At 41.2% G+C, this 144,179-nt stretch overlaps 3 protein-coding genes across 13 annotated transcripts; all 3 read right to left on the reverse strand.

The window, feature by feature from the left end:
* Positions 1–7,970: 7,970 nt before the first annotated feature.
* Positions 7,971–60,098, reverse strand: ptchd1 (patched domain containing 1). 3 transcript variants are annotated; one of them, XM_029116340.2, is made up of 13 exons: positions 59,531–60,098; positions 59,092–59,275; positions 58,897–59,015; positions 58,594–58,695; positions 52,786–52,900; positions 45,950–46,180; positions 43,870–44,099; positions 43,542–43,780; positions 26,091–26,227; positions 21,498–22,193; positions 20,845–21,022; positions 12,194–12,530; positions 7,971–9,516 (listed from the first exon to the last, which is right to left on the reverse strand). In XM_029116340.2, exons 2-13 carry the CDS (start codon positions 59,176–59,178, stop codon positions 8,916–8,918), a joined length of 3,072 nt encoding a protein of 1,023 aa, XP_028972173.1. In that variant the 5' UTR covers positions 59,179–59,275; positions 59,531–60,098; the 3' UTR covers positions 7,971–8,915. The 3 variants fall into 3 exon arrangements, with proteins under 3 accessions (XP_028972173.1, XP_028972172.1, XP_028972174.1); XM_029116339.2 differs by having other exon boundaries at positions 59,092–60,098; XM_029116341.2 differs by lacking the exon at positions 45,950–46,180 and having other exon boundaries at positions 59,092–60,098.
* Positions 60,099–65,606: 5,508 nt separating this feature from the next.
* Positions 65,607–115,190, reverse strand: phex (phosphate regulating endopeptidase homolog, X-linked). 6 transcript variants are annotated; one of them, XM_029116385.2, is made up of 22 exons: positions 115,095–115,190; positions 104,933–104,989; positions 102,296–102,457; positions 97,795–97,878; positions 97,287–97,510; positions 94,915–94,980; positions 94,612–94,728; positions 90,211–90,294; positions 89,905–90,044; positions 87,128–87,221; positions 86,912–87,040; positions 86,672–86,773; positions 84,722–84,799; positions 84,352–84,455; positions 83,185–83,285; positions 83,054–83,108; positions 79,784–79,851; positions 79,490–79,620; positions 71,496–71,561; positions 69,372–69,476; positions 68,741–68,817; positions 65,608–67,977 (listed from the first exon to the last, which is right to left on the reverse strand). In XM_029116385.2, exons 3-22 carry the CDS (start codon positions 102,435–102,437, stop codon positions 67,875–67,877), a joined length of 2,070 nt encoding a protein of 689 aa, XP_028972218.1. In that variant the 5' UTR covers positions 102,438–102,457; positions 104,933–104,989; positions 115,095–115,190; the 3' UTR covers positions 65,608–67,874. The 6 variants fall into 6 exon arrangements, with proteins under 6 accessions (XP_028972216.1, XP_028972218.1, XP_028972215.1 ...); XM_029116382.2 differs by lacking the exon at positions 115,095–115,190 and adding an exon at positions 114,364–114,816; XM_034289458.1 differs by lacking the exon at positions 115,095–115,190 and adding an exon at positions 114,571–114,815.
* Positions 115,191–123,991: 8,801 nt separating this feature from the next.
* Positions 123,992–138,423, reverse strand: mbtps2 (membrane-bound transcription factor peptidase, site 2). Of its 4 annotated transcripts, XM_010866266.5 has the most exons (11): positions 136,452–138,419; positions 135,280–135,428; positions 134,112–134,253; positions 133,195–133,298; positions 132,261–132,388; positions 130,808–130,926; positions 130,542–130,722; positions 125,567–125,658; positions 125,248–125,452; positions 125,000–125,075; positions 123,992–124,814 (listed from the first exon to the last, which is right to left on the reverse strand). In XM_010866266.5, the coding sequence occupies exons 1-11, from the start codon at positions 136,524–136,526 to the stop codon at positions 124,592–124,594; spliced, it is 1,494 nt and encodes a 497-aa protein (XP_010864568.2). In that variant the 5' UTR covers positions 136,527–138,419; the 3' UTR covers positions 123,992–124,591. The 4 variants fall into 4 exon arrangements, with proteins under 4 accessions (XP_010864568.2, XP_028972204.2, XP_019897582.2 ...); XM_029116371.2 differs by lacking the exon at positions 136,452–138,419 and having other exon boundaries at positions 135,051–135,372; XM_020042023.3 differs by lacking the exon at positions 136,452–138,419 and having other exon boundaries at positions 135,018–135,372.
* Positions 138,424–144,179: the final 5,756 nt, after the last annotated feature.

Raw genomic sequence — 144,179 nt, forward strand, 5'->3', positions numbered from 1 at the left:
ATCTAGATAAGACGACAGAGTGGTCCAATGATCAAACCATCGATGTGAATACTTTTCTGTAAATAGTGTACTCCAAGGTCCGTCTCCTGTGGAAACTCGGATTTCAGAATATTTGTTTCCGCACACAAAAAAGTATAGTGCATGGTTAATGCAGACAGATAGACAGGTTTTAAACATTGAACTAGTTTCTAATTAGATAATCAAGATAAAACACGTATTTCAAGTGCAGTTACAACACAAGACAAAATAAGTCACAAGGAGGTTATGAACAGGAACATAACAGGAACAGGAGACAAGCAGATAGGGACAGTCACACAAACAGTATTTTTTATGTGTTTAATTTTTTCAATAGCTCAAGCTGACATGCTTTGCTTCCATGGATGAGTTATTTGTGTCCATACACTGTAGAGGCTCCCTGTGTACGGCTCACTCCTACTATACACTGGTAGAGCCGCCACGGAGTAGCCAGGATTCAAAAGGCATTCTCCACAATCCGTCGAGCCCTGGAGAGGCGGTAGTTGAATATCAGCTTTTGGGGTGTGAGACCGCGTCCAGGGTAGGGATGCATGAGGTACCTGCGGAGAGGAAATGCTGCATCCCCAACACAGGCGAATGGTAGGGGTCTGAGTTGGGGTGCTTGGGGGAGTATTGCATCATCTGGAAATTGCATTTACCTTTCTTTTAATGCCTCCCCAAATGCAGAGCTAGCCAGGGTTCCACCATCACTGTTCCGTCCATAAGCCCCTACATCTACAACCCTGAATTTGTAATCAACATCGCAACTGTAAGGAGCACTATGGAAAAGCTTCCTTTGTAGTTGAGATACAGAGACCCGGAGGATGCTGGGGCTTGGAGGAGCACATGGTTCCACTGTTTCTCAAATTCCTCTGCAATGTCCTTCCAGTCTGACTTGGTGGGAGGTGGCATGTAGACATTCACCAACGTGTCCCAGATAGCCACGGCTACAATGGAGGCCACAGTTGCTATCCCAACGTGGTAGCTGTAGGCTATTGTAGTGAATGAATCACCTGAGGCAAGAAACCTGAAATGATCAAACAATTACTAACCTTCAGAATGTTTTTCAGAATGCAATAAAATGCAAATTAATTATTTAAAAATCATACAATGTGATTTTCTGGATTTTAGTTCCTGGATTCCATCGCTCACATTTCAGACCTCTAAATGGTTTGTAAGTAGGAAAACCTGCAAAATTGGCAGTGTATCAAACACTTGTTCTCCCCACTGTAAGGCTAGAGAGTTCTAAAAATGTCCCTATACTTGACAGAACACAGTCAAAACTGGCAAATAGATCAGAGCAATTCCAGAGCAAGCGACTGAATGAGATGATAACACAGCTTAAAATACATGAGAGTGAACAATTCATTGACTCCGTAGCAGCTACTCTAGGGGTTGAGCTCCCAAACACTAACGGACAGACACAGATTGGTATACAAAGGATTACTTCAAATCTAGACTAATGCCACTGGACTAACCGCAGAGGCGTTCAAACCAGCCTTCCCCAATGACACATCTTACTGGCACAGCACCGCGGCTAGACCGAAGGCATCAACTCCAGCAGGGACTTGGTCTGACGCTGTACGCCGCAGAGGCAAATCCAGCAAGAAATCTAATAAGAGAGCACCTCCCCTCAATTCACCACCTGAATTCACACTGCAAAACAGGTACAATCCAGTGACTCAGAAAGAAATGTGTGTAAATGAACCTAGGGAAGCTAACCACAACACTAGCATTAGGGCTAACCAAAATCCAAGAAATAGCCCTAAAACCACTGATAGGACGAGGGAATGAAGAATTGTAGCTAACTCCACATTTGATAAGTCTGATTACCACCTTGATTCCGGATGACATAACCAAGCATATCAGAATGGCAAAGACTGAAATCCTAACCATGACATCATGAGATCAGTCAGAGAGCTAACAGAAATGTTGCCAGTTATTCTCTCTGCACATCCAAGCAACGTGCAGATTATTATCCACACTGGGTCTTTTGACATTCTACAAAGGAAAACTGGCTCTGTGATTATTTTTCTATGCTACTGGAGAAAATAAACAACTTTCAGCAACATTCTTTTAGCAGACTCCTTGGGCTGAATACGTGGCTGACATCGACCTGCCTCAACTACCGGATAAGGTTTATTGACAATTTCAATATTTTGGAACTGTAAAGACCACTTTAGACCTGATGGGGTTTTAATCCAAACATCATGGGATGCTGGCTGCATGGTGCCAAATTACATTGCACTCTTGGAATGCCATGTCCAAACAAGATAAGCATGAAGGACAGTACTCATAGGCAGAGTATCCACCCCCCCCTCTCCTGACCCTCTAACTAAAATCACCCAATGTTTTGAGAATTTGTTCTTGTCCCAAACGGGGACACAACAACTCCCATCCCCCCCTCTACCACACTCACCCTCTCCACCTCCACCACACACACCCTCTCCCCCTCTATCGCACTCACCCTCTCCCCCTCTGCCACACACACCCTCGCCCCCTCTATCGCACTCACCCTCTCCCTCTCTGCCACATTCACCCTCTCCCCCTCCACCACACACACCCTCTCCCCCTCTATCGCACCCACCCTCTCCCCCTCTGCCACATTCACCCTCTCCCCCTCCACTACACTCACCCTCTCCCCCTCTATCACACTCACCCTCTCCCCCTCTGCCACATTCATCAATTAGGCAGCTAGTTCTAACCAAAGGGAGCAGAGCTCATCTTTCCCTATGTCCTACTCCTCCCTCCCGTTTAAAACGATTGCTTAGACAACTGCCACATCGTCAACAACCTTGTCCTTTATTTCCACAGAGCACAGAATATACTCGGTGATGTGCTTCTGGTCCCTGCTATTGAGAAAATATCAATGCCGACTGTTTTGAGTACAAGCTAGGACCCAGTATCTCTATTCCTGTGTTGATTAGAAATAGAAGGATTTGTGAGCATGCAACCCATAAAGTAAACTTGTCTAATCTGTTAACTGTAACACATCAACCTACTAGTCCAGGAACCCCTATTATATCTATTAAGCTGGCTTTACTTAATATCAGATCTCTCGCCAACAAATCATTCTTGGTAAATGACATTATAATATTCTAAAACCTAGATTTTATGTTTCTCAATGAAACGTGGCTAACAGAAGATTGTAGTGCTGCTATTCTTAACAAGACAGCACCTGAATACGTGTCGAAATGGTAGGAAAGGAGGAGGAGTGGCTGCCCTATTCAAAGATACATTCCAGTGCAAAGAAAATACACTAGGTCATTATATTTCTTTTGAATACCTCTGTTTTACATTGAAGGGTACCGCCTTCAATGTAGTTTTTAGTTTTTAACCATTTACAGACCTCAACGATATTCTGCAAACTTTATTGATGATTTTGCTGAACTACTCTCTGTTATATCAGTTGATTATAACTTGTATATAATTACTGGGTTAGGGTTAAGATAGATAATAGATAATTGTACAGACAATAATGCCAAATAACTTTTTGCACTACTTGACACTTGACACAGAACTCATGTCCTCTGTGAATTTCAGAATGCTGCTGCTAGAATGTTAACCAGGACCAAGAGAACAGAGCACATCACTCCGGTTCTAAAATCTTTGCTTTGGCTTCCAGTCAGTTACAGAATAGATTTCAAAGTTGTGCTTTTAGTTTATAAATCTCTGAATGGTTTAGGACCCAAATACATTTCTGATATGTTTGCAAAATATAAGCCAAGCAGGGCACTTAGATCCTTGAACACAGGTCAGCTAGTAGAGCCCAGAGTCCAAACTAAACATAGAGAAGCTGAGTTTAGTACACAACTGGAATAAACTACCAGAAGATTTTAGACGTGCCCCAAATGTATACATGTTTAAATCCAGGTTAAAAACTCTTCTCTTTTCAAACGCCTATGACTGAGCTTTATTATTAAATGTATATTTTGCTATCTTTTACCAATCATAAGGCAAGTTCTGGTGCTATCAGAGGAATAAACTCTCTGTAAATAACAATCTGCTGATGACGGATAATGCAAGTTCTTGGGCTGCTGTTTATACATCGATGTAGTCTATTATCTCACAAACGGACTGACAGGTTTATCCAAGTGCTGGAGCGTGAGGATTGAGATATTGGGGGGTGGTTCAGTAAACAGTTATGGGAACTGTAATTCATTGAGGATGAATATAAAATGCATGTACAGACATGTCATAAATGTCCCCCTGGAGACAGCTGGGTAAGACATTGATGCAATGATTATCTCACATAGGGATTGACGGGTCCATCCTAGCACGGGTATGTGAGGATTGAGATACCAGGATGTTGAAGTTCATGCAGTCCCCCTGGAGACAGCTGAGTTAGAGAATTGTAACAATCTGACTGTTTTAATTCCATTGCAATTGTATTTTTATTTTCAGTGTAAAGCACATTGAATTGCTTCTATGTATGAATTGTGCTATATAAATAAACTTGCTTGCTAAAACAGACACATGCAAACACCCAGTTTGAGGAAAGCTTGCTAAAATCATTAGATCAACCAGAACAGAAAGAGAAGAGAGGGAGAAGGATGAGCTCTATGCCATGACAGTACCTACATTAAAGACACTTCCGGCCAATAAGAAAGCTCTGGCAAAGATCTAAATCCAAAAAAGAGTATGAAATTGAGTTTGATATGTAGGCTATTGTTCTTTTGGTGCAGTTGTTGCATTTGTTCTGGCAGAACAAGTTATATGTGGCATTTATTTGTTTATGTGTACAGCTGTAGTGTTTGATTGTATATATTTTTATTTAAGAAATGTCTCACCTTAAACATATTACAAGTCGCTGCTTTGCAGTCGCTGCTTTGCCTTCCTGTAATTGGTGTCCTGCTATTACATTTTGGATGTAATCTTTTGTAGCACCATGTCAAATTGGTTCGTGCAGAGCCCAAAGAAGTTCCTGAATTTGTCCTCATGAGACCTGAGCTCTTTGAATAAATGACTCTCAGTGCTGTTGTCTACTTTTTAAAATGATGTGCATCCATGTAGTTCTTCTATTTTTCTTTCTTCGTTTGAAAGAAACATTTGCCAAAACTTTCACTCAAATAGTGTTGGAATAAATTCAACCACACAACTACTCACAGTCACATTGTTTCAGGACCATGGACAGTATATGCTGTCAGGGAGAAAAAAAGTTGCGCTGTATTCGATGTCAAGGATAAAACAAAATAATTTAACCAGGCAAGCCTAGTTCGGCCAGCCCCCGATTAGAATGGATGAATGTGTTTGCCCTCACTGCATTCAAAGTGGGGCAACCCATTTGACAGGCTGTGTCTTTGACCACTAAGCTATATGTGTTCCCAAGTGTTGGTATAGTGTCTCGACATTAGATAATTTTGTCACGCATTAACATCATGCCAAGTTTGAATATTTTGCTAGATGCCAAGCATTGTGGTAAACTGACTAACATTTCTTGTTAAGTTTATTTCCACCACAAATGGCACCTGTGAACTGTATGGATTTTGCCACTGGCTGTTTTAACAGCTTATTAGCCAGTAAAAGGCATACTAGTATCTACTAACTTACTACTTGGAATAGTCAAAATAATTTATCAATTGCTATCGATACTGAAGATTCATAGCACAATGTTCGTTTTCTGACACTGATACAATAAATATCAATATAGGTGACTTTTTCGTCAAGTGAAAAGACGAGAGAATCGTGGAAACCCTCCTGTTTTACTGCACAAGGTGTTGTGATCTACTGGATATTACCCCAAAAAGCTTGCATGGATGCATACTTCGGAAATCCACCAAAATGTTCGCAATATAACCGTAAACAGTTTTATTTTAGACTTACTATAACCTAGCTACTGAAGGATGTCTAAACCTGAGCAAGTCCTAATGCATAATTTGTCTTGACTGCAGCTCGAACACCCACCCCTGCGTGGCAGTTCACGTCTCTAACCACTACGCTATTTAACAAGGGGTAGTCACTCACCCAGCCAGCCACTCTGTCAGTCACTCACCCAGCCAGCCACTCTGTCAGTCACTCACCCAGCCAGCCACTCTGTCAGTCACTCACCCAGCCAGCCACTCTGTCAGTCACTCACCCAGCCAGCCACTCTGTCAGTCACTCACCCAGCCAGCCACTCTGTCAGTCACTCACCCAGCCAGCCACTCTGTCAGTCACTCACCCAGCCAGCCACTCTGTCAGTCACTCACCCAGCCAGCCACTCTGTCAGTCAGTCACCCAGCCAGCCAGCCACTCTGTCAGTCAGTCACCCAGCCAGCCACTCTGTCAGTCACTCACCCAGCCAGCCACTCTGTCAGTCACCCAGCCAGCCACTCTGTCAGTCACTCACCCAGCCAGCCACTCTGTCAGTCACCCAGTCAGCCAACCACTCTGTCAGTCACCCAGTCAGCCAACCACTCTGTCAGTCACCCACCCAGCCAGCCACTCTGTCAGTCAGTCACCCAGCCAGCCACTCTGTCAGTCACCCAGCCAGCCACTCTGTCAGTTATTCACTCAGTAAGAGACATTCGATCTTCTTGGCCGGCGCCACTTATATGGTCCGGCAAAAACATACCACAACAAGAAATGTAATGTACCCAGTACTTCCAATTGCAATGTCATTACCTTTGTTTTTACAAAACAACCAGTGATCTTAAGTTGAAATAATATTTTACAAATTGTATTCAAAATGATATGAATGAGATAATGACAAAAGCAAGCTGTATATGAAAACAAAAAACAAGTCTGCTCACCATTATGATTATCAAATAATAACCAAGTCCATTCTCCTATCCTTCAATATGAAATGAATAATGGCAAGTTCATGTAGCTTGTCTTTTGGTTTTACATCCAAAATGTGTTCTTTATCGATTAAGATCAAAGCAAGGGCTGACAGCTGGGCCATTGCCATCCTTATGTACAGTACATTCACAGCTAAAAGTTAGCCAGTTAGCTGTGCTCAAGTGTGAGAAAACAAGATAAGGCTCGCTATTGTCTCTGAATTAGTAACGTATAATTACTCACCCATTGCAAGACAATTTGTGATTAGTTGATTCTACTGTCATTCCAAAATGCTGCTCCAATTGAAGTCAGTGACGATGGCTGGTGCCTTTTATTCAAAGCCTGAGAGCCTAGCCAATGAGCGTTGAGCACAGCTGAATAATTTCTACCAAGAGACTTCCAACAAAATATTCTGATTGTATATTTCTTTGTCTTGGATATTAACCCTTGTTTTTCCAACACCAACTGAAGCAATTCAATAGGAAGATCATTACAATTAAAACAAAAAATATTACGCCAAAGAAAACAAAATAGCAAATTATAATATATAAATATGTATATAGATATGTATCTACCCTTAGGCCCTCCCTGAGGGCATAGAGGGCCCTGACGGTGTTCCACTGCACATTCTTCAGCTTGTTTGTTTGATGTACTCTGATAGTCCATGTCTAACGCAGTATGGAAATGTATGACAATGTAACTAACATTATAATGTGTTCCTGTCATAAATGTACTGACATTTGCTGAAAGAGAAAAATGTAGTTTGGTGCACATATTCATCGTAACATGAGAGAAGTGATAGAAGTTATAAAAGTTCTTTATTTCATTCTGTTAATGCTTCCCTCTGTTGGTACTTCCCATGTAATCAGAACTCTGTCTGTCTGTCTGTCAGTCTGTCTGCATGTCTGTCTGTCTGTCTGCATGTCTGTCTGCATGTCTGTCTGTGTGTCTGCATGTCTGTCTGTCTGCATGTCTGTCTGTCTGTCTGCATGTCTGTAGTCTGTCTGCATGTCTGTCTGTCTGTCTGCATGTCTGTCAGTCTGTCTGCATGTCTGTCTGTCTGTCTGTCTGCATGTCTGTCAGTCTGTCTGCATGTCTGTCAGTCTGTCTGCATCTCTGTCTGTCTGCTTGTCTGTCTGTCTGTCTGCATGTCTGTCTGTCTGCTTGTCTGTCTGTCTGCTTGTCTGTCTGTCTGCTTGTCTGTCTGTCTGTCTGCATGTCTGTCTGTCTGCTTGTCTGTTTGTTGAAGTTATGTGTCAGCAGCATGCAAGCTCTGGGTTTCTGCCTTTGCCCATCCTATTAATGTAACCATTCATGATTGTTTACTCTGTGCCCAGGTTAGAGTGTACACGGGCCCATAGACAGAATTCCCATTGGGTTAGGTGGTAATAATAACCTTTGTATTAGCCAGATTGGTGATATATTGTCAACATTTTGGTCTGTTCCAGAGAGTAACTTAGGTATACCAAGAAGACTGCTCCTGGAAATGCTCCGGGAGGAGGATAATTATTATGTTATAATTATTATATTATGTAATTAACTGTAAAACGGTCTTCTGAGGTTTGGGATAAACAAAATAATTCACTGATGATTCAGGATGACAGGTTAATTCAGTCTGTAGTAGATCCAGTCTGTAGTAGATTCTGTCTGTAGTAGATTCCGTCTGTAGTAGATTCAGTCTGCAGTAGATTCAGTCTGCAGTAGATTCAGTCTGCAACAGAGCCAGTCAACAGTAAATCCAGTCTGCAGTAAATCCCTGGTGGATCCAATCATTTGTAGATCCAGTCTGCAGTAGATTTAGATCCTTATAATTGCATGCTACTGCAATAAGTGGGGAGCCATGGAAAAAAAGACTAGGGCCCTTTCTGTTTCTCTCTCTCACACTCTTCCATCTCTGTCTGCCTGTCTCTCCCTATCACTGTCTTTCCCTGTTACTGTCTGTCCCTCTCACTGTCTCTCCCGATCTCTTATTGTCTCTCTTTTCCTACTTCTTCCATTGTGTCTGTCTCTCTCTGTAAGGAATTGTTGATTCCTTGCTGTGATTATTTATGCCCCGTGAGGCGCCCACCTACAGAGGCCAGTAGCCATAGCAACATCACATCGGTGATACCCTCATAACCTGTGACATTACTTCCCGTTGGTCAAACGGTGGTTATCTGGTCAACAACCCGGGTACTGTCAACCATTTCCACACACTCCACTTCCTCTCTAGGCCCCTCCCCCTCCCCTCTGTCTCCTGGCCTACTAGTGGTTTTCTTGGCGGGTGGCAGGAAGGTGAGCAGTGTGGGCAGGAAGGCCAGGGTGTGGAGAGCAGAGCAGAATGCCGTCAGCGCTAGGCAACGGAAAAGCGAGCGGGTGAGGTTGGAGCGGACAGCTGCCAGGGGAAGCAGTGCTGCGATGTAGCAGATCAGCATCTGCAGCGCCGGGACGCCATGTCTCTCCAACGCCAGTCTGACCCACACTGTCCTACTGTCCCCACGGCCGGAGGAGAAGGTGGCCAACAGAGGAGCACAGCAGTCTGCCGAGTGACCCAGCGCCGAGATCAGACATAGGACAGACACACAGTCCAGTTCCACCCCACACAGAGTCATGAAACCCAGGACCCCAAATTGGACAGAAAGGAGGGTGAGGCTCAGCCAGACGGCCACTAGGGGCTCCACCACTGCCAGGGATGACAACCCCAACAGAAACAGCACAGCAATCAGGGAGTGGCGCAGGGGAGAGCTCACAGCTGTGGCATACCTAGAGACAGAAGAGAGGGAAAACAACAACAAAAATGACAGAGATGGAGAGAGAGACAGAAAGAGAAACAGATGGAGAGAAGAGATACAGAGAACAAAAGAGAGAAATGGAAAGAATGGGAAGAATAATGAGAGGAGGGTGTGGGGATGAAGAGAAATGAAGAGAGTAAATGACAACAAGACCCTACCAGTTAAATACTGTATTATTACTAACATAAAGACCCTACCAGTTAAATACTGTACTATTACTAACGTAAAGACAAGACCCTACCAGTTAAATACTGTATTATTACTAACATAAAGACAAGACCCTACCAGTTAAATACTGTATTATTACTAACATAAAGACAAGACCCTACCAGTTAAATACTGTATTATTACTAACATAAAGACCCTACCAGTTAAATACTGTATTATTACTAACATAAAGACAAGACCCTACCAGTTAAATACTGTATTATTACTAACATAAAGACAAGACCCTACCAGTTAAATACTGTATTATTACTAACATAAAGACAAGACCCTACCAGTTAAATACTGTACTATTAGTAACGTAAAGACAAGACCCTACCAGTTAAATACTGTACTATTAGTAACGTAAAGACCCTACCAGTTAAATACTGTATTATTACTAACATAAAGACAAGACCCTACCAGTTAAATACTGTATTATTACTAACATAAAGACAAGACCCTACCAGTTAAATACTGTACTATTAGTAACGTAAAGACAAGACCCTACCCGTTAAATACTGTACTATTAGTAACGTAAAGACCCTACCAGTTAAATACTGTATTATTACTAACATAAAGACAAGACCCTACCAGATAAATACTGTATTATTACTAACATAAAGACAAGACCCTACCAGTTAAATACTGTATTATTACTAACATAAAGACAAGACCCTACCAGTTAAATACTGTATTATTACTAACATAAAGACAAGACCCTACCAGTTAAATACTGTACTATTAGTAACGTAAAGACAAGACCCTACCCGTTAAATACTGTACTATTAGTAACGTAAAGACCCTACCAGTTAAATACTGTATTATTACTAACATAAAGACAAGACCCTACCAGATAAATACTGTATTATTACTAACATAAAGAAAAGACCCTACCAGTTAAATACTGTATTATTACTAACATAAAGACAAGACCCTACCAGTTAAATACTGTACTATTAGTAACGTAAAGACCCTACCAGTTAAATACTGTATTATTACTAACATAAAGACAAGACCCTACCAGATAAATACTGTATTATTACTAACATAAAGACAAGACCCTACCAGTTAAATACTGTATTATTACTAACATAAAGACAAGACCCTACCAGTTAAATACTGTACTATTAGTAATGTAAAGACAAGACCCTACCAGTTAAATACTGTACTATTAGTAATGTAAAGACCCTACCAGTTAAATACTGTACTATTACTAACGTAAAGACAAGACCCTACCAGTTAAATACTGTACTATTAGTAACATAAGGACAAGACCCTACCAGTTAAATACTGTACTATTACTAACGTAAAGACAAGACCCTACCAGTTAAATACTGTACTATTAGTAACATAAGGACAAGACCCTACCAGTTAAATACTGTACTATTAGTAACGTAAGGACAAGACCCTACCAGTAAAATACTGTACTATTACTAACATAAAGACAAGACCCTACCAGTAAAATACTGTACTATTACTAACATAAAGACAAGCATAAATAACCAGAAGAGAAATGAAGAGAGTAAATGACAACAAGGCCCTACCAGTTAATTATTGTACTATTACTAATGTAAAGACAAGCATAAATAACCAGAAGAAACATGCATTTAATGTTTGAGTTAATGTTTGAATTATTTATTTCTACAAAATAGTTTCGGAGTGCCTGAGATTCCCCATTTAAAATGTCTCGCCAGTCTTTTCGTTTTTTGTATTGACTTGTAATCTCTTCATACTTCATAGATTTAGACACTCATACTTCATAGATTTAGACACTCACACACCACCCTAAACCACCCTGGACTATTAAACCCTCATTACTATTCCCCACCCTAAACCACCCTGGACTATTAAACCCTCATTACTATTCCCCACTCTAAACCACTCTGGACTATTACAGTGTCAGTACTATTCCCCACTCTAAACCACTCTGGACTATTAAACCCTCATTACTATTCCCCACCCTAAACCACCCTGGACTATTAAACCCTCATTACTATTCCCCACTCTAAACCACACTGGACTATTACAGTGTCAGTACTATTCCCCCACTCTAAACTACTCTGGACTATTACAGTATCAGTACTATTCCCCACCCTAAACCACTCTGGACTATTACAGTGTCAGTACTATTCCCCCACTCTAAACCACTCTGGACTATTACAGTCTCAGTACTATTCCCCCACTCTAAACCACTCTGGACTATTACAGTCTCAGTACTATTCCCCACCCTAAACCACTCTGGACTATTACAGTCTCAGTACTATTCCCCACCCTAAACCACCCTGGACTACTACACTTGCAGTACTAATTACGAACCATAAACCATCCTGGAATTGCTAATACTATTTCGGTTTAATTTGGTGAGGGAAGAGAAATAGACAAGTTGTCAGGATCTTACACAGTGCCCCTCTCTCTTCCAAATAAACACACAAATAGCCTACCTGTCAAGGTAAACAAATGAAGGGTTGAAGATCAGGAAGCGGACCCGTGATGTCAGAGAAAGGCGCCTTAGTGTGTCTAAAAGGACAGACATCTCTTCCCTCTTGTTCTCTGTTGTCTTGGCAACCAGGAAGACACGAGAAGCAGCCATCTCTGGTTCCTCCCCTTCACCACGTTCAGCAAAGATGATGTCATCCGCAAAATGAGCAAATTGCGGCTGGCGAAGAAAGGAGAGGCGGAGCATTCGCGTGAAGCTCTCACGTGATTGGGTGGTGGTGGAAATATTCCTTTCTGTCAGGAACTCCAGATAGCTCTCCAGCCAGCTGATTCGCTGGAACCCTTTAACAATAATTGAATAAACAACAGCATTTACATTCACATAAAAATAATACTAATACACCAGTATCTAATGAACTATGTGTGTGTATATTAGTGCTAGATTGAAATGGGAATTTTCGGTTTATAATTGTTTTTCATTATCGGAGTGAAAAACTTAGTGATAAAGTTAAGTCTTTTCATATGTAAAAAAAGTATCCAGTTGTTGTCATAAGTTTGCATATCCTGGCAGAAACTGTGACATCTGTGGCCTTTTTACAGACACATAAGGTGACCAAGAAAGTTTTCAGCCAAAATTGCCAGAAGAATTGTTTGGGATACAAGAAAAACACACATGTAACCTCAGGAGAAATATAGACTGCTCTGGAAAAAGATGGTGAGGTTGTTTAACACAATAAGAGGATACTTGAACATAACTGCATGGTTGAACTGCATGGTTGAGTTGCCAGAAAGAAGCCTTTACTGTGCCAGTGCCACAAAAAAGCCCAGTTACAATATGCCCAACAACACCTTGACACGCCACACAGCTTCTGGCACACTGTAATTTGGACTTGACAAGACCAAAATAGAGCTTTATGGTCACAACCATAAGCATTATGTTTGGAGAGGGATCAACAAGGCCTATAGTGAACAGAATACCATCCCCACTGTGAAGCATGGTGGTGGCTCACTGATGTTTTGGGGGTGTGTGAGCTCTAAAGGCACAGGGAATCTTGTGAAAACGGATGGCAAGATGAATGCAGCATGTTATCAGAAAATACTGACAGACAATTTGCATTCTTCTGCACGACAATGACCCTAAGCACAAGGCCAAGTTGACCCTCCAGTGGTTACAGCAGAAAAAAGTGAAGGTTCTGCAGTGGCCATCACTGTCTCCTGACCTTAATATCATCGAGCCACTCTAGGGAGATCTCAAACGTGCGGTTCATGCAAGACGACCAAAGACTTTACATGACCTGGAGGCATTTTGCCAAGACGAATGGGCAGCTATACCACCTGCAAGAATTTGGGGCCTCATAGACAACTATTACAAAAGACTGCATGCTGACATTGATGCTAAAGGGGGCAATACACAGTATTAAGAACTAAGGGTATGCAGACTTTTGAACAGGGGTCAGTAAAAAAAATTCTTCGTTGCCATGTTTTGTTTTATGACTGTGCCATTCTGTTATGACACACAATTGAATGTGAATCCCATAAGAAATAAAAGACATGTTTTGCCTGTTCACTCATGTTTAGTTTACAAATGGTACATACAGCTCCTAAAATTGCACCTTATTCTTTCCTTTCCAAAAAAGTTGAAAAGGAATGTTTTGAGTGAGGAATAGAAGCGTTCAATTTGCAGTGGTCTCTTAATTTTAACCCTTCTATTCCTCAATGAAAGGAAAGAAAATGGTGCAGTGGTCAAAATGTTTTCAGGAGCTGTATATTACCAATTCTCCAAGGCAAACTTTTGAGCACACCTGTATATCACACTGTTACAGAAATGTTAATTTAACTCATCTATTGAACTGGGGGAGGCCAAGATGGGGATGTAACAAGTCAGCTTCTATATGAGCTCTTGTTACTTCAATTCTATAGTATGCATTGTTTATAGCAGTTAACTAAAGTTTAGTAGGTATAAAGTGAAGAAGTAATTTATTCTATGAATTTGATTGTTAAGTTATTTCTGCTTTGCAAAGATGCCTAAATCGGTTCAGAAAAGAGAGTGTACCTATCATAGAAACAAAATGTAGCACTCCTGCGAGCGACCATAACAATGGTTAGGGATAGGGTTATGGTTAGGGGGTAGCGTTAGGGTTAGGGTGCGAATGGATTGGGTTAGGGTTAGGTTTAGGGTGCGAGTGGATTGTGAAGATTTCTCTCCATTACCAGTTACACCAAGTAAGCCTCCAATTGCCAAAAAAACAACTATATCTCATGTTGGTTCGGTCAATGCACTTAATTCAGATGATGCCGTTCGCGCTCTAGTTGAGGCTTCTTTGGGCAAATGTTGATCACCTCTGCATGCAAGTTTTCCTTTTCCACTTCAGATACACCACACAGCATCTCCATAAAGGATAAATTGAGAAAATGTATCTGTATCGAAGTAAAGGATCTGAATGAGAATATTATCAGCATTAAAAAATGTATGGAGAGAAGTGAGGAAAATAAAATATATTAACGGAGTGTCCAAATTGGAACGTTATGGTCAATGGTGGAACTTAAAGGGACCGTATGTAAGAAATCTATTTCAATTAATCATAAAATGGCCCTGATGTGTCACTAGACATTAAGAAATCATGTTCATTTCAAATACTTATATCACTGACAACAGTAGTCTGGCCAGGATATTGTCATTTAAAAGTGAGAGTTGCAGCCCTCAACTGATGTTGTATGTTGTGTTTTGGCCTGATGTGCCACCCTCCACCTATCTACCAATCACGAAGTCAGTAGTGTTTTGGGATCCGGGTTGCCAGCTCTGCTCTAACCTACCCTAACTCGGATAAATAATGTCTAACGTTATGAAATCTAAAAGACCTTGTTATAATTCCGAAATACGTCATGACAAAGTCCGAAATAAAACAAGAATTTGTATAGGAGATGCCTTTGAAAGATGGAGATGGCTGAAAACGGAGAAATATTTGAAGACAGACGCCAACATTGCTAATTTTCTCCTGGACAGGTAAGATTAATCTATGTTTGACTAACTTGTACTTGATGTCAATGGACATTTCATATATTCATGACAGTCTAACAAAGTTATGCAGGTTCGTGCAAAGTAACGTTACGTTAGCTCATATGGACGTATGCTAACATTAGCAATGCATTATCAGAGTCCGTTCCTCTGTCCTTATGCTGAGACGCTGAGGAAAACAACATTAGCACGCCCATTATGGCAATGAAACGTAATTGAGACAGAAGCCTAACTCAAAATAAACATTCTCTACCTTTTGGGCTATGCACTATGTTAGTGTTGGTTTGGAAGCACTAGGCACAATTCCAAGGTAAAATAACTTTTTCTAATGTCCATAACACTAATGAAAAGCACAGTGTAGCCTATGATGTTAAAAAACTTTGTCCCACTTGGAACGTTTTGTAGCCTACTTGTTTTTCATGGAAGTTCTACAGCCAAAAATAGTAGAATGTCATGTAATCTTTCACATCACATATTTTAGCGTTATGGACGTGTGCTGCAGGGTATGTAAAAAAATACAGCTGGCCGTTTTCACTTATAGCGTCAGCTAAATGAATAGCTGTGCCTTTGATATCGGTTACACATAGTGACATAGGCTTGTGCTTGTACTTACGTTAATGACAGATACCTAACGTTACAAGTTAGACGAACAGCTACTGTTCTAACAATGTACTGTCACATATGAGCATACATCTTTATGATTATATTTGACTAATGACAATTAGTAAATTTTTGCAATGCATAATTACTTTGCAAAATATCTCTTTTTCTGTTAATTAAGCATAAACATAATTAACAGAAAAAAAACTTACTGTGTACGACTTGTCGTCACTTGTCATTGGAAGCTCGTAGAAGCAGCCTACGTTTCTGCTGAATCCTGCAGCTTGTCTGGCAACCTCGAGTCAGGGGGGAGGGGGAGGGGATACACCGCTATACAGTATTTTTAAAGTGATTGCAGTACCAATTTTGGCCACAATCCTACATACGGTTCCTTTAAGGCTGGCTGGTATATCTGAAGTGGAAAAGGAAAACGTGCGTGCAGAAGTGATCAACATTTGCCCAAAGGTGCTTCCGGAAGAAAAGGGGAAGCCTCCTGATGCCATTGATGGGGAAACAGCGAAATGATGACCCGAAGCCTCGTGGTATCATCCTAAGATTTATCTCCCAGAGGCACAGGGATGCAGTTTGGAAGGCTGCAAAGAATAACAGTTTCCTGCAGAGCAAGGGACTGCACTTCACAGAGGACTTGACTAAGGAGGACAGAGAAAATAAACAAAAACTGTGGCCCATGATAAAGAAGGCCCGCAAAGATGGGAAAGCTGCCTTCTTCGTGGGAGGTACAGGTTTTATAAACGGTTCAGAAATTCTTCTATACTCATAATTTCCTTTATTGCGGTGGAGTGATCTCTTCTAATTTCTCAGGTTCACTGGAGTGTTGGAGTTATCTGGCAGAACATACAGTCTACTCCCCTTTCTGTTTCTGTGTTATTTACACTTCTTTATCGCTGCTATGATGATTGAAATGCATTTAATGTCTCAGGAATTAACTTGTGGAAAACAGAAGAGAAAATGTTTGTAAGTTAACTCAGGTTTTTTGTTTACCTAGCCTATATTGACTGGGTCATGACCGAAAGAACTAGATTGCGGGTACAAGCAGCCGAAATAGGTTTTCTCAAAAGGGTGGCTGGTGTCTCCCTTAGGGATAGGGTGAGAAGCTCAGTCATCCGTGAGGAACTCAGAGTAGAGCCGGTGCTCCTTTGCATCGAAAGGAGCCAGTTGAGGTGGTTCGGGCATCTGGTAAGGATGCCCCCTGGACGTCTCCCTAGGGAGGTGTTCCAGGCACGTCCAGTTGGGACGAGACCTCGGGGTAGGCCCAGGACTAGGTGGAGAGATATATCTTAACACTGGCCTGGGAACACCTCGGGATCCCCCAGTCAGAGCTGGCAAATGTAGCTCAGGAAGGGGAAGTTTGGGTTCCCCTGCTGGAGCTGCTGCCCCTGCGACCCAAAACCGGATGAGTGGATGAAGATGAAAATGGAATTGCTTGATGATTAATGGCTTTATTCTGTTTTTGGATTTCTAGAAGGCTTTTGACACTGTGGAGCATCAGATTGTTTTGTAATGTTTGATGAAATTTGGATTTGGTTAATACGTTTATACAGCTATTAAAACTCTATAAATACTAATAGTTCTATTAAATTAATGAGTTGTTTAGAGGTATTAGGCAGGGATGCCCCACCTCCCCTTTTTCTATTAGTGGCTCAGTTGTTGGCAGACCATATTAAATCTAGTGCAGTGAAAGGTATATCCCTACTTGGCAAATAACTAGTAATGATGCAGCTGGCAGATTACACCACACTATTTCTGAAGAATGAGTCTAATTCCTGTGGCTATAAAAGCAATTAAGGAATTCTCAGAGGCGTTTCGTCTGCCTTTGAATATTAATAAATGTGAACTAGTGTCTGTAAAGGAGAGCTCTTCCTCTTTGCTATATAATATTCCAATTTAATAATTAAGTTGTGGTTTTGGAAAGAACATAGAAGAATCTGCTCAAATGTATCTCCTGTTATAAAAAAACCTCTAAGAAAACTTTATCAATGGCTATTAGGAGATCTTTTGCTGAGAGGCAGGGTATTAATTTCTAAGACAGATGCAATCTTGCGTTTGACATGTGGCTTTGGCGTTGCATCTTGATAATAAGCTACTAAAGGAGATTGACAAAATGTTGTTCAATTTCATTTAGAAAAATAAGACACATTATATAAGAAAAACAGTTGTCATGAATTCATATGAAAATGGTGGACTAGATTTCTTTGATTTTTGTAAAAAAAAAATAGTCCTTTTTGATTGGAATACTATACCTCTCCATGTGTTGTCTAATCTTGTTGGCTTAAACTTTCTTCTTGTTGGTTACTATGATATTTACAAAATTCCTTTAAAATGATCTGCGTATCATCGACAGGTTTTTTGGCATGGACTCTCATATACAAACAATTTTTCACCTCATAAATATTTTATTGTGAATAACAATTTTGTACAAACACAAATCTCTCTTTATGGATAATTGATTCTGAAAAAATATTTTGCTGTTAGATCAGTTATTTAATAAGAATGGTTTTCATTTTTCCTATCAAAAGTTTCTCTCTAAATATGGGATTCCTGTAACACTAGGGAATTATGCAAGTCTTTAGCGCGATGCCCACTGGTGTTTATATGCTTTTTTAATCTCAACCCAGGATTACACTACAAACAATTGTCCTCTGTACAAAATCATGTAACAGACTCTTCCATAGGCAACATGTTTAGAAATAATAACAGTTAAATTAGAGTGTTGTTTCAGAGAGATATTACTAAGGTACCTTATGTTATTCCTTACTGGAATTGATTTGTGGCTGATATAGTTTGGAAGAAAGTCTGGCTTTTACCTGATTTATACTTAGTTACCAATAAAGTGAAGGAAATTTCCTTTAAACCCATCCATTGATGCTATTCAGCCAAGAGCTATATCATTTTCTTTTTTAAGAAAGCAGATGGAATGCACTGGTTACTGATAATATGCATGAGGGGAATGCTAACGGTACTGTTTTTAGTCACATATTTGTATTTAGCTAACTCTCTAGCAGCTCTTTGTTAGCAATTAAGGAAGTTTGTAAATGAAAAAAAATGAAAAAAGAAATGAAAATACAAGATCTCCTCAATAAAATCAAAAATAAATGAATTTGAATAAATTTCCAAGTTTCATAGTCAACTTATAGACAGCATCCCAAACAAACCAGGACTACAATAGACACAGTATTGAGCAGTTTAAACATGTATGGTTCAATATCACCATACAAAACATGCCAAATTGTTATCCTTCAAATCATGATTACAATTCACTGTGTTGTGTAATGTTCAAGTTATTTAGTTAGCTAGCTAGTTAACAATCAGTATCCAGTCTGAGGGAGTGACTGGGCCTCTTTATCACCCTCCCCTGTGTTACTGACCACTGTCCCTGTTCCTCTTTATCACCCTCACCTTTGTTACTGATCGCTGTCCCTGTTCCTCTTTAACACCCTCACCTGTGTTACTGATCACTGTCCCTGTTCCTCTTTATCACCCTCAACTGTGCCAGTGATCACTGTCCCTGTTCCTCTTTATCACCCTCACCTGTGTTCCTGATGACTGTCCCAGTTCCTCTTTATCACCCTCACATGTGTTCCTGATGACTGTCCCTGTTCCTCTTTATCACCCTCACCTGTGTTCCTGATGACTGTCCCTGTTCCTCTTTATCACCCTCACATGTGTTACTGACCACTGTCCCTGTTCCTCTTTATCACCCTCACCTGTGTTACTGATCGCTGTCCCTGTTCCTCTTTAACACCCTCACCTGTGTTACTGATCACTGTCCCTGTTCCTCTTTATCACCCTCAACTGTGCCAGTGATCACTGTCCCTGTTCCTCTTTATCACCCTCACCTGTGTTCCTGATGACTGTCCCAGTTCCTCTTTATCACCCTCACATGTGTTCCTGATGACTGTCCCTGTTCCTCTTTATCACCCTCACCTGTGTTCCTGATGACTGTCCCTGTTCCTCTTTATCACCCTCACATGTGTTCCTGATGACTGTCCCAGTTCCTCTTTATCACCCTCACATGTGTTCCTGATGACTGTCCCAGTTCCTCTTTATCACCCTCACCTGTGTTACTGATCACTGTCCCAGTTCCTCTTTATCACCCTCACCTGTGTTACTGATCACTGTCCCTGTTCCTCTTTATCACCCTCAACTGTGCCAGTGATCACTGTCCCAGTTCCTCTTTATCACCCTCCCCTGTGTTACTGACCACTGTCCCTGTTCCTCTTTATCACCCTCACCTGTGTTACTGATCGCTGTCCCTGTTCCTCTTTAACACCCTCACCTGTGTTACTGATCACTGTCCCTGTTCCTCTTTATCACCCTCAACTGTGCCAGTGATCACTGTCCCTGTTCCTCTTTATCACCCTCACCTGTGTTACTGATCGCTTTCCCTGTTCCTCTTTATCACCCTCACCTGTGTTACTGATGACTGTCCCTGTTCCTCTTTAACACCCTCAACTGTGCCAGTGATCACTGTCCCTGTTCCTCTTTATCACCCTCACCTGTGTTACTGATCACTGTCCCTGTTCCTCTTTATCACCCTCACCTGTGTTACTGATCGCTGTCCCTGTTCCTCTTTAACACCCTCACCTGTGTTACTGATGACTGTCCCTGTTCCTCTTTAACACCCTCAACTGTGCCAGTGATCACTGTCCCTGTTCCTCTTTATCACCCTCACCTGTGTTACTGATCACTGTCCCTGTTCCTCTTTATCACCCTCACCTGTGTTACTGATCGCTGTCCCTGTTCCTCTTTATCACCCTCACCTGTGTTACTGATCACTGTCCCTGTTCCTCTTTATCACCCTCACCTGTGTAACTGATCACTCACTGTCCTAGTTTCTTATTTCCTTTTGTCTTTTTTGTTGATCATTGTTTTGGATTTCATTCATATTTTAAAAGTTGTTCTGTTTTGTAAAATTCGTTTTTATTCTCTATATTTGTATGTGAAAGAAGGCATGGGTTACTTAGTTACTGGGTTACTAGGTTACTGGGTCCTCTTGATTCTGGGTTGGAGGTTTACTACCTTTAGCATACTCCAACAGATCTCTCTGTACCGAGGCATTCCAGTAGGGGGCGCTCTCATAGATGTAGAACCCAATCACAGGGGAGTAGGATGAGAAGTAGCGCTGCTGGGCGCGAGCGTACAATAATGTTCCTGTATCCATAGCAACCAGAGAACTAGGGTCGGAGCCCTGGCTCACCTGCAACACGTTGGACAGTATAGTTATATATTCACATGATCATTTTGGTAATTTAGTCACATTACATTAGAAATAGACAAATCTAGTGTAGAACCTCATTATTGGCATATCAAACAGCAATTTTGAAATGTTTCTTCTTTTACAAAGTAATCATTTGATGTTTGATCATTCGACAGTGTTGATCATTTGATCATTTGACAATGTTTTATGATTGTTGGTGTCATGAAAATGTTATCAAGTGTGTTATGGAATAGCATTTCTGAAACGTATGCGTCGGTATTTCTATTTTTAGCTAAAAAATACAACCCCCATTATTGGTAATTGACCCCAGTTATTGGACGCATTACAGTGTTCTTCAGTTTTATTGTATTTCCTGTATGGAGTGGCTGAAGAAACTTCAAATTCAAGATTGAGTGCCTGTGTTTGCTGTGTAGTGTCAGTGTTTGTATTTTGTGTGTGTCTGTGTGTTTGTTACCTGTAGGAAGCCCATCAGTCCAAAGGAGATGTAGATGAGGTATAACAAAACCACAAAGGGTTTTACATATGTATTGGTGATCCAATCTCCATAGCAACGTCGCACGCAGCCTAGCAACAAGTGTGAGTCCCGGGGTCGCAGATCAGAGCTGGTGGTTGGGTTGTGTGTATTTGATGGGTGTGTGTGACTGTGGGTAGTGTTTGGAGTGTGTGTGTGACCGTGGGTAGTGTTTGGAGTGTGTGTCTGACCGTGGGATGTGTTTGGAGTGTGTGTCTGACCGTGGGATGTGTTTGGAGTGTGATCGTGACTGTGGGTAGTGTTTGGAGTGTGTGTATGACCGTGGGTAGCGTTTGGTATGTGTGTGTGAGTAAGTATGGAATTTGAAGTAAGTGTTTGTGCGTGAGAAGCATTAGGTGTGTGTATAGCGTTGTGTGTGTGTGTATCATCCTGGTAGCGTGTGTACATGAGGCAGCGGTACCAGCGTGGCTTGGAGTCCAGGGCTCCCTTCTTGGGGACACGTCGACAGAAACATCCATGCCTGTACCCTGTCTCCAGGTAACCTGTGGCAACCAGACAGGCAGCATAGAAAGACAGGGTGTAGAGATAACCAACGGTAACACCCAGGGCAGCACAACGACAGAACAACCGGACAGCCTCCAGGTTGGTGAGAGGAGATGCAGCCAGACCAAGAGTCACCTGTAAACACAAACACAACAGGTAATGAAAATACCCCAGACCAACACATTCATAAAATACCCCAAACCAACACATTCATAAAATAACCCAGACTAACATATTCATAAAATACCCCGGAGCAACACATTCATAAAATACCCCAGATCAACGCATTAATAAACTATAATACCCCAGACCAACACCTTACCAATATACACCAAACCAGTAGATTCATAATACATCAACAGATTAATAGAATACCTCAGACCAACAGATAAGGACCTCAAACTAATAGATTATTAGAATACCCCAGACCAGTAGATTAAAATAGACAGAATTGCGAGAAAACAAAATTCAGTGCTTCTTGAAAGTACTACCCCACAGGGATGGTCATAATCTTTTGTAGAAATTATTAACATATACAGTGGGGAGAACAAGTATTTGATACACTGCTGATTTTGCAGGGTTTCCCACTTACAAAGCATGTAGAAGTCTGTAATTTTTATCATAGGTACTCTTCAACTGTGAGTGACAGAATCTAAAACAAAAATCCAGAAAATCACATTGTATGATTTTTAAGTAATTAATTTGCATTGTATTGCATGACATAAGTATTTGATACATCAAAAAAGCAGAACCGTATCGCTCGACACATTCTAAACCCACAAACTGTCAGCTAGACCCGATTCCAACAAAATTACTTAGCTTTTAAAAAGGTATTTGTCTTAATCACGAGGGTATTATGATCATAGTAGAGCTAATCAGGTATTTAGTCACTTCACTAACAAACAGAAACCAGATATCAAGGTTGTGACAACTCTACGCTACTTGATCACAGGGAAAATACAGTTATGCAGCGCAGACGAACTACGTATATCTCAGTCATCTGTCAGTAGAATATAACATCAAACAATGAATGCCCTGCCCAGACCCCATATCGTCCAACAACTCATACAGCTTCCTCTTGATGTTCGCCAGCTACAAGGAAACAAAGTCAAATTCATGGCCATAGCTGGATCATCTGGTGTAATCGCAGCTATGCAGTTAGGTCCAAATATAATTGGACTGACACAAGTTTTGTTATTTGGACTGTTTACCAAAATATATTCAAGTTACAGTTAAATAATGAATATGAGCTTAAAGTGCAGTCTCTCAGCTTTAATTTGAGGGTAATCGCATCCAAATTGTAGGAAGGGTTTAAGAATTACAGCTCTTTAATATGTAAAACCCCTCTTTTCAAGGGACCAAAAGTAATTGGAAAATTGACTCAAAAGCTGTTTCATTGACAGGTGTGGGCTATTTCTTCGTTATTTCTTCATCAATTAAGCAGCTAAAAGGTCTGGAGTTTATTCCAGGTGTGGCATTCACATTTGGAAGCTGTTGCTGTGAACCCACAACATGCGATCAAAGGAGCTCTCAATGCAAGTGAAACAGGCCATCCTTAGGCTGCAAAAAAGCATCCAAATCAACAGTTTGGTACATTTTGTGTTGCTCTGCAACACAAAACAGCCTTATCACCAATGGAAAATCAGTCATGGATGATCGTAGGATCCTTTCTCTGGTAAAGAAAAACACCTTCATAACATCTAACCTAGTGAAGAACACTCTCAAAAAGCTAGGAATATCCAAGTCTACCATAAAGAGAAGACCTCATAAGAGTAAATACAGAGGGTTCACCACAAGGTGCAATCCATTCATAAGCCTCAAGAATAGAAAGGCCAGATTTGACTTTGCCAAGAAACATCTAAAATAGCCATCCCAGTTCTGGAACAGCATTCTTTGGACAGATGAAACTAAGATGAACCTGTACCAGAATGATGGGAAGAAAAAAGTATGTAGAAGGCTTGGAACAGCTCATGATCCGAAGCATACCACATCTCCTGTAAAACACGGTGGAGGCAGTGTGATGACATGGGCATACATGGCTTCCAATGGCACTGGGTCACTAATGTTTATTGAAGATGACAGAAGACAGAAGCAGCCAAATGAATTCTGAAGTTTATAGGGATAAATTGTCTGCTCAGATTCAACCAAATTCACCGAAGTTGATTGGACGGCACTTAATTTTACAGATAGACTGTGACCCAGTACATACTGCAAAAGCAACTCAGGAGTTTTTAAGGCCAATAAGTGGAATATTCTGCAGTGACTGAGTCAATCACCTGACCTTAACCTGATCGAGCATGCATTTCACTTGCTAAAGACAACTTAAGGCAGAAAGACCCACAAACAAACAACAACTGAAGACAGCTAAAGTAAAGGCCTGGCAAAGCATCACAAAGGAGGAAACCCAGCGTTTGGTGATGGTCATGCGTTCCATGCTTCAAGCAGTCATTGCCTGTAATTACATTTACATTTGAGCCCCTGAAATAAGGGGACTGTGTATGAATGGTTGCAATTCCTAAACGTTTCATACAATATTTTGTTGAACCCCTTGAATTAAAGCTGAAAGTCTGCATTTCAATTGCATCTTGGTTGTTTAATTTCAAATCCATTGTGATTTGAAATTACAGAGGTAAAATTATGAAAATCTTGAAATTTTCTTTCCAAATATTTCCCGATCTAACTGTAGATGGGACACCAAAAAAGATGAACACGCATTTCTTTACAAGCTGCCAGACATGTAAGAGGCTGACAATTAGCTGAACATGTCTTGACTAGTCAGTATATCATTCTTGTTTTCATGTTTAATCAGTAACACATAGCCTACATTCTTATTTTAATATCTTTATTTCAATATGGCAACATGACACATTTTTCAGCAGTATTGCTATGATGAATTCACTGACAGAGACCCCTCCCCTATCACTGTGGGTACAGTAAAAAAAGAACACGACATCCATAGCGACAAGGTCAATCCCGCCCTTTATATTAGCTTAAGATTTCTCCCCATTCCTTAGTAAAAGTTGTTCTCAGCAGCTTTGTGAATAGGTTTTAAAAGGAAATTATGACCCCAGGTTTCTTGTCTTTATCAGAATCCCTCACAAACTATTTCCTTAAGATCCCTTTTATTGATTCATTTGGTACACACTAATTTACACCCTTGATTCTACTTAACTAGTTTATTTCACCAATAAAACTGGGGTTCACTTATTTTTGCACCGGCACTAATTCCTTTTTTGCTTAGTTTTATTTCCTCTAAACCAAAATATGGAATTGGTTACTGTGAACCTGTTATGTCAGATAAAAAAAGACTGGTTCTGATTAAAGAAAGATTTAGCACTGAGAACATCTATAATTGCCCAAGGGGTTCACATCCTTTCAAGCAGCACTGTAGATATACACACAAACTGTTTTGTGTGTATTCTGTTTTCCCTTTTATTTATCATGTTTTCGTTTTCAGTTCTGTATTGATTTTCCTAGTCAAGCTTGTGTTCTGTTTTGTTGTGTTTTTTAACGTAACTCTGTCTTTCATTCTTGTTCATTGATTGCACCTGTGTTAATTACTCACCTGGTGTCATCAGCTCCTTGTTTAGTTTATCAGCTCCTCTTCTGCCTACCCTTGACTACGATCCTAGACTTATCCTTCTGGATTGTTCACCTGCCTGTTTGCCTACCTGTGTATGACTATTGCCTACCTGTATATGACCATTGCCTACCTGTGTATGACTATTGCCTACCTATATATGACCATTGCCTACCTGTGTATGACTATTGCCTACCTGTATATGACCATTTCCTACCTGTGTATGACCATCGCCTACCTGTGTATGACCATCGCCTACCTGTATATGACCACTGCCTACCTGTGTATGCCCACTGCCTACCTGTATGTGACCATTGCCTATGTGTGTCCTCGATTCCTGCCTTTTGCTTTGGTGCAATAAACACCTGCCGGGCTCTGCGCGTGAATCTAGACCACTGTCTCCCTGAGTATTCATTACACAAACACACTAAACATAAACACACCACACTGACCTGGTGAAGTAGTGTTCCACCTGAGTAACGCAGCATGACATCAGAGAACACACTAGCTACACGCTCCTTAACATGTTGGTCCTCACGTGTTCGTCTCCATGATGACAGCATCTCAAAAGTGCCAAATAATCCATGACCTGGAAATACACAAACACATACATAAGTGATATGTGATATTGTGTTGTGTGAACATTCTGTGTTTGTGGGTCAGATGGCATTCACGTCTGTAGTCGTCATGATACATGTGACACCTTAGTGACAAAGAACCCCCCTGAAATAAAACGTCATAAACATAGTTTCTCACATGCATAAAAAACACAGGTTTAGACTAACAGTGAAATGAGATAATGGCCCTTCTCTAACAGTGAGACAAATAGGAAGAAGAGATAAAAATTAAAAGACGGATATAAAACAGAAAAACTAAGATTATAAAATAGTTAGATGAAGTCAAAACAATAATAAAAAAACAGTAAGACCAAGGAATTAAAAAAAAAGTTTTTTCACTCATCATTGTCTTAATACACTTCGGTTGGCATCCAGAAGGGCCAGATATTAGTTAATGTTAATACATAAAAGACTGTTCTATAGACACTTCCAAATCAGCTTACCTCAAAAATAAACTGGAAAATCATCAGTTATCAAATTCGCTGTCAGGTCTGGATAGTCCTTGAGATACCATCGCCATATACCTCATACTGTGCTCATAAGGATATTAAAATGTTTGATGAATTAACTTTTTATTGTTTATTGTGATTTCTTAATGTGTATTATATATACAGTGGATATAAAAAGTCTACACACCCCTGTGAAAATGCCAGTTTTTTGTGATGTAAAAGAATGAGACAAGATAAATCGTCAGAACTTTTCCACTTTTAATGTGACCTATAATGTGAACTATTCAGTTGAAAAACAAACAGAAATCTTCGAGGGGGGGAAGAATAAAAATAAAAACCTTACAATAACCTGGTTGCATAAGTGTGCATACCCTCTTATAACTGGGGATGTGGCTATGTTCAGAATTAACCAATCACATTCAAACTCATGTTAAATAGAAGTCATTACACACCTGCCATCATTTAAAGTGACTCTGATTAATCACAAATAAAGTTCAACTGTTCTAGTAGGATTTTCCTGACATTTTCTTAGTTGCATCTCAGATCAAAAGCCATGGTCCGCAGAGAGCTTCTAAAGCATCAGAGGGATCTCATTGTTGAAAGATATCAGTCAGGAGAAGGGTACAAAATAATTTCCAAAGCATTAGACATACCATGGAACACAGTGAAGCCAAGAACTGGACGTCCCTCCAAAATTTATGAAAAGACAAGAAGAAAACAGGTCAGGGAGGCTTCCAAGAGGCCAACAGCAACAATAAAGGAACTGCAGGAATTTCTGGCTAGTACTGGCTGTGTGCTACATGTTACAACAATCTCCCGCATTCTTTGTATGAATGGGCTATGGGGTAGGGTGGCAGGACGGAAGCCTTTTCTTACAAAGAAAAACATCCAAGCCCGGCTGAAGTTTGCAAAAACAAACCCCCCAAAAGCATGTGGGAAAACGTGTTATGGTCTGATGAAACCAAGGTTGAACTTTTTTGCCATAATTCCAAAAGGTATGTTTGGCGCAAAAACCATACTGCACATCACCCAAAGAACACCATACCCACAGTGAAGCATGGTGGTGGCAGCATCATGCTTTGGGGCTGTTTTCCTTCATCTGTGGGCTGATCTGAAGAGGGCTGTGCACAGGAGATGTCCTCACAATCTGACAGATTTGGAGCGCTTTTGCAAAGAAGAGTGGGCAAATATTGCCACATCAAGATGTGCCATGCTAATAGACTCCTACCCAAAAAGACTGAGTGCTGTAATAAAATCAAAAAGTTCTTCAACAAAGTATTAGTTTGTGTAAGCACACTTATGCAACCAGATTTTTTTTTTTATGTTTCCCCCTCAAAGATTTCAGGTTGTTTTTCAATTGAATTGTTCACGTTAAAGGTCACATTAAAGGTGGAAAAAGTTCTGACATGATATATCTTTGTCTCATTCTTTTACATCACAAGAACCTGGCATTTTAACAGGGGTGTGTAGATTTTTATATCCAATATATATATATATATTCATAAACTACTCCACTTCATAAACTAGTTAATATATATATATAGTTAATATATATATTAACTGATTATTTTACATTTTATTATGTATTTTATATTTGTGTGTTTTTCTTTTGTCTTTTAGATTATTGCTGTAAACAGGGTGCAACTGGAAATGAGTCACAGCTTGATAAGTAAAATAAAATAAATCATGAATATGCCACCCCTTTGGAGTAGTTTATGAATCTTAATTTGACCAGGTATATTGACAGAAAACTTGCGCCAGAAAAGTGCAGTTCTTTTTCTGGTACACTAGGGAACTAAGGAAAAGATGCATGTAGGGAAAATGTGCACAACTGAAAATACAAAAGAGAGTAGTTGCAGTAGCAGTTAAATACATTGACTGGAACTGTTCTTCAATAGATTTTTAGGAGCAACGTCTAATTACCATATTGTAAATGAAAAGTGTTTATTTCAATTACAAATTAAATTAATACAATATTACTCCCTTCGCTACATTTCTTTACAATTCAGTTACTTTTAATCACATACAATATGGTGCAGTAGGTTACTGTAGTCCTTAAGGAAAATACTGTAAGAATGAGTGTTATCACATTCTGTGCAGGGCCTCCCTCTGATAGGGCCACATTGTCACCCCCGTCTCAGCCCCAAGGTCTTAAGCTGATAAATTATTGTGCCGGGGGAGTAGGGTCAGTTCTCCTTCTCCACTATAAATCCTTGTAGATCTAAGGAATGCATTTTCTAAATGTTCCCTTTCTCCTGCCCTGTTTTAAACTCAGGAGAACATAAGGTCTTGACCCACAACTCCGGAGTCTTGAAAGATTTGTTGCTGTCCCTGTCCAAAGTCCTCCTGGTTGTGTTGCAGATCAAGACGATACATGACGATTTCAGCTGCCACTCAGCCCACATGCATTTATTAATTATTACAATTTGTACTCTTAATATGTTCACCCGGCACAGCCAGAAGAGGACTGGTCACCCCTCTGAGCCTGGTTACTTTCTAGGTTTCTTCCTAAATTTCTTCCTTCTTAGGGAGTTTTTCCTAGCCACTGAAATTCAACACTACTGTTGTTTGCTCCTTGGGGTTTAAGACCGGGTGTTTTGTAAAAGCATTTTGTGACAGCTGCTGACGTAAAAATATATTTTTTTATTGATTGTCTGCGCATTCCCACTCATGAACTTCATGTTTTTCTTAAACATTCCAACCTATCCACAAACAGCTGGCAATCATCCACAATATTAAATTGTGTAACTGAGTGGTAACCATTATAATAAAAAAATATGTTTAATTCTAAATAAAAATGAATAAAAATATATTTATATTCAGACAAGTAAAATCATTAATGCTTTATCTGCTAATTAATTATTGGAGTAATCGACAATTAATGAGCGCTGAAATAAAAACCTGAAAGTCCTTTTTATATAGCGAATAGGAAATTATGTTTGCAATAAAAATATGTTGTATTTAGCATCTGTGAAACATCGGCAAGGGCTTAGAGTGTTTTCAGTAACATTTCTGTCAGAACCAAGTAAGATATTAATTCATAAGTGTCATAAAGAAACCACAGCAGCACCTGTCATACAGCTGACAGGGAAGAGAACGAGAGAGAGCAGGACAGCCACAAAACTACACAGCTTTTGGAGTATTATTATTATTTTACTATTTGGCTGAAATTGACCAGCCTACAATTGTTACTATTGACACTACTACAAGTAATACTAGTGTCACTACAGTCATTACAGTATTGTCTTCAATCACTACAACAGTCACTACTACTGTAGTTTAATGAAACATTTCTGTTGAGGAAGAATGGAAGTGTATTTGACGAAGAGGCCCATTTGGCCCCACTCAAGTCTCCAACAGACCCATGGTGATGTTAATCAGTGGTCCTGGGTAACATTTGGTTCTCTAAAGATCTGGAACACCAGGTGTGAGCCATCAGCCCCACCCTTCTGAGCTCACCTGGAGAGGTGTGAAACTCTGAGTAAACTGGAATGTAACTAAATGCATGATATTGTAGACAGTTCTCTGCAGTGTTTGGATTTCCCCTGTTCCCCATAAAGGGCACAATAGGCTGATATGCTTTATTGTTCTGTACGGTTTATGGGTCAAACTGCACAAGAACATTGTTGAAATGATTGTCCTTGTTGCATGTCAGACAACAACTGGCAGCAATGCCCCATCTATTTAATATTTTTGTAGTGGAACCATTTTGCAAGTGGGACAGTTCCTGTCCTTTGTGTTTGCCAATGTAAGGTAATGCTACTACTATTCTGGGTGAGTGTTTGAGATATGTCTGATTTTAAGATAAATAGCTCTCCAAAAAGTTATTGGAGTTTGTCCTCGTTAAAAAGACCTCCCAATACATTGTGTTGTAGTCATATTAAAGAGTTTGTCCTTGTTAAAGAGACATCCCAACACGTTGTGTTGTCATATTTAGGAGTATATCTTTAACAGAACCACCTAGCATAACTTTGTGCTATAGTGTCTTAAATACTTATGGTATACTTAATATACTGCAAGGCTAGTTGGGAGGATGTTGAATCGTGTTGGTATGTAACTATGTTTTATATTGAAACTGTGTTACTTGATTGGAATATAGATTACTACCGCATTCCTCGTTCATCTTCATACTCAAGTTTTCTGTACTTGACTGATGAGGAGCATTAAGGATAATGTAGGCCATGAAACATATGCTTATGATGAAAGATTAGCTACCTTTTCTAAGAACTTCCAGCATATCATTGTAACGATGCAGTGTAGTGTTGCGGAGCAAGGAACCAGGTTGCAGGCAGAGAAAGTCGGTGTGGTTTATTTAATTTCATTAAACAAAAGTAACACAGACCACAAACAAAACAGTATGAAAGAAAAGGCTGACTAAAGCAGCAAAACGACAGTAAATAAAGATTCTGAAAGACTTACACACAACAGCAACACATGACGGGAAACACAACAAGAACAATGATCCACAATGTGGGGAGCAGAGGGGAAACATTTAAACACATACAAACGATATAAATTGGGACCTGGTGTGAAAGATTGAAAACATGTGACAGTCCGGGATGTGTTCATGAGTGATGGGAAACTAAAAATGTATGGCACGGTGGCGCTGCTGCTCACCGCACCATGACAGTACCCCCCCCAAAGGCCCGGCCACCAGACGGGCCAAGACGAACCCCAGCCCAAGGGAGGGGGGGCGGGGCAGTGCAGAACCCCCATCAGCACAAACCCGCCGAGGGGGCGGAACAGCCGATACTAACCAGGGCGGCGGAGCAGTCGGGACAGGCCGTGGAGGCAGAGCCGGCGGAGGATCAGGAGCCGGGCGAGCCGGCGAAGGATCAGGAGCCGTGAGAGCCGGCATAGGATCAGGAGCCGGGAGAGCCGGCGGAGGGTCAGGAACCGGGAGAGCCGGCGGAGGGTCAGGAACCGGGAGAGCCGGCGGAGGGTCAGGAACCGGGAGAGCCGGCGGAGGGTCAGGAGCCGGGAGAGCCGGCGGAGGGTCAGGAGCCGGGAGAGCCGGCGGAGGGTCAGGAGCCGGGAGAGCCGGCGGAGGGTCTGTAGCCGGCGGAGGGTCAGTAGCCGGCGGAGGGTCAGTAGCCGGCGGAGGGTCAGGAGCCGGGACAGGAGAGGGCGCCGGGGTGGCCGGGACAGGAGAGGGCGCCGGGGCGGCCGGGACAGGAGAGGGCGCCGGGGCGGCCAGACCCCAGCAAGCTCAGGCCACTCCTCCACGGGCGCCGGGGCGGCCAGACCCCAGCAAGCTCAGGCCACTCCTCCACGGGCTCAGGCGGCAGAGGCCACTCTTCCACGGGCTCAGGGGGCAGAGGCCACTCCTCCACGGGCTCAGGCGGCAGAGGCCACTCCTCCACGGGCTCGGGAGGCACGGGCTGCTGCTTCTGACAAATAGGAGGCACGGGCTGCCGCTTCTGGCAGGTAGGAGGCGCTGGCTGCCGCTCCAAGGCAGCAAGAGGTGCTGACTGCCGCTGCTGGCAGGTAGGAGGCGCTGGCTGCTGCTCCAAGGCAGCAAGGGGCGCTGACTGCCGCTGCTGGCAGGTAGGAGGCGCTGGCTGCTGCTCCAAGGCAGCAGGGGGCGCTGACTGCCGCTGCTGGCAGGTAGGAGGCGCTGGCTGCTGCTCCAAGGCACCAGGGGGCGCTGGCTGCCGGACGTAGAGGGGGCGCCGTCGGGACTACCCTCGGGCACCCACTCAGCCCCCCCCCTAAAAATTTCCTGGAGGGACCTCGGTTCAGGAGGGGACCACGGACCAGGCATTGGGCTCCTCGCCCTCCTCTTCCTTCGGCCTCCCCTCCTGCGTCTCGTCCATCCTGCCTCCTGCAAGTCCTGCAGGAGGCCTTTAACCAGCTCCTCCTCCTGCTTGGTAAGGGGCTTGACCACTCCCCATTGGTCCATGCCCCACAGCGATCCCCCAAACCCTTTTTGGGGCAACCCCAGCATTGCTCCTCAAGGGGCTCCTCCTCCACTCTCCCGTACACTGTCTCCTCGTCGTCAGAGGAGAGGGAGTCAGAGCCCCATTCGCCCCTCCAGGTATAAATCCTCTCTGGAGAGACTGCCTGCTGGTTCCAATTGTGGTGGATCATTCTGTAACGATGCGGTGTAGTGTTGCGGAGAAAGGAACCAGGTTGCAGGCAGAGATAGTCGGTGTGGTTTCTTTAATTTCATTTAACAAAAGTAACACCGAACACAAACAAAACACTATGAAAGAAAAGGCTGGCTAAAGCAGCAAAACGGCAGTACATAAAGATTCTGAAAGACTTACACACAACAGCAACACATGACGGAAAACACAACAAGAACAATGATCCACAATGTGGGGAGCAGAGGGGAAACATTTAAACACATACAAACGATATAAATTGGGACCTGGTGTGAAAGATTGAAAACATGTGACAGTCCGGGATGTGTTCGTGAGTGATGGGAAACTGAAAATGTATGGCACGGTGGCGCTGCTGCTCACCGCACCATGACAATCATGGTCATTTATGATTGCGTATTTTACAAACAATTTGAAGTCAGATTAAACATTTATATTTTTATTTATCACTTAGGTTACGTTCCCTTGCATTCACATCCCTAGCCCACCCCCGGTAACCTTCTAAATGGTAAACCTTCCGAACCACTCTCCCATTTTCCCTCACTACACAACTGACTAGTGGCAGTACTACAGTCACTACTACAGTAATTACTACAGTCACTACTACAGTCATTACTACTAACTCTAATGGCAGTACTACAGTCACTACTACAGTAATTACTACAGTCACTACTACAGTCACTACTACTAACTCTCGTGGCAGTACTACAGTCACCATCCATCTTCTCCCGCTTATCCGGGGCCGGGTCGCGGGGGCAGCAGTCTAAGCAGGGATGCCCAGACTTCCCTCTCCCCAGACACTTCCTCTAGCTCTTCCGGGGGGACACCGAGGCGTTCCCAGGCCAGCCGGGAGACATAGTCCCTCCAGCGTGTCCTAGGTCTTCCCCGGGGTCTCTTCCCGGTGGGACGGGACCGGAACACCTTCCCAGGAAGGCGTTCCGGAGGCATCCGAAAAAGATGCCCAAGCCACCTCAGCTGACCCCTCTCGATGTGGAGGAGCAGCGGCTCTACTCTGAGCTCCTCCCGGGTGACCGAGCTTCTCACCCTATCTCTAAGGGATCGCCCGGCCACCCTGCGGAGAAAGCTCATTTCGGCCGCCTGTATCCGGGATCTTGTCCTTTCGGTCATGACCCAAAGCTCATGACCATAGGTGAGAGTAGGAACGTAGATTGACTGGTAAATCGAGAGCTTCGCCTTGCGGCTCAGCTCTTTCTTCACCACGACAGACCGATACATCGACTGCATTACTGCAGAAGCTGCACCGATCCGTCTGTCAATCTCCCGTTCCATCCTTCCCTCACTCGTGAACAGGACCCCTAAATATTTAAACTCCTCCACTTGAGGCAGGCACTCTCCACCAACCTGAAGTGGGCAAGCCACCCTTTTCCGACTGAGGACCATGGCCTCGGATTTGGAGGTACTGATTTTCATCCCCACCGCTTCACACTCGGCTGCAAACCGTCCCAGTGCATGCTGAAGGTCCTGGTTAGAAGGGGCCAACACGACAACATCATCTGCAAAGAGCAGAGACGAAATTGTGTGGTCCCCAAACCTGACACCCTCCGGCCCCTGGCTGCGCCTAGAAATTCTGTCCATAAAAATTACGAACAGAACCGGTGACAAAGGGCAGCCCTGCCGGAGTCCAACATGCACTGGGAACAAGTCTGACTTACTGCCGGCAATGCGGACCAAGCTCCTGCTTCGGTCGTACAGGGACCTGACAGCCCTTAGCAAAGGACCCAGGACCCCATATTCCCCAAGCACCCTCCACAAGATGCCGCGAGGGACACAGTCGAATGCCTTCTCCAAATCCACAAAACACATGTGGATTGGTTGGGCAAACTCCCATGAACCCTCCAACACCCCGTAGAGGGTATAGAGCTGGTCCAGTGTTCCACGGCCCGGACGAAAACCACACTGTTCCTCCTGAATCCGAGGTTCTACTATCGGCCGTATTCTCCTCTCCAGAACCCTGGCATAGACTTTCCCGGGGAGGCTGAGAAGTGTGATCCCCCTATAGTTGGAACACACCCTCCGGTCCCCTTTCTTAAAAAGAGGGACCACCACCCCGGTCTGCCATCCAAGAGGCACTGTCCCCGACCGCCACGCGATGTTGCACAGGCGTGTCAACCAAGACAGCCCCACAACATCCAGAGACTTGAGGTACTCAGGGCGGATCTCATCCACCCCCGGTGCCTTGCCACCGAGGAGTTTCTTGACCACCTCAGTGACTTCAGCCCGGGTGATGGACGAGTCCACCTCTGAGCCCTCATCCTCTGCTTCCTCAATGGAAGACGTGTCAGCGGGATTGAGGAGATCCTCGAAGTACTCCTTCCACCGCCCGACGACATCCTCAGTTGAGGTCAACAGCTGTCCACCTCTACTGTAAACAGCGTTGGTAGGGCACTGTTTCCCTCTCCTGAGGCGCCGGATGGTTTGCCAGAATCTCTTCGAGGCCAGCCGATAGTCCTTCTCCATGGCCTCACCGAACTCCTCCCAGGCCCGAGTTTTTGCCTCCACAACCACCCGGGCTGCAGCCCGCTTGGCCTGTCGGTACCCGTCAGCTGCCTCAGGAGTCCCACAAGCCAACCAGGCCTGATAGGACTCCTTCTTCAGCTTGACGGCATCCCTTACTTCCGGTGTCCACCACTGGGTTCGGGGATTGCCGCCTCGACAGGCACCGGAGACCTTACGGCCACAGCTCCGAGCGGCCGCTTCGACAATGGCGGTGGAGAACATGGTCCACTCGGACTCAATATCTCCAACCTCCCTCGGGATCCAGTCGAAACTCTGCCGGAGGTGGGAGTTAAAGATCTCTCTGACAGGAGACTCGGCCAGACGTTCCCAGCAGACCCTTACAGTACGCTTGGGCCTGCCGAGTCTGTCCAGCTTCCTCCCCCGCCATCGGATCCAACTCACCACCAGGTGGTGATCAGTTGACAGCTCCGCCCCTCTCTTCACCCGAGTGTCCAAGACATACGGCCGCAGGTCAGATGAGACGACAACAAAGTCGATCATCGACCTGCGGCCTAGGGTGTCCTGGTGCCACGTGCACTGATGGACACCCTTATGCTTGAACATGGTGTTCGTTATGGACAAACTGTGACTAGCACAGAAGTCCAATAATTGAACACCACTCGGGTTCAGATCCGGGGGGCCGTTCCTCCCAATCACGCCCCTCCAGGTGTCACTGTCGTTGCCCACGTGGGCGTTGAAGTCCCCCAGTAGAACAATAGAGTCCCCAGTCGGAGCACTTTCCAGCACCCCTCCCAGAGACTCCAAGAAGGTCGGGTACTCTGCACTGCCGTTCGGCCCGTAGGCACAAACAACAGTGAGAGACCTATCCCCGACCCGTAGGCGCAGGGAAACGACCCTCTCGTTCACCGGGGTAAACTCCAACACATGGCGGCAGAGCTGGGGAGCTATGAGCAAACCCACACCAGCCCGCCGCCTCTCACCATGGGCAACTCCAGAGTGGTGAAGAGTCCATCCTCTCTCAAGGAGTGTGGTTCCAGAGCCCAAGCCGTGTGTAGAGGTGATCCCGATTACCTCTAATCGGAACCTCTCAACCTCACGCACCAACTCAGGCTCCTTCCCCGCCAGCGAGGTGACATTCCACGTCCCTAGAGCCAGTTTCCGTGTCCAGAGATCGGGTTGTCTAGGCCCCTGCCTTCGACTGCCGCCCGATCCTCTTCGCACCGGCCCCTTATGGTCCCTCCTGTGGGTGGTGAGCCCACGGGAGGGCGGCCCCACGTCGCCCGTTCGGGCTGAGCCCGGCCGGGCCCCATGGGGGAAGGCCCGGCCACCAGGCGCTCGCATACGAGCCCCAACCCCGGGCCTGGCTCCAGGGTGGGGCCCCGGCTGCGCCATACCGGGCGACGTCACGGTACTCAAAATGTTTTTCTTCATTTAGGGGGTTTTGAACCGCTCTTAGTCTGACCCGTCGCCTAAGACCTGTTTGCCTTGGGAGACCCTACCAGGGGCATATAGCCCCAGACAACATAGCTCCTAGGGTCACTCGGGTACTCAAACCCCTCCACCACGTTAAGGTGGCAGTTCTTGGAGGGGTACTACAGTCACTACTACAGTAATTACTACAGTCATTACTACAGTCACTACTACAGTCACTACTACTAACTCTAGTGGCAGTACTACAGTCACTACTACAGTAATTACTACAGTCACTACTACAGTCACTACTACTAACTCTAATGGCAGTACTATAGTCACTACTACTAACTCTAATGAAAGTACTACAGTCACTACTACAGGTACTACTACTGTTGTGGAAATTCTTGAACTGATGTATATTTGGTCCTATACATGTATGAATGCGTTACTAGTTAAAGGTACCGAGTTTCCATGTTTGGATATGAAAAGGAATGTAGGAGAGGGGGATCTGGTATTTGCCTAGGGGGCGTCATTGACTGGTATCAGCGGATTAAGGGGTTACTTGTAAATCTGCGCATCTGTATAACTCATCAGGGCATGTATTGTCTGTCCGGATTCTGTAAGAGCTCTTTAGAGTTCATGAGGTTACCCATGTGGGAAAGGACAGCTTGCCCCTTGTGTGAAGCCTAGGTATTGATAGAACAAAGGGAATGTGTTTTATTGACAAGACAGATGGGCAGCATCTTACCACTCCCCTTTTAAATGTAATAAATATCTATCTACTTTAGAGACTCCTGATGATTATGTTTGTAAGCAATTGACGAATCTCTCTATTTGCAAATAAACTGTTAATTGTGCATGATAATTTTGTCTCTGTCCTTACTCCTTTAAAAGTTCTGATCGATGAAATTGCCATCACACTACTAACTCTAATGGCAGTACTACAGACTTTACTACTGACGCTGATGGCACTACTACAGTTATTACTACTGACTCTAATGGCACTACTAACGATACCACTGTCACTACTACAGTCACTACTACAAACTCAAATGGCAGTAATACAGTCACTCCTACAGTCACTACTACTGACTAATGGCAGTACTACAGTCACTACTACACTCACTACTATAGTCACTAATACTGACTCTAATGGCCATACTACAGATACCACTGTCACTACTACAGTCATTACTACTGACTCTAATGACAATACTGCAGATACCACTGTCACTACTACTGAATCTAATGGCAGCACTGCAGATACCACTGTCACTACTACAGTCACTACTACTAACTCTAATGGCAGTACTACAGATACCACTGTCACTACTACAGAAACAACTACTGACTCTAATGGCAGTACTAAAGTCATCACTACACTACTACAGTCATTACTAATGACTAATGGCAGTAGCACAGATACCACTGTCACTACTACAGTCTTTACTACTAACTCTAATGGCAGAACTAGTAGTAGTGACTGTAGTACTGCCATTAGTCAGTAGTAGTGACTGTAATAGTGACTACTAACTCTAATGGCAGTACTACAGATACCACTGTCAATACTACAGTCACTACTACAGTCATTAATGCTGACTCTAATAGCACTACTACAGATACCACTGTCACTACGACAGTCACTTCTAACATGATGATGTCATTCATACTGAAACCGACCCACAAACAGCGATATGAACGGAATCGTGGGCCCACTGTACTGTTGCATCCCTATTTTATACCCAATCACATTACTGACCTGTGGCCAAATTAGTTGTGAGATGTTCCACCAGGTTTATTCTTTTATTATTACTCAACTTTTCCAGTCTTGGTTGCCCCTGTCCCAGGTTTTTTTAAACGTTTTTCATAATACTGATAATGATAACTTTAGTACAGTTACACTAAGTGCTAAACAAACTACAAAAATAAAAAATTGAACAGTGTTCCTAATAATCCTTTAGGTGAGTGTATATATCTATATATATCTATATATATATCTATATATATGTAGCTCTGGAAAAAATTAAGAGACCACTCCTAGGTTTTTCATAAATTAGCATCTTAACATTTATGGCAGCCATTCCATTCCAGTGGTTGTTAAATTCCAACAGAGGCACACCTAATTTTACTTAATGAGCTACTGATTAGGTGATTACCTGAACCAAATCTAATTCAACCAATTATAAATATAAAGAAAACTGCTGTGGTCACCACTATCCTCTTGCAATAGGACCAGCGGGATGGCAAAAATAAGTAGCACCTCAAAGGTAATTTTTATAAAAAAATATCTATTCAGCATGACAAAAGAGTTGAAAAGAAAAGCTTTGAATGAGGAAAAGAAGGGTTCATATCTGGCTTTACTGGCAGAGGGATACAGTGAGCGTCAGGTTGCTTTCATCCTGAAAATTTCAGACAGCAATTTATAAGAACAAGGTCAAGCAACAGACATTTGGGACAACAAAGCTACAATCAATCAATCAATCAAATTTATTTATAAAGCCCTTTTTACAACAGCAGTTGTCACAAAGTGCTTTACAGAGACACCCGGCCTTAAACCCCAAGGAGCAAACAACAGTAGTGTTGAATTTCAGTGGCTAGGAAAAACTCCCTAAGAAGGTCACATTTTAGGAAGAAACCTAGAGAGGACCCAGGCTCAGACTGGGAGAGGGTGAAAATGACTTTCCAATGACCAAGATGACTGTCAGCTCATTCGAATGTCACTCAACAACCATAGGATGACATCAAGGATGACATCAGGATGGTCACAAGCCATCAAACAAAGCCGAGCTAGTTGAATTTTTGTGCCAGGAGTGGCATAAAATCACCCAACAGCAATGTGTCAGACTGGTGGAGAGCATGCCAAGACGCATGAAAGCTGTGATAAAAAATCTGGGTTATTCCACTAGATATTGATTTCTGAACTCTTCCTAAGTTAAAATATTAGTATTTTGTTGTTAAAAAATTTATATTAATTTGTTTTCTTTGCATTATTTGAGGTCAGAAAATAATGCATATTTTTGGGTTATTTTGACCAGTTGTTGTTTTCTACAAATAATTTCATTTGGAATTTGGTAGTAATGTTGTCAGTATTTCATAGAATAAAACAAAACATTTCAATTTACTCAAACACACACCTATGAATATTAAAGCCAGAGAAACTGATAATTTTGCAGTTGTCTCTTAATTTCTTCCAGTGCGGTATATATACCGCTCCGGAAAAAATTAAGAGACCACTGCACCTTTTTCTTTCCTTTTTCTTTCCTTTCCACATTCTGTGGTAGGCTGTTCCAGAGTCTAGGGGCACGTATACCAAGGGCCCGGTTCCCTTTAGTTTTCAGTCTAGACTCTGGGACAGTCAGAAGTCCTTTTACAGCTGATGTGATAGGCATGTCACTAATGTAATCAGGTGCAAGACCTGAAAAGTGCATGAAAAGTGGAATTGTAAAATCTACTCTGAAATCACTGGTAACCAATGTAGAGCTGCCAACACGGGTTATATGAGACCTTGATTTAGTCCTTTGGCAGCTGAACTTGGAGTTTACCTAGGGATTTATTGTTGAGGCATGTAAACATATCATTACAGTAGTCTAGGCATGATGAAATGAGAGCATGTATACATTTTCTCAGTGTCCTCAAAAGCTGATCTTTTTTTGACATGACTGCAACAGTTTTTTTGTGTTATATTCAAATTGTAAGTTTGGGTCAAAGAAAATTCCTAGAGAATATTTTAGCTAGAAATCCAAATGACAACCAAACAATCCCCAATAGATGGGGGGACAATCATTAAAATGTCTGTGTTATCTGTGTTTACCTGAAGAAAATTATTGGACATCCACTGTGTAACGTCTTTCAGGTAACACAACTGGCTCAAGTAATTTGCTTTAACCGACAAATACAACTGCGTATCATCTGCATAACAATGAAAATAAATCCTACCTGGTAGGATATATGGTAGAATAATGGTAGCATATACAGAGAAAACAGGATTGGCCCCAGGATGGAACCCTGCAGAACACCACATATGAGAGGCACAGAGGAAGACATATCATTTTAAATGGACACTACAAATACTCTATTTGACAGATATGACTTGAACCAATCTAGTGAAATCCCTGAGATCCCAACCCAATATCTAAGTCTCTGAATTAAAGTGTTGTGGTCTATAGTGTCGAATGCTGCACTAAGATCCAGTAACAACAAGATTGAACATTCTCCGGAATCAGCATTCAACAACAAGTCATTTGTAACGTTAACTAGAGCAATTTCAGTACTGTGTTTCTGACAAAAGCCTAACAGGAATTTCTCAAAAATAAGATTGTGTTCCACCACCTGTAAAAGTTGCTTTTTCTGACATTTTGGATATGAAGGCAGCTTGGAAATTGCCCTGTAGTTTATTAAAAACAGAGGTGTCAAGATTAGGTTTTTTAAGAAGAGGCTGAACACATGCTGACTAAAAATAGTCAGAGACACAGCCTGTGCTGAGAGAACTTTTTATAATAGAGAGAAGTTCAAGGCCTACTGTTCTGATAATTTCTGTAAGCAGTCTGGGTGGTATAATGTCTAGAGGGCAAAGGGAGGGTTTTAAATGAGACGTGATATCTGAAAGGTCTTCTATAAGAATTTCAGTTAAAGAGTTACATCTGTTTAGAGAGGGTTAAAGATCTTCAAAACAGGGCAGAGTATGGTTCACCATAGATCTAATATTAGCAGTTTTCTGATAAAAAAAGGTTAAGGAATTTTGAGTCTGCAGCAGTTGAGGCCACAGTCACTACTACTTTTTGATCAGAAACAAAAATATCTTCCTTTACAAGATTATTCAGGGTAAGTCCAAGAGTAAAAACCAAATCCAAAGTCATGTCATGTTAAATGATTCAGTTAGATTTATAAAGTCAGTGGCTGCTATATATGACATGGTCATGTTTCACCATCAAGGGAGAAAATCAATTCCGAAAATTCTAGCATGAAGTTGGAGTTTGGTTTTGGAGGGCGATAAACCACAGCACATAAAACTGTCTCAAGGCAGTGAATAGAAAACATAAGCACCTCAAAATAGTAGAATTCTGACCTAGTGATGGGGCTGCATTTCAACTGTGTTTTGTGAACTACAGCAATTCCCCCTCCACGTCCATTAACCCTAGGCTTGCTTATAGATTTATAAGCAACAGGACAGAGATAATTTAATAAAAATTGGTCACCATCTGTCATCCAAGTCTCCGTGACTAGAAGAAAGTCCATATTAAACTCCTTGATGAAATCATGTAAAGTGAAACTGTTATTGGAGAGCGATCTAACATTGAGCAGTGCCATTTTTACCTGAACATCTCATGCAATTATGCTGAGCAGTAGTACACCATATGTTTACATGATTTACATTAACACCAACACATGTAGGTCATTTCTGGAGTCTGTCATTAGACACAATAGCTTGAGTGCTAGAGACACCTAGACTTAAAGTCAAATCGAAGGCAGAGGGATGAGTGGTCGGACAATCTTTTCTACATCGGGCAAATTCAAATAGTCATTTATATAAACAGTTTTGGATATTTTCATGATTTGCACATCATTGCATTCTGTTTTTTGTTACATTTTACACTGCGTCCCCAGTTTTTTTGGAAACAGGGTAGTACAGTAACTTTGTCATGTCTGATGTTGATCATCACTCTGATAATCGCCCCAAATCTGAACCTAAACTAATTACATACATATAACAACAGATTATAATTAGTTTTTGTATAATTGTCTATTATGGGGGAGAATGAGTTGTTTGGGCCAAGGAACGCCTAATTAAGTAATCACTGGCTCAGTGAACAAAGTGAGACAAGAGCTCCCTCCCTCTGCGCAAAACAAGACAGCTGAAAAGCAACTGTACTCCACAACAGTGCTGAAGAATGGCAAAAAAACACTCAGCCTTTACCGAAGAATGGCAAGAAAACTATCAACCTTTACCAAGGAATGGCAAGAAAACTTTCAACCTTTACCAAGGAATGGCAAGAAAACTCTCAACCTTTACCAAGGAATGACAAGAAGACACTCACCCTTTAACAAGGAATGGCAAGAAAACTCTCAACCTTTACCAAGGAATGGCAAGAAAACTCTCTACCTTTACCAAGGAATGGCAAGAAAACTCTCAACCTTTACCAAGGAATGGCAAGGAAACTCTCAACCTTTACCAAGGAATGACAAGAAGACACTCACCCTTTACCAAGGAATGGCAAGAAGACACTCACCCTTTATCAAGGAATGGCAAGGAAACTCTCACCCTTTACCAAGGAATGGCAAGAAAACTCTCACCCTTTACCAAGGAATGGCAAGGAAACACTCACCCTTTATCAAGGAATGGCAAGGAAACTCTCACCCTTTACCAAGGAATGGCAAGAAAACTCTCACCCTTTACCAAGGAATGGCAAGAAAACTCTCACCCTTTACCAAGGAATGGCAAGAAAACTCTCACCCTTTACCAAGGAATGGCAAGAAAAACTCTCACCCTTTACCAAGGAATGGCAAGAAGACACTCACCCTTTACCAATGAATGGTAAGAAAACACTCACCCTATACCAAGGAATGGCTAATCTAATAGTATGAATGGGACCTCATTATTTATAACTAACCTAGTAGTATGAATGGGACCTCTGGTATTTATAACTAACCTAGTAGTATGAATGGGACCTCAGTTATTTATAACTAACCTAGTACTATGAACAGGACCTTGGTAACTTATAACTAACCTAGTACTATGAACAGGACCTTGGTTACTTATAACTAACCTAGTACTATGAATGGGGCCTTGGTTACTTATAACTAACTTAGTACTATGAACAGGACCTTGGTTACTTATAACTAACCTAGTAGTATGAACGGGACCCCCAGATAGGTAGAGTTGTAGGTGGCTCCAGTCAGGTTGAGGATGCCAGCAGCAGTGAGTCCAGAAAGGGCGATAGAGAGCAGAGCCAGCAGGCCCAGCCAGGGTTTAGCCCTCACACAGTCCCTCATGGAGCAGCAGCACACCGATAAGAGCACACACACACAAATACTGGCCAGCAACGGGCGTTGGGCCAGCACTGACGATGCCTGGAAGTCTGATCTGGGGAGAGAGGAAAAGGGCTGGGTTAGAGTAGCAGAGAGAGAGAGAGAGACGCACAGACACACACACACACACAAACACAAACAAACCTTAGAGAAGAAGATGTGAATGGATATAAGCCCAGTTCAGGATGTCCTGCCCCAAATCGTCCCAGTTCACCACAGAACGCTTGCTCCCATTGGCTAGCCACTCTGTCTGTCAAAGCGCCACGAGCCTGCAGGTAGTAGGTCAGCTGCAGAGCCCTAGCACTCCGGACTCCTTCACCCCGACCAGACACACCTGGACCTCGGACCGGAGGCCCAGACCCCCATGCCTGAACCTGGAACACATATTGATGATCTCAAAAAGGGTTGAACAATAAATTACTTTCCCTTTGCATTCCCTTCTGACGATAAAAATATTCTGGATTTCAGACAATTTACGCTTTAGTAGTTACAGAGAGAGGAGAGGAAGCAACAATGTGCTGGATTTGACCCCATGCTGTGTGCTGGATTTGATCCCATGCAGTGTGCTGGATTTGACCCCATGCCGTGGGCTGGATTTGACCCCATGCAGTGGGCTGGATTTGACCCCATGCAGTGGGCTGGATTTGACCCCATGCAGTGGGCTGGATTTGACTCCATGCCGTGGGCTGGATTTGACACCATGCCGTGGGCTGGATTTGACCCCATGCTGTGGGTTAGATTTGACCCCATGCCGTGGGCTGGATTTGAACCCATACTGTGGACTGGATTTAAACCCATGATGTGGACTGGATTTACACCCATACTGTGGGCTAGATTTGAGTTGCAATGGGCTGGATTTATACCTATACTGTGGGCTAGATTTGAGTTGCAGTGGGCTGGATTTACACCAATACTGTGGGCTAGATCTGAGTTGCAGTGGGCTGGATTTACACCCATACTGTGGGCTAGATCTGAGTTGCAGTGGGCTGGATTTACACCCATACCGTGGGCTAGATTTGATTTGCAGTGGGCTGGATATACACCCATACTGTAGGCTAGATATAAGTAGCTGTGGGCTGGATGTGTATCCATATAGGGACTGGATTTAAATAGCAGAGGGCTTGATTTGAACCCATATTCTGGGCTGGATTTAAATAGCAGAGGTCTTGATTTGAACCCATATTCTGGGCTGGATTTAGATAACAGAAGACTTGATTTGATCCCATATTCTGGGTTGGATTTAAATAGCAGTAGGCTTGATTGAACACATGCTGCAAAATCTGGGAAATTATTTAAATGTACTGTAATTTCATTCTGAAATCAGACACAATTCTCTGTATAAAAACAAGGTAATGATTAACCTTCACTATTTATTCATAAAAAATTCATTACAAATCTAGAAGGATTTTATGAATATGTGAAGGTATACATCCATAGCATAGTTATATCCAATATGCCCTTGTTGTGAAAGCTCCCAGTTTACACAGGTGAAAGAAACTGCCCTAACAAGGACAAAGTTAACATTGGCCTCCAATTGTCAACTATTATAGTCAAATCTTCTGGATGAATCCTCGTCATGGGCCTACAGTACACTGGCCAGTAGGGATCGAGGCAGGATTATAGATATACAGCTCCGGAAAAAATTAAGAGACCACTGCACCTTTTTCTTTCCTTTCCAAAAAGTCGAAAAGGAAGGTTTTCAATGAGGAACAGAAGGGTTAAAATTAAAAGATCACTGAAAATTGAACTCTTCTGCTCTCACTAAAAACTTTCCTTTTCAACTTTTTTGGAAAAGAAAGAAAAAGGTGCAGTGGTCTCTTATTATTTTCCGGAGCTGTATATGTAGATATGTAATCAAAATAAATCATGAACAAATATTACAAGGAGAACTTAAAATAATCTGATTTGGTGGAACCAGCTTCCCTGGAGGCTAGCATAGCAGAGTCTCTGCCTATTTTCAGAGAACATCTGAAAACTTACCTTTTTATAGACCTAAAATAGTTCCACTCTAACCACCTATGTTGTCTTTTGAAAACTTTTCGTTTTATGTTTATTATGCTTATTATTTGTATGGTGCTCTTTCCAGCACTGATAATTAATTAGAACTCACTCATTACAAAGTTGTGTGGTTCTTTCACCTCTGTGTAAGAGCATCTGCTAAATAACTACAATGTAAGTGTAAAAATGTTAGAAAGAATGTATAATGAAAATACAGAATACGCACTCCTCCTAACTGGTGGCCAATGTAGGCCATCCGCCCGTCAGCAAGACGTGTGATTGGATAGCGCAGAGGATGGGAAGAAAGGTTGGCAAAGCGTGCGGATTGGCTGTCCTCCAGGGCTCGAATTATGTCATCAATAATACAGGTATTCTTGTCGTCAAGCAGACAGAGGTGAGAGAAAGAGTAGTTGAACCCTAACACTGGAACTTGGAGTAGAACTATGGAACGATGAAGCTGGAGACAGCCAGACAGGGAGACAGAGAGAGACAGAGGAGAGATGTGTGTTATTAATTCATTCTCTTGTGTTTCCATGGAAAAAAGACAAAAAGGGGATCACTGCAAGGTTATGGTTACTAGGAAACAGCAATGTCATCAAAGAATGGGCAGAGTTATTGCCCACCTTGGAATGTAGCATCTACCAGTTTCTGTATGTGCGTGTGTCCATGCGCATGTGTGTGACTGATTGACTGTATAACAGATTGACCAAACAACTAACCAACTGACTGACAGATTGACAAACCGACTGACCAACTGACTGACGAATTGGCTGACAGATTGACAAACCGACTGACCAACTGACTGACGGATTGGCTGACAGATTGACAAATCGACTGATCACCTGACTGATTGGCTAACAGATTGACAAACCGACTGATCACCTGACTGATTGGCTGACAGATTGACAAACCGACTGACCACCTGACTGACGAATTGGCTGACAGATTGACAAACCGACTGACCAACTGACTGACGGATTGGCTGACAGATTGACAAACCGACTGATCACCTGACTGATTGGCTAACAGATTGACAAACCGACTGATCACCTGACTGATTGGCTGACAGATTGACAAACCGACTGACCACCTGACTGACGGATTGGCTGACAGATTGACCAACCAACTGATCACCTGACTGACTGATTGGCTAACAGATTGACCAACCGACCGACCACCTGACTGATGGATTGGTGAATCATTGCTGAGTGATTGATACGTAAATATATATTATTTTGTAATTTACCTGTAGTTTTACCTAAATTTCAGATTATATTTTTTTTAAATTGAAAATAAACAATATACAGTGGATATAAAAAGTCTACACACCCTTGTTAAAATGCCAGGTCTTTATGATGAGACGAAGATAAATGAACTTTTATCACTTTTAACGTGATCTATAATGTAAACAATTCAATTGAAAAACCAACTGAAATCTTTGAGGGGGAAAATTTTAAAATAAAAACCTTACAATAACCTGGTTGCATAAAAGTGCACCAATCACATTCAATCACATTCAAACTTAAATAGAGGTAATTACACACCTGCCATCATTTAAAGTGACTCTGATTAATCACAAATAAAGTTCAGCTGATCTAGTAGATTTTCCTGAAATGTTCTTAGTTGCATCTCAAAAAGCCATGGTCCACAGGGGGCTTCCAAATCATCAGAGGGATCTCATTGTTGAAAGATATCAGTCAGGAGAAGGGTACAAAATAATTTCCGAAGCATTAGATATACCATGGAACACAGTGAAGCCAAGAACTGGACGTCCCTCCAAAATTGATGAAAAGACGAGAAGAAAACTGGTCAGGGAGGCTTCCAAGAGGCCTACAGCAACAGTAAAGGAACTGCAGGAATTTCTGGCTAGTACTGGCTGTGTGCTACATGTGACAACAATCTCCCATATTCTTCATGTGAATGGGCTATGGGGTAGGGTGGCAAGACGGAAGTCCCCCAAAAGCACGTGGAAAACGTGTTATGGTCTGATGAAACCAAGGTTGAACTTTTTGGCCATAATTCCAAAAGGTATGTTTGGCGCAAAAACAACACTGCACATCACCCAAAGAACACCATACCCACAGTGTGGCATGGTGGTGGCAGCATTATGCCTTGGGGCTGTTTTCCTTCAGCTGGATCCGGGGCCTTAGTCGGGGTGGAGGAAATTATGAACAGTTACAAATACCAGGAAATTTTGGCACAAAACCTTCAGGCGTCCGTTAGAAAGCTGAAGATGAAGTTCACTTTTCAGCACGACAATGACCCAAAGCACACTTCCAAATCGACAAAAGCATGGCTTCACCAGAAGGAAATTTACGTTTTGGAATGGCCTAGCCAGAGCTGTGGGCTGATCTGAAGAGGGCTGTGCACAGGAGATGTCCTCACAATCTGACAGATTTGGAGAGCTTTTGCAAAGAAGAGTGGGCAGATATTGCCACGTCAAGATGTGCCATACTAATAGACTCCTGCCCAAAAAGACTGAGTGTTGTAAAAAATCAAAAGGTGCTTCAAGAAAGTTTACTGGTGTGCATGCTTATACACTCACCTAGGATTATTAGGAAGACCATACTAATACTGTGTTTGACCCCCTTTCGCCTTCAGAACTGCCTTAATTCTACGTAACATTGATTCAACAAGGTGCTGAAAGCATTCTTTAGAAATGTTGGCCCATATTGATAGGATAGCATCTTGCAGTTGATGGAGATTTGTGGGATGCACATCCAGGGCACAAAGCTCCCGTTCCACCACATCCCAAAGATGCTCTATTGGGTTGAGATCTGGTGACTGTGGGGACCATTTCAGTGCAGTGAACTCATTGTCATGTTCAAGAAACCAATTTGAAACGATTCAAGCTTTGTGACATGGTGCATTATCCTGCTGGAAGTAGCCATCAGAAGATGGGTACATGGTGGTCATAAAGGGATGGACATGGTCAGAAACAATGCTCAGGTAGGCCGTGGCATTTAAACGATGCCCAATTGGCACTAAGGGGCCTAAAGTGTGCCAAGAAAACATTCCCCACACCATTACACCACCACCACAAGCCTGCACAGTGGTAACAAGGCATGATGGATCCATGTTCTCATTCTGTTTACACCAAATTCTGACTCTGCCATCTGAATGTCTCAACAGAAATCGAGACTCATCAGACCAGGCAACATTCTTCCAGTCTTCAACTGTCCAATTTTGGTGAGCTCATGCAAATTGTAGCCTCTTTTTCCTATTTGTGCGTGTTGTGGCTTCACAAATGCTTTGCTGCATACCTCAGTTGTAACAAGTGGTTATTTCAGTCAAAGTTGCTCTTCTATCAGCTTGAATCAGTCAGCCCATTCTCCTCTGACCTCTAGCATCAACAAGGCATTTTCGCCCACAGGACTGCCGCATAGTGGATGTTTTTCCCTTTTCACACCATTCTTTGTAAACCCTAAAAATGGTTGTGCGTAAAAATCCTAGTAACTGAGCTGATTGTGAAATACCCAGACCAGCCACGCTCAAAATTGCTTAAATCACCTTTCTTTCACATTCTGACATTCAGTTTGGAGTTTGTCTTGACAAAGGACCACACCCCTAAATGCATTGAAGCAACTGCCATGTGATTGGTTGATTAGATAATTGCATTAATGAGAAATTGAACAGGTGTCTCTAATAATCCTTTAGGTGAGTGTATAACCAGGTTATTGTGAGTTTTATTTTTTTTCCTCTAAGATTTCACTTTGTTTTTCAATTGAATTGTTCACGTTACAGGTCACATTAAAGGTGGAAAAGGTTCTTACATGATTTATCTTTGTCTCATTCTTTTACATCACAAGAACCTGGCATTTTAACAGGGGTGTGGAGACATTTTATATCCACTGTATATATATAATTAGTTGTGATAAATAAAATTTGGCCCTAGAAGTATGTAAGAGTAGTAGTCTTTTTCAAAGTCAGTACATTAGACCAGGGTGTCACGCCTTTAAATGTTGGCCCTGAAATTGACAGGGTATCATGCCTTTAAATGTCAGCCCCAAAATGAACAGGGTATCCCGCCTTTAAACGTTGGCTCCGAAATAACTGCAATAACTGGCAGGATATATTTTTTGCCAATTTAAATCAATATAGAAGGTTGCTGGTCTCTGATCCCATTGTTTTACCATCTCCTAACCTTGTGTTCTTGTTCAAGACACCAAGGACAATAACTGCTACATTAGTCTACTGTAAAAAAAACAGCCCCTCTTAACTGGAGAGCTGCAGGGTGTGCAGGTATTTGACCAAACACTGAATCATCGACAAGCTTTTCAAGGTATTGCCCTTTGATGTTTAGGTTGAAATGAAATTAGAATGGGGTTCAGGTGGGGCCTGTAAACTTTCCTGATTGATGGTTGACCACAACAAAAAAATTGTCATAAAGCATTCCAAATGATGGGTTTTGTTGAAGAGGGACAGAGTTAGGGGAGGCACCGCTTTTCTCATATGATGGGTTTTGGTGAAGAGGGACAGAGTTAGGGGAGGCACTGCTGGCCTTCTCATATGATGGGTTTTGGTGAAGAGGTTCAAAGTTAGGGGAGGCACCGCTGGCCTTCTCATATGATGGGTTTTGGTGAAGAGGGACAGAGTTAGGGAGGCACCGCTGGCCTTCTCATATAATGGGTTCTCATATAAGAGGATTGGGGGTGCAAAGAGGGATGTACTAATTTCCACCAATGTGGAAAACTGCATTGTACTACCAGATGTGGTTAACTGCATTGTGCTACCGGATGTGGGTAGGGGCATTGTACTACCGGATGTGGGTAGGTGCATTGTACTACCGGATGTGGGTAGGGGCATTGTACCACCGGATGTGGGTAGGGGCATTGTACTACCGGATGTGGGTAGGGGCATTGTACTACCGGATGTGGGTAGGTGCATTGTACTACCAGATGTGGGTAAGGGCATTGTAACACCGGATGTGGGTAGGGGCATTGTACTACCGGATGTGGGTAGGTGCATTGTACTACGAGATGTGGGTAAGGGCATTGTACCACCGGATGTGGGTAGGGGCATTGTACTACCGGATGTGGGTAGGTGCATTGTACTACCAGATGTGGGTAAGGGCATTGTACCACCGGATGTGGGTAGGGGCATTGTACTACCGGATGTGGGTAGGTGCATTGTACCACCGGATGTGGGTAGGGGCATTGTACTACCGGATGTGGGTAGGGGCATTGTACTACCGGATGTGGGTAGGTGCATTGTACTACCGGATGTGGGTAGGTGCATTGTACTACCGGATGTGGGTAGGTGCATTGTACTACCGGATGTGGGTAGGGGCATTGTACTACCGAATGTGGGTAGGGGCATTGTACTACCGGATGTGGGTAAGGGCATTGTACCACCGGATGTGGGTAGGGGCATTGTACTACCGGATGTGGGTAGGGGCATTGTACTACCGGATGTGGGTAAGGGCATTGTACTACCGGATGTGGGTAGGTGCATTGTACTACCGGATGTGGGTAAGGGCATTGTACTACCGGATGTGGGTAAAGGCATTGTACTACCGGATGTGGGTAAGGGCATTGTACTACCGGATGTGGGTAAGGGCATTGTACTACCGGATGTGGGTAGGTGCATTGTACTACCGGATGTGGGTAGGTGCATTGTACTACCGGATGTGGGTAGGGGCATTGTACTACCGGATGTGGGTAGGTGCATTGTACTACCGGATGTGGGTAGGGGCATTGTACTACCGGATGTGGGTAGGTGCATTGCATTGTACTACCGGATGTGTAGCCTGCTAACACGCTCCTAGGCAGGGATCACTGTCTAGTGGTGAGTAAACATGAAAGTAATGACATGAAAGTCTACTCTGCATTCCTATACTGAAACTGTTTACCTGTGAAGCCCTCCGGACAAGAAAAGTTTCAATAAAGTTACCGGTACGATGCTGCAAACAAACAACAGGTGGCATGTCAGTGGTCCAGACAGCTCCCAATCCAGTCAAGCACTGATTACGGATATGAGGGTCAAAACAATGAATACATTAAGCAGTTTAGATTAATCGTACAAGATAACATGCTAAATTTGACCCCTCCTGGCCTGCCTGAGTGCAAGTCTCTTGCTTTTTCTAAAAAAAAAGAAATTCTCTCTCGCTCTACTTTTGGGTGTGTATATATAGAATTCTGTAGACTCTGTAGAGTGTTAAACGGAACACAATATCATATCATTCCCTAACCAACTCGCATACACACACACACACACACGCACACACACGCACACACACGCATACTGTTTTGGTAACTAATTCCTGTTCGTGCCTCTGTATACGGAGGCTCTGATATTTTTTCCCTCTGTGCTCAGCATGTCATACTTAATAACAAAACCATTAAGGCAGATTATATCGTGTTAAACTAGTTAAACCTACACAGCCGGTAGAGTCCATCACCTTTATTGAACTGGAGCATCGCCTGACATCACCATAAAAACACAATTAAATTAATTAATTTTGAGCACAACATTTATTTTTTATACTTGTTACACACAAACATTAACTTGTCTAAATTTGGACACCAAAGTAAGAAAAAAAGTTTTACTAATCCTAAAACTTAGCCCAACCCCAACGTTAACCTGATCCTAACCTTAACCTCAATTACCTTCATATTCATGACTAAACTAATCCTAGCATAATGGCTAACCGTGACCGCTAATGCCTAATACCAATTCTAACCCTAAATGCAATGGTAACCTTTGCCCATAACCTAAATGTTAAGCTAAAAAGTGACTAAATTAAGAAACACGCCCTGGGGTATGTAGGTTTCTCTCCCTGAGGAATTCAAAATCCTTAATACAGCGTGTGGAATGTTATATGTTCACCTGGATTTTGAGACTAGCTGACCAATTTAATCTCCTAGCTTAAATATGCTTTAATGTGTTTTGTGGTGTCATTTAGATAATGAGTGATGGACCCAGCCTAGTTCAACCTCCAGTTGTGTAGTTTTGTGTGTGTGCATTCTAATGCTCCACTGTCATTTATAATATGTTTTTAGTTTATTCATGTAATTATTTGTATTGCATTAACATCAAAACAAACTGAAACAGACGCATTACCTGGAGGACAAGGTCAGTATGAACAGGATCCAGGATGCTGCCTCTCTTAGAGGTGACTATGACACGGCCGTAACGTCCTGGAGTCTGCAGGTCTGAGTACAGGGCATGTTTAGACCTGTGGTATCAAAAGACATTGAAACAAACAGTAATTTACATCCAGTATTAATTCATCCATTACGCCTAAAACATGATAATACTACGACCAACTCTTAATGTAAACAAGTTGCTTTGAGTTAGTCTGGTCAATAAAGTGATATAATTCTACTCATTTAGCTGAGTGTCTTACATACATTATGCATTGCATACTTGCACAAATTAATAATTATTCTGGGTTGCAGTTGGTCCTTTTACAACAGATTGGTGCCATATGTAAACCGTTCAAATTCAACTAAAAATACTTTTGCATGGAAACATGAAATCCCTTCGCAAACCTTCCATCTATCCTATTTGATCTGTCCCTTCACCAGGACACTGACTCAGTTGATTAAATAGAAAATGTTTGAAAAGTAGAAAAGCTCTTCTCTGCCTAACGATTCATGTGATAAATCTGACACATGCAACCAGTTAACAGATCATATCCCTGTGATCACCCAAATGAAGGTTAGTTTTAAAGTAACCAACAGTTTAATGTTTAACTGTTTGCTAATGACTCACAACTGTATCCTAATTTAGTTACTTGGTGTTTGGTAATGAAGGGCCTACTTTGGATCAGCAACACTGACTCTATGACAAACAAGTCATTCATAAGAAGACAATTGATGGCACCTTTTTTTCATAGCAACTAGTTTCTAAGTAATTAATCATTTGATTGTTAATCATAAACATAATAATAAATCATGTCAGGCAGTCATTCATGCAATTGTATGCAAAATCAGGATCCTACTAAACAGCTACTTCAATTAGGGAACAATCTCGTACCCTATCTCGTATCTTTATGCACAACCGATGAAAACTTAACATAGGCTGAAATTAGCAAGGCAATGTTAACTGTGAGGGCTGTAACACGGGTCCAATAGTTAGCTAGAACATCATGTAAATTGGTAAATAATTTAGCCTAGGCTACTCAAACGAACACCAAATGTATGCTACAAATCGATGGAAAGATGGCAACCTACATGTTTCTCACCTTGACATTCTTCTTTGGGTATGGATAAATTTTCTGTGCTCATCTCAACAAGTCTGGGCAAATTAATGAGTATTTTTATGATGTCATCATGTAGACATGTAGTGTTTTACAGTATTTTTTAACTACTAATTACAAAACTCTAAAGTATTTTGAAACAAAATATGAAGCAATTTTCAACAACCCTATCAAATACAAATAACAAAATTTGTATTTTAAATACATGTATCATAAATACTGCCCATCCCTGGCAGCTAGCCTTTTTATGTATTTTGACAAAGCTGTTATCAAAATGTCTGCAAACGCTCAACATTTTGTTTAGAAATCCATAAAAATCCAGAGTTATCTATAGTCCTGTCTATTTCAGGATAAGTGTTATCTATAATCTTTTCCATTTCAGGGTCAGTGTTATCTATAATCCTGTACATTTCCGGGTTAGTGTTATCAATATTCCGGTCTATTTCAGGGTCAGTGTTATCAATATTCCTGTCCATTTCAGGGTCAGTGTTATCTATAATCCTGTACATTTCCAGGTTAGTGTTATCAATATTCCTGTCTATTTCAGGGTCAGTGTTATCTATAGTCCTGTCCATTTCAGGCTTAGTATTATCTATAATCCTATCTATTTCAGTGTTAGTGCTATCTATAATCCTGTCTGTTTCAGGGTTAGTGTTATCTACAATACTTTCTTTTCATAGCAGCTAATAGTGAAGGTTAGAAGGCACTAGTAGATGACTATCTAATAACAGGCAGGAAGGTAAGACTGCACTAGTAAATGATATATATTAACAGGCAGGAAGGTTATACTTCACTAGTGGATGATACAGTATCTAATAACAGTCAAGATTTTTCCCTAAAATAATTCTAAGAAAATGAAGAGCTTGATGCTTTAATAACTATAAATGGAAGGAAATCTACAGGTCCTGATAAATTAGACCCATGCTTGTTGGTCAAGGCTGCCCCGTTTATCTCAGGGGCAGTAACACATATTTTATCTAACTGTGTCAACTAGGATCATTCCAATGATTTGGAAAACTGCACATGCTTCCTCTACCTAAAGGTGGAGACACTAGTGTCATGTGTTGCCTCTACACTAGTGTCATGTGTTGCCTCTACATAAAGGTGGAGACACTAGTGTCATGTGTTGCCTCTACATAAAGGTGGAGACACTAGTGTCATGTGTTGCCTCTACATAAAGGTGGAGACACTAGTGTCATATGTTGCCTCTACATAAAGGTGGAGACACTAGTGTCATGTGTTGCCTCTACACTAGTGTCATATGTTGCCTCTACATAAAGGTGGAGACACTAGTGTCATGTGCTGCCTCTACACTAGTGTCATATGTTGCCTCTACGTAAAGATGGAGACACTAGTGTCATGTGCTGCCTCTAAATAAAGGTGGAGAGAGTAGTGTCATATGCTTCCTCTCTATAAAGGTGGGGACACTAATGTCATGTGCTCCCTGTACATAAAGGTGGCGACACTAGTGTCCTTGATGATTATCAAAGTATTTCTAAATTGTCATCTTGCTAAAATATTGGAGTCACTAGTAAACACACAGTTGTGGTCTTCTTTAACTGAAAATGGGAAAAAAAATGTAAAGAAAAATGTCAATCTGGTTTTAGACCAGGGCACAGTACTATTACTGCAACTATGCTGGTTGTAGATGATATTGCTAAGGCCTTGGTTGCAAAACTAAGTAGTGTTGTATCTATTGACCTGTCCAAGGCATTTGAAATTGTTGACCACACTGTCTTGCTGGAAAAATTAGGGGGATGAAAATAAATGGTTTAAAAACCATCTTAGTAATAGGACTGAAGCGGTTGTTTTGGATGGGTGTGACTCTAAATGTACTACAGTTCATAAAGGAGTTCCCCAGGGTTCGATTTGGGGTCCTTTAGTGTTTTCCAAATCTGCATACTGTTCTATGCAGATGACACAGTGTTGTATGTGGCAGCTCCTTCTCTTGCACAAGCATATTTGCACTTGCAGTCTGACTTCCAAGCTTTACAAAATTCCCTTATACACTGTGTGCACAATTATTAGGAAAATCGTATTCCTCAAGATTTATTTTATTGTTGAACAAACACAATTCTCTCAGTCAACCCAAAATATAATTGAACCTTAAACCTGAATGTTTAACAAAGAAAAAATTAGTTTTGATCTTTCTCAGGGGAATACATATGTGTGAACAAATATTAGGCAAAAATTAGTGTGCAAAATTATTAGGCAACTAAATTACGAAAATAATATCTCCAACTCACTTGTTTATTCTCAATTTATAAAGTAAGTGCAACAAATAAGTAACACAATATGAAAATTAAATAACATTTCTGAATAACATATTCAGCGACCAATATAACCACCCTTCTTTTCAATAACTGCCATGAGCCTTCCATCCATGCAGTCTGTCAGTTTTTTGACCTGTTCACGATCAACTTTCGCTGAAGCAGCAACCACAGCCTCCCAAATGCTGTTCAAAGAGGTGTATTGTCTTCCCTGACTGTAAATCTCACATTTGTGAAAGACCCACAAATTCTAAATATAATTTAAATCAGGAGAGGAAGGGGGCCAGGTCATTATTCAGGCATCTTTGTGGCCCTTGCTGGCTAGCCAAGCAGTGGATTACTTGGATGCACGTGATGGAGCCTTGTCCTGAATAAAGATCATGGCATTCCTGAATGCTGAGGACTTCTTCCTGTACCACTGCTTGAAGAAAGTATCTTCCAGAAACTGACAGTAGGTATGGGAGTTCAGTTTCAATTCATCTTCAACCCGAAAAGGTCCAACTACCTCATCCTTAATAATAATAGCCCATACCAGTACCCCTCCTCCAACTGGCTGGCACCAAAATCGAAGTGGTGCCCTGTGTCCATTAGTGATCCAGCCACGGATCCATTCATCTGGTCCATCAAGAGTCACTCTCATTTAATCTATCCATAAAAATCTGGCTTCAGGTATTTCTTTGCCCAATCTATATGCTTCAACGTGTGAATCTTATTCAGTGGTGGTCTTCTTTCAGCCTTCTTAACATTGGTCATGTCTCTGAGTACTTGACACCTTGTACTTCTGGACACTCCAGGTAGGTTGAAGTTCTGGAATATGATGGCACTGGAGGATAATGGGTTCCTGGTAGCTTCATGTTTAATTCTTCTCAAGTCTTTTCTTCTCCATGCATTTTTTCCACCCCAGTTCACCATTCGCAACAAAACTTTGAGTGTCCAGTGGTCACGCCTCAATTGTTTAGCTACAGTGGGGGGAACAAGTATTTGATACATTTTTCAGGTTTTCCCACTTCAAAAGCATGTAGAAGTCTGTAATTTTGCAAAACAAAAAAAAATGCTAATTAATTATTTAAAAATCATCCAATGTGATTTTCTGGATTTTTTTGATTTCGTCTCTCACAGTTGAAGTGTACCTATAAAAAAATTACAGACCTCTACATGCTTTGTAAGTAGGAAAACCTGCAAAATCGGCAGTGTATCAAATACTTGTTCTCCACACTGTATTTCAAGAGTGTTGCATCCATCTGAAAGGGACTTTACAATCCATGACTTTTCAGTGTCAGTTAAATCTATTTTTTGGCCCATTTTACCTGAGGTCATGAAGCTGCCTGATAAGTATGCACACCTTGATATAAGGTGTTATTCACTGTTGCCACACCCTCCCTCATTACACAAATACATATCACCTGAAAATTAAATCCAATGAGCATTCAAGTTTATATGGTTTGGAGTAGGAAATGTGCAAAGAAATAATGATCTGATCAGAATACTCACTTGGCTAATAATTGTGCATGCTGTGTAGATCTTCCGCTTAGTTTTAAAAGCAAATAAACTCAAGTATATGATGTTTTTCGAGGTCTGGAAACAAAGGTGTGAATACTTTTAAAATGACCACACTAGACAATTCGGATTTTAGAATGTGTTACTTCATACAAATATATTGGTATTTGGTTAGATAATAAACTCTCTTTTAAAACCCACATTACTGAGTTGGTAAAAAAAAATTAAGATCAGACATGGGTTCTTTTATAGAAATAAAGCATGCTTGTCATCTCAACATTGAAATTAAATTGTTCAGGCCACTTTTATGTCAGTGTTAGATGGTTAACAATACATACATGCCTCAGCCTCTGTTTTAAAAAGCCTTTTAATCATGCCACTTTACATTTTATTACAAGGGCAAGCTTTTAGACACACCAATGTCTTCTATATACTGGTGTTGGTTGGGATTCCTTGCATTCCAGGAGGGCAAGACACTTCTTATTGTTTATAAAGCCATCCTGCAGAAGCTTCCAAATTATCGTACCTACAAAATTATATTGAAAAACACGATTGCAAGATTGGATAGTTCTCGAGGTTCCCCAGGCCAAGTCTCAGACAGGTACAACATCATTCTCCTTCTGTGCTCCTCAAACTTGGAATGATCTACAAGACGACCTTAGAATGAAGGATACTGTGTCCATAGCATATTTTAAAAAGTGTCTGACTGAACATTTTACAGTGAATTGTAACTGCTGTTTTTAATTTTCTTATATCGGTTTTTAATATTTTCTTATTCATGTATTTATTGTTTGTTGTTGTAATACAGGGCACCACTGTAAATGAGCCCTCTGGCTTAGCTGGTTTTCCCTGTATGAATAAAGAAAAAAAATTGTTAGACTGAACTAGTAGTTAGCATACCTGTTGACAGGGAACAGAGAGTCCACAAGGTTGCCTTCTATCTTGGCGAGACTGTGTTTAGGAACCAGCAGGGACTCCACATCACCTTCCACCCTGTACCGACTAGAAACACACACACACAAGAATACCTTGGTGTGAAACATGTCATTATGTATGAGTGCTACAGACCTGCACCAATCAACAGCCTGCTTTCCTTCCACACTATGAGGCTTCTATTTCTGAATCAACAAATATAATATTTAGCAAGTGTGTGTGTGGAGGCAGCGGTACATTCATGCCTGTATAACTGCCCATATGTGTTACCTGAAGCTGGCCCCCAGCAGTACAGACACCAGTACAGGAGCAGACGCAAAGAAGACAGGGTGGCTCGCTACAAACCGACCCAGAGTCTGGAATGATCTTCGTAGGCCTGCCTGCAACACCTGACACAAACACACACATATAAGCATCCTTCCTTTTCAGATACACTAACTCCCTCTCTCACACACATACACACACCTGGCGCAGCATCCTCCTAGTGCGCTCTGGCTGCGGCGTCTCGAGCCTCTCCCACCGGCAAGTGGTAACAGCAGGAACGCCTACCATCAGGTGCACGCGGCATTGGGCCCACAGGCAGACAAGCTGGCACTAATGTCCCGGGTTCTCCGGTAGACGGACAGACAGACGGGAACAAACCAGTTTTCTTCGGTGAGAGATATATTTTTCAAGAATACACACATGAAAGCATCCAGAGGCAGATTGGAGCGCTGATAAATAAATAACAGATTTCTCTTTCTCTCCCCCGCTCTCTCTCCCCCGCTCTCTCTCCACAGGTTGGCTGCAGACAGACAGTGAACAAAGCTGGCTAGAAAGCAGGAGGTTACTGGTAGATAACGGTAGATAGATACAGACAGACAGACAGCTCCATCTATAGACTACAGAGCCCTCATTGACCTACCTAGATGGGCAATGCAAAGGAAACAAGAGGTCCAGTGAAAGGAACCGACATCAGATATCCTAAAACCACATCGTGACGATATGAACAAGAGTGGGCGCAGTGGAACCTCCTCCCGGCAGCATATAGCCTGGGTTGATCAGATCGCTGGTTCAGTAAGATTATTCGGGAATCCTGTAGCACGATGTTATGGAAAATGCAGGAGGCTCGGTAAGAATCAGTAAAACGTCGTCCCTAGTTGGTCGTGGTTGTTGAAGCTATCCAGTTAGATCTCGCTGCAGTGGTAAGCTATAGGCTTTGTCATGTCCTCACGCGTCAATGCCCACTATCACCCCGCGGTTCCACGCGACTCTCCTACTGGCCGCTCCGTAGTCCTCTCGCTCTAATAAACACGTCACTAATTACAGCCTGGCTGTTGATTCCGTTACTCAAGCACATCTTGTTGTCACAGCTTTCGACGCCCCGCCTCTATTTCGCACCTCGCCTGCAGAACATCATTTGTGGTCGAATGCAGACTCCAAATCTGAATATAATTTATTCCAGCCCGTTTAGTGGGAGAGTCGAGTCTCTCTCTCGCTCTCTCTCTTTCTCTCGCGCACTCTCTCTCTCAATTCAGTTTTTTCTTTCTCTCTATCCAACTCTACCAAGCTTTTTTCTTTCTTTCTCCCCATGTGTCTTTTACACACAGTTTGTTTAGGTCTTAGAATGGCACAGCAACAGATAAGGTTTCTCTGTTGTGGCGCAACCCTTAATCATCTTAGAGACCTGGATATCAGATATATGGGCTTGTTTACATTACCAGAAAGAATTACCAGAGGTTACATTAAGTTACATTTTCCGAGACTTATCTATCAGATCGAGATTATTTTGTTATGTAAACTTGCAGATAGGTCAATATGCCACATTTCCGGGTAGCATGCTCCATATTTTCGTTTGATCACCCCAGAGCTTTGCAAATGTGAAGACAATTTTATTGGAATTCTATTCCAATAAAAGCCATATCTCTCAATGTTCCCCCTGCGCCATACAAACGTGCAGGTATAAATGCAACAAAAGTATCTAGCATCTGGAAACATCTATATTTCTAGGGGAAATGTAGCGTAATGCAAACAAGCTTTGTGTTTGTGTCAGAGAGTTGATTGAGATAACTATGGTGTGATCTGATGGGTGAAAGGGCACATTGTTGATGAGCAGAAAGGGGCATGGTTTTATCAACACCGGCCTTACCGATTTTTATCAAGCCCAGATAAGACTCATCTCTCGTGTGCAGATACTCGTGGACATATTTATTTGTGGCTTTCACAAGATCATTTTACTTCTAAATAACCATGTAGGTCAATCTGACTATCCAATGGATATGTATTTCTATATTCATATGCCCATTCTGATGGTGTGTTTACTGTTAATGAGGGGATGTATTTAGTTGTTTCCATAGTAACCAGACAGATCACTTCCTCTTTCACAAACCTTTGTTCCCATGGTGATGGGCTTGTGGTGACTGCGACATAAACATGCATACACACATTTACACACCGTCCTTCAGTCTCTCTATCTGGTTGGTGGGCGGGGTCTGGTTCCCTGAAGAGAGACACAGAGTAAACTGAGGAATATTAAATAACCTAGAGTTTGTTTGTTTTAATTGATCCTCCATTGTTCTGTAATCCAAAATCTAATTTAATGGTCTATTACATTTTAGTGTAATCTTATTTTGAGTGTCCCAAAAGTGCTCTACAGATTGTCTACTGAATATCTGTATAATTTTAACAATCTATTAACCCTAACCCTTATTTGTTTCCTAACTTTAACCTTTATTCTATCCCTAACTTTAACCCTACCCTAAACCTTCTAAACCTAATCCTAACCTTAACCGTAGCAAGCATTTGTTTATCAACCGATAGTTTGTTGATACTATTATTATCTATAGAACATCTACAGATGGAAATTGGGACTCTCAAAATGAAGTGTAACCCTAATTTATTACAGTCTACTATATTACAGCTTAATCAATTATAGTTTAACATAAACTGTAAACAAAAAACTATTTTAGTCTAATGTATTGGTCAATCAATCAATCAAATGTATTTATAAAGCCCTTTTTACAACAGCAGTTGTCACAAAGTGCTTTACAGAGACACCCGGCCTTAAAACCCAAGGAACAAACAACAGTAGTGTTGAATTTCAGTGGCTAGGAAAAACTCCCTAAGAAGGTCGAATTTTAGGAAGAAACCTAGAGAGGACCCAGGCTCAGAGGGGTGACCAGTCCTCTTCTGGCTGTGCCGGGTGAGATATTAAGAGTCCAATTAGAATAATAAATACATTTCTCTGGGCTAAATCCAGAGTCTATTTCATTTTAGACTAGGTCAGAAGTATGACCAGGTGGACAAGGACAGGGACAGCAACGGGCCCCCCAAACCAGGTACTCCACAGGTGTGGACCAGGACCTCATCTCCTCCTAAAATTTTAAACTGGAGGAGACTGGAAAAAAAAGAATTGTTAGTAGTGCATTCCTCATATCCCCCAGCACAATAATATAGCAGCGAAACACCTTGGAACTGAGACGGGGGGGTCCGGCGACACTGTGGCCCTACCTGGGGGAGGCCCCGGACAGGGTCCAACAGGCAGGAAATCAATCCACCCACATTGGTGGGTTACACTGTATTCTGGATGTCTGATTTTCCATCTGCCGATATTCAATAGATGGTGATCGTATCAACAAATGTTCAACAAACTCTGTTAATAAGCAACTGCTTGCTAAGGTTAAGTATAGAAGAAGATTTAGGAATAGGGTTAAGGTTAGGCTTAGAAGAACGTTTAGGTTAAGGGTTAAGGTTAGGTATAGAATAATATTTAGGAATAGGGTTAAGGTTAGGCTTAGAAGAACGTTTAGGTTAAGGGTTAAGGTTAGGTATAGAAGAAGATTTAGGATAAGGGTTAAGGTTAGGCTTAGAAGAACGTTTAGGTTAATGGTTAAGTTTAGGCTTAGGATAAAGGTTTAAGTTAGGGTAAGGGTTGTGGTTAGTAGATTGTTGAAATATTAATGACTGTCAGTAGATAATCCATGGAGCATCTACAGTCACACTTTTCGGACTCCAAATAAAGTGTGACCTATATTAAGGTGTAAGATGTATTGCAGATATATTTATTAGTGTAACATATAAAACATATTATAAACATATTATAGTCTATTTTATTACAGTCTAATCTATTATAGTCTAATCTGTAACAATGTAATTTATTATAGTCTAATCTATTGCCATCTAATCTATTATAGTGTAATCTGCAACAGTGTAATCTATTATAGTTTAATCTATAATTGTCAAATCTATTACAATATAATCTATTACATTGTAATCTATTATTGTCTAATCTATTGCCGTCTAATCTATTATAGTGTAATCTGCAACAGTGTAATCTATTACATTGTAATCTATTATTGTCTAATCTATTACAGTCTAATCTATTGTAGTCTAATCTATAACAGTCCAAAATATTATATTCTGTATTTGTGTATCATAGTCTAATGTTTTGCTCCGGGTTCCCCTCCGGCTCTGGGTCCCCCTCCACTGGCTCCTGATCCTCCCATCGCCAATTTCTCCAGGTCCTCCACCCGTTCCAGTCCCCAATCCGAGGTGGTGCCTCTGCCAATTCCAGTTCGAGGTCCCCATCCCGAGGCAGTGCCTTTGCCTTGGTGTCCCTCCCTCCCCTTTGGTGTTTTGTTGATGCGGCCGGGGGTCAGCACCTTGGTAGGGGTAGTGTTAGGTTCTGTTTTTGTTTTAGGTTCCCCTGTGTCTTGTTTACCCTCGTTGTGTCCCAATATAACCTCCTCCTGCCCCTGTGTCTTGTTTGCCCCCTCATTGTGTCCCAATATAACCTCCTCCTGCCCCTGTGTCTTGTTTGCCCCCTCATTGTGTCCCTATATAAGCTCCTCCTGCCCCTGTGTCTTGTTTGCCCCCTCACTGGGTCCCTATATAAGTTCCTCCTGCCCCTGTGTCTTGTTTGCCCCCTCACTGGGTCCCTATATAAGTTCCTCCTGCCCCTGTGTCTTGTTTGCCCTCGTTGTGTCCCTATATAAGTTCCTCCTGCCCCTGTGTTTCTTGTTGGTCATTGTTTTCCTGATGACAATTATGTTTTTGGTGAGTCTGTTTATTAAACTTTAACCTCGAAAACATCTGCGCTTGTGTCCCTGCCAAATCGTGACAGTAATTATTTACACACTCTGATCCTGAACGCCAGATGAGACAACTTCTTATCGCTGTCCTGAATAACATCCAGCATCATAACAGCCAGATGAGATAACTTCTTATCATTGTCCTGAATAACATCTAGCATCATAACAGCCAGATGAGACAACCTTTTATCACGATCCTGAATAACATCCAGCATCATAACAGCCAGATGAGACAACTTCTTATCATACATACATCTTCTTCCGCTTCATCCGGGGCCCGGGTTGCGGGGGCAGCAGATGCCCAAGCTTTCTCCTTCCCCCACTTTCCTCTGTCCTCCCCTCCAGCTTTCTCCTCATCTTTCTCCTCTCTCTCTCTCTCTTCTCTTCCCTTTCTCTGATCTATATTCTTTTTAGGAGATCCATCCATAAATAATGAGTATTTTTCCTGATTTAGACCTCACTTCCCCTTGTCTCTCCTAACCACTCACTCCTGCTGTACCTCTCCTCACCTCTCACCTCTGCTTCACCCCTCCTCACATCTCTCTACTGCTTCACGTCACCCTGCTTCAGCTCCCCTCACATCCCCTGCTTCTCTGCTCCTCACCTCTCTCCTGCTTCACCTCTCCTCACCTCTCTCTTGCTTCACCTTTCCTCACCACTCTCCTGCCTCACTTCTCTCTCCTGCTTCACCTCTCCTCATCTCAGTTCTCCTGCTTCAGTTCTCCTCACTTCTCCTGCTTCACACCTCTCCATCTCTGTCCTGCTTCACATCACTCTACTTCTTCCTCAGCGATAGAGACCGGAAGAGAGAAGAATGGTAAGAAAGTGATTGAGAAAACAAGATAAAGAGATAGGGCGGGCAGAGCGAGACATAGCGGGAGGGTTAGAGAGATCTACTGTACAGTGGGGAGAACAAGTATTTGATACACTGACGATTTTGCAGTTTTTCCTACTTACAAAGCAATACTTATGTCATGCAATTAAATGCAAATTAATTACTTAAAAATCATACAATGGGATTTTCTGTATTTTTGTTTTAGATTCCGTCTCTCACAGCTGAAGAGTACCTGCAAAATCGGCAGTGTATCAAATACTTGTTCTCCCCACTGTATAGCAAAAGAGAGATGGAGAGAGTCAGGTAGTGTCATGTTGAGGCAATTCAAGGAGAGCAGAGTACTAGTTTATTTAGTGACGCAGCCAGAATGGAGCAGGCAGGTCAGTACGTCACGTCCAAGAGCAGAAATCCAGACAGTCAACTGGCTGAAGTACGAACAGGTTAGACAGAAGGGCCATCCAAAAACAGGCAGAAGTCAAAATACCAAATCAAAGCTACAGTACAAGGGCATGCAGGCTAACGTCGATGTCTAGGGTAAAGGCTGAACAGGTCTGTACACGGGATAACCCTAGGAATCATAAGTCAAAAGGCTTTGTAATGCTGAGAAAACAATACCTCACAAATTAAAACACAAACTGAACAATCAAGAGGATGCCAAAAGGCACGCGGGTGAAAAGATGGAGGGATGGTGAGAGATATACTATATAGAGATAGAGGAATAGATAGAGGGATGGTGAGAGATATACTATATAGAGATAGAGGAATAGATAGAGGGATGGTGAGAGATATACTATATAGAGATAGAGGAATAGATAGAGGGATGGTGAGAGATATACTATATAGAGATAGAGGGGTTGAGTGAGAGGGTAAACCTGTTTTCTATCTATTAGCTAAATCTGATTAGATTATAGTTCCAGAACAGAGACAGTGATGTCACTGAGAATTGCAGACTTTGTGAAGACTCACTATAGGTTGCCATGAGAACAGTCTGCCTTTGACAGAGAGCAGTGCGGAGTACATTGTGTGTGTCCCAGACCAGTAAAAGGAGTCATCTTTAGTGTGAATTTTTTTTATAGTTTATTCAAAACACAGACATTACTGTAAGTTTGTTAATTAGCAATGCATTGTCCATCCATGATATACAGTAATCGAAAGAAACTAGATAAAAACGAAACTGATTATACTGATTAATCATAAAATCACGCTAGCATAGACATGAGCTAAGTGAAATATACAACATAAAAAATGACTTTACTTCTGATGATGTGATTAAAGTCAGTCATGTTGGTCAACTATTGTCAGTGTAATAAGACATTTTGTAAAACAGTACATTTGATTATTTTACCTGCACTGCAAGATTTCATCTACACAAACAGTTTTGAATAAATTATTTAATTAGTTTGTCAAATTAATGGCAGTAAATCCACATCCTTACAGTGTCGGAAATCAGTTGATGATAGGACTTAAATCACTTGTTAATCAATTTATGGTTGAACTTAGATCAGCTGTTAATCAGTTTCTCAAGGGAACTTAGATCAGTTGTTTAATCAGAAATGGCAAGACGTTCCAAGAAAACCAGAATTGAAACACGTATCATCTGTTTACATGTACTGGGATTTGATGAACAATATGTATGCACTGCATTTATACTTAACAAATATTACAATATTTTAGGTTCAACTAGATACTTTCTAAAGTAGAATGTGCCTTTCACACCTATATTTTCTAACAGTTAAATTAATTAAATGCCTCACATCAACCCTAAACCTAACCCGAATCTAAGATATTAATTCCAGTTAGACTGGTTTGGATATCTCCATGACCAAATTATGTAATATGACAGAATCTCTAATTAATAGAGTAATATAGAGAAATAATGGCAAGTAGTAATGGGTTCCAGTGATAACACAGTGAAAGAAATAGACGTATTCAAAAAATATGGGCCTCTACTGTATTAGATGTAAACCATGGGTCTCTACTGCATTAGAAGTAAACCATGGGCCTCCACTGTATTGGATGTACACCATGGGCCTCTACTGTATTGGATGTAAACCATGGGACTCTACTGTATTAGATGTAAACCATGGGTCTCTACTGTATTAGATGTAAACCATGGGCCTCCACTGTATTGGATGTAAACCATGGACCTCTAGTATATTAGATGTAAACCATGGATCTCTAGTATATTAGATGTAAACCATGGGCCTCTACTGTATTAGATGTAAACCATGGGCCTCCACTGTATTGGATTTAAACCATGGGCCTCTAGTAAATTAGATGTAAACCATGGGCCTTTAGTATATTAGATGTAAACCATGGGCCTCTAATATATTAGGTGTAAACCATAGGCCTCTAGTATATTATATCTAAACCATGGGCCTCTACTGCATTGGATGTAAACCATGGGCCCAAAGTATATTAGATGTAAACCATGGGCCTCTAGTATATCAGATGTAGTGTAAAGAACAATATGTAGAATGTGGAATGTGGAAAGGAACTACAGTAACAACAGTTTGCATTGAAACTGACTCTTCCCAATCCAGTAGTATTAAGTTCATATGTGATTTCTAAAATCAAAATTGGGTGTATATTTTGTTCTATTGTTCATCAATGGGCTCAAAGAGGAGGATATCACATATCTTAGTGGTGTCAATGGAAGAGAGGGACAGCACACTTATCTATTAGACCAATAGACAGTTTGCTATCATTCCTCTTTTACAGAAGAAATATTATAGATATTGTCTGATAACATAATAAAACAATTCTACACATAGCTCCTTCAAATCTAAACATAGCTCCTTCAATTCTAAACATTGTTCCTTTAAGATGTAATCATAATTACTTGTGTTTTTTGAGGATATGTTTATTATAGGCTTAATATAAAAAATGAAGAAATAAAAAGACAGACACCTCCTGTAGACAGACATGTTCAATTCAAGTCTCTCTGTGAAACGAAGTGGCTGATATGAGGCTTTAAATAAGACTGCTTTTAACAACACTTATAGAACAATGGAATTGCTTTTGACCAAGTTATTAATGTCCTGTCGTTTTTGTGTTTGCAATAAACAACAACAAAAGTTAATAAATGCTTAAGTTTTGACATGAACCTCTTTACATCAAGATACCACATTATACACACACACACATTGGTTTGAATGAGAACAGATTTGGGAGAGAACAGTGATTGGTTTGAATGAGAGAGAGAGAACAGTGATTGGTTTGAATGAGAGAGAGAACAGTGATTGGTTTGAATGCGATTCAGCATCTGAACACTTGAAGATCTGGTCGATGGGAGGGGAGGAACTTGGGGTTGGGCTTAAAGGTCAGAGGTTATAAGGCCTCCTCTACCAAATACGGCAGGACTCAACCCCTCGCTTCATAATCGATGAATCAGGACAACTGAATGCCTGGTGGAACTCTTCAAAGTTACTCATTGCCCCAATTACCCTGCATAACAACAGAAAGGGGTTCAACTGTTTACAACAAACAAAATGGAGCTGTGTTTTTGTGTGTCTGTTAGTCTGTGTTGGTGTGTGTTTTTACCTGTAATTTTTGGGGGCTGTGTTTTGGTGTGTCTGGGTGTTCTCATCTTTATTTTGGGGGGCTGTGTTTTGGTGTGTCTGGGTGTTCTCATCTTTATTTTGGGAGGCTGTGTTTTGGCGTGTCTGGGTGTTCTCATTTGTACTTTGGGGGGCTGTGTTTTGGTGTGTCTGGGTGTTCTCATCTTTATTTTGGGGGGCTGTGTTTTGGTGTGTCTGGGTGTTCTCATCTTTATTTTGGGGGGCTGTGTTTTGGCGTGTCTGGGTGTTCTCATCTTTATTTTGGGGGGCTGTGTTTTGGCGTGTCTGGGTGTTCTCATTTGTACTTTGGGGGGCTGTGTTTTGGTGTGTCTGGGTGTTCTCATATTTATTTTGGGGGGCTGTGTTTTGGTGTGTCTGGGTGTTCTCATCTGTACTTTTGGGGGCTGTGTTTTGGTGTGTTTGGGTGTTCTCATGTTCTCATCTGTACTTTGGGCGGCTGTGTTTTGGTGTGTCTGGGTGTTCTCATCTGTACTTTGGGCGGCTGTGTTTTGGTGTGTTTGGGTGTTCTCATGTTCTCATCCGTACTTTGGGCGGCTGTGTTTTGGTGTGTCTGGGTGTTCTCATCTGTACTTTGGGGGGCTGTGTTTTTGTGTGTGTCTGTTAGTCTGTGTTGGTGTGTGTGTTTGTACCTGTACTTTGGGGGGCTGTGTGCTCCACTTTGGATCTGGTCTCGAGCTGCTTCAGGTCGGTAGGAGTTACAGCGTACCTGGAGAACACACATGCACACTTATACGTTTTTAAGAAAAAACTTTTGGGATAGTCTAAAAGTGATAGAAAGTTGGTTTGGTGTCTTGCTTGACCAGCTTTAAAATATTTGTATTTGGGTAAATTTTTGCTGCTTTATGGTAATTACAGACAATTAAATGAAACCCATTTAACCACAGTGTTTTTTTTAAATACTTAATTAACAAGGAATTATAGAATAAACATTTAAATCAATGAGTCACTTCGATGTCTCTGGGACAGATATACACAACACTAAATTAACCCACTAGTCACTAATTACCTCCATAACTGTCTGCCTGACCCCAGCACCTGTCTGCCTAACTACAGCACCTGTCTGCCTGATCCCAGGACCTGTGTGCCTGACCTCAGGACCTGTCTGCCTGACCCCAGCAACTGTCTGCCTGAACTCAGGACCTGTGTGTTCACCTCTGGAACTGTCTCTGAGAGTCTTACTACTTTTTCCTAACACATTTTCATAATAGAAATAGCATTTCTGTTCTAGTTGGAAGACAGACAATTTGTGTGTTTTCTTACATGTGCATAGCTGACGAAGAAAAGCTGATTGTTGTTCAGTCCAAGTCCTGGAAGTAACGGCTCCTCAACTCCTCCTCTACTGTTCTCAATCCACCTCCTGTAGGCCTACACACACACAGTTGTCTATTTAATCCAAGTAGGGATGAAAAAATAAAACAAATCTATGTCCCTTAACCCTACTCTAACCTCAATGGACCAACACTGATGCCTGAACTAAACTAGTTCTGAAACTAGAAATGTCTTTTTGGGAACTGGCAAAAATGTCTATTAATAAAAGTTTTGTGAGGAATTGATCCTTACATATACAGCTCTGGAAAGAATTAAGAGACAACTGCAAAATTATCAGTTCCTATGGTTTTACTATTCATAGGTATGTGTTTGAGTAAAATATTTTTTTCTGTTTTATTCTATACACTACTGACAACATTACTCCAAAATTCTAAATAACGAAATGGACAGAAAGAAAAATTAAGATTTCCAGCTGAAATATATGGATTTTGAGGAAGTCGTGAATGGAGGAGTGATGGAGAGTGTGGTACATGTGAAGAGCAAAGAATATTGTCATTTAGAGTATTTATTTGTAGAAAACAACAACTGGTCAAAATAACCAAAAAAAGATGCATTGTTTTCAGACCTCAAATAAGGGAAAGAAAACAAATTCATATTCATTTTTCAACAACAAAATACTAATGTTTTAACTTAGAGTTTAGAAATCACTATTTGGTGGAATAACCCAGATTTTTTATCACAGCCTTCATGCGTCTTGGCATGCTCTCCACCAGTCTGTCACATTGCTTGACTTTACGCCTGGAACAAAAAATCAAGTAGCTCGGCTATGTTTGATGGCTTGTGACCATCCATTTTCCTCTTGATCCAGAGGTTTGATCCAGAGGATTCCAGAGGTTTTCAATGGGGTTCAGGTCTGGAGATTGGCTGGCCATGACAGGGTCTTGATGTGGGTGGTCCTCCATCCACATCTTGATTGACCTGGCTATACCACAAATTCTGGTGGTATAGCTGCCCATTCGTCTTGGCAAAATGCCTTGGTCTCATCATTTCAAATTACAGTGTGCCAGAAGCGTTAAGGTGTGTCAAGGTGTTGTCAGGCATATTGTAACTGTGCTTTTTTTTGGGCGCAGTAAAGGGTATTTCTGGCAACTCGACCATGCAGCTCATTTTTGTTCAAGTATCGCTGTATTGTGCTCTTTGAAACAACCACACCGTCTTTTTCCAGAGCAGCCTGTATTCCTGAGGTTATCTGTGGGTTTTTCTTTGTATCCCGAACAATTCTTCTGGCAATTTTGGCTGAAATCTTTCTTGGTCTACCTGACTTAGTCTTGGTGTCAAGAGATCCCCGAAAATGCAATTTCTTAATAAGTGACTGAACAGTACTGACTGGCATTTGCAAGGCTTTGTATCCTTTTAGAACCTTTATAGAATTCCATTACCTTGTAACAGTATGCAGGTCTTTTGACAGTTCTTTTCTGCTCCCCAAAGCTCAGTATCTAGCCTGCTCAGTGCAACCATGTGAGAGCTAGCAAACTCATTGACAATTTATACAAAGACACTAATTGCAATTTAAAAAGCAACAGGTGGCACCTTTAATTGTCATTTTCACCTGTGTGTGTCACCTTGTGTGTCTGTAACAAGGCCAAACATTCAAGGAAATGTAAACTTTTGATTAGGGCCATTTGGGTTATTTCTGTTATTATGATTTAAATAGGAGCCAAATGACTATGTTATAATAAATGGCTTAATATGATCACTATCCTTAAATAAAAGACAGGTTTTTTGCATAATCAGTCATACTTTCATAAATCAATGCCAAAATGTCACACTTTCTTCCAGGGTATGCAAACTGTATATATACATACACATACAAACACACACACATAAACTCATACGTACGATCTGTATTAACTAAAATACTACTGAACTAACTGAACTAATCACTACTGTAAATCTTGTGTAAATATTACTGCATTAGCTAAACTCCTGATATACTAATTATAAGTACAAACTGTTCTTACATACTAACTCCAATCAACAATTTTATAAACACAACATATAAAGTGTTGTTTCCATGTTTCAGTAGCTGGAATTAAAGACCAGAAATATAGTAACCTTGAAAGCTTCTCTGATCCCTCCGTTGTCAGCAATGTTCTCTGCTAGAGTCCTCTTCCCCCTCACCTGATGGCACAGGAGAACATATGTAGGTCAACATACACCCATATACACACACACACCCACACACTCACACCCACACACACCCACACACACCCATATACACACACACATGCCCACCCACACACACACACACACTCACCCACCCAGACACACACATACCCACCCACACACAGACACACACACATACCCACCCACACACACACATACCCACCCACCCACACAAACACACACACACCCATATACACACACACATACCCACCCACCCACACACACACACACCCATATACACACACGCACACACAGAAAAACAGACACACCCATGCACATGGTCATACACACCCATACACACAAGACACATACAAACACACAGTCACACACACCCATACACACAGACAGACACCCACACATTCACACAGACACACACTTACATATACACACAGACACATACACACAGACAGAAATTGTGTGAATTAAGCTAAATGGTACTGTAGTGTAAATTAAACAGTGATAACTTAAAGCTCAATATGGCATGAACACAACCAGCGATGAACACAACCAGTCATGATCACTGTCCAACATATCTGTAAACAGAGCGCACTGTGGTCTTATCTTCTGTTAGGTAAGAACATATTGTTCCCTGTGTCTGTTTAGATAAGAGCACAGTGCTATCTGTCTAGTTATGTAAGAGGAAATTGTTCTTTATCTGTTTAGATAAGAACACAGTGCTATCTGTCTAGTTATGTAAGAGGACATTGTTCTCCATCTGTTTAGATAAGAGCACAGTGCTATCTGTCTAGTTATGTAAGAGGACATTGTTCTCCATCTGTTTAGGTAAGAGCACAGTGCTATCTGTCTAGTTATGTAAGAGGACATTGTTCTTTATCTGTTTAGATAAGTGCACAGTGCTATCTGTCTAGTTATGTAAGAGGACATTGTTCTCCATCTGTTTAGATAAGAGCACAGTGCTATCTGTCTAGTTATGTAAGAGGACATTGTTCTCCATCTGTTTAGATAAGAGCACAGTGCTATCTGTCTAGTTATGTAAGAGGACATTGTTCTCCATCTGTTTAGATAAGAGCACAGTGCTGTCTGTTTAGATAAGAGCACAGTGCTCCAACAGATAGAGAACAATGTGCTCTTATCTAAACATACATAGAGAACTGTGATCTTATTTTCACAGACACAGAGAACTGTGATCTTATGCAGGAAAATATAATTAAAATGCTTGTTCCCGTCAACAGCGACTATCAGTATACAAATTGCTAATTGTTTGCGAATGTCTCTCAACGACTGAACAGTACACTTTTTTCTTCATCCTCACAGCTTCATGCTGGACCACCATGCTTCACTGCATGGTATTGGGTCAGCTGATGAGCGGTGCCTGGTAAACTCCAGATGTGACGCTTATCATTCAGGCTAAAGCAGACCAGACCAGAGAATCTTTAGGTGCATTTTGTCAAACTCAAAGCAGGCTGTTGTGCTTTATATTGTGGAGAGGCTTCCATATGGCCACTCCAAGGCCTGGAGCTCTGCAGAGAGAACTCCACACATGAATTCTGTAGGTTTGTCAGAGCGAACTCCACACAGGAACACTGGAGCTCTACCAGAGAGAACTCCACACATGAATTCTGGAGCTTTGTCAGAGCGGACTCCACACAGCAACACTGGAGCTCTGTCAGAGAGAACTCCACACAGGAACTCTGGAGCTCTGGAGCTCTGTCAGAGAGAACTCCACACAGGAACACTGGAGCTCTGCAGAGAAAACTCCACACATGAATTCTGGAGCTTTGTCAGAGCGAACTCCACACAGGAACTCTGGAGCTCTGTCAGAGGGAACTCCACACAGGAACTCTGTCAGAGAGAGCTCCACACAGGAACTCTGGAGCTCTGTCAGAGGGGCCATTGGGTTTTTGGTCCTCACTAAAAAAGGTGCTTCTCCTCTGATGGCTCACTTGTAGGAAGATTGTTGGTGGTTCCAAACATCTTCCATTTAAGAGTGATGGAGGCCACTGTGTTACTGGGGACCTTAAATGCTGCAGATATGTTTTGGTACCCTTCCCCAGATCTATGCCTCATAATCTTGTCTCAGATCCCTACAGAGAATTCCTTCAACCTCATGGCTTTGCTGTTGCTCAGACATGCACTGCCAACTGTGTGACCTCATATAGACAGGTGTGTGCCTTTCCAAGTCATGGCCAGTCAATTACATTTACCAACTCCAATCACATTTTTGAAACATGTCAAGGATGATCAATGGGAACCGGATAAACCTAACATCAATTTTTAAAACCTGTTTATATTTTATCATTACGGGGTATTGTGTGAATTTAATCCATTTTTAAATTATTTGAAAAGTAACAAAATGTGGATATAGTCAATAGATCTGAATAAATATCAAATGCACTGTAATTTACAAGCTACCATTTAGCTTAAATGTTTTTTTTGTGAAATGCCATCGATGTACACAGCTGTGTAGAACCAGTACAAACAAACCAGTACAACAAACCAGATCTAAACACCAGATTTAAACACAGATCTAAACAGATCAAACCAGATATATAACCTGGGGTTGCAGTTTGAATTAGAGTGGATTGTAATTATCTTACCTCCTGGTAGCTGGCTATGTTTAAACCATGAAAAAAGCTGAGTGTTTTTCCTCATAATTACTACTTCTCATGTTCACTACCCCAAAAAAAAAAAAAATTTTATTATGACTATAGAAAATATACTAAAAATAACATTGGTCTTTCTGGTGATTTGTAACAACGATCAATCAATGTGACAGCATTACCTCAGTAGATTTTTTTTATATTTATTTGATAGCATTGCCTAAGTTGATCTTTTTATATTTATTATGCATTTTGTCTCCCCAAACCATGAATTGAAGAGTTCATGTTGAATCATGTATCCATTAAAACACATCTGATGTCATTCTGGATCTTATGAGACTGCTTGCTCAACCAAAGTATTTACCCTGGAATCTCTAAATGCTGTAGTTCGTAGCACGTAATACGTCAACCCGCAAACCCTGCCCTAAGTCCTAAAGCCCCGCCCTAAGTCCTAAAGCCCCGCCCTAAGTCCTAAAGCCCCGCCCTAAGTCCTAAAGCCCGAGACATGGCACCAAGAGAGAGCCTGGGCTACTTGTCCATGGCCTGGTGGCTGACTGGTGCTGGACCGTGTCAATGGAAACAGAAACATTTCTGGACTTTAGGGTAAAACACCAGTGTTTGGCACCAGTGGAAACAAGGGATTAATGCAGTCACCTTTCTTCCTCGATTGAGCTCACAAGCCCCAAAGCCTCCACAGGGAGTCACTAAATCGTGACAAGGAAGAGCAGGCATATTTGATAATTAACCCCTTAAACCAGGATGGTGCTGGTCAACTGCATCACCCCCCATAGGACACCTAAACTAATCCATGAAGATTCAAAACTTGGCCTCATAATATAAATAGGCTCGTAATATAAAATGTTGAAGCTCTAATGGTACATTTTATAAAACAGAAAAAGAGGAAATCCCCTTAAAATACTGAAAGAGCCTACATTTACATATCAAACTGTATTATATTCAATCAAATTTCAATAAATCAAATGTATTTATAGAGCCCTTTTTACCAGGATGTTACTGGACAGGGACAGCAACGGGTCCCCAAAGCCAGGTACTCCTCAGATGTGGGCCAGGACCTCATGCCCTCCTAAGTTCAAAATGGGAGGAGACTGGGTATAATTCAGAAAATGCATTCCTCATATCAACAAGGATTTGTAGTGGAGAAGGAGAACTGACCCTACTCCCCCAGCACAATAATATATCAGCGTAAGACCTTGGGACTGAGACGGGGGGGTCTGGCAACACTGTGGCCCAAACAGGGGGAGGCCCTGGACAGGGCCCATTAGGCAGGAAATCAATCCACCCACATTGACAAGCATCAACCAAAGGGACACCCACCAACCGCAACCACCCTGAATGAGGGCCGAGTATTGCCAGCAGAGTACAGCCCAATTGCACAAGTGCGAAGCAGAGACACAACAACAAGCCAGTGACTCTTCCCCCGAAAGGCATTGGAGGGAGGGCACCCCAGTGGCGATGAGAGCCCACCTGGCAAGACAGAAAGGGTGGACAGTATCAAGCCTTTCTGGTCACCTTCACACCCCTGGGCCAAGCTACACCGAATCATAGACTTTGCTGTAGAGATGAGTCTTTAGTAGACACTTGAAAGTTTGCACTGAGTTTGCATTTCTAACCTTAATTGGAAAATCATTCCACAGTAGTGGAGCTCTATGAGAAAAGGCACTGCCTCCGGCTGTTTGTTTAGAGATTTTAGGTACCATTAAAAGGCCTGCATCTTGTGATTGTAGGTTACATGTAGATATGTATGGCTGGATCATTTCAGCGAGGTAAGTAGGAGCAAGTCCATGTATTGATTTATAGGTTAACAATAAAGCCCTAACAGGCAGCCAGTGTAAAGAGGCTAGTACAGGAGTAATGTGTTAAATTTTTTTTGTTCTAGTTAGGATTCTAGCAGCCGTGTGCAGCACTAATTGAAGTTTATTTATTTATTTGTCGGGCTAACCGGAAAGTAGCGCATTGCATTAATCTATTCTAAAAGTAACAAAAGCATGGATTCCTTTTTCTGCATCAGTTTTTGATAAAAGGTTTCAGATTTTTGCAATGTTTCGAAGATGAAAATAAGCAACTCTATTTTATATGTTCTTCAAAGGAGAGGTCAGGGTGGGATACGACCATGCAGCTGTCGAGGTTCACAGTGAGATCTGCTAACATCGCTCTTTGTTTCTTGGGTCCTAAAACAAGCATTTCTGTTTTTCTTGAGTTTAAAAGCCTTCAATGGTGGGGCAGGTTTAAAGCCTTCAATGGTTTGTGGGGCAGTTTTAAAGACTTCAATGGTTTGTGGGGCAGCTTTAAAGCCTTCAATTGTTTGTGAGGCAGTTTTAAAGTCTTCAATGGTTTGTGAGGAAGGTTTAAAGTCTTCAATGGTTTGTGAGGCAGCTTTAAAGACTTCAGTGTTTGTGAGGCAGGATTAAAGCCTTCAATGGTTTGTGAGGCAGGTTTAAAGCCTTCAGTGTTTGTGAGGCAGGATTAAAGTCTTCAATGGTTTGTGAGGCAGGTTTAAAGCTTTCAATGGTTTGTGAGGCAGGTTTCTGAAATGTAACTGCCATTTGTGGAAGTTACCCTGTGCTCTTGAATAGTTTTGGATGAACATGCAAATCGCTTTGTGATTTAAATTCTCACACGGGTTGACATATGCAGCTTCCTGGTTGGATAAGCAGTGTGGGGAAAAAAGCAGAAAGACGTGGAATGAATGCTTATGAGGAAAGTTTGCCACAAACTTCAAGTCTTCCAGATCCATTGAGATACAAGCATTCATGATAAAACATTTGAGGATGAAATTGGGGTTTGTCATAAGAAGTATACAAAATTAGGATACATGTCTACCAGTAACACACATAGAAAACAATGCCCTCCTATGGTAAACAAATGCTTAACGGGCTCTGTTAGGAAGCAGATTGAAAGATTAGTTGTATCTATTTAATAGGAGCCATTTTCATTCCATCTAACTTGCGAATTACTGTGAATGCATTAGAAACATTAAGGCCTGTGCTTTATGACTGGGCTTCACATAATTCACATCTTGGCTATTTACAGAGTTATTCTACTGGCATATTTTCTATCATAGCCCAAATGCACTGTCTTTATATCTTCCAATATGTTATGACTTTGTCACTGTACATTTTCTTAAGAAATCTAAATCACTATTTACTGTTTCTGTATGAAACTTCTAACCCTTGGGGTATTAAAACACCTAATTTCACCTTAAGTAATTGTGATCAGTATATTAACTATATTTGTATGCATATTTCTCAGGAAACATTACTACAAGTGATGGTATACAACATTTACCAAGAGCATAAATATAGAACTCAGACCACTCTATACTGCCACCTGATGGCTAATCCTTCAGTGGTGTATTGTATACTGTTTTTTTTATCTCTTCACAAGTGATAACCATTCAAGCTAGAGAAACCAAACATTAACATCAGGATAACTGCAAAATCCTTGAAACATTTAAAGGTTTTCTAAACTGCTGTGTTAATATTGGGTAAGTTTGCACATAGCAAAAAGCAGGCTAGGCAACAAGTCAGTTGGGTCCAGCATAAAAAAACTAGCCTACTTTCAACAATCCTACTTTGGTAACACTTTCCGAAAAGGGTACATGAACAACCATTTACAAATGCAGTAGTTACCTTGAATTAACTTTGATGAACAATGATGAACAAACAGTTAACAATGATAACCTTTACTTTAATGGTTTACAAATGCATTAACAAACAGAGTGTAGTGTCATTTGTTCATTTTGACACAGGACATAAACTCATGTCGTTTTTGCAAGAACACAGTTAGTACTGTAATTTGTTAAGGTTGATAGAGGACATCCATTCATGTACAGTACCTAGTTCTTAGCATGAAAAATAGCCTAAGTAATATAAACTATCCATAATATAATCACATTGAAAACATTATTTATAAAGTAGGCTAGATAGTGATAGTTTAATAAATTACCTTCATGTTAACACAAATAGAACATGGCTGAGCAAGTTAGCAAAGTGCAACTCGGAACTGACAAACACTTGACTGGAGATAGCATACAGCTAACTGGAGCCAGCTAATAACCAACCGAAGCCATCTAACAAGGAACTAGCTAATCGCTAACCTTTACAGTGCAACGATTGCAAAGTTCCTAAACAATACAGTTACAAAATTTTATTATATTAATCCTAGGGATATTGTCAGCACAGTAACAAATTCGTTTTTTCCAAAGGAATGCACCACCGTCATGGCATTTTACACAGACGTGGGTCTCTGTCATAGTTATACAATGACCACGCTTTTCCCACCCTTTACATACACTTTAACAGGCACGTTATAAAACTGTATCGAAATGTCCTGTGTACTTCTGTACTTTGCTGACCAGGAAAACAGGATAAATGATGAGAAACAAATGGCTTTTCCTTGAAGAGTTACGAGAACGCGCAGGTGTTTTGATCATTAACAGTCCCTATGACCACGTCAAACTGCCCCCTATAGGCCAACGGTAGTAAGTGTCCTTCAAAATAAAAGTGTCCTTCAAAATTCTATATCAACCCCAAATGCGACCATACATTTTGTATGTGTCACACCTATTTGAAGACGTAAGTAGCCAGTCTACCTTTTAATATTCGTTACCGCACTTTAATCATATCAACAAATTGGATTATGTAAATTATCTTTTGAATAATGTATATTACTTAGCCTATTGTTCATGCAATAGTTTCTTCAAGTTTGATAATTAGGCCCATGTTTATGACAGGTGATGTCTTGGTTACTGTCATGTTGTCATAAAAAAAGACACTGACAGGTTATGTCTCAGTTAATGTCAAGTTGTCATAACAAAGACATCCCAAACAATGTCAACCTTGCCTAAAAAATGACGTAATCAACCAAATGACACCCAATGACAACATTCATAAATGTTCAAAATGATGTGTCATGTCATGGTTATGACAGTATCATGACAGTGTCATGTCACTCTTATGCACAATCCTTCAAATAAAGTGTTACCAGTTTTTCTTTGGCAATAAATGTAATTCAGCTAACCTAGCAGTGAGAGGGTCTGGAGCACCAGTAACCAAATGGTTAGTGTTCTGAAAAGACTGTTCAAGTCTAATTCTATAACTGGGAAAGAGAGATCAGGGTTATATGAATGTGCTCTTCTTGATTCCCCAAAGTGACAGCAGCTCTTTATTTAAATAGCATTGATGCCCAATCATAATGAGGTCTTGAGACAGCAGATGCAGGATTGCTCTAATTAGAATAGTTTACATTGGAACAAAAACAAACACCAATGAAGATGATGCTGTTAATCATGGTGCGACTTACATTAAGCCCCGCCTCTTCCCAGTAGTAGCCGTTGTATTGGTTAATCATACACTGGGTCTTATGAGTGAAGGCGGAGATTGAAGCGTTGCTCCACCACTGGTCCAGATTACCATCCTTATCATATTTCCTGCCTACACACACACACACACACAAATACACACACACACACACACAAACACGCACACACACACACAGACACACACATAATTCACATGCACACACACGTTAACAGACCTTTACAAATGTGTGTGTGTATTTGTGTGAGTTTGTATGGTTTTACCCTGTATGACTCACCATTGTTGTCAAATCCATGTGTTAGCTCATGTCCAACAATCACTCCTATGGCTCCATAGCTTAAAGACCTAGCAAGACACACAGACAATTGTTAATTAGCTGTACATGTGTGTGTGTCTGTTGGGTGTGTGTATGTATCTGTGTGTCTGTCTGTCTGTTGGGTGTGTGTGTGTATCTGTTGGTTGTGTGTCTGTGTCTGTCTGTTGGGTGTGTGTATGTGTGTCTGTTCGTTGTATGTATGTGTGTGTGTGTGTGTGTGTGTGTGTGTCTGTTGGTTTTGTGTATGTGTTTGTTGGGTATGTGTATGTTTGTGTGTGTGTGTGTGTTTGTCTATCTTTTGGATGTGTGTGTCTGTCTGTTGGGTGTGTGTATGTGTGTGTCTCTGTCTGTTGGGTGTGTATGTATGTGTTAGTATGTGTGTGTGTGTGTGTCTGTCAGTTGGGTGTCTTTATGTGTGTGTTTGTGTGTATACAGTGGATGTAAAAAGTCTACATGGCAGTTTTTTGTGATTTAAAAGAATGAGACAAAGATAAATCATGTCAGAACTTTTGTAACGCTTCTAGTTGTGGTGTAGTGTTGGCAAGGGAACCAGGCGCAGGCAGATATCACGTTCGTGGGTTTTAATAAACAAAAAACAAACCAAACACAAACGGAAAACAATGACTAATCTACTGAATGAAAATAAAGTGTGCGACAATGCGTCTTGACAGCTAATCATTCAAACAGTACATCAACAACATTCACCGGCATACGAACAGACATAACAGCAACAATGATCCACAATGTGGGGAGCAGAGGGGAAACTTTTAAACACATACAAACGATACAAATTGGGACCTGGTGTGAAAGATTGGAGACATGTGACAGTCCGGGATGTGTTCGTGTGATATGGGAACTTGAGAATATTTCGCACGGTGGCGCTGCTGCTCACCGCACCATGACAACTTTTTCCACTTATCATGTGAAAAATCTATTGAAAAACATACTGACATTTTAGAGGGGGAAAAATGAAAAATAAAAACCTTACAATAACCTGGTTGCATAAGTCTGCACACCCTATTATAACTGGCGATGTGGCTGGGTTCAGAATTAACCAATCACATTCAAACTCATGTTAAATAGAAGTAATTACAAACTTGCCATTATTTAAAGTGACTCTGATTAATCACAAATAAAGTTCAGCTAGTAGGATTTTCCTGACATTTTCTTAGTTGCATCTCAGAGCAAAAGCCATGGCCCGCAGAGAGATTCCAAAGTATCAGAGGGATCTCATTGTTGAAAGACATCAGTTAGGAGAAGGGTACAAAATAATTTCCAAAGCATTAGACATACCATGGAACACAGTGAAGACAGTCATCATCAAGTGGAGAAAATATGGCACAACAGAGATATTACTAAGAACTGGTAGTCCCTCTAAAATTGATGAAAAGACGAGATGCAAACTGGTCAGGGAGGCTTCCAAAAGGCCTACAGCAACATTAAAGGAACTGCAGGAATTTCTGGCAAGTACTGGCTGTGTGCTACATGTGACAACAATCTCCCGTATTCTTCATATGAATGGGCTATGGGGTAGGGTGGCAAGACGGAAGCCTTTTCTTACAAAGAAAAACATCCAAGCCCGGCTGAAGTTTGCAAAAACAAACATCAAGTCCCCCAAAAGCATGTGGGAAAATGTGTTATGGTCTGATGAAACCAAGGTTGAACCTTTTGGCCATAATTCCAAAATGTATGTTTGGTGCAAAAACAACACGGCACATCACCCAAAAAACACCATACCCACAGTGAAGCATGGTGGTGGCAGCATCATGCTTTGGGGCTGTTTTTCTTCAGCTGGAACCAGGGCTTAGTCAGGGTGGAGGGAATTATGAACAGTTCCAAATACCAGGCAATTTTGGCACAAAACCTTTGGGCGTCCATTAGAAAGCTGAAGATGAAGTTCACCTTTCAGCACGACAATGACCCAAATCACAAATCCAAATCTACAAAAGCAGGGCTTCACCAGAAGCATTAACATTTTGGAATGACCCAGCCAGAGCCCAGACCTAAATCCAATTGAACATCTGTGCGGTGATCTGAAGAGGGCTGTGCACAGGAGATGTCCTCGCAATCTTACAGATTTGGAGTGCTTTTGCAAAGAATAGTGGGCGAACATTGCCACGACAAGATGTGCCATCCTAATAGACTCCTACCCAAAAGGACTGAGTGCTGTAATAAAATCAAAAGGTGGTTCAACCAAGTATTAGTTTAAGGGTGTGCACACTTATGAAACCAGTTTTTTATTTTTCCCCCTCAAAGATTTCAGTTGGTTTTTCAATTGAATTATTCACATCATAGGTCACATTACAGGTGGAAAAAGTTCTGACATGATTTATCTTTGTCTCATTCTTTTACATCACAAGAATATATGTGTTTGTTAGGTGTGTGTATGTGTGTGTACGGGTGTCTTGTTGGGTGTGTGCGTGTGTCTGTTGGGTGTGTGTGTGTTTGTTGGGTGTGTGTATCTGTGTGTGTCTGTTGGGTGTGTGTTTGTGTGTGTGTGAGTGTGTGTCTGTCGGTTGGGTGTCTGTATGTGTGTGTCTGTATGTATGTATGTGTGTGTGTCTGTTGGGTGTGTATGTGTGTGTGTGTGTGTCCGTTGGGTGTGTGTATGTGTGTGTGTCTTGTGGGGTGTGTGTGTGTCTGTTGGGTGTGTGTATGTGTGTGTGTCTTGATGGGTGTGTGTATGTGTGTGTGTGTCTGTCTGTTGGGTGTGTGTATGTTTGCGTGTCTGTTGGGTGTGTGTGTGTCTGTCGGTTAGGGGTCTGTATGTGTGTGTTTGTGTGAATGTGTGTGTATGTGTTTGTTAGGTGTGTGTATATGTGTGTATGGGTGTGTGTTTGTGTGTGTATGTGTGTTTTGGGTGTGTGTATGTATGTATGTGTGTAGGTGTCTGTGTATATGTGTGTGTGTTGGGTGTATGTATGTGTGTGTGTGTTGGGTGTGTGTATTGGGTGTGTGTATGTGTCTGTGTATATGTGTGTGTGTTGGGTGTGTATATGTGTGTGTGTGTGTTGGGTGTGTGTATGTGTCTGTATATATATGTGTGTGTGTTGGGTGTATGTATGTGTGTTGGGTGTGTGTATGTGTGTGTGTGATGGGTGTGTGTATTGGGTGTGTGTATTGGGTGTGTATGTGTGAGTGTTGGGTGTGTGTATGTGTGTGTGTTGGGTGTGTGTATGTGTGTGTGTTGGGTGTGTGCACGTGTGTGGATATGTGAGTATGTGATCTCACCGAGGATAGTCCAGCCCCCAGAAAAAAGGTTTCTGGAGTTCTCCAGCTGGGAACCCTGGGAAAAAACAGTTTGAATCCAGAAACACATTTTGTCTGTGCTTGTGTGTGTACATATCTTGTGAATGTCTTACGTATTTGATTGGTGGAGGAGCTGTAGAAGGCATTGACTGTTGTGGGATTGGTGAACCATCTGTAACACAGTGACATCACATCCAAGCAGAATACAGTATATCTAGAAGTTAAATCAGAAATAGTGATGGGAAGTTCAACTGTAATTACCAACTCTGGTCTTTTAGAGTCGTTCAGTGAAAGATCATCTTTCAACACAGTTTAATTCATTTTTGTCAGTAATTTCTACAGCTGGAGTAATTCAATTTTATCCCCAGGTTTTCTGTTCTACCTAATCATTAGTTGTCCCACCTGATGTCCCAGTTGTAAATAAGTCTCTGGTTAGTGGGCTGACATAAAGAAACGGAGTGGAACTGGCCTTGAGGTTCAGAGTTCAACTCTAAGTTCAGTCTAATCCTAACCCTAACCCTTTGAGTGATTGAATAAAGTACAGTCGGATTAAGCCTAATCGTAAGCCTAACCGTAAACGTAACCTTCCCAGCTTGGAGTGAATAAAGTACGGTTGGGTTAACCATATCTCTAAACCTAAACCTCCTAGGTTGGATTAAATTAAGTACCGTTGGGTTAACCAAATTCCTAAACCTAACCCTCAGTATGTGGGACAGAACTCTGGTTGTTGTGTAACTCAGTACGTGGGACAGAACACTGGTTGTTGTGTAACTCAGTACGTGGGACAGAACACTGGTTGTTGTGTAACTCAGTACGTGGGACAGAACACTGGTTGTTGTGTAACTCAGTACGTGGGACAGAACTCTGGTTGTTGTGTAACTCAGTACGTGGGACAGAACTCTGGTTGTTGTGTAACTCAGTACGTGGGACAGAACTCTGGTTGTTGTGTAACTCAGTACGTGGGACAGAACTCTGGTTGTTGTGTAACTCAGTACGTGGGACAGAACTCTGGTTGTTGTGTAATTCAGTACGTGGGACAGAACTCTGGTTGTTGTGTAACTCAGTACGTGGGACAGAACTCTGGTTGGTGTGTAACTCAGTACGTGGGACAGAACTCTGGTTGTTGTGTAACTCAGTACGTGGGACAGAACTCTGGTTGTTGTGTAACTCAGTATGTGGGACAGAACTCTGGTTGGTGTGTAACTCAGTATGTGGGACAGAACTCTGGTTGGTGTGTAACTCAGTATGTGGGACAGAACTCTGGTTGGTGTGTAACTCACTCAGTACGTGGGACACCCCTCCGCAGCCAGATGATATCTGATTTGGCAATGAAACGCAATGTCTGCATCACATTACCGAAGTAGTCATCCTCAGAGAAAACCAGCTGCACAAACACATCAGTCCATGTACAATATTAATGCACACTAAGCAGCATTGACAAACACAGATGAGTCATAACAGGTATTACATACTGTATTGGTTGTAATGTGTATAGTAAACACATTTAATTTAATTTTAATCTACATTTACACACGCTGAGAACAAGTTATCTTACAGATGAGCTGTACAGTTGAGTATTACAGGAATATAAAATAGAAAAATATTTCTAAAAAACACAAGGAAGCACACACATTTGGTTGTCGTACACACCTGTTTAATATCTTCGTTGATGTAGGTGTCATTGAGGATGAATTGAGGATAACCAACCTTAGCCAGGACTGAATGGGCCTGCAGAAACACACAGAAATTGCTGTACAGACAGACAAGCACAAAGCACTGGTGGGCACTAGTACTATTCATTTAATATTATATTAAGAGAAGTTGTGACATGGTTCATTGCTTATTTTACCTTCTAAATAAATATGTACTCTAACAATCTTTAAACATTATAGCATATGCTGCTGCTATCAGTAGATAGTTAAGCAGAGCATCTATAGTGAATATATGTTTCATTTTATTTGTGGATCATTTGTGGAAAACAAACCCACATCCCTTTATTTCCCAAGAAACACCTGGACCAAACAGCAGTGTACAGCTTTAACACATACAATGAGGGGAAAAGTTTGTTGATCCCCTGCTGATTTTGTAAGTTTGGCCACTGACAAAGAGGCAATCAGAGGTCAGACGCTTCTTGTAGTTGGTATTTTGAACCATCTGTAACACACAGAGACATCACATCCAAGCCGAATACATTATATCCAGAAGTTCAACTGTAATTACCAACTCTGGTCTTTTAAATTCTTTCAGTGAAAGTTCATCCTTCAACACAGTAGAATTAATTTTTGTCAGTAATTTCTACAGCTGGGGTAATTCACTTTTATCCCCAGGTTTTCTGTTCTAAACGTAAGCCTAACCGTAAGCCTAACCGTAAGCCTAAACGTAAACCTAACCGTAAACCTAACCCTAACCCTAACCCTAAACCTAACCGTAAACCTAACCCTCCTAGCTTGGAGTGAATAAAGTACCATTGGGTTAACCCTATCCCTAAACCTAACCGTCCCAGGCTGGATCAAATAAAGTACTGTTAGAATAACAACAACAAAATCCAGAAAAACGCATGTCAAAAATGTTATGAATTGATTTGCATTTTAATGAGTGAAATAAGTATCAGAAATGTCTGGCTCCCAGGTGGAATCAGCCCAGAGCTACATGAGAGGATCTTGTCAATGATCTCAAGGCAGCTGTGACCACAGTCACCAGGAAAACAAACGGTAACACACCACGCTGTGAAGGACTGAAATCCTGCAGCACCCACAAGGTAACCCTGCTCAAGAAAGCGCATGTACAGGCCCGTCTGAGGAGGAGGAGAACTAGGGGAAAGTGCTGTGGTCAGATGAGACCATAACAAGCTCTTTGGCATCATCTCAACTTGCCGTGTTTGGAGGAGGAATGCTGCCTATGACCCCAAGAACACCATCCCCACCATCAAACATGGTGTTGGAAACATTATGCTTTGTGGGTATTTTTCTGCTAAGGGGACAGGACAACTTCACTGCATCAAAGGGACGATGGATGGGACCATGTACCGTCAAATCTTGGGTGAGAACCTCCTTCCCTGTGGCCTAGCCAGTCTCCAGACCTTAATCCCATAGAAAATCTGTGGAGGGAGCTGAAGGTTTGAGTTGCCAAACATCAACCTCGAAACCTTAATGACTTAGAGAAGATCTGCAAAGAGGAGTGGGACAAAATCCCTCCTGAGATGTGTACAAATCTGGTTGCCAACTACAAGAAATGTCTGACCTCTGATTGCTAACTAGGGTTTTGCCACCAAGTACTAAGTCATGTTTTGCAGAGGGGTCGAATACTTATTTCACTCATTAAAATGCAAATCAATTCATAACATTTTTGACATGCGTTTTTCTGGATTTTTTTTTGTTATTCTGTCTCCCACTGTTCAAATAAACCTAAAATTATAGACTGATCATTTCGTGGTCAGTGGGAAAACGTACAAAATCAGTAGGGGATCAAAAAAATAATCCCTCACTGTACAAACATTAAACACAAAGCACAAGCAAAACATCCCAGTTGCACATTTTGAAAGGCAGAATATTGGGGAGGTAGGCAGGCAGACAGACAGACAGACAGACAGAAAGATGATACCTTTTCTATAGCTTTCTTCCTGGTCGGTTCATCCATCCAGTCATTCTCTCGTTCCAACATGTTGATGAACGCCCAGCGAACCCCTTCAATCAGCTCCTCCATCTATACAACACACAGACAATGATTAATTAATTTATGTAACCTATACATAGATAAACAACACACAAACAGACAGAACTACACAAAGTTACACACATGTTAAAAACACACTAACAGGCTTACACATACACACAAACACACCATGTGTTTCTTGTCTTCCTGGAAGTGTGTGTCAATGAAGAGTCGTCCAGTGGCATACACCAGGGTGTTCTCAATGTAATTCACACACTTATCCCAGCGAGGGGTTAGAGAAGTTGTTCCTGTGGTTACCTAAAAAAATCACAGGTCAATACTGGTATATTGTGTGTGTGTTGGGGTGTGTGCGGGTGTGTCTGTGTGTTTGAATGTGGTACAAACCCGTGCAAAGTCCAGGTATCTGTATAAGAAGCGTCGACTGAGAGATGTGATTCTGGAGAATACTGTCCTCCATATGACATAGTTACTCACTGTCCTATAGAAACATTATAATATATAACTGGAGAATACTGTCCTCCATATGACATAGTTACTCACTATCCTATAGAAACATTATAATATATAACCCTGTTTCCAAACATGTTGGGACACAGTGTAAATAAGCAAATAAAAGCAGAATTCACTGATGTGCAAATAATTTATCCATTCACTTAATAAAAAATATTACAAACATACAACATATAAAATGTTGAAAATGAGAAATGTTATTGTTTTTGGAAAAATATATTATATAATATATATATATATTTTGAATTTGATGCCAGCAACACATTTCAAACAAGTTGGGACAGGGGCATGTTCACCACTGTGTTGCATCACGTCTTCTTTCAACAATACTCTGTAAGCATTTGGGAACTGAGGAGACCAACTGCTGTAATTCTGAAAATGAAATGTTTTCCCATTCTTGCTTGATATGGGATTTCAGCTACTCAACATTTCGGGGTCTCCTTTCTCGCACTGAACGTTTCATAATGTGGCAAAAGTTTTCAATGGGTGAGAGATCTGGACTGCATGGAGGCCAGTTTAGAACCCGGACTCTTTTCTACAGAGCCATGATGTTGTAATACGTGCAAAATGTGGTTTGGTATTGTCTAGCTGAAATAAGCAAGGCCTTCCCTGAAAAATACATAATCTAGATGGCAGCAAATGTTGCTCCAAAACCTGTATTGTTCAGCATTAATACTGCCTTCACAGACAATGGTTTTTAGAAGTGTTCCTGAGCCCATGAAGTAATTTACATTACAGAATCATGTCTGTTTTTAATGCAGTGCTGTCTGAGGGCCCGAATTCCATGGCCCTTTTGTACTATTTGCAATAAAATATAGGGATGAATGATTTGCACATTATTGCATTAGTTTTTATTACAAACGGGGTCGTAATTTATAACTGTATTATAAAAAAATAGCACTGTCCTATAGAAGCACACATTAGAAGATAATGCTGTCCTATAGAAACCATACAGAATAATATAACACTGTCATATAGAAAGCATACATTACAATATAACACTGTCCTATAGAAAGCAAACAATATAATATAACACTGTCCTATAGAAACCATATAGAATAATACAACACTGCCCTATAGAAACCATACATTATAATATAACACTGTCCTATAGATACAATACAGAATAATATAACACTGTCATATAGAAAGCATACATTATAATATAACACTGTCCTATAGAAAGCAAACAATATAATATAACACTGTCCTATAGAAACCATATAGAATAATACAACACTGTCCTATAGAAACCATACATTATAATATAACACTGTCCTATAGAAACCATTCTGAATAATATAACACTGTCCTATAGAAACCATTCTGAATAATATAACACTGTCCTATAGAAACCATATAGAATAACACAACACTGCCCTATTGAAACCATACATTATAATATAACACTGTCCTATAGATACAATACACTGTAATATAACACTGTCCTATAGAAACCATTCTGAATAATATAACACTGTCCTATAGAAACCATTCTGAATAATATAACACTGTCCTATAGAAACCATATAGAATAACACAACACTGCCCTATTGAAACCATACATTATAATATAACACTGTCCTATAGATACAATACACTGTAATATAACACTGTCCTATAGAAACCATTCTGAATAATATAACACTGTCCTATAGAAACCATACATTCTAATACAACACTGTCTTATAGAAACCATTATAATATAACACTGTCATATAGATACCATACATTATAATATAACACTGTCCTATAGAAAACATACAGTATAATATAACACTGTCCTATAGAAAACATACAGTATAATATAACACTGTCCTAAGCAAAATAGTATAATATAACTGGGGTATAGAAACCATACAGAATAATATAACACTGTCATATAGAAAGCATACATTATAATATAACACTGTCCTATAGAAACCATATAGAACAATATAACATTGTCCTAAGCAAAATAGTATGATATAATATAAAACTGAAAAATTACAATATGACACTGTCATATTGTCATAGAAACCATTATAATATCACACCGTCTTATAGAAATCATACATTATAATATAACACTGTCCTATAAAAACCATTATAATATAACACTGTCATATAGATACCATACATTATAATACAAACACTGTCCTATAGAAACCGTTATAATATAAGACTGTCATATAGATACCATACATTCTAATACAACACTGTCCTATAGAAACCGTTATAATATAACACTGTCATATAGATACCATACATTCTAATACAACACTGTCCTATAGAAACCATTATAATATCACACTGTCATATAGATACCATACATTATAATATAATACTGTCCTATAGAAACCATTATAATATACACTGTCATATAGATACCATACATTATAATACAACACTGTTCTAAGCAAAATAGTTTAATATAATATTTAACAGAAAAATTACAATATAACACTGTCCTATAGATACCATACACTGTAATATAACACTGTCATATAGAAACCATATATTATAATATAACACTGCCTTATAGAAACCATGTATTATAATATAACATTGTTCTATAGGAACCATATACTGTTTCGTAATATAACACTGCTCTATGTGTGTATGTGTGTGTGTGTGTACGTGTGTATGTGTGTGTGTGTGTGTGTCTATACCTTGGTTCAGTAGTATTGAGGAGTTTAAACAGCTGTTTGAAGTAAGTTGGGGTGCGGACGATCACCGGCTCAGAGGAAGACACAGACAAACCTTCATCTGCTGAGTCTATTATTGAAGTTATAAAAGACAGCCAGTCAAACTACACAACCGCCCCACACAAACACACACACAGGAAAAGAAAAACCAAGAAAGTGTTATCCATAGATATGATATTATTATCCCTACATATTAGTCAAAAGAGAGAAAATAATGTGTGGCAGAGAGAGAGAGAGAGATAGAGAGAGAGAGAGAGATAGGAAAGGTACCTGTGGTACAGAGCGTTGCAAACGGGAGATGGTGTATCTGTTGTACAAGTTCTCACTGGTCCGGTTCTCAAAGGGAATCACAATCTACAGCAGAACATAGAACACAAAATCTTAGCAAAGTTTAGTTTCAGTAAGCATTCAGTGGTTGTGATGTATAATGTTTTAGTGATATCCTACTTTGATAGCACATGAAACACCCATCAGTTAATGCCCCTCAATTGATAATAAATCTATGTTAATACCACCCATCTGATAATACACGTTTCCATCTGTTAATACCACCCATCTGATAATACCACCTATCTGTTAATATATCCATCTGTTAATACTACCCATCTGATAATAAATCTATGTTAATATCACCCATCTGATAATATACGTTTCCATCTGTTAATACCACCCATTTGTTAATACCACCTATCTGTTAATATATCCATCTGTAAATACCACCCATCTGATAATAAATATATATGTTAATACAACCCATCTGATAATAGACGTTTCCATCTGTTAATACCACCCATCTGATAATACCACCTATCTGTTAATATATCCATCTGTTAATACCACCCATCTGATAATACCACCTATCTGTTAATACCACCCATCTGATAATAAATCTATGTTAATACCACCCATCTGATAATATACGTTTCCATCTGTTAATACCACCCATTTGTTAATACCTCCTATCTGTTAATATATCCATCTGTAAATACCACCCATCTGATAATAAATATATATGTTAATACAACCCATCTGATTATATGCGTTTCCATCTGTTAATACCACCCATCTTTTAATATAGCCATCTGCTAACACTATACATCTTTTCATATATCCATCTGTTAATCAATCCATCTGTTAATACCAACCATCTGTGAATACCAACCATCTGTTAAAATATCAATTTGTTAAAAGATCCACCTGCTAATACTATCCATCTATTAATATTTCCATCTGTTAGATAATCCATATCCAGTCACACCTGACAGATAGTAGCTTCTCACTTCATCTAGCCGAATATTCTTTGACTCTGGCCCCTCTCACTTGTGGGGTTCCTCAAGGCTCCTTTTTGGGCCCCATCCACTTTTCACTAAATATTTTGCCCTTGGGGTCCATTTTTAAGAAACAATATTTAAACATCTATTTGCCAATAAAAACTATAAGTAAAGATTCTGTGCAGCCTTTGTGGCTTAAACTGCTTAAAGGAAATCAAAACTTGGATGGATTTAAACTTTCTCACTTAATGAAAGTAAGACAGAGATTGTTATGTTTGGACGAGCAGAATTATTGGGTGATCCTCTTGGTACTCTGGGCCCTTTAGCTTCTCTCAGTCGATCCTTCGTTAAGAATCTTGGTGTTCATTTTGATAGGTCCTTCAAATTTGATAGGCAGATTAGTTCACTCGTCAAAACTTTTTTGCCCCACTGTAATAATGAATAATTCTGTAGTTGGACCAGACCATGTAATAACAAATTATTCCACTAGCTTATTTCAGTTAAGACTTTTAGCAAAGGTTAAGGTCTATCTCTCTCCATGCTGTTATTAGTTCTTGGCTAGATTATTGTAATTCTTTCTACATGGGGGTAGAAAGGTCATCTCTAAATTGGCTAGTTAGTACACAATGAAGCTGCTCGTCTTTTAACTGGAATAAGAAAGCATGAACACATAACACCAGTCTTGGCCTCCCTCCATTGGCTTCTGGTTTGATTTCATGATTTTATTGCTGGTTTTCAAGGTTTTAGTGATAACACCCATCTACAGTGCTGCTTGAAAGTATGTGAACCCCTTGTGCAATTACAGATTATATTGTCCACCATGTGTCCACCAATCAGGACCAGTCTTTTTAATCTGACATAATAGGTTTATAGTGACCAATTCCATATGTTGGAATAAGAAATTACATGTGTTGTAGAAAAACTAAAACAATATTTTTAGTGCAGGTGTAACAATTAGTGACCCCCAAGGTGAAATAATTGTGTGTGAAATTCAGCCATCATATGAGGGAGCTGTAGGAAAGACTTTGTTCTGGACTTTGATAAATAGGGACAATAAACCTGGTCAGTTTGATGTTAGCCACATAGGTGAATGCTAAACGCAAGGCTAAAAGGAAAGAAGACATCAGTCTAGTGAAGGCTGTAGAACCATGTAACTTAGACTTGAGCTCCATCACCTCAGTGTGTGGTGAAACATTTACAAATGGAGAGCATTTAAAAGTACAACAACTTGGCCTAGAAATGGAAACCATTCCAAAACAAGAGCCACAAGATAAATACTAAATCAGGTAAATGCCAAACCAAACACAAAAACCAGAGATTTGCAGACCCCCGTGCTGCATCTCTGGTTACTGTGCTTTAAGTCCATGTTTCTGGCAGTCCATTCTCTGGAAAGATTAAAAAAAAAAAATCCTACACTTCCTACCACCAAAAAAACCTGATCCCAACAGTAAAGAATGTTGGAGGGCGTGTCCAGGTCTGAGGCTGCTTTTCCCCCACTGGACTTGGTCAACTGCACATCATCAAGGGAACCATGTATTCTGAGGTACCAGGAGAATCTTTAACAGAACATCTGGAAATTTTTCATGGATCTAAAGCTAGGCCAAAAATGGATCTTCAAACAAGACAAAGTTCTGTGCAGAGTGGGCAAAGATTCTTCAAAAATGTCTGGGACTAATTATTGGCTTTAAAAGTTGTTTACTTCAAGTTATTGCTGCTAACGGAGGTGCTAAAAGCTATTGAATGACCGTGTTCCCATATCTGAGGGTTTAAATGAGGATTAACTATTATTAAGAGTTTATTTTAATATTTTAGATTTTTGCTAAAATTATGACCATCCCTGTCGGGTTTTCAAACGTTCAAGCAGCGCTGTATTTGTATTGCTAGATGGTATTCCTGCCTAACAGTTAAATTTTGGTCTCTTCAGTTCAGATATTTATTTCCCCATGCTTTCAGAATTCTTAAGGCGACATGACATATGCCTTATACTCAGGAGGGGCATCTGTCTAGTCCCTCTACCATAAAGGCATCTGTCTAGTCCCTCTACCATAAAAGCATCTGTCTAGTCCCTCTACCATAAAAGCATCTGTCTAGTCCCTCTACCATAAAAGCATCTGTCTAGTCCCTCTACCATAAAAGCATCTGTCTAGTCCCTCTACCATAAAGGCATCTATCTAGTCCCTCTACCATAAAGGCATCTAGTCTAGTCCCTCTACCATAAAGGCATCTGTCTAGTCCCTCTACCATAAAGGCATCTGTCTAGTCCCTCTACCATAAAGGCATCTGTCTAGTCCCTCTACCATAAAGGCATCTGTCTAGTCCCTCTACCATAAAGGCATCTGTCTAGTCCCTCTACCATAAAAGCATCTGTCTAGTCCCTCTACCATAAAAGCATCTGTCTAGTCCCTCTACCATAAAAGCATCTGTCTAGTCCCTCTACCATAAAGGCATCTAGTCTAGTCCCTCTACCATAAAGGCATCTGTCTAGTCCCTCTACCATAAAGGCATCTGTCTAGTCCCTCTACCATAAAGGCATCTGTCTAGTCCCTCTACCATAAAGGCATCTGTCTAGTCCCTCTACCATAAAGGCATCTGTCTAGTCCCTCTACCATAAAAGCATCTGTCTAGTCCCTCTACCATAAAAGCATCTGTCTAGTCCCTCTACCATAAAAGCATCTGTCTAGTCCCTCTACCATAAAGGCATCTATCTAGTCCCTCTACCATAAAGGCATCTAGTCTAGTCCCTCTACCATAAAGGCATCTGTCTAGTCCCTCTACCATAAAGGCATCTGTCTAGTCCCTCTACCATAAAGGCATCTGTCTAGTCCCTCTACCATAAAGGCATCTGTCTAGTCCCTCTACCATAAAGGCATCTGTCTAGTCCCTCTAGCATAAAGGCATCTGTCTAGTCCCTCTACCATAAAAGCATCTGTCTAGTCCCTCTACCATAAAAGCATCTGTCTAGTCCCTCTACCATAAAAGCATCTGTCTAGTCCCTCTACCATAAAAGCATCTGTCTAGTCCCTCTACCATAAAGGCCTGCTATGGGGAGTGTCTTGGTGGTTCCATATGTATTACATTTCTTCCATAAATAGAAGAGGTCTGAATCTTTTTGACCAACAACTGGTCAGTGCAAGAGAGGAGTTATAATTGATTAATGGCTCTGGCTATTAGGAACAATTGTAAAAACATGAACAGGTAATATACAAACTATAAGGGATACAGTGCAGGTTCAGATATTCAAAGGGGGGTGTAAAGGGAGTGTAGTGGGGTGAGTTTAAAGTGTCAGGCTCACTACAATGGTGGGGCATTTAAATGTTATCTTATTTTATTTCAGTTCATTGTTTTGCCAAATTGAGTATTCCTTTAGTCTTTGTGTACTATATGAGACACACACACACACCTTAGCAAGTTTGGTCTCGAAGGTCAGGGCATCTTTCATCTGAGTCTCGGCTGCTTCCTGTGGTGCTCCTAACATCACTGCTATGTCCACCATGAGGTTCAGGAGGGCGCTACGGTACTACACACACACAAACACACAAACCCACACAAACACACACAAACACACACAAACACACACCCACACCCAAACACACACCCAAAAACAGACACACCCAAACACAAACACACATCCACCCACACACAAACACACACCCATGTTTTACAAATCATTTTGTACTAAAGGGCCACATCCTTGTTTACTTACAGTCTGAGCACTGGAGGTGTTGGTGATGTAATCTTCTCTGGAGAGAAACAGAGATGCCTGGTCCAACTAAGGAGACAGAATGATTTGTTATTACTTGGTCTGGTCCAACTATGCAATTATTCATTAATACATAGTCTGATCTTTTTTAGGAGATGGAATTATTCATTATTTCATGGTCTGATTTATGTAAGGAGATGGAATTATTCATTTTTACATGGTCTGATATATGTAAGGAGATGGAATTATTCATTATTACATGGTCTGATCTATGTAAGGAGATGGAATTATCCATTATTATATGGTCTGATCTATGTAAGGAGATGGAATTATTCATTATTACATGGTCTGGTCCAACTACAGAATTATTCATTATTACATGGTCTGATTGACATAAGGAGGTGGAATTATTCATTATTACATGGTCTGGTCCAACTACAGAATTATTCATTTTAACATGGTCCCGTCTAAGTAAGGAGATGGAATAATTTGTTATTACATGGTCTGGTCCAACTACAGAATTATTCATTATTACAGTGGGGCAAAAAAGTATTTAGTCAGCCACCAATTGTGCAAGTTCTCCCACTTAAAAAGACAAGAGAGGCCTGTAATTTTCATCATATGTATCACATTGCAGGATTTTTGATGAATTTATTGGTAAATTATGGTGGAAAATAAGTATTTGGTCAATAACAAAAGTTCATCTCAATACTTTGTTATATACCCTTTGTTGGCAGTGACAGAGGTCAAATGTTTTCTGTGAGTCTTCACAAGGTTTTCACACACTGTTGCTGGTATTTTGGCCCATTCCTCCATGCAGATCTCCTCTAGAGCAGTGATGTTTTGGGCAACACGGACTTTCAACTGCCTCCAAAGATTTTCTATAGGGTTGAGATCTGGTGACTGGCTAGGCCACTCCAGGACCTTGAAATGCTTCTTACGAAGCCACTCTTTCGTTGCCCGGGCGGTGTGTTTGGGATCATTGTCATGCTGAAAGACCCAGCCACGTTTCATCTTCAATGCCCTTGCTGATGGAAGGAGGTTTTCACTCAAAATCTCACGATCCATGGCCCCATTCATTCTTTTGCATAAAAACAGCCCCAAAGCATGATGTTTCCACCCCCATGCTTCACAGTAGGTATGGTGTTCTTTGGATGCAACTCAGCATTCTTTCTCCTCCAAACATGACGAGTTGAGTTTTTACCAAAAAGTTCTATTTTGGTTTCATCGGACCATATGACATTCTCCCAAGCCTCTTCTGGACCATCCAAATGCTCTTTGCAAACCTCAGACGGGCCTGGACATGTACTGGCTTAAGCAGGGGGAGACGTCTGGCACTGCAGGACTTGAGTCCCTGGCGGCATAGTTACTGTTAATGATGGTAGCCTTTGTTACTTTGGTCCCAGCTCTCTGCAGGTCATTCACTAGGTCCCCCCGTGTGGTTCTGGGATTTTTGCTCACCGTTCTTGTGATCATTTTGACCCCATGGGGTGAGATCTTGCGTGGAGCCCTGGATCGAGGGAGATTATCAGTAGTTTTGTATGTCTTCCATTTTCTTATAATTGCGCCCACCGTTGATTTCTTCACACCAAGCTGCTTACCTATTGCAGATTCAGTCTTCCCAGCCTGGTGCAGGTCTACAATTTTGTTTCTGGTGTCCTTTGACAGCTCTTTGGTCTTGGCCATAGAGGAGTTTGGAGTGTAACTGTTTGAGGTTGTGGACAGGAGTCTTTTATACTGATAACAAGTTCAAACAGGTGCCATTAATACAGTTAATGAGTGGAGGAAAGAGGAGCCTCTTAAAGAAGTTTTTACAGGTCTGTGAGAGCCAGAAAACTTGCTTGTTTGTAGGTGACCAAATAATTATTTTACAGAGGAATTTACCAATAAATAAAAATATCCTACAATGGGATTTTCTGGATTTTTTTTTCTCATTTTGTCTCTCATAGTTTAAGTGTACCCATGATGAAAATTACAGGCCTCTCTCATCTTTTTAAATGGGAGAACTTGCACAAATGGTGGCTGACTAAATACTTTTTTGCCCCACTGTACATGGTTTGGTCCAACTAAGGAGATGGAATGATTATTCATTACACAGTCTGGTCAAACTAAAGAAACAGAATGATTAGTTATAACACAACCTGGTTCAACAAAATCGATAGAATTATTAGTTATAATGTAGTCCGGTTCAACTAAAGAGACAGAGCTATTAATTGTTACATGATATGGTCCCACAACAAAATGTTTTGTTTTTACATGGCCTGGTCCAACTAGGGACACAGAACGACTTCTTATTTCACAGTCTGGTGGTGACAATGAAGGATTAGTTATCACAAGGTAATTCAGTGATCCAGGCATTCTATCAGGGGGTGTACCTTAATGATGTAGTGGGTGGAGTTCTTGTCATCAGGGGCGATGAATAAGCGAATCAGAACACTCTTGCCATGTTGATTCCTAATTAGTGCCAATGTTTTTAAGAGGTCCCATTGCTCTTGTGACCAGAGCCATTCCCTCCCGAGACCCTCCAGGACTGGCCAGCGGAACTCTGACTGTTGTAGGAGCTTCAGCAGGGGAGCACAGTCTACCTTCTCCACTACAGCTACACATACACACACACACACATGCATGCAAGCACACATGCACACATAATTTTTTAGGGACACATTTCTTTTCCATTTAAAATCCTATTTTACCTAACACTGAGTAGTGATTACGTCGACTTTAGTGTATATACTGTATAAATACATATATACGAACATAAAAGCACAAATCGTGCCAAAGCCTGTTTTAAATGTAACCTATGAGTTTGTGTTTGTACAGTATGTGTGTGTGTGTGTGTTGGGAAAATGGGGAGCTGTATTTATGTGTATGTGTGTAACTGACCTTCGTCCATACAGGATCGGTAGAGGACCTTAGCCTTCCGAACAGCTTCTATTTCCTCTGAAGGAGACTTGGACTCCAGTAAATCTACCACACATACAGAGGAGTAAGGCATGTTTAAGACAGCTTGTTTAACATCCACGGTCCAAGGTGATTGAGACCGGATTTCAGTACTTGGACATTTTGGGTCCTACATTCATTTCTGTCACAGTTATAATGAAATATTGTATATCCTGATAATCACAACCCCCTCAGCTTCAATAAAAATACATAAAAACAGACACATCTGGGACACTATTAAAAAAAAACTTTTTTTACGAAAAACATTTCTGCGATACAGTATGATAAAAATATTTTGAAACCATTATGAAGTTTTGTTCCTATGTTATTTTCTGTTATTTCCATGCCTTTATTGTCATATTACATTGCTTTTGGCTGAAACTAATGAATATAGTTAATAATACAATGTCAAAAATATAGTTTCCCCAAATAATATTGGTTCTTCAGCCTAGAGATGAAACAGAATTTTATGAAATAAAGAGAAGGCATTTTTGGATCAATTAAGTGTAATGACACCAAACTGCCGTGTAGATGGCAGCAGAGGATCAGTAGCGCAGTTTAGACCAAAAAGCTCTATTTTTGTCTCATCGGACCACATGACCTTCTCCCATTCCTCCACTGGATCATCCAGATGGTTATTGGCAAAATTCAGATGGGCCTGGACATGCGCTGGCTTGAGCAGGGGGACCTTGCGTGCGTTGCAGGATTTTAATCCATGAAGGCATAGTGTGTTACTAATGGTTTTCTTTGAGACTGTGGTCCCACCTCTCTTCAGGTCATTGACCAGGTCCTGCCGTGTAGTTCTGGGCTGATCCCTCACTTTCCTCATGATCAGTGATGCCCAACGAGGTGAGATCTTGCATGGAGCCCCAGACCGAGGAAGATTGACCATCATCTTGAACTTCTTCCATTTTATAATAACTGCGCCAACAGTTGTTGCCTTCTCACCAAGCAGCTTCCCTATTGTCCTGTAGCCCATCCCAGCCTTGAGCAAGTCTACAATTTATCCCTGATGTCCTTACACAGCTCTGTGGTCTTGGCCATTGTGAAGAGATTGGAGTCTGTTTGATTGAGTGTGTGGACAGGTGTCTTTTATACAGGTAACGAATTCAAACAGGTGCAGTTAATACAGGTAATGAGTGGAGAACAGGAAGTCTTCTTAAAGAAAACTAACAGGTCTTTGAGAGCTGGAATTCTTACTGGTTGGTAGGTGATCAAATACTTATGTCATGCAATAAAATGAAAATGAATTATTTAAAAATCATACAATAGGATTTTCTGGATTTTTCAGTCTCTCACAGTTGAAGTGTACCTATGATAAAAATTACAGACCTCTCCATGCTTTGTAAGTAGGAAAACCTGCAAAATCAGCAGTGTATCAAATACTTGTTCTCCCCACTGTAAATGATAAAAACTTGAGGCCATTGGGGGAATAGCAATATACTTGTGTCTTGTGCTATCTGCAAGTGTCTTGTTTTGTCTGTCAACTGATTATTATTGTAGTTTTTCCTAAACAGATTTTTATTTTTGTTGCTTGTAGCCGTTTTTGATTCTGCAAACTGACAAAAGAGTATAAAATGTAAAAGAAGCTACATGTGTTGATGTGTTGAAGGGTCTTGTGCATGGTCTGTAGGTCCCTGGATTGTTAAATCAACCCATGTTTTCCCCATCTAGTGACGAGCGTGTTCACATAAAAGGGGCAGTATTTGCACCTTATTACATGGAAAACATGGAGTCTACCAGAGACGCATATTTCATTCAAGAGGAGCAAATTATAATTTTAGAGATATATGAAGAATATATATAAATATATATATATATATATATATATATATATATATATATATATATATATTAAAAAAAATCTAATATTTTCGGCACTCCCACTTCAGTACTTTCCCTGTGTCTTTTTAGTATGATGTTTTTTACGTAAAAGCCAAAGATAAATAAAAGCCAAAGATAAATTACTATTTTTGTCGTTATTACATTTAAATCTGTTACCATTATGCAGTAGGTGTGCTGCTAGGCATATCTGACGAATAACCACAAGTGCATGAAATATGGTGACACTATATCATGTTGCAAATCAAAAAAAATTCTAAAGAAATCCGGACAATGGAATTCCTGACTGAGGCACGTACTAGATTTAAGAGACTGGTTCTATATCTAAGAGGCTGGTACTAGATCTGAGAGGCTGGTACTAGATTTAAGAGACTGATTCTACACTCACCTAAAGGATTATTAGGAACACCTGTTCAATTTCTCATGATTGCAATTATCTAATCAACCAATCACATGGCAGTTGCTTCAATGCATTTAGGGGTGGGGTCCTGGTCAAGACAATCTCCTGAACTGCAAACTGAATGTCAGAATGGGAAAGAAAGTGATTTAAGCAATTTTGAGCGTGGCATGGTTGTTGGTGCCAGACGGGTCGGTCTGAGTATTTACAATCTGCTCAGTTACTGGGATTTTCACGCACAACCATTTCTAGTGTTTACAAAGAATGGTGTGAAAAGGGAAAAACATCCAGTATGCGGCAGTCCTGTGGGCGAAAATGCCTGGGGGCAAAAATGCCTTGTTGATGCTAGAGGTCAGAGGAGAATGGGCTGACTGATTCAAGCTGATAGAAGAGCAACTTTGACTGAAATAACCACTTGTTACAACTGAGGTATGCAGCAAAGCATTTGTGAAGCCACAACACGCACAACCTTGAGGAGGATGGGCTACAACAGCAGAAGACCCCACTGGGTACCACTCTTCTCCACTACAAATAGGCAAAAGAGGCTACAATTTGCACGAGCTCACCAAAATTGGACAGTTGAAGACTGGAAGAATGTTGCCTGGTCTGATGAGTCTCGATTTCTGTTGTGACATTCAGATGGTAGAGTCAGAATTTGGTGTAAACAGAATGAGAACATGGATCCATCATGCCTTGTTACCACTGTGCAGGCTGGTGGTGGTGGTGTAATGGTGTGGGGGATGTTTACTTGGTACACTTTAGGCCCCTTAGTGCCAATTGGGCATTGTTTAAATGCCACGGCCTACCTGAGCATTGTTTCTGACCATGTCCATCCCTTTATGACCACCATGTACCCATCCTCTGATGGCTACTTCCAGCAGGATAATGCACCATGTCCCAAAGCTCGAATCATTTCAAATTGGTTTCTTGAACATGACAATGAGTTCACTGTACTGAAATGGCCCCCACCGTCACCAGATCTCAACCCAATAGAGCATCTTTGGGATGTGGTGGAACGGGAGCTTTGTGCCCTGGATGTGCATCCCACAAATCTCCATCAACTGCAAGATGCTATCCTATCAATATGGGCCAACATTTCTAAAGAATGCTTTCAGCACCTTGTTGAATCAATGCCATGTAGAATTAAGGCAGTTCTGAAGGCGAAAGGGTGTCAAACACAGTATTAGTATGGTGTTCCTAATAATCCTTTAGGTGAGTGTATATCTAAGAGGCTGGTACTAGATCTGAGAGGCTGGTACTAGATCTGAGAGGCTGGTACTAGATCTGAGAGGCTGGTACTAGATCTGAGAGGCTGGTACTAGATCTGAGATGATGGTACTAGATCTGAGATGATTGTACTAGATCTGAGATGATGGTACTAGATCTAAGAGGCTGGAACTACGTAGATCTAAGAATGTACAAAGGAGAAGGACACCTGGTGAACCCTGAGCTCATGAAAACCATTTTCATCTTGGTCATTTTGGTTTGTGTATCATAAAGCACTGCTGCTTTTCCTTTGGGTGAAACCACTATCAAGCATAAGCTCCTCTCAATGTTTGATATCCAGCCGATAATGATGATAAAATATTTTGTTACTAATCATATGGTTTTCAAGACACTGGAATGCAGCAGATGCTTAGAATAGATGTTTTTTACAATATTGTAATGAAAGGCATAGACCCAGGTAGGTATGGGTCCTGTTGGTAGTAAATCCGCCCTCAACACTGCCTCAGTGTCCCCTTATTAGATTCTGGTAGTCCATTTGTTGTTCAGCGAGATGCGTGTCATTTCGGCAGATGGGCGTTGTCTGTCTGGTTGATGTGCATCATTTGATATCCATTCAGTTCCACCATGTGGTTAACCAATCTATCCATCAAATTTACTTTATAAAGCACTTTTTACATCAGCAGCTTTTTACAAACAAACCCGGCCTGAAACCCCAAAGAGCAGGCAACAACAGTGTTGATGCACAGACACTAGGAAAAAGTTATTTAAAATTTACTGTAGAATGTTTTGTCAAATTCACATTGTATTTTTTCAATATTATCATTGCAACCTGGAGCATTGCAAAATATGTTACATTAACATTCCTACAACATCACTAAAATGTTCCTTGTTTCAGGATTGTTTTGCAATGTTTACTCTTACATTTCCAAAATGTTGCTAAAAGTAAAGGATGGAATGAGCTGGCTCCCTCTATCTCACCTTTGAGTCTGATATCAACTTGTTGGCGTAACCAGGGGTAGATGCCATAAGAAGAGGAGTCTTCTGGTATTGGGTTCTCTTTGAGCCAGCCGCCACAGGAGAACCTATAGAAGTCCTCACAGGGAGAGACAGCACGGTCCATCTTACTGAGGATAGAACCAGCTACACACACACACACACACACACACACACACACACAGATTACAAGGTCATTGTGATATTCTGTAAGTTTGACATTCAGACGCTCAGGGTTAAAGCATTGCCTCTTATTGCCTCATAGGCAAGCATCATGGTCTTGTAGCGGAGGCCTGCTTCGACTGGAGGTAGTGAAATGTGTAGTGGGTTGACGAGAACACCTTGGAAGGTTGAAGGGAGGGTTGCAGCCATTTTAACAAACATTTTCAGTATCTAAAGAAACCATAAAAACCAAAACAAACTCTTTTTTTTATGTTATTATATTAAAATGTGGTTGTAGTGGTTGGGTGGAAGTGTTTTTTCAAATCAGCTCTTACTTCTGAAACAGTCCCACAATGAATAGTGGCCAGTGTCACACGATGAGGAAATATTGTGATGCTGCACACAACTGGAATAAACAACCAGAAGATCAGAGACGTGCCCCAAACGTATCAATTTTTAAATCCAGGTTAAAAACTATGACTGAGCACTTAAATTTAACCACACTGTTTAGCCTTACAGCTTTTATAGCTTCCTCTTGGAATCTATTACAGAATCTACCATTTATGTTTTTATTTTATTTGTTATTCTATTTTGTTATTCAGTGTTTTATTATGATGTTTAATTGTTGCTTATGGTTTTTATTTTAGTATTTGTTTTTATATTCTTATTGTATTTTTACTTTATTTTTTTCTTTGTAGTGCATTGAATTGCTTCTGTGTCTGAATTGTGCTATATAAATAAACTTGCTTGTTGATATGTCAGTGGGATTTTTCATACATAGTAAACAGTGCTTGACAGACCTATGACATATAACACCTCTTACTTCAATCAACAAGTTAGCAAGTACATTCAGCAGGTTACTTGTATTGTTTTGGGGAGCACTAACTCTACATAAAACTATATTTAGAGGAGCATTAAAACTTGGTTTGCCTCTTCAATTTGAGTTGCCATCACTTCCTTTGTTTAGATAGTTGGATAACTTTATATGCGCTTTTTATGGAGTGAACCCACTAATGCACACCTGGAAGCTAGTTTTACAGGGGCTAACATGCTGTAATTCATGACCAATTATTTTATTTTTTTCATGGAATTTTGTGGATTATCTTACTAGCTCTCATGACAAATGAAAGGAAGGCGTTTAGCGCCGATATAAATACTATAAAAACCTGAGAACTTAACGTGCCTTGAAAACTGCACAACACTGATTATTTGCGAAGAGCTAATTTAGCTACTTAGCTAATAGTATTAATTACTAACAAACAGCAGTAGAGCGTACTGTTTTATTTGGTCCAAATCTGTAAAACTGAAATATTACCTAATTTCGTCTAACTGTTATTTTGATTACATCACATGTTGGTGCGTACCAAGCTTAATGTTCCTTGCCTTTTGAGTAAATAAAATGAGGATCTTGTGCTCTGGGAAATCCTGGAATCTTCTAGGTTTCTGTATGCAGGGTGCATAAATTGTACAACTGCAACCTAAGAAATAACTGTTCAAGTTATTTATATTTATATCATAAACCCATATGATTGCATGGGTTTTTATCATAAACTCATATTTGCATGGGTTTTATAATAAACTCATATGATTGCAGGGGTTTTATCATAAACTCATATTATTGCATGGGTTTTTATCATAAACTCATATGATTGCATGGGGTTTTATCATAAACTCATATTATTGCATGGGTTTTTGGGTGTTGTCCAGTTTTCTACCTCGACCGAAGAGGTTTTAAGTGACACGTTATTACAATGGGCCGTGACCAGATCAACGCTTATAAGGCCTTGATCTCAATCTCGGTCAAGTGGCCTACCCCCATCTCAGGAATTATATGGAGGGCAGAGAAAGTTAGAGAGTTCAGAGAATAAGACCTTGGGATTAGAAGGAGAGCAGAAAGAGTTAGAGAGTTCAGAGAAAATAAACTAGGATTAGAGGGAGAGCAGAGAGAGTCTGAAAGTTCAGAGAATAGGACTCTGGGGATTACAGACATTTTATGTGATAAGTTAAAAGGCCAAGCAACAAGGGTTGCAATAATAGGGTTAAGGTTAGTTTTAAAAAGGGACATGATTTAGAAGGGTCCACATTTCAAAGGTCCTGCTGGATATCATTCACCTCATGTGATGAGAAACAGGGGAAGTTCACAGGGAAAGATGCAGGGGCAGCAGTGTCCGTAGGTGAAGTAGGCATAGCTAATTTTAATGTGTGTGTAGTTGTGATCAGAGACCTGGAGAAGTGTAGGTGTGGATGTGAGGTGGGTGTGGATGTGATGCCAGGGTGGATGTGAAGTGGGCGTGGATTTGAGGTGGGTTTAAATGTGAGGTGGGTGTGGATGTGAGGTGGGTGTGGATCTGAGGTGGGTTTAAATGTGAGGTGGGTGTGGATGTGAGGTGGTTGTGGGTGTGATGTAGGTGTAGATGTGAGGTGGGTGTAGATGTGAGGTGGGTGTAGATGTGAGCCTACCTGCTTCAACGCACTGTGGAGTCAAGCAGAACTCCTCCGGATTGGCTCTCTGGGAGACTGAGAACAAGAACAGGGGATGAGGAAGTTTGCAACAATCCACAAAACACACCTACATAATCCAAACCCAAAAACACACCCACACAATCCAATCCCCAAAACACACCCACACAATCCAATCCCCAAAACACACCCACACAATCCAATCTAAAACCCCAAAACGCACCCACACAATCCAAACCCAAAAACACACCCACAAAATCCAAACCCCAAAAACACCTAAACAATCTAAAACCCCAAAACGCACCCACACAATCCAAACCCAAAAACACACCCACAAAATCCAAACCCCAAAAACACCTAAACAATCTAAAACCCCAAAACGCACCTGCACAATCCAAAGCAACAGTCTCACATCAGCATTGGGAGACACAGATGGGTGACAAATGAGAGGAAAGACCAACATAAAGTGTCTCAGTAAGGAACCATTCATCACTGCCTAGCCTTGACAGACAAGGATGAATGTGATGTCATTCTGCCTCGTCAGGTATCCAATGGAGACAACGTTACAGTTCAAGCATGTACAGATTGAAATTCATAAGAGTAAATATGACATAAATACGGAATCTGGTCGTACCAGAAGCTGGTGTCCGACTCGACTCGAAGGATAAAACAAACTGCAATCCTTTTAGTGTGCAAAACGTATTGGGACAATGGGAGAACTGAAGAAATGTTAGTGCTGATGAATCAGAAAAAAATCAACTGTTGTTTGGAAGAAAGCAAGTACTGTTGAATTCAACAGCAACAAACAACCTGGTAGACCAAGGAAGACCTCCACAGTGGATGACCAAAGAATGCTCACCATAATGAAAAGAAATCAACTAAGAAATGTAAAAAACTGCAGGAACCAGGGTCTAGAACTAGGAACCAGGAACTGCATTTTACCCTACGTTATCAATCCTTGTTTCTATCCATACTTGTGATCTTAGCCGCATTTCCACCACAGGAACTATACCCAGGAACTAGGAACTTTTCCAGGAACTCACTGCAGGAACTGCATTTTACCCCCAAAACCTATATACGTTTAAGTAAATCACAATTGGGAACAATGTTACTGTAAACGACATCGACTTGTTATTGGCACCTTTTTGTGTATCAGATGTTGAGATTTAATAAATATTATATAGTGTGTGGAAGTTCCTCTGTTTTCAGATTTACTCATACAGCCACTATACACATGTATTTGGTTCAACAACTATTTAATCTGCAAAAATGTAGGTGCAAAATACAGAGTACTGTAAACCAGCAGCAATCTGGGTAGTATTATTGAACATTTGGATATGGCAGTGACATATGTAAACTAGCAGCAATTGGTAGTATTATTGAATATTATATAGATACATGAGTGTAATAGGCTTATGAATGGTGGCATAGCACACTTCAACTACGTAGTGAGAATCATAAAAATATAGCAAGAACATAAAGCAATCATATACATAACCCTGTACATAGATAATACACATAGCATAGCATAGTTTCTTCCACTGGAGACTTGAGGAATGCCAACTCTTGCCTCCTCAGCCTGACTCTATCCTCGGACAGGAGCAGCAGGACCAGTATATGCAGCTGCTATACTGCTTCTGCTTCTTGTAATCTAGTTTTCATTTTTTAAGCTTCTTCTCATGACCGAAAGGACAAGATCCCGGATACAGGCGGCCGAAATGAGCTTTCTCCGCAGGGTGGCTGGGCGATCCCTTAGAGAGAGGGTGAGAAGCTCGGTCACCCGGGAGGAGCTCAGAGTAGAGCCGCTGCTCCTCCACATCGAGAGGGGTCAGCTGAGGTGGCTTGGGCATCTGTTTCGGATGCCTCCGGAACGCCTTCCTGGGAAGGTGTTCAGGTCCCGTCCCACCGGGAGGAGACCCCGGGGAAGACCTAGGACACGCTGGAGGGACTATGTCTCCCGGCTGGCCTGGGAACGCCTCTGTGTCCCCCCGGAAGAGCTAGAGGAAGTGTCTGGGGAGAGGGAAGTCTGGGCATCCCTGTTTAGACTGCTGCCCCCGTGACCTGGCCCCGGATAAGCGGAAGAAGATGGATGGATGGAAGCTTCTCCCGGTGTGAATAATGTTCAGCTAACTTGTAGGATATTTTCGTGTACACCTTATCATTACGAATTACTGTTTTGAATTCTCGCTTGGTCATCAGCATAAACACTCAATAAGGCCTGGACTTCGTCGTTGGTCCATCTGTCACTCGATTTCCTATCCATGATATGTTCATTTATTTTTTTTGTAAGCAAAATATTGAATTTAATAACGCCTGTAAATGTACTCAGCTGAGGACTTCTGCAAGTAAACTGTACTACTACTGGACCAATCAGAAATGTTCAGCATTGCAAGCCCCACCCCAAAAGTTCCGGTACTCTGGGAGAGTCCTACCTCCCGAGCAGGGACTGTTTCGGGGGTAAAATGCAGTTCCTGGTTTAATGCAGCGAGTCCTGGAAAGGTTCGTAGTTCCTGGATATAGTTCAAATTTATTTATAAAGCCCTTTTTACAACAGCAGTTCCTGCGGTGGAAACACGGCTTAAATGTACAGAAGACCAAAGATTATCACGTAGGCTGTTTTTTCTCTTCTTCACCAGAAGGCATGAAACATAACTAAAACTTTCTAGTAAATATGTAATTGAAACCTTGATCAGGCAATTGTAACACAAATAAAGAGGAAATGAAACGTTATTGAACAAAATAGTAAGGTGGCTGATAATAGGGGTCTTATATTTTAGCCACGTCGCTAACCAACTAGCTAAAAATAGTAATATTTCCACTGGAATTTCTAAAATGATAATTAATGACATGATAGTTAACATTTGTATGTATCTGATCAAATGATTAGTCGGTACAAGATATTTTCCAAACTGCTGTTGACTATGCCGTATGTGCTTGTGTATTATTAATTAATTGTGGTGTGTTTGTGTTTATTTTTCTTCTTAGGAAAAAGGAAAAGAGACTTCCTTGACTTACTGAGGGACATGGACGATGCTAACCAGAGGACAGAAGCAGCAGGACCAGTATATGCAGCTGCTATACTGAGGAAAGAGTCAGGCTAAGGAGAGCTGCATATACTGGTCCTGCTGCTCCTGTCCGAGGATAGAGTCAGGCTGAGGAGAGCCGTGTAGAGAGAGATGAGGAGGCGAGAGTTGGCATTCCTCGAGTCTCCGGCGGAAGAAACTGTGCTATGTGTATTATCCATGTACATTGTTATGTATATTACTGCTTTATGTTCTTGCTATATTTTCATAATTCTCACTACATAGTTGAAGTGTGCTATGCCACCATTCATAAGCATATTTCACTCATGTCTATAATATTCAATAATACTACCAATTGCTGCTAGTTAACTTATGTTACTGCCATATCTAAATGTTCAATAATACTACCCAGATTGCTGCTGGTTTACAGTACTCTTTTGCACCTACATTTTTGCAGATTAAATAGTTGTTGAATCAAATACGTGTGTATAGTGGCTGTTTTTGTAAATCTGAAAACAGAGGAACTTCCACACACTGTCTTGCTCACTGCTGAAATATTTATTAAATCTCAACGTCTGCAAACATTTTGTACAGTGACACCGTAGTAATGCCGACTCCAAATGAGAAATGCTCCTGTACGGAGTTCGTTGCAGGTTTCCATAGTGCAATGGTGATCCTTTTGTGAATGGGTACACAACGGCGATATCATGTCACCCCAGTTATGGTTGCAATCGATGGCACAGGTACAGAAATGTGTCCTAAAATTCTTTATCCATTAGACCTTGTGAAAGTTGAAACCACGGTTTCCCACCGTTTGCGTACCCAGGAAGGCGTTCCAGAGGCATCCGAAACAGATGCCCAAGCCACCTCAGCTGACCCCTCTCGATGTGGAGAAGCAGCGGCTCTACTCTGAGCTCCTCCCGGGTGACCGAGCTTCTCACCCTAAGACCAATACATCGACCGCATTACTGCAGAAGCTGCACCGATCCATCTGTCAATCTCCCGTTCCATCCTTCCCTCACTTGTGAACAAGACCCCTAGATACTTAAACTCCTCCACTTGAGGCAGGTACTCTCCACCAACCTGAAGTGGGCAAGCCACCCTTTTCCGACTGAGGACCATGGCCTCGGATTTGGAGGTACTGATTCTCATCCCCACCGCTTCACACTCGGCTGCAAACCGTCCCAGTGCATGCTGAAGGTCCTGGCTTGAAGGGGCCAACATGACAACATCATCCGCAAAAAGCAGAGACGAAATCGTGTGGTCCCCAAACTTGACACCCTCCGGCCCCTGGCTGCGCCTAGAAATTCTGTCCATAAAAATTATGAACAGAACTGGCGACAAAGGGCAGCCCTGCCGGAGTCCAACATGCACTGGGAACAAGTCTGACTTACTGCCGACAATGCGGACCAAGCTTCTGCTTCGGTCATACAGGGACCTGACAGCCCTTAGCAAAGGACCCAGGACCCCATATTCCTGAAGCACTCTCCACAGGATGCCGCGAGGGACACAGTCGAATGCCTTCTCCAAATCCACAAAACACATGTGGATTGGTTGGGCAAACTCCCATGAACCCTCCAACACCCCATAGAGGGTATAGAGCTGGTCCAGTGTTCCACGGCCCAGACGAAAACCACACAGTTCCTCCTGAATCCGAGGTTCTACTATCGGCCGTATTCTCCTCTCCAGAACCCTGGCATAGACTTTCCCGGGGAGGCTGAGAAGTGTGATCCCCCTATAGTTCGAACACACCCTCCGGTCCCCCTTCTTAAAAAGAGGGACCACCACCCCGGTCTGCCATCCCAGAGGCACTGTCCCCAACCGCCACGCGATGTTGCACAGGCGTGTCAACCAAGACAGCCCCACAACATCCAGAGACTTGAGGTACTCAGGGCGGATGGTTTGCCAGAATCTCTTCGAGGCCAGCCGATAGTCCTTCTCCATGGCCTCACCGAACTCCTCCCATGTACGAGTTTTTGCATCCACAACCACCCGGGCTGCAGTCCGCTAGGCCTGTCGGTACCCGTCAGCTGCCTCAGGAGTCCCACAAGCCAACCAGGCCTGATAGGACTCCTTCTTCAGCTTGACGGCATCCCTTACTTCCGGTGTCCACCACTGGGTTCGGGGATTGCCGCCTCGACAGGCACCGGAGACCTTATGGCCACAGCTCCGAGCGGCTGCTTCGACAATGGCGGTGGAGAACATGGTCCACTCGGACTCAATATCTCCAACCTCTCTCGGAATCCAGTCGAAGCTCTGCCGGAGGTGGGACTTAAAGATCTCTCTGACAGGAGACTCGGCCAGACGTTCCCAGCAGACCCTTACAGTATGCTTGAACATGGTGTTTCGTTATGGACAAACTGTGACTAGCACAGAAGTCCAATAACTGAGCACTGCTCGGGTTCAGATCAGGGGGGCCGTTCCTCCCAATCACGCCCCTCCAGGTGTCACTGTCGTTGCCCACGTAGGTGTCCCCCAGTAGACGAGTCCCCAGTCGGAGCACTTTCCAGCACCCCTCCCAGAGACTCCAAGAAGGTTGGGTACCCTGCACTGCCGTTCGGCCCGTAGGCACAAACAACAGTGAGACCCCTATCCCTGACCCGCAGGCGCAGGGAAACGACCCTCTCATTCACCGGGGTAAACTCCACCTGGCGGCAGAGTTGGGGAGCTATAAGCAAACCCACACCAGCCCGCCACCTCTCACCATGGGCAACTCCAGAGTGGTGAAGAGTCCATCCTCTCTCAAGGAGTGTGGTTCCAGAGCCCAAGCCGTGCGTAGATGTGATCCCGACTACCTCTAGTCGGAACCTCTCAACCTCACGCACGATCTCAGGCTCTTCCCCGCCAGCGAGGTGACGTTCCATGTCCCTAGAGCTAGTTTCCGTGTCCAGGGATCGGGTTGTCTAGGCCCCCGTATTCCCAATTTTGATTTACATAAATGTATATAGGCCTACTAAAAGAAATCTTACCATTCTCCTTTTCTGTGCGCGATGAAGTGAATGGATTTTACGAGTTATTTGCTCAACTAGCATTTCTGGGATTTTGAATCCGCTTTGCTACTACTGCTCATCTCTTCCACCATTAACACAATGATCACATTTGCAAACCAATAAATCTTGATCAACACAACTTGAATCTCCTCCCTGGTTGCAGTGGTTTTGTAGTTTCGCATAAATAATAAAGATGTCTGTTTGTTGTTTTTTTATAGGGTATGGTGCAAACGTCAGCCAACTAATTAGCCTAATCTTCGCGGGTCTTTAGACCACGGTGGAAAGGCACACAACAATGGGCTGAGAGAACCCTTTAGTTCCTTGAATAGCAATTCCTGGGACTCAAAATTCCGGGTATTTTCGGTGGAAACGCGGATCATGAGACATCAAGAACACTCTCCAGGAGGTAGCTGAGTACATGTCAGCCATTACCTGACACTCGAAGTGAAGAGGGAGGGAGGGAGTGGAACCATTTCCAGGAGGTAGCTGTGTACATGTCAGCCATTAGCATCTACAGAAAGAGTTAGCAACCAGGCTAATATGATTTAAAAATCAGATGGCATTAAAATACCCAAGAGACACCAGAGGTCTGTAAAATCATACAAGAATAGCACCTTTTATCAAAATGAAAGCAAGAGAAAAGGGTGGAATACATGGAACAGGTATATTACCTGTGAAAAACATCTCTTATTCTAGCACCCACTCTATACCAAAACATTTGTGCACCAGCATTACCTTTGTCATTTTGGAATACATTTTGTGAAGTTCCTGACACACAGTTCTTGGCGAGGTTTAGTGAGGATTAGGGTTAGGTGAGGGTTAGGGTTAAGTGAGGGTTAAGTGAGGATTGGGGTTAGGTGAGGGTTAGGGTTAAGTGAGGGCTAAGTGAGGATTAGGGTTAGGGATAAGTGAGGGTTAAGTGAGGATTAGGATTAGGGTTAGGTGAGGGATAGGGTTAAGTGAGGGCTAAGTGAGGATTAGGGTTAGGGATAAGTGAGGGTTAAGTGAGGATTAGGATTAGGATTAGGGTGAAATGGAAATATTTACTTTAAAATTTTCCGTACATGGAGAAAGATATTTTATAATCCTTATTAAACTATATCCTTCAAATTCGTCATATATGTTGAAATACTTGTTCTGTCGGAGTACTTGTCCCCCTCCAACCCCCTCTGTCCCCCTACCAACCTAATCTCTCCCTCTTTCTCTCTGTCTCCCCTACTCTCAACCTCCCCTCCCTCTGTCTCCCCTACTCCCAACCCCCCCTCTCTGTCCCCTACTCATTCCTAGCCCCCTGCCTTCCCTCTTTTCTCTCTCTCTCTGTCTTCCATCCTCCTCTCTTCCGGCCACACTAACCGTAACCTCATATGGTGTCCCTCAATCTGTCTAAAAAAAAACATCCCCACCCCCACAGCCATTAACATAAATACACACAGCCAGTATCATACAGCATGAAATCCCATACCATCACACACACACACAGCTAGTATCATACAGCATGAAACCCCATACCATCACACACACACACAGCCAGTATCATACAGAATGAAACCCCATACCATCACACACACACACAGCCAGTATCATACAGAATGAAACCCAATATCATCACACATATGCCAGAATACGCACACACACATACACACACACAGCTTGAACCAGAGTAAATCAGATAAACCACTTGACATTCTGTTGTAAATTCACATGCATGACCAGAGACAAGAGTGTGTGTGTATTTGGGGGTATGTGTGTCTACAATATACTACATCTACAGAAACATATAGAATTTAACAAACATTTTACCATTGAAATGTTGGCCACAATAACAAGAAAACAATAGTGACACCTTCCACCCTAAATGCCTGCACACAGACACAAACACAGACACTCAGACACACACACAGATACACACAGAGTGATTACCTTACTGTAACCAAATTATATCCTAACCCATAACCCTTAACTTTACCAGTCAGAATAAATGCCTAAACATAATTGTTATTTTATACCATAACCTTAGCCCTAACCCTAAACTAAATCCTGTATCATAACCCCTAATTATTAACCAGTCAGATTATTTCTTTAATGAATTACAATATTCAACTAGACAACTAAAGACAGCAACTATAAGCAACAATGAAACAATAGGCTGTTGTTACAACTGTGTGCCCTCCCCAAACTGTCCAAGCCACCGGTTTGACAAACCCACAACCATCTCAGACCTCAACCATAGTTCTCTGGAAGCAACCACCTCAGACATCCATAGATATAATGTAGTAATAGCATTATATCTGAATAAAGGAAGACCATCTCTGACAAAAATAAAACCACTTTAGATTATAGGAAGCCCCTCAAACTAAAGGGATACTACTTCAGCCTAGAGGAAGACTGAATCTTTATTTAGCAAACATATAACCATAAACCTAACCATCCTTAAATCCCCAACCATAAACATAACTATTCCTGAATACATACATTTATAACTATAAACCTAATCATCCTTAAATACATAACTATAAACCTAATCATCCTTAAATAAATAACTATACACCTAATCATCCTTGCATACATAACTATACACCTAATCATCCTTATATACATAACTATAAACCTAATCATCCTTAAATACATAACTATACACCTAATCATCCTTGTATACATAACTATACACCTAATCATCCTTGTATACATAACTATAAACCTAATCATCCTTGAATACATAACTATAAACCTATTCATCCTTAAATACATAACTATAAACCTAATCATCCTTGTATACATAGCCATAAACCTAACCATCCTGGCACAGGGGTCCTGCTCATTTACATGAAAACAACATCTAGGTTATTTAGCCACTTTACAATTATAATTAAGGGAAATATAATTAATTCAGCAAATTGATAGGACAGGAGTAAGTTAGGGTTTCTCTCATCCTTCATTTCACTTACACATTTAAAAACATTTAACAACTGCTATAGAAAATGTAACCAGTTCAATAACCACTGATGTAGGCATTGGCTTTTTCATCCCCCGTAGTTGTTAATCTCCTTATGGTCACTTGTTGAATAATACCATGACGATTTGAGATCTTGTTGCAAAGTGTATTTGTTTCAGTGTATGTTTTATTTTTTTTGTGTTTTGTGTGTGTTTGGTTAGGTGTGTTTGGTTAAGTGCGTGTTTGAGTGTAAGAGAGTATGCAACTCTATCTGTCCTTAAAATAGTGGCAAACTCTAAACTCCAAAAGTCACTAAACACATTTTACAAACAAGCCTGTAAGAGTATCACACTAGCATATGACTTTATTATCTCAAACAAGCATATTACTTTATTATCTCAACACGAGCATATTACTATATGAACTCAACACATGTGTATTAATACATAATCTCAACAAGAGCACATTACTTCACTGTGTACTCACCTACTATGAGAGCAAGCAGAAGAACGATGCCCAAACACACACACACACCCAACGCAGCCTTCAGAAGACGACTCTTCCCTTGTTCTGGCTTAGACACACACAGGCTAACAGGCTCCAACTCCATATCGAAACACTCACACATATACACACAGACCCGATTTCACTACTTCACGTTCAAGCCCCTCTTATTCCTCTCTGTGTAATTACCCAAGTGTCTCTGGATCTCTCTCGCAGTCACTTTTTATTTTTCTCCTCTCTCATTTCTCTCCCTCTCTCTCCAAACTGTAAAACTGACTGTTGGTCAACCTACTTCTGTCAGTTTCAAAATATCTCCCTTCCCCCTCTTTATTCCTGTCTATCATTTCCTTCTCTTTCATTCCCTCTATTATACCCTCAGAGGCAGCTACTAACCAGAGACAGCTACTAACGAGAGACAGCTACTAACCAGAGACAGCTACTAACCAGAGACAGCTACTAACCAGAGACAGCTACTAACCAGAGACAGCTACTAACCAGAGACAGCTACTAACTGTATTCACACATTAACACACACTTTAAATACTTAATTTAAATCCAAAAATTGCAGTAGGGTTCCCTCAAGTCGACAGTCTCCAAAAATCACTGTAAGATTCTTTCAACTCGTCTGTCTCCAGAAATCATGGTAGGATTCCCTCAAGTCGACTGTTTCACCTGCTAAAAGGTGTGATGTTATTATGTCTTCTTATAATTACCTCACTGTGTTATGTGGTCGTCTGACTGTTATGCAGGTGTGAAAGGCATTCATGGGCAGATTCACACCTGTATTATTGACCTGTAGAATATTCCAGAAAAAAAGAGGTTACACACCAAATGTCTGTAGTAACCCAGCCGTTTGACTTTAGGGAACATGTAAATGTCTGTAGTAACCCAACTGTTTGATTTTAGGGAACATGTAAATGTCTGTAGTAACCCAACTGTTTGATTTTAGGGAACATGTAAATGTCTGTAGTAACCCAACTGTTTGATTTTAGGGAACATGTAAATGTCTGTGGTAACCCAACTGTTTGATTTTAGGGAACATGTTAATGTCTGTAGTAACCCAGCCGTTTGATTTTAGGGAACATGTAAATGTGTGTAGTAACCCAACTGTTTGATTTTAGGGAACATGTAAATGTGTGTAGTAACCCAACTGTTTGATTTTAGGGAACATGTTAATGTCTGTATTAACCCAGCCGTTTGACTTTAGGGAACATGTAAATGTCTGTAGTAACCCAACTGTTTGATTTTAGGGAACATGTAAATGTCTGTAGTAACCCAGCCGTTTGATTTTAGGGAACATGTAAATGTCTGTAGTAACCCAACTGTTTGATTTTAGGGAACATGTAAATGTCTGTAGTAAACCAACTGTTTGAGTTTAGGGAACATGCTGGTCTATGATTATTAGTTATTTGAATCTTTGGAACATAAAGCACACAAGCATTACATTTCATTTGCATTAATTAAAAAGTAAATTACCTTTTCTACATCTAATATATTTATGAAATACAATACACAGAATTTGATGTGATTTAGGGTAAACATATATTGCAGTAAACAAGGTTTTTCCCCCAGGTAACACTTCCGAGCCTCCATCATGATTTAACATAGCATAGTCACATGGTGTAATTAAACATGCCACAGTCACATGGTATAATTGACCAGGCCACAGTCACATGGTATAATTGACCAGGCCATAGTCACATGGTATAATTGACCAGGCCATAATCACATGGTATAATTGACCAGGCCATAATCATATGGTATAATAGCTGGACTACAAACTGAGAAATAGAACATTGTCTTGCTGCTCAGAGTAGACTGGATCACTTCACTCAGTCAAGGAAATAGACAGTGATAACTGCCACAGACTATAGTAGTCTTACATTACAAAAACAGCACAGTGCACCAGGAAAGCTAAAAACCCAGGCTCTCTTCAATCTCCTGGCTACCATTGAGGAGCAGTGTTCTCAGCAGCTCACAATCATTATGATGTCTTTCATTGCAGCTGACCTGGCCCTGTATTCAACCCCAACATGAACAAATTGATAATAATAATTAAAAGGTGACTGAGGTCTGTGAGACTCTGCCATGGGAGGAATAGACCAATGGGCTAGGAACAGAGGGAGTCGGAGATGAGCCAGGCAGCCCTCAATCTTCCCTAAGGATCACTCTAGCTAGTAGCCTAGCCAGTTCAAAATGTTAAAAAGAAAGTATAGTAGAAACCAAGACTGTTGGCAAAACCAAAGCTGTATTTCAGCAAACCAGACTGCACCTGTTGATAGTGCAGCAATGTCTGGTGAGACCAACAGGAAGCTGTACACTCCAAACCCAGGACCACAGTGGAGATTGTGGAAAGGGAAATTAGATAATAGAAAAAAAGATAACCAACAGGATTTTGTTAATGGCTTGCTTGCAATACATGTAAGGGATCTTGTTGTTTCTTGGGGCAACTGATGAAGTAATAAACTGGGCAGATGGCTAGGTCAGAGGGACAATGGAAAATGTTAAGGTTTTAATCTGTTTGTTGTTTTGTTCTGCAAAGGGAAAGCCCTAGGGCTCTGGGAAGGTGGGTGACCCACTGGGGTGACTCCTCTGGGAAGGTGGGTGACCCACTGGGGTAACTCCTCTGGGAACGGGGGTGACCCACTGGGGTGACTCCTCTGAGAACGGGGGTGACAAACTGGGGTGACTCCTCTGGGAATGTGGGTGACCCACTGGGGTGACTCCTCTGGGAACGATGGTGACCCACTGGGGTGACTCCTCTGGGAACGGGGGTGACCCACTGGGATGACTCCTCTGGGAATGGGGGTGACCCACAGGGATGACTCCTCTGGGAATGGGGGTGACCCACAGGGTTGACACCTCTGGGATAGGGGGTGACCCCCTGGGGGGCTCCTATTTAGCCAGGGTCCAGTGTGTTGGATTCCAGAAACAGTGTGTTGCATTTGACCTAGCTGCGGTTTCCTGCAATTGCTGTTTGAATAAAGGTAAAATTTGAGTAATTCAGACTTTTCTGAGTAATTTCCACAAGATAATGGCCCTCTCCTTTGATGAACATATAAAATATGTCTCAAGAGTTGCTTATTTTCATCTTCGAAAAATTGCAACAATCAGAAACTTTCTATCAGAAACTGATGCAGAAAAACGAATCCATGCTTTTGTTACTTCTAGACAAGATAACTGTAATGCTCTTCTTTCCGGTTACCCTGACAAATCAATAAATAAACTTCAATTAGAGCTGAACATGGCTGCTAGAATCCTAACTAGAACAAAAAAACACATTACACCTGTACTAGCGTCCTTACACTGGCTGCCTGTTATGGTTAGGGCTGATTTTACGGTTTTATTGTTAACCTACAAATCAATACATGGATTTCCTCCTACTTACCTCGCTGAAATGATCCAGCAATACATAACTACCTGTAACCTTAAATTGCAAGATGCAGGCCTTTTAATTGTACCTAGAATCTCAAAACAAACAGCCGGAGGCAGGTACTTTTGTCATGGAGCTCCACTACTGTGGAATGATTTGCCAATTAAGGTTAGAAATGCAAACTCAGTGCAAACTTTCAAGTGTCTACAAAAGACTAATCTCTACATCATGGTCTATGATTAAGTGTAGTCTGGTCCAGGGGCGTGAAGGTGACCAGAAAGGCTTGATACTGTCCCCCCATGCAGTCTTGCCAGGTGGGCTCTCATCGCCACTGGGATGCCCTCCCTCCAATGCCATTCGGGGGCAGAGTCACCAGCTTGTTGTTGTCTCTCTCTTGTGCACTTGTGCAATTGGGCTGTACACCCTCATTCAGGGTGGTGCAATTGGTGGGTGTCCCCTTGGTTGATGCTTGGCAATGAGGGTGGATTTTTCTGCCTGTTGGGCTCTGTCCGGAGCCTCCCCCAGATATGGCCACGGTGTCACTGGACCCCCTTGTCTTAGCCCCAAGGACTGCTATGTTATTGTGCTGAGGGAGTAAGGTCAGTTCTCCTTTTCCACTATAAATCCTTATAGATTTATATAACATGAAATACCACAGCAATGCCAATGATACTCAAATATATATGGCTCTCGAACCATGTGACAACAGCTCCATAGACTCTCTGTGTCACTGTATAGAGCACATAAATACCTGGATGAAACAAAATTGTCTACAATTAAACCAAGATAAAACTGAGATTGTGTTTGACAACAAAAATAAAAGAACAAGTATTAGTAAAGAGCTGGATTCTCAGGCCCTTAAAACCAAGGATCAAGTGCGTAATCTTGGTATCTTGATTCTTGACTCAGACCTCACATTTAACAGTCATATCAAAACGGTCACCAAAACAGCATTCTATCATTTAAAAAATACAGCCAGAACCAAAGGCTTGGTGTCCCAAAAAGACCAAGAGAAGCTAATCCATGCTTTTATCTCTAGAAGGGTTGACTACTGTAATGGACTCTTAACTGGACTTCCAAAAAGACTGTAAAACAACTGCAGCTCATTCAGAATGCTGCTGCTAGAATGTTAACCAGGACAAAGAGAACAGAGCACATCACTCCGGTTCTTAAATCTTTGCATTGGCTTCCAGTCAGTTACAGAATAGATTCCAAAGGGGTGCTTTTAGTTTATAAATCTCTGAATGGTTTAGGACCTGAATACATTTCTGATATGCTTGCAGAATATTAACCAAGTCCAAACTAAACATGGAGAAGCTGCGTTTAGCACTGTACAAAAGTGGAATAAACTACCAGAAGATCTTAGACGTGCCCCAAACGTATCAATTTTTAAATCCAGGTTAAAAACACTTCTCTTCTCACGTGCCTATGACTGAGCACTTAAACTTAACCACACTGTTTAGCCTTATAGCTTCCCACTTTTAATCGTTAGCTGTCTAGCTTCCCACTTTTAATCTTAAAAAAATTTCTTATTGTATTTTTTTATTATTATGATGTATTCATTTAATTTTGTTTTCATTTGAATATGAGTTATGTTATTGTTTTCATATATTTTTCTTTGTAAAGCAAATTGAATTGCTTCGATGTATGACTTGTGCTAAATAAATAAACTTGCTTGCTTGCTAAATCCAAGGAATAAATTGTCCTAAAGTTTTACAATGAAAATGTATGAATAATTAATAATTGGGAAAATAAAATTGCTAAATAAACCTTGTACTTGACATTATACATATTCAAGATAAATATGAATGTAGTAAAAGCAACAATTTAGTTTGTCCATGCCCAGGTTGAGCTTAATATGGAATTGCCTATATTAGGTGGGAACCTTCAGCCAATAACAGATCCAGTAATTGGTATTGGCTGGTATGTCTAAAGAGAACAGTATTCTTTTGCTATTGGTTGGGTGGCTGAATGAGAGGGATGTGTGTGCGTGTATGTGGGGGGCCTTTAGCCCAGGGATCCCGTACACGCTTTAAAATGGCCCTGTTGTGCTCCGGGTAGCCAATCACTACTGGTTTTGTGTGTGTGCGTCTGTCTTCCTTCAACTAATGTGTCTGTGTAGTGTCAGAGAAAAACAGATGTAGTAGTAGATCTAATTAATAATCCATTTGTTTCTGTGTAGATTTCATATCTTATTGTTGGAACTAGGATGTTCTGGTCTCAAATTTAATAAGGACACAAAGTACATTATTTATCAAGTTTAAAACAGAAAAACATACACGCATACAGGCACATGGACTGGACCTATCCCAGTAAGGATTACTTTAATTAATATAAAAAAACATTAAACAAAGAAATATAAAAATGTGGCCAACTCTGCTTTTTAATACAAGTTATTTAATGGTAAATTCTTATAAGCAGCTTTTAGTTTTTTCCCAACCCAACGGTGAGTATTTCATATCCAGACCTTTGGTTCAAGTAAGTCTTCAAATCATACACCAAGGAGAACATTCACCCTCCGTCATACACCAAGGAGAACATTCACCATCCGTCATACACCAAGGAGAACCTTCACCCTCCGTCATACACCAAGGAGAACCTTCACCCTCCGTCATACACCAAGGAGAACCTTCACCCTCCGTCATACACCAAGGAGAACCTGCACCCTCCGTCATACACCAAGGAGAACCTTCACCCTCCGTCATACACCAAGGAGAACCTTCACCCTCCGTCATACACCAAGGAGAACCTTCACCCTCCGTCATACACTAAGGAGAACCTTCACCCTCCGTCATACACCAAGGAGAACCTTCACCCTCCGTCATACACCAAGGAGAACCTTCACCCTCCGTCATACACCAAGGAGAACCTTCACCCTCCGTCATACACCAAGGAGAACCTTCACCCTCCGTCATACACCAAGGAGAACCTTCACCCTCCGTCATACACCAAGGAGAACCTTCACCCTCCGTCATACACCAAGGAGAACCTTCACCCTCCGTCATACACCAAGGAGAACCTTCACCCTCCGTCATACACCAAGGAGAACCTTCACCCTCCGTCATACACCAAGTAGAACATTCACCCTGCATCATACACCAAGGAGAACAATCCCCCTGCGTCATAATAAAGTTTCTCAACGTAAAATTGCAAAGAGTTTGAGAATACCATAATCTACAGTACATAACATCATTAAAAAATTCTGAGAATCCAGAGAAATCTCTGTACACAACGAACAACGAAAATCAATATTGGATGGCTGTGACCTTTGGGCCCTCAGGCAGCACTGCCTTAACAACAGATAGGATTCTATACTGGAAATCACAGCATGGGCTCACAAACACTTCTAAAAAACCATTGTCTGTGGACACAGTACATCACTGCACAAATGCAAGTTAAAACAATACCATGCAAAGAAAAACCATATATAAACAAAATCCATAAATGCCACTGCCTTCTCTGGGCCCAAGCTCATGCATGATGGAGGCGAACTGGAAAACTGTCTTGTGGTCTGACAAATCAAAATGTGAAAATAAATTGGGAATCATGGACACCGCATCCTCTGGGCTAAAGAGGAGAGGGATCATCCGGATTCTTATCAGGGGCTAGTTCAAAAGCCAGCATCTGTGATGGTATGGGGGTGCATTAGTGCACATGGCATGGGTGACTTGCACATCTGTGAAGGCACAATTAACGCTGAACAATATATACAGGTTTTGGAACAACATATGCTTCCATCCAGATTGTCTTTTTCAGGGAAGGCCATTGTTATTTCAGCAGGACAAAGCTAAACCACATTCTGCACTTATTACAACATTATGGCTCTGTAGTAAAAGAGTCTGGGTGCTAAACTAGCCTGCTTGCAGCCCAGACCTGCAAACATTGAAAACATTTGGCACATAATGAAATCCTATATCAAGCAAGAATGGGAAAACATTACCTCTCATAACTACAGCAATTGGTCTCAGTTCCCATACACTTACAGAGCATTGTCAAAAGAATAGGTGATGAAACACAGTGGTAAACATGCCCCCTTTAGAGAAGTCCAAATAATAAAACAATTAGAGTATTGTTAGACAGTGCCTGAAGTATATCCTAGATGGAGATCTTCAGAGTCATCATAACCATTACCTCCTAGTTGGAGAACAACTGTTCTACAGAGTCCTCATAACCAGTACCTCCTAGTTGGAGAACCACCATTTCAAAACTATCACTTCTCACCCCAGCCCTCCTCTCCTCCCCCTCAACATCCTCCTTCCACCACCCAGCCTGTCATTATTTTGGGATAAGTACAACATCCCTCTATACACCACATGTCTTCACAAAGTTAAAACAGACCTAAAGACAAAAATATCTGTGGTTAGATGGAAGTGAAATACCAACAGACATTTAATTGTCTGTGGGAAACACCCAGTAAATTACACTATAGCACCTCTTTTAAAATCACAGAGTCCTTGAAGGCCGAATCAGTAATTGAAACAATAACAAAGGATACTCCCCACTCATTTCTATAAAAAGTTCAGGGATAGGGCTACAGAAATCATCGACAGTTCTAGAAAGTACTGGCCATCTATGACAATAAAATTATATTTTCAACCATGTTATGAGGTGGTTGAGTGTTTCTTTATGTTTACATAGTTCTGATGGGGCACAACAATTCAACTTAAGTGTGAATTTCCATTTACTATTTTTAAGGTATTAAACAACCTGTACATAGTTGTTGGGTTTTTACAGTTTTGTGTTTGCATTCATGTTTTATTGCTATTTGATTTAGATGCTTAGTTTCAACATTCTTAAATAGTTTCAGTTCATTTCAATTTCTTTAAATTAAGAAGCAATATGTCACAAAATAAGAACTGAAAAGGAGAGACATACTGACCATTGTTTATTCTTAAACAGACTGTCTTTTCCCGTAGGAAGTTATGGATAGTAGTGGTCAGTTCTGGTGGAGCTGTTGGGTCTTTTAATTTTAGAAATGTTACAGCTGAGTGGGCTCGATGTGATACCTTTAATTTGAAAAGAAAGCTGCTTAAACCACTATCTCTGCATGTGTCAATAAACATAATTTAAAAAATTTTGGTTTTTAACAGTAAGACACATAATTCACCCAAGTTGCATCAAAAAACTCATAACAGGGTCAAATAAATCACCTTTGAGACTTGAATTAAGGAACATTCCTAACCCGTTACACTGTCCCCATTCAAATACTGTCCTGACCCATTACACTGTCCCCCTTCCAAAACAATCCTAACCCGTTACACTGTCCTCCTTCTTCCAATATAGTCCTATCCCATTACATTGTCCCCCATCCAAAACGGTTGACCGTCATCTGGAACTTCTTCCATTTTCTAATAATTGCGCCAACAGTTGTTGCCTTCTCACCAAGCTGCTTGCCTATTGTCCTGTAGCCCGTCCCAGCCTTGTGCAGGTCTACAATTTTATCCCTGATGTCCTTACACAGCTCTCTGGTCTTGGCCATTGTAGAGAGGTCTGTTTGATTGAGTGTGTGGATAGGTGTCTTTTATACAGGTAACAAGTACAAACAGGGGCAGTTAATACAGGTATTGAGTGAAGAACAGGAGGGCTTCCTAAAGAAAAACTAACAGGTCTGTGAGAGCTGGAATAATTACTGGTTGGTAGGTGATCAAACACTTATGTCAATTAATTATTTAAAAATCATACAATTTGATTTTCGGGATTTCGTCTTTCACAGTTCTACATGCTTTGTAAGTAGGAAATCCTGCAAAATCGGCAGTGTATCAAATACTTGTTCTCCCCACTGTATATAATGCAATGCATGCAGTCAAGACCACAAAGCCTTAAATATAAACAACTGAGCAGAGTCGGACACATTGTTTTAGGCAACTGAATAAATATAAAAATAAATAAAACTTTTACTTGTATGTTATTTGTTTTAGGACATTTAACACAATGAGCTCCTTTTGCCAATAATACTTGTGCTGTTGATGGTGCTGGCTGCAGCACCATTTTGAGAATTCTTTCTATTTCTTTTGTCGGTACTGAACGGATCTCTTGGATCTGGAGGGGCATGGGTCTGTTTTTCGTTTCTTTCTACAGTACTTTTCGGAAAGGATCTGTTTTTCTTTGGATCCATTTGGAATGGGTCTAAAATTTTATTATTTTATTTCATGAGAATCGGGTCAGGTGGGAAAGACTTGGTTTAATTTCAGAGACCTCTAAGAGAGAAAAGTAATAAGAAGGAACACACACATTAAATTCGTAACATTATTCTATTGTTCAGTTTAATTGTAAAGAACATAGTGTGCGCGCTTCATCTGTGAAACAGATGTGAAACTGATGTGAAATAGTATGTATGTGCGTGCGATGTGAAACAGATGAGAAATAGTGTTTGTGTGTGTGTGTGTGTGTGATGTGAAACTGATGTGAAATAATGTGTGTGTGTGAGAAACAGGTGTGAAATAATGTGTGTGAGTGATGTGAAACAGGAGTGAAATAACGTGTGTGTGTGTGTGTGTGTTTGTGATGTGAAACAATGTGTGTGTGTGTGAGCATTCATCCATTTGTAAAACCATCAAGAGGACCAAAAATGAAATGTATCATGTCGAGTTATTTTGATCCCTGCCTTTCTGCGTAAGTTGCGCTTATTCCACACAGGCCACTGTTCCTGACAGGACAGAATGTGCAGCTGAACAAGACACTTCACAGCCTCCTTAGTCACCATTCACACTGCAGGGCCTCATGGGAAATTGAGTCTTTTTTTCACTGTGGGAAGCATAAGAGACCCACAATGCCTCTCTATGGGGCCACAAAACCCTGAAAAATGGAGGCTATTGATGTTGGTTGTCTTAGTTATTGTCATCGGGCGGTTACCATCCATAGTCCCAGGGCTACGTTGGCCGCCAACAGAGTACTTCCTCCCAAAAGCACGAAGAAGCCAATCAGCTCGCGCCGTTGCCGGTCCTTAACCAAGGTGACCAGTGTGGCCTCCAATAGAGCGGAAAGCATCCACTGGCCATCGAGAGCAAAGCATGGTACAGAGTTGACCACGGCTAAAGCCCCTGACAAGGAGATCACATATCTGTCACAGAATGGGTTAAGGAGTATAAATAATATGAAAATCATTTAAATTAATCACCACAGTCTTACCGACATAATGGGTTAAAAGATCAATATTTAGAACCATAATCTGTATTAGTCTAAAGGAGAGTTGTTGAACATATCCATGGCAACAAACAGTGTTTTGGCACATCATTGGGAGGATACTTGCAGAAGGTCTCTATGACAACAGGGAGTTCCAGGTTCAGGAAGCCGAAACGAGGAGCAAAGTTGGTCATACTGACTGAGGAGGAAAAACTAATTAAAAAGGTACAATTGTCTTTGCTATACTGAAAAACGCAGTATATAATCATTTATTTGGAAAATAAATTGGGCATTATTCATTACAAATACACTATTCATGAAGAGTGTCTATATATTTGGGCTGTATTTTACATACACTCTCTCTCTCTGACCTGCATATTGGAGGTGAGGTGGATACCCCACAAACAGCATGTGTGTGTTGGGTGGGTGAGTTAGACGGATCAACCGGGTCTGGTTCTCCAGGGAGGGAGAGATACACACTCTGGGTGCCTGGTTGTCCAGAGGACTTTGACAGTCCACATTGCTGCGACAAACATGGCTGCCAGCCAGCATCTTACGAACCGGGAGACAAGCAAACTGAAAACAAGCAGCGCATTATAACACTGTTGGTCCAAGTGTGTTTGTGGGTAAAGGTTTGACTTTATGAACTGTGGGCATGTTTGTCCATGTATGGATGTGTGTGTGTTTCACCTCTCTCTCCTGTAGTTTAGTGTAGGAGAAGCAGAGATCAGTCAGGCTGTTATTACTGCAGCATTCTATAGATCCATCCAACCTCCTGAAGGCTGTGGAGAGAGAGAGGAGAGAGGAGAGACAGGAGAGAGAGGCGAGACAGGAGGAGGAATGAAAGGAAAAAGAGTGAAGAGAAAAGGTATTAGTGTTGGATTATGTTCAAAGTTAATTTATCAAATGCACCGAATAACACAGCGTCATCCTGTACAATGAAATTCTTGTGATATGGCACATCTACGTATTAAGAATTAATAAATACATAAAGCGGTAACATTCATCAGAACCGCTTTCCGCTTTCAATCAATCTAATTCAATCAAATGTATTTATAAAATCCTTTTTACAACAGCAGTTGTCACAAAGTGCCTTACAGAGACACCCGGCCTTAAACCCCAAGGAACAAACAACAGTAGTGTTGAATTTCAGTGGCTAGGAAAAACTCCCTAAGGTCGAATTTTAGGAAGAAACCTAGAGATGACCCAGGCTCAGAGGGGTGACCAGTCCTCTTCTGGCTGTGCCGGGTGAGATATTAAGAGTCCAATTGGAATAATAAATACATTTCTCTGGGCTAAATCCAGAGTCTATTTCATTTTAGACTAGGTCAGAAATATGACCAGGTGGACAAGTACAGGGACAGCAACGGGCCCCCCAAACCAGGTAATCCGCAGGTGTGGACCAGGACCTCATCTCCTCCTAAAATTTTAAACTGGATGAGACTGAGAAAAGTTAGTAGTGCATTCCTCATATCCCCCAGCACAATAATATAGCAGTGTAACACCTTGGAACTGAGACGTGGCTTTCTTCCCAGACTCACACCTCAATCAGTTTTTTTTGTTTGAACACCAATCTTACCGTGCCCCACCTCCGTCCCGGGGTTGCCCGCCCTTTCCCGTGCTCCTACTCACCCCCCATGTCGAATCCAATGGCAAAAAATATAGAAATAATATACATAAATTAAACTAGCAGCAATTTTAAGAAGAATAGAATGGGGATTTTAATTTTTTGCTTTTTCAGCAATTTTAGGGGAAGGTATTAAGTAAAATGAGTTAGTTTGATGTGTTGTTGTAATATTACTTTTTTTTTAAGCCTGATGGCATGAAATTGCACTGATCTGTTCACCGGTTTTGACTGCGTTCTATGAAGTATAGGGAAATCTTTAGAGCCCTTATTGTAATCATTTATTATTCGATTATATTATTATTATAATTTTTTTCGTGGAACTGCTGAGTAACTCAACAAGGCTCTGGTAGAAAATGCTGTAACTTTGCACACGGAAAATATTGACCATGAGTACCTACCACAGACACCCGCCCAGATTCCTCCACCAGGAGTGCTACAGTACAACATTCAATTAGATAATTTCAAAATGATGGCATTTCCACCCCATTTGACCCCATTTCTATACATGCCTCATTTCTCATGATGAACAAAAAAAGCTTCAAGAACCCATAAAATCTGCCATCTTGCATAGTTCTGTACCGTGAAGATTTGCCTAAACTTACTAAATATTGAAACTATTACAATGTAAATTTGATTCACCTGCCGTTTGTGGCAGGGCCCATTATCTTGCTGAAAGAGGCCAGTGCCATCAGGGAACATTGTTGCCATGAAAGGGTGCACATGGTCTGCAACAATGCTTAGGTAGGTGGTAGGTGTCAAAGCAACATCCACATGAATGGCAGGACCCAAAGTTTCCCAGCAGAACATTGCCCAAAGCATCACACTGCCTCCGCCGGCTTGTCTCCTTCCCATAGTGCATCCTGGTGCCATGTGTTCTCCAGGTAAGCGACCCACAAACACCCGGCCATCCACGTGATTTAAGAAAACGTGATTCATCAGACCAGGCCACCTTCTTCCATTGGACCGTGGTCCAGTGTGGATGCAAATGTGCCCATTGTAGGCGCTTTCGGCAGTGGACAGGGGTCAGCATGGGCACCCTCACTGGTCTGCGGCACCGCAATTCCATACACAACAAACTGCAATGCACTGTGTGTTCAGACACCGATCAGTATCAGCATTAACTTTTTCAGCAATTTGAGCTACAGTAGCTCGTCTGTTGGATCAGACCACACAACCAGCCTTCACTCCTTTACATCAATGAGCCTTGGTCACCCATGACCCTGCGACCGGTTCACTGCTTTTCCTTCCTTGGACCGCTTTTGATAGGTACTGACCACTGCAGACTGGGAACACCCCACAAGGGCTGCTGTTTTGGAGATGCTCTGACCTTATGCTTGCCCATTTTTCCTGCTTCTAACACATCAACATTGAAAACAGAATGTTTGCTCCCAAATATACCCCACCCAATGACAGCTGCCATGATAACGAGATTATCAGTGTTATTCACTTCACTTGTCATTGGTCACAAAGTTATGGCTGATTGGCGATAACTAACCTTTTCGTCCCCTCTTGTTTTACTGCGCAAGGGGTTGTGTCACATACTCATCTGACACACTACATATTATGCAAGAAGCAATTTGAGATTCAGTCACAACCTTTTTCAAAAAGGGAATAAATCCCCCCCCCCCCATCATCAATGAAGTATTCAGACCCTTTATCATGACTTTCAAAATGGAGCTCAAATGCATTCGGTTTCCATTGATCATCCTAGAGATGTTTCAAAAAATTTGATTGGACTCCACCTGTGGTAAATTAAATTGATTGGACATGATTTAGAAAGGCATGATTTAGACATGATTTAGAGTTCAATAAGATTTCTTATTGTGTGAATGATCGAACAACTTATTAATTAAATAACTGAAAATATGTTTCCTCTCATAAAGAGGCTGTCTAGTAGTGTTTCTTCTCATAAAGAGGCAATCTGGGTTTAGAAATGTAAGGGGTTTGAGGACCAAGAGTTAAAACTGATTCTGGTTTGAAAAGTGGGTTTGTGGTGGGTGTGGTCAGGGGCGTGACACAGGCATGGCTAGGCACACAGCAATATAATAAATAATGTAAAATAATCCCTATCATTATTTAAATATATTAGAGGCCCCTCCCTCTCTTAATAATATTTATAAAATGTGAAAATACTGAACATATACCTCATAAAGCCTATGTATTAAAGTCTTTATAACTATCTACATTCATATTAAGAATGTATACTGTATATACTCATGGGTCAGGATTATATTCCTATAATCCCCAAATCTAAACCTTGCTTACTGCTGTCTCTCTGTTGGTTCAGTCTGTCTCACTACTCTCTGGGTCACTCTGTCTCTCTGTTGGTTCAGTCACTGTCTCACTACTCTCTGGGTCACTCTGTCTCTCTGTTGGTTCAGTCACTGTCTCACTACTCTCTGGGCCACTCTGTCTCTCTGTTGGTTCAGTCACTGTCTCACTACTCTCTGGTCCACTCTGTCTCTCTGTTGGTTCAGTCACTGTCTCACTACTCTCTGGTCCACTCTGTCTCTCTGTTGGTTCAGTCACTGTCTCAATACTCTCTGGTCCAATCTGTCTCTCTGTTGGTTCAGTCTGTCTCACTACTCTCTGGGCCACTCTGTTGGTTCAGTCACTGTCTCACTACTCTCTGGTCCACTCTGTCGGTTCAGTCACTGTCTCACTACTCTCTGGTCCACTCTGTCTCTCTGTTGGTTCAGTCACTGTCTCACTACTCTCTGGTCCACTCTGTCTCTCTGTTGGTTCAGTCACTGTCTCACTACTCTCTGGTCCACTCTGTCTCTCTGTTGGTTCAGTCACTGTCTCACTACTCTCTGGTCCACTCTGTCTCTCTGTTGGTTCAGTCACTGTCTCACTACTCTCTGGGCCACTCTGTCTCTCTGTTGGTTCAGTCTGTCTCACTACTCTCTGAGTGGACAGAATGGACCAGAGAGTAGTGAGACAGTTTATAGGCAAAATATTAACTCATTATCTAGCTACCGGTCTAATTATTCACAAAACCAAAAACGCACGTTGCAGCATTACCATGGCATTGCTAACTTTTAAATGTACAGACAAGCTACATACAGAGCTCTATACAGTGCAAAGATTTCACTGATGTTTTGAGGACAGAATAAGCAAAGTATGAGCAAACGCAACTTGAGATTTAATGGTCTTCAAAGTATTTCTGACATTTTGTTTAATAACTATTACTTCAACGTTCTTAGAAAACGCATCAACAGTGATTGCAGAGTGTTGAAAGATTCATTCCTAACGCAACATAACTTTCAAATGTTTAGAAGTGAGTGTTTCTGGGGTGTTAAATTACTACAGTACAATAGGATTCATGCCTGCAAGTGGCAAAGGATCAAATTCCACCACAGACGCAATTGCTGTTACACACTCCTCTTCCAATTATACACACACTCCTCTTCCAATTATACACACACTCCTCTTCCAATTATACACACACTCCTCTTCCAATTATACACACACTCCTCTTCCAATTATACACACACTCCTCTTCCAATTATACACACACTCCTCTTCCAATTATACACACACTCCTCTTCCAATTATACACACACTCCTCTTCCAATTATACACACACTCCTCTTCCAATTATACACACACTCCTCTTCCAATTATACACACACTCCTCTTCCAATTATACACACACTCCTCTTCCAATTATACACACACTCCTCTTCCAATTATACACACACTCCTCTTCCAATTATACACACACTCCTCTTCCAATTATACACACACTCCTCTTCCAATTATACACACACTCCTCTTCCAATTATACACACACTCCTCTTCCAATTATACACACACTCCTCTTCCAATTATACACACACTCCTCTTCCAATTATACACACTCCTCTTCCAATTATACACACTCCTCTTCCAATTATACACACTCCTCTTCCAATTATATTGCAACTGAGCCATTTCCTGTACTTAAGGCTGGAGAACACATTGAAAGAGATCTCAGTTGAGTAGATTTGGTATAGCAGTAGGTGAGTCAGGTTTCAGGGTGGTGTGTGGTATTACCTCGGCCATGGGCCCAGCTGGGCTGAAGGGCAAGCGAGGAGACACAGTACCCAGGCTGAGGGTTGTGTGAGGAGAGAGTCAGACAGGAATGCCAGTCTTCTACGGATCCGACATCACAGTCCTCCAGCGCTGTCACCATGTCGCCCACAGACAAACCTCTAGGACCATCTGCAGGTGAGCCCTGACACACATACAGTTACAAACACCACCCAAGCAGGACTAGTCCATCACCTCAGAGGAAAATCAGCTGCTTCAAACACACTAACCTGCACCACATCAGTGACAAGGGCTCCAGCCCCGGTGTAGTAGACAGGAAACAGGAAGACAGGCAACAGGAAGAGGAAACATAACGCTGTCACACACAACACAAAGTTATGCCACACCCCTAAAGAGAGAGAAAACAATTGTAGATGAGTTTATCAAAGTTGGCTCCTGTTCATTTACACCATACACTAGGGTGGGTGTAGGGAAGGTGTAGGGTGGGTGTAGGGAGGGTGTAGGGTGTGTGAGGGGAAGGTGTAGGGTGGGTGTAGGGTGTGTGAGGGGAAGGTGTAGGGTGGGTGTAGGGAAGGTGTAGGGTGTGTGATGGTAATTCCATCGATCGACACTCTTAAATAAGGAAGTACAGAGATGAAATTCTCTAGGCACAATTAACAGTTTATTCATTATTTGCAAATAAGAGAGACGCGTCAAACGCTTACAAACATAATCGTCCGAGGAGTCTCTGACTCCATACATGCACAATCCGTATTTATTACAGTGAAAAGGGGTGTGGTAAGTTGTTGCCCATCTGTCTTGTGTCACAAAGGCTTTACCCAAAGGGCGGGCTGTCACCCAACCTTATCCTTCCTGCCATAATGTTTACTGTTGTGTTTACCTAAAGGGGCCAACTGATCTTACTTCCCCCCAAGGACCACATTCCTGAGGAACAGAGAACTGACACCCTTCTTTGTCTAGGCAGGAGGACATGGACCAAATACCTAATAATCCTCTGATATTATACAGACGTGTGTCACAATCAAAGTAAAGATTTACATACCAGCCAATGGAAAGACAGACATTTCTCAAATGGTGTAAGGTGGGTGTAGGTTGGGTGAGGGGAAGGTGTATGGTGGGTGAGGGGAAGGTGTATGGTGGGTGAGGGGAAGATGTAGGGTGGTTGTAGGGAAGGTGTAAGATGGGTGTAGGTTGGGTGAGGGGAAGGTGTAAGGTGGGTGTAGGTTGGGTGAGGGGAAGGTGTAAGGTGGGTGTAGGTTGGGTGAGGGGAAGGTGTAAGGTGGGTGTAGGTTGGGTGAGGGGAAGGTGTAAGGTGGGTGTAGGTTGGGTGAGGGAAAGGTGTATGGTGGGTGAGGGGAAGGTGTAAGGTGGGTGTAGGTTGGGTGAGGGGAAGGTGTAGGGTGGGTGTAGGGAAGGTGTAAGGTGGGTGTAGGTTGGGTGAGGGGAAGGTGTATGTTGGGTGAGGGGAAGGTGTAAGGTGGGTGTAGGTTGGGTGAGGGGAAGGTGTAAGGTGGGTGTAGGTTGGGTGAGGGGAAGGTGTATGGTGGGTGAGGGGAAGGTGTAAGGTGGGTGTAGGTTGGGTGAGGGGAAGGTGTATGGTGGGTGAGGGGAATGTGTAAGGCGGGTGTAGGTTGGGTGAGGGGAAGGTGTAAGGTGGGTGTAGGTTGGGTGTAGGGTGCAACTCCAAAAAACAGATCCATTCAGTTCTCTGGTGTGTCTTACCTGCACAGAAGACCCGTAGCTGCTGGGCAGGGGAGATGAGGTTGAGGTGTGTGGTGAACAGATCCACAAATGCTCCAGGATACACCACAAACACAAACACACCGAATCCATTGACACGCACCTGCTCCCTGCAAACACAGTATGAATACAGCATTCAAGGGAAATTACAGATATGAAAAGCAATTTAATCTGAAACCAACTCCATCCTTCAGATAAATCGTTCTGTTGATTTTCCTCGTTCCTAACACATATGCACCAGGACTTCCATTAGCCGGATATGGTCAGCTTTTGGCCAAAAAAAAAAAAGAAAAGGAGTACAATTATTGGCTTCCGGCCAAATTGTCTGGAAGAAAATCTATTGCAGTTTTCAAAACATTCAAACTGCTCGCAAATTCTTGATAAGTAAGTTCAGTGAAGTGTACCCTAACTGAAATACCATGTTCATTTTTATTATTTTAGAAATTCAAAACCATTCAACTTATTCTGAAGCCCTGGGGGTATCCAAATGTAATGTAAAACAGGGTACCTATTATATTTTACTATTTTATTTCAATATAAAACCAAAATATGTGCATTTTTCTGACCATTTCACATTATTACTCATGTAAGTGTCTCAGAAAATGTGTTTTCAATACATCCTTCATGTATCTGAGGGTCGGCAGAATCCCAGAATATAAAGGACTTCCTTCTACTATAGAGGATGACCATTTTAGAAGCCAAAATGTCAAGATAGTGACAGGCGGACTTTAAAACCCTAAACCTCAGAGGGTTTTAATGGAACCCCTGACGTGCAAACAGTTTTGATTCTATAAACATGTGAATCATGACAATCAAAAATCAATGAACTGCATTTATGCAATCTATATACGCATATAGTGGTGTAATAAAATATGGGTTTTTCCATCTGTGTCTGTATATAGTGGGTGTTTCTCACCTTATTGCAGCCACAGCGTGGCCCAGTTCATGTATAACCCCACTGAGTAGCAGAGCAGAGAAGAAGTAGGCAAGCTGACTGACAGGCAGATTCACACCTGGGACCTGCACACACATGCAAGCAAGTTTTACTATTAAGGTGTGGACAGGCAATTCAGTACAATTAAAAATAATTATAAGACTAATTCTTATTAAAATGAGGACCATGCAAAAGTCCACACCTTGCATGATTTTCCATGTTTTACTGTCGTCTTAAGGACGTTATCCTCACTACAATAGTAAAACAGGAATACACACACACACACACACACACACACACACACACACACACACACACACACACACACACACACACACACACACACACACACACACACACACACACACACACACACACACACCTTCCTGTCCTTGTGGGGACCAAACAACTAATCCTAACCTAGAAATATATGTTTTCTATTTCTTAACCCTAACCTCAACAATCTAACCTTTATGACTGAAGTTGGCCTAGCCCTAAAGCCTAACCCTAACCCTTTATGACTGAAGTTGACCTAGCCCTAAAGCCTAACCCTGACCCTTTATGACTGAAGTTGACCTAGCCCTAAAGCCTAACCCTTTATGACTGAAGTTGACCTAGCCCTAAAGCCTAACCCTAAACCTTGATGCTTAACCCAACACTTAAGCTAAATTCTAACATAATGTCTAACTGTCCTTCTTGGGGACCCAATTGCACAAAGACATAAATCCCACACAGAGGAAAGAGCAAGGTGTGATGCAGAGTCCTGACTATCTATAATGACTTTTAATTATATTATGCTCATTGATTTTAGTTTGTACTGACTGCTGAGTGAAATAGAAGTTGAACACAGACACACACAGACAGACATAAACAAAGAAAGATTGTTAGTGTGTACATACCACCACCTGAAGTGTCTGTTGACTGGCTCCTTGAGTTTGTAGGTCAGAGGTCATCTGATGGAGAGTTTGCTGTAGAGTCCTCACCAGCAACACCACCGACCCACACATAGACACCACCCCAAATACTAGACCACTGGTAAACCTGCACACACACGAGTATGTTTTACTATCAAGGTGAGGACCGGCAATTTGGTACCTATAAAAATAACATTTTTACCTAACCCCTAAAGACCACCCTAACCCTATTTTATCTAACCCCTAAGATCAACATGCAATACAGAGGACAGTAGGAAACCATGCAATACAGAGGACAGTAGGAAACCATGCTATACAGAGGACAGTAGGAAACCATGCTATACAGAGGACAGTAGGAAACCATGCTATACAGAGGACAGTAGGAAACCATGCAATACAGAGGACAGTAGGAAACCATGCTATACAGAGGACAGTAGAACACCATGCTATACAGAGGACAGTAGAACACCATGCTATACAGAGGACAGTAGGAAACCATGTTATACAGAGGACAGTAGGAAACCATGCAATACAGAGGACAGTAGGAAACCATGCAATACAGAGGACAGTAGGAAACCATGCTATACAGAGGACAGTAGAACACCATGCTATAGAGAGGACAGTAGGAAACCATGCAATACAGAGGACAGTAGGAAACCATGCTATACAGAGGACAGTAGAACACCATGCAATACAGAGGACAGTAGAAAACCATGTTATACAGAGGACAGTAGGAAACCATGCAATACAGAGGACAGTAGAACACCATGCTATACAGAGGACAGTAGAATACCATGCTATACAGAGGACAGTAGAACACCATGCTATACTGAGGACAGTAGGAAACCATGCTATACAGAGGACAGTAGAACACCATGCTCTAGATCTTACCAGAGGTAGAGGGCATTGGGTTTTAGATCCTACCAGAGGTAGAGGGCATTGGGGTTTAGATCTTACCAGAGGTAGAGGGCATTGGGGTTTAGATGTTACCAGAGGTAGGGGGCATAGTGTTTAGATCTTACCAGAGGTAGAGGGCATTGGGGTTTAGATCTTACCAGAGGTAGAGGGCATTGGGGTTTAGATGTTACCAGAGGTAGGGGGCATAGTGTTTAGATCTTACCAGAGGTAGAGGGCATTGGGGTTTAGATCTTACCAGAGGTAGAGGGCATTGGGGTTGATTCGTGCGCAGCGTGCAAAGACGCGGTTGAAGAGGGAGGTCTGCCAGCGGAGATGGAATGGCGAGAGAGACAGTCCTTTGGCTCCCAGCCAGGCCTCATAACCATGACGAAATGAGATGGATGACTGTGAGAGAGAATGTCAGAATGTTGCTAGACCCTTAGCCACCAAGAGGACTCAAAACAAAACACATTCTCCTCTCATCTATACACCAAGTCTCTTGGCTCTGTCATATCCTCACATGATCTTTCCTATCACTGCTATATTATTAAAACATAATAGAATGATATGTGCCCTTGAGAAACATCTTTAGTAAAGTTGCTGAGCAGCAGAAGCATGAGAAGATGACAGATCTGAGGTTACAATGACAGGAGCAGCATCGCAGCTTCAAGAAAAGGGGAAGAGACAGTTATGACCCAGGTGCAACAGCAGCTAGCAGCAAAGTTTTGTAACTGCATGTACGTTTCGTTGTGGCCTCAAAGGTTCATCATGGTACATTAAACTTCTGTATTTATTGGGAGTATTTAATATTATCTGCCTCTATCTTATTGTTGGGAAATCCAGTAGCAATAGCAAGATATTAGCGGCTCCATGGTGGGTGCGGTGGTGGGGGCTCCATGGCTACGTTTCACACCCATGGGGGAGAAATCTAGGCTCCGTCCTGATCACAGGTACTTGTGATCTCATTTCTAAATTACTGCAAATCACTCTAGGTATGTGCAACCAAATCCCTGTAACTAATTGAAAAGCAGCAGCCCCCTGGTGCTCAACCTTACCAAGTTCTCCTACCACCTGGATTCTTTGCGCTCTACAGTGGTTTACAGATGATGGTCGAATCTGCTATAAGCCTATGGTTCTACATACGGTGGAGATTCTCCTTCCTACCATCAGGCAATGTTCAAACCCTAACTCCCTACCCTGGCTCTAGTCCTGACTGGTAAGTGGGTATAGACATCCTAGTTCATGCTTTATTTGTTTGTTAGATGTCAGTTGGAAACGTAAAAGATAGCTAGCTACAAGATATTGATTACATAACAATACATTTCTGTCTAGGCCTGATCCATCGCACAGAGCACTCGATGTTAGATGTCATGACTAACTAGTTATTTACAGTCACTGCATCAGACAAACAGCGAATTCTAACCTTACCTTCAGTAACACGTCGGTGAGATAAATGAAGCACCAGCTGCCCAAAACACAAACGACGAGCGGCACGGGAATCATGGTGAGAGACAGAACACAATAAGACTGGAGGGAGAGAAAGACAGTGAAAAAGTGGAAGTGGAAAGAAAAGAGTAGACGCCAAATCTAAAAAATATTAGAGAAAATCTCCCGATTCCATGTTCCGATGTTAAGCCCAGTGTTTACTGCAAACGTCACCTCTGTGCGACTGTGCGCCTCTACTACCGGTATTATTGCGAAAGGAAAGAGTAATCGATAAGGTCAGATAGTCGAGTGCCGAATGGTCATTGTGGTTAAGCACTACTAACAAAAAAAAAATCAGGGTAACGGGTCCGATTTCAAGGACAACACAGAAGAAACCTCTCCACCCCCTCCACTCTTGGCTCCTGAAATAGTCGATTGAGATAAATCTTATTAGATTAATTTATTTAATACATCATGCAACTATCAACAATAACATATTATGGGCTTCCAAACAAGTATTAATGGTATGACACTGAAAGAGCTGTTACTGCCTTTCAATTAGAGCAGACATCCCAAGTCTCCCGGACGTTCCGGGAGTCTCCCGCATATTGATAGCGGCTCCCTGATGCCCGCAAATGAGTTAAAATATCCCGGAATTTAGAACGCGTGATCAAGGGCGCGCATGCAAGACAGAGACTGTGCTTCAAACCGTGTAGCGCGCGCACGGCAGAGAGGGAGAGGGAGCGAGAAACCTTGTGTGTGTGTGTGTGTGTGTGCTAGTCTGCGTTTGTGCCTAATGAAGCGCATGAGAGCATCCTGATTGGCCTGTTTCGGTAAATCAACCAATCAATTGTCAGTGTGGGCGGGCTTTTATCTCTTCTCTCGAGTCCCGAACTGAATGCTCCGTCAGTTCAGTATAGAAACAAGAGCGCCGTGACAGAGGGAGAGTGCCCTCAAAAAACGCAAATACAAGATTTTACGCAAGACTACACGAAAGTGTACCCCTGTCTTATAAGAGTACAAAATATTGACAGTCTTGCACGCTGTACAGTTTGCAACAGCTACTTCAGCATTGCCCATGGTGATTTAAATGATTGTAAAAGTCTTCGGGATTTCAGGGCGGATTCGGAATACCTCCCTGAAATGACTTTTTGCAGGTTGGGATGTCTGTTAGAGACAAAGTAATTTCTGCCCTGCACATGCCCATCAGATTTGGTAGTGTGGCTAGTGGACGATCAAGACCTGCTCATCTGCCATTTATAAGATAATCTTTATTAAAATACATTACATCATTTTGTTGGTTCATCTACCCATCAGCTGGCAGTCTAGACGGGTGTGTCGAATGTACCTTTAGTGGATCTTTGCCATTTTTACACGCCATCACAGACAAGAATGGAATGACAAGAACATTTTATTTTATTTGATCACAGAAAAGAAAACTTGCTGCCCAAGTCATCACTGTTTCCTGATAGATGGCTGTATGTTCCATACGGCTGTAGATCTAAGAACTAATTATTACATTTTGCTTTCATCTAAAGCACGTTGCAGAGTCATGCATGGATTCAGCGTTCGTGTGGGTGGCCTTAAAGGCCTTGGTCAAGTGATAAATCTATTGATATTAGGTGTTTGCACAGTATCAAATTAAACTATATTTGTTTAGCACATTTCTTAAATCGTTCTTTACCAATTAAAATTAATTCAAGAAGCTTTACAAGTAAACATAAAAGGGTTAATGAGGCTGCCCAGCTGCATGCCAGTCATGTGGTCTTTGTTTCATAGAAATATGCAATTAGATGTTTCTGACTGATAAGTAACTGGCCTGTTCAGATCACATGATGTTAATATATGCAGACCACCGATTTTGGTTTAATCATGTATCACATGATTCACAGTGGATATCTGGTGACATCATGAGAAAAAAAGCTATTTTAAGCTGTTGAGCAAAACTACAGATAAAACAATCCAAGTGATTTTCATTAGATTCTACATGGGGAACCAAATTGTTGCAATTTTATTCATTTTAAAAGCTTTTTTGTGACAGCCTCCCCACCTTAATTCTGCCCCTCCCCAACCCCATGCTGGGCCCTGTTTGTTATCAGAGCCAAAGGTGATAGGGTGAACAGGAAGTTAGTGTTGCCATGGGCAACAAACTTATATCCAGCCAGACAGTTGCCCTCTAAAACTAGTAATTAAACTCACAGGCTGTGTGCAACTCAACAGTGTGTACAGGCACTCACCTGTTCTCTCTGTGTCTGAGTGTGCGTGTGTGTGTTTGTGGGTAGTATTTGCATACTCTGCTGTTCTTTGGAGGCAAATGACTGCTCATTTAATTTCAAGTCTAAAGAGAATGAGAGAGAAAGCAAAAAGAAGAGGGTGTCAGTCTACATTTGAGGGATTCAAAAGGTTAGTGAACATTGTCTTTGAAAAATATATACTAAACAGTATGAGGATATATACTCTAGAGAGTATGGGGTATATACAAAATGGAGTATAGGGGTATATACTCTAGAGAGCATGGGGTATATACAATAGGGAGTATGGTGGTATATACTCTAGAGAGCATGGGGTATATACAATAGGGAGTATGGTGGTATATACTCTAGAGAGCATGGGGATATATATAATAGGAAGTATAGAGGTATATACTCTAGAGAGTATGGTGGTATATACTGTAGAGAGTATGATGGTATATACTCTAGAGCAGTGTTTCTCAATGGGGGCAGTACCGCAGCCCAGGTGGTGTTCAGAGGATGATGGGGGACGCTACAAGCAATATTTTGGAAAGGGGGGCTTTGATGTGCCCTTGGGGGAGGTTTGTTTTAAGGCAAGTTTACACAGAAGATTTACAACAATACGAGTTCAACAAGTTTTAACTATCTGCAAAAAAATTTGGTCTGAAACTTTAAAACCTGCCAGTTTACCCACTGTGACTGGACGAGACAGTGTAACTCTTCTTCTCTTCAGTGTTTCTGTCAACTTCTTGTGGCGTGGCTCCTTACTGCCTTCACGGGACGGGATGTCAGAGTATCATCTATAAAATGTCACCCACATGGTGTTTACTGTGTAATTTCTGGGAAATGGACGCACTCTTTCTTGGTATCACCTGTGGAATAATTTATTTCTCTTAAGTGTTCATTTTCCTGCGGGATACACCATGAACGCCTTGTTATTGCAGGGGTTACATACAGCTCCAGAAAGAATTAAGAGACCACTGCACCTTTAACTTTCCTTTCCAAAAAAGTTGAAAAGGAATGTTTTTAGTGAGGAACAGAAGCATTTAAATTGCCATGGTCTCTTAAAATACATGATCATATATGTTGATTACATAATTCTATCCAACATACATAAAAATGGCCAATTTGTGTATATTTTGACATATGTACATATATGTACATGTGTTGATCAAACCAAATATATGTTTACAACATACAATATACAGAATGCTCATATAAGACATATAAGGTCAATTCTTAGACTACGGGCACTTTCATGTCCTTTGATCATATTTTATGAAAAACATTTAATTTTGAAAAATTCACACTTTCATAGTTAACTTTACAATTAAAGTACTTTAGGAACTTTTTTCCGATAGTCTACAATGATTTTTTCACCTTTTTAAACATCATTATAGATGCAAATATTGCTGTTTTGTGCTTGTCCCACACCCAGACTTCTGATCTTCAATAATGAAAAAGAAGTGTAAAAAAATGATTTATAATTCTTTTTTTATATGACTGAATAAAGTATCAGTAAAATAATAAAAAAATAACTGTGGTATTTAAGGTCAGACAACTATTCATGTGATTTTATATACAAAATGTAGTTGTCCCACAGTATTGCCGTTATTTCCACCACAACGCTGCAATGTCCCTTTTAAAAAGTTTTTATGAAAGATTGTTTGGGTTGTTTCTATGGCGATGAACAATGACATCACAGCACGTCTGACATGGAGGAGATTTTGAATTTCTCCACCACCTTGGAGAATAAAACTCAAGGTAAATATTGCTTGAAATGAAAATATTTTTATTGTATGTAATTTCTAAACATAGCGTAACATCAATTGAGTTTGTAAATAAATAGATTTTTTAACATAAATAGATGTATTTTGCATGCATGCAATGCTAACTACCAGTTCATAGCTAATCTGTAATACTAGCTTGGATTCTTTTACAAAATAATGTAGGATTGTCATTTCCACCACCGTCATTTCCAACACATTACCTTCTTGGGTGGAAATGACAAAGATGTGGTGGAAATGACATTTATGCTTACAAGGTGCAATTCATAGATTGTGTGGCTACATATGTATATTTTATTTATTGAAATGTACAATGCTAATGTATTTATTCAAATGTATATTTGTTGAAATGCCTTTTCATCTATTTAAGATGCCGCGGAAGTCAACTGCAGAAAGGTCTCAGTCCTATAGGGACAAACTAAAAGAGGACCCTGTCAAATATGAAGAGCGACTGAAGAGAGACAGGGAGAGATACATGAGGGGAAAAAAAGAGGGGTTGTAAAGCCAATTGCAGATTTGTCAAAGCGAGAACAACGCAAAAGAAGGAGACAATGGAGAACCAATCAAAGAAATTATCGGGAGAAGATGAACAAAGATCTTAAGGTACAGGCCTACCTTTCTACCACTACACCACCAAACTCTCCAGATTCTGTGCAGCCAGAACATGATGTTGATCCACCTCCCACACCAACCTCACCATCACCCTCTGCCCAATATTTAAGTCAAAAACAAAGGGGAAGGAAAAAAGTTCTAAGAAACCGTTCAAAAGTTTATGCAACATTGTATGAAAGCAATGTTAAGCTTGGGAAGACTCTGCAGAAGGCCGAGAGGTACCGCAAACGGTATGACCAATTAATGAAGAAAGTGAAGCAGACTCCCCAAAGTCCAAGTCAAAAAATCAGATGGCAACACCACCACACACTCTAAGAAAAACTTTGGTTTTCCATAATGCTCTTCTTGCTGAGCTGAGAGACAGATATGAAAATCTGTCCTCCGAGAGAGAAAAACAACTGAAAATGGCTAGAACAGAATTTGGCTTCTCAGCCAAGAGAATGAGAAATAATGAAAAGAGGTCAGCAGCACTTAAATACACAAGGAAGAAGCAAAAAAACAGCATCAAACAGCATCAATTTAACCAATTGGAATGTTACAATTTTACAATCTGCATTTATGCGTAACTTACATTTTTCATGTGATGTGGTTAAAGTTGTTTACAGTAAGACTGTAACTGTTCATCTGGTTATGGAACCAAACAGACTAATGACTAATGATTTGTTAAATGGAATTGTCTGCTTCAAAAGGTTTCAAATAAATGTCTTCTGTTTTTCTACATGGATGTCCATTCATTGTCATTTCCACAACACCCAGTCATTTCCAGCACTTCATAACTTTTTTAAAAATATTTACAAAATTCTAATCACTCATTAAAAACTTCTGCATAGTTTAAGGGATAATGTTCCACTTAATGTAATAACACAAGTAGTTATTTTTCTGAAACATATCTAACCAATCCAATATTATATTTCAGGTTGCGGTGGATGTAAACTTTTTGTTTGGGCCTCATGACAATTAATTTACTTAATCCACAAATCTATGGTAATGGCAATATAGGTATAAACTGGTAAAACTATGTGTTAAAGTGATCTTACACTGTTAAGAAATTATGTACATCATCATATTTTTTAATAATAATCAAATATTTACATGTGTTGGAAATGACATTTGTTCAGTGCAGATCAGAAAATATGTCAAAAAACACCAATTTGTCTTATAATGTAAGTGCGTTCTCTTATGGATCATCAAACTAGACTAGTTATATTAAACTGTTAGACTGTGACCGTTTTGATTTGAACACTTTTTTTCCCCTCAAGTTCACAAGGCCAAAAGTGCCTGTAGTTGAAGAAACACCCATAAATTACATACATATATTGCCATATATTACATTTCCATATGGGAAGGGAGGTAAAGTTAGTTTTATAACGGACATTCAGTTGACATTCAGTTCTCTTGTCAATAGCTATGAAGTGAAGCATTCCATGACTGAAAATTACAGATTTTGAATCGGGATAGGATAGACTACAATCCACAACTTTTATTTTTTCAAAATGTGTATAATGTATGTGTATATTGTATATTATAAAATTTGCTAAAATATTTAAAATTAAATAGCTCGTATATGTGTGCCATGACAATAAAGACCACCTATTGTAAATCGGGGAAGGATGGACTACAATACTACAAGAGTGTGATCTAGAACAAATTGTATGTGCATCGGTAGACACATATTTTGACATCGACTGTCAGGAGTTGCTGCAGTGAAGCAGGACCTTTATTATGAATCAGATGTAAACCAAATACGTTGAAAATATTTTGCTCATAGAAAATACCTATGTCTGAAGTAAATTAAGAGCATATTTTATTTTGTACTATAATACTATGTATTATAAAGTTCTAAATTAGGAAATGATTGGGTCCTTTTAACAAATATTATAACTAATATATTAAAAATAGTTAAATACTCTTCTATCAATATTTTAATAGTACTATGTGCCCTACAAACAGTTTCTAAATAATAACCTTGGGAATACTTCATATTGTGACTTTGGAAGTCATCGGTTATGTAGCCAGAGGAACTTAAAACTCCTGACTCCACTGCAGGCCCATTGATGTTGGTTGTGGACCTTTGGAAAGTAGGGGTATTTCCTCCAATGTGTGCATGTTCCCAACACTCCTTGGTTTTCTGAGTCTCAGGCATAGGTTGTCCTGGCCCCAGAATTCTAGTTTGCCATCTTCCTCCTTGTATGCTGATTTTTGTCATTGGTAATCAGGTATACAACTGTTGTTTCAAGTGAACATTTTAGTAAGAAGTTGGAGATTATCAAAAAGTGTTGAGCAAGTGGATGTCGTAATAATTCTAATTGCATTTTCATTAAATGTCTCTTTGTTGTAGTCTACCATTAAAAACTGTAGAGTGGCCCCCAGCGTGTTGCACTGGTCTAAATTGCTGCCTAGCATTAAAGCGAGGGTTTGTGGTTTTCTGGCTGAAATTCCAATTCTGGCTAACCCGAATACTTATTTCACTAATTAAAATGCAAATCAATTAATAACATTTTTGACATGCGTTTTTCATGATTTCTTTGTTGTTATTCTGTCTCTCACTGATCAACTAAACCTACCATTAAAATTAGAGACTGATCATTTCTTTGTCAGTGGGCAAACGTGCAAAATCAGCAGGGGATCAAATACTTTTTCCCCTCACTGTATAGGAGCTGTTGAATTTTAAAAGTTTTAGCAAATTTTCAAATGAAAATCTTGTAGTTCACCCTCCCCCAATTTAGAATATGCAATTTTTATAGTCATGGCACACTTTCTGTTGGAGCTATTGAATTTACAATTTAGAAAACCTAAAAGCCATAGCTTGTAGTCCACCCTCTCCCGATTCAGAATATGCCATTTTGATAGTCATGGCACATTTTCTGTAGGAGCTATTGCATTTTCAATGTTTGTGCAAATTAAAAAAATAAAAATAAAATAAAAGCTGTGGCTTGTAGTCCACCCTCCCCCAATTTTGCCCAAAAACATTTAAACATTTTGAAAAAATAAAAGGTTTGGATTGTAGTCCATCCTATCCCAATTCAAAATCTAAATGCTACACTTCATAGCTATTGACAAGAGAAAATTAATATCCACTGAATGTCCATTATAAAACTAAC

This window comes from Esox lucius, chromosome 21, assembly GCF_011004845.1.
Source record: "Esox lucius isolate fEsoLuc1 chromosome 21, fEsoLuc1.pri, whole genome shotgun sequence".
NCBI lineage: Eukaryota > Metazoa > Chordata > Actinopteri > Esociformes > Esocidae > Esox > Esox lucius.

What these genes read in the sequence shown, in the direction of transcription:
- ptchd1 (XM_029116340.2), bottom strand. Translation starts at nt 59,178, where the DNA reads ATGGTAGGCGTTCCTGCTGTTACCACTTGCCGGTGGGAGAGGCTCGAG. An exon ending in ATACTGACCTTGTCCTCCAG is followed by an intron (nt 46,181 to 52,785) that starts GTAATGCGTCTG and finishes GGCTGTCTCCAG; the next exon opens with CTTCATCGTTCCATAGTTCT. An exon ending in GGTCCCGTTCATACTACTAG is followed by an intron (nt 26,228 to 43,541) that starts GTTAGTTATAAG and finishes GTGTATTTCCAG; the next exon opens with GTCATGGATTATTTGGCACT.
- mbtps2 (XM_010866266.5), bottom strand. Translation starts at nt 136,526, where the DNA reads ATGATTCCCGTGCCGCTCGTCGTTTGTGTTTTGGGCAGCTGGTGCTTC. An exon ending in CACGCTGTGGCTGCAATAAG is followed by an intron (nt 132,389 to 133,194) that starts GTGAGAAACACC and finishes CTGTGTTTGCAG; the next exon opens with GGAGCAGGTGCGTGTCAATG. An exon ending in GCTACGGGTCTTCTGTGCAG is followed by an intron (nt 130,927 to 132,260) that starts GTAAGACACACC and finishes CTCTCTCTTTAG; the next exon opens with GGGTGTGGCATAACTTTGTG.
- phex (XM_029116382.2), bottom strand. Translation starts at nt 114,505, where the DNA reads ATGTGTGAGTGTTTCGATATGGAGTTGGAGCCTGTTAGCCTGTGTGTG. An exon ending in TCCACAGTGCGTTGAAGCAG is followed by an intron (nt 102,458 to 104,932) that starts GTAGGCTCACAT and finishes GTGTGTGTGTAG; the next exon opens with CTGGTTCTATCCTCAGTAAG. An exon ending in GGAAGAAAGCTATAGAAAAG is followed by an intron (nt 84,800 to 86,671) that starts GTATCATCTTTC and finishes GTGTTTCTGCAG; the next exon opens with GCCCATTCAGTCCTGGCTAA.